The 144,179-nt window shown below is 40.1% G+C and overlaps 1 protein-coding gene across 1 annotated transcript; it reads right to left on the reverse strand.

The window, feature by feature from the left end:
* Positions 1-18,182: 18,182 nt before the first annotated feature.
* On the reverse strand, positions 18,183-66,995 carry slco4a1 (solute carrier organic anion transporter family, member 4A1). Its single transcript, XM_060836102.1, has 11 exons — positions 66,227-66,995; positions 55,104-55,194; positions 45,253-45,374; positions 39,600-39,711; positions 33,732-33,886; positions 30,010-30,205; positions 28,872-29,037; positions 26,213-26,385; positions 21,398-21,462; positions 20,534-20,682; positions 18,183-19,480 (listed from the first exon to the last, which is right to left on the reverse strand). The coding sequence occupies exons 1-11, from the start codon at positions 66,963-66,965 to the stop codon at positions 19,331-19,333; spliced, it is 2,118 nt and encodes a 705-aa protein (XP_060692085.1). The 5' UTR covers positions 66,966-66,995; the 3' UTR covers positions 18,183-19,330.
* Positions 66,996-144,179: the final 77,184 nt, after the last annotated feature.

Consider the following 144,179-nt stretch of genomic DNA (forward strand, 5'->3'; position numbering starts at 1 on the left):
TATAAACATGCTAATCCCTAAGCACTCCTTTATAAATTGAAAGGAAATAACAGCTTTTGAATAGTACCCAAAGCACATTTTGTACAGTGCCCCAAAACACCATCATACAGTACTCTCAACTGAGACATTGCCTCTAATATTCTGACAGACTCATGTCACTTATAAATTTAACTTATAGACTGGCATTGTTGACAGCTTTTTCTTGTTGTTATTATACACCTGGGCTTAAACATACTCAGTTTTATGTAACCGCTTCAGAGTTTTTCCCAAACATTTCTGGTCTGGGAATATCATTAACTCTTTGCTCTAAAATAGAGTTTCACTACATCTTCATCTTCTCAAGAGCATTGGCTTATACAAGCATCTTCATTGAAGGATTTCACAAAACTGCCCAAAACACAAGTAAAATTGAAAAAAAACTTCCTCTCTCTAAGCAATGTTGTTCCCCTTGAACCTAAAAAACATTCCTGACCTCCTAAATTGGAGATTGTATATTTTGTTTGATTATAAAACTCTGCCAATGTAAACAAAAATCCATTAATTCTAACCCGTGGCCTCAAAAGCTTTAAAAGAAATCACCATGACTACATTAATACATAAACATTAATTATTACCACTAACAACACAGAAAACCCATATGTTACTGACTCACAAAGCAAAACTCCAAACTTAGAATAAGTATTATTAAAAATATATATCAATCACACAGTGTGCATCACAATGCACAGGTCATGCTCAGATTGTATTACTATGGCCTTCAATATAATTTTCTCTAGAGTCCTGAACAATACCGCCTTCCTTGTCATGAAAATATACATGAAACTGCAGCTCAGAGAAAAAGCTCATAAATTAACATTAGAATATTATTTGTGTTCCCTGGAGTGCTAAAATGAGATTTTGCATCAACAATGTCAGCAGCTGGAACAGGCTCAAAGTCAGCTCATATTATGTTGAGAACTGTTTTGAAGAAGGGTCACTGTACCCGAAATATTAACTCTGCTTTCTCTCCACAGATGTGCCAGACTTGCTGAGTTTTTCAAGCAATTCCTGTTTCTGATTTCCAGCATCCATAGTTCTTTGGATGATTTTGTTTTGCTAATCTGAATACCTATTCTAAATTATCTTCAGATTAAAGGTAAATTGGAGATGTATTTTACAAATGTAAAGACTAAAGTCCAACAGGAAATTTAAAAATACAGATTAAATTTAATTAGTTTGATGACGGAGGCCAGGTAATGAGTTATACCTAAAGATGTGGGAGCTGGTGGATCCTGTTGTGGTTCATAGCGACCACTTCTATAGCAAGTGTTGGTGACTGAGAATCTCAGAATTTTGAATACTGTGGCACATCGGGAAGGGGGAGATTTACCTGCATGCAGTGTTTCAGACGGTACTCACTGTGTAGGTTAGCATTTCAAATTTGGCTAGTGATAAGGAGCAGGAGGGTGTGACTACAAGAGAGACCAGTAGAGAGATTCTGAATTAAGCATTGGATGAGCCTCAGCCTTGCTGAACAGGTATGAGGTATTTGATCTCTGTGGATGAGAAAAAGGTCTGTTGGGAGGGTGGACAAACTGACCACTGCACTATGGTGCAGGAGACCATTAAAGTGGAAAAAAACAATGTTAGTGGTAGAGGATTCTATAATTATAGGTACAGATAGAAGCCTTTGAGGCCGAGATTGAAAGTTCTGCACATTGTGTTGCCTGCCTGGTACCAAGGTAAGGGACATCTGAAGCTGACTTGAAAGAATATTGGAGTGGTGGGTGATGATTCAGTTGTTGTAGCCCACACTAGCATAAAGAAAATGAGTAAATAGTCTTGTTTGGGGAATTGGAGGATTTTTAAATACACAGGATCTCAAGAGTTCTAATCATTGGCTTGTTATACAAGCCACATGCAAATTGGCACAGAGATAAGAAAATTAAGGAAGGAAATGCAAAGGGGGAAGAAGGGTTCCATTTTATGGATCACTGACATCAGTATTGGGACAGGAGGAAAGTGTACTGTTGGGATGAGCTCCTCCTGAACCGACCTGGGACCAGGATCCTAGGGGAAAGGCTAAATAGAGTGGTCACAAGGACTCTAAATTAGTTAAAGAGATTTGGTGCAGGATGGGGAGGTATTGTCCTGAGGAAAGATTATTAAAGTTTCCAGAACAAGTAATAGGACCAAGAGTATACAAAGGACAGGGCCAGGAATCTAATTTCAGGCATAGCAGATGAGGAGACAACTATGGTGGTGATCAATGCGTGATTGAGGGTTTTGTACTTAAATGCACACAGTGTGTAAAACAAGATAGATGGACTTCTCAGATTGAAATTGGCAGTTATGAAGTTGTGAGAATCACAGATGTGGCTGCAAGGGGAATTAGGGTTGGGAACTAAATATGCAAGGATGTGGGTCCTATCAAAAGGGAACTATAGAACGGTGAGCCTTACGTCAGTGGTGGGTAAGCTGTTGGAGGGGATTCTGAGGGACAGAATTTACATACGTTTGGAAAAGCAAGAACAGATTGGGGTAGTCAACATGGCTTTGATCTTAGGAAATCATGTCTCACTAATTGGAGGTTTTTGAAGAGGTGACAAAGAAAATTAATAAAAGCAGAATGTCACGGGATCCATTACTTCTTCATGAAAAGACTCGATTCCTCTGTGGAATTTTACCTGATTATATTATATTGTATAAGATTAAGCTTAACAACAATGATGCTATTAACTCGTTAAGTGTCATGGGATCTGTCTACTTCTTCATGAAAAGACTCAATTCTTCTGTGGAATTTTACCTGATTATATTAGATTGTAGCAACAATGATACTATTAACTCTTTATTGTATTTTAGCCTAGCAACAATTAAGTATAACTATGACTATGTGGCAACTGCTCTCTACCAGCTACTTATCAGCTACATGATTAGATTAGATTACTTAGATTAGATTACTTACAGTGTGGAAACAGGCCCTTCGGCCCAACAAGTCCACACCGACCCGCCGAAGCGCAACCCACCCATACCCCTACATTATCCCTTACCCCTTACCACTATGGGCAATTTAGAATGGTCAATTCACCTGACCCGCACATCTTTGGACTGTGGGAGGAAACCGGAGCACCCGGAGGAAACCCACGCAGACACAGGGAGAACGTGCAAACTCCACACAGTCAGTCGCCTGAGTCGGGAATTGAACCCGGGTCTCCAGGCGCTGTGAGGCAGCAGTGCTAACCACTGTGCCACCGTGCCGCCCGTGCCGAGTTTGTAGCTACTTATTGTTTTCTCAGCTAATTAAGTGTTTAACGCGACCTTTAAACAATGCTGACCGAGGCACAGTTTGAGATTCCAGTTCTTTAAACAAATGATGTAATTGCTTAACTTAGACTGTAAGGGATATAAAAGCAGAGCTAAAACAGACAGAACTCACTCTTGTCTTGAAACACAGACAATGAGTCACCCAACCATCCTCTGAACCACCAGGCTTGCAGAAAAGACACATTTGTGCAAAATACGGACCGATCGGATGAAACATACGGACGGCTAAGAGCTTGCTGAAATACGCCTGCCTAAAAGATTCTCGGTTGAGGCACTGCATTCTAGCCTGAAGAAGATACAATCTGAACCAACTAGCTGATACACGCTAGTCTATGAAGATCCCATTTGGGACACTCAGGTATTAAGCTCTGCTTTTATCCTAGGTATCTTTTAAGAACATTCAAAAAGGCTGTAACGATTGTGATTAACTGAAAACATCTGATTGTGAGTATTCAACTTATTATATTGATAAATTTCTATTATATTTTACACCACACACTTCGTATTCGCCGAACCTTTATTTGATAAGATATGTTTACCTTTGTGTTGGTATGTTAAGTCTAGAACTTAGCTGAGAAGGCATTAGGATTGACTTAAAGTGAATCCCTCTCACTCCTAGGTGAAAGGATAAACTGAAGGGACCTAGAGACCTGCGATAAACCCAGCCGAGTTTGTAGCTATCAGGACCATACAGTCAATAGGGACCACTGGTAAACTTGACAGGTAACGGCCTCAGGTATATGCCCGAGGTACTGTAGTTTAATCCGGTAGTAACCCATACCTATTGAGGATATCCACCTGAATAACATAACAAGAACAGTGGGCGATGTTCTATATATACTTCAGTGAAGTGTTCAACAAAGTTCCGCATGATAGACCAATCAGTAAGGTCACATCACGTGAGATCCAGGAAGAGCTAGCCAATTGGGTACAAAACTGCTTTGAAGGTAGTTGACAGAGGGTGGTGGTAGAGGGTTGCTTTTCAGATTGGAGGCCTCTAACCAGTGTTGTGCCACAAGGGGGTCCACTGCTTTTTGTTATTTACATTTACTTAGGATATCTGGTTGGCATGGGCAAGTTTCTGTTCTGTATATGTCTATAATCCTAAATTAATGATTTTGATTGAATATCAGAAATATGGTTATTAAGTTTGCAGATGACACCAAAATAAGTGGTGTAGTGGACAGTGAAGAAGAATATCTCAGATTACAACAGATCTTTTATCAGATGGGCCAATGTGTTGAGGAGTCCCAGATGGAGTTTAATTTAGATAATTGTGAGGTGTTGCATTTTGGTAAGGCAAATCAGGGCAAGACTTCTTCAGTTAGTGGCAGAGCGGTGGGGGACACTGCTGCACAAAGAGACCTAGAGATGTAGGTTCATATTTCTTTGAAAGTGGAGTCGCAGATAGACAGGATGGTGAAGAAGGTATTTGGCATGTTTGCCTTCATTGATTAAAACTCATGATAAGAGTTGGAATGTCATTTTGTGGCTGTACAGGATATTGGTGAGGCCACTTTTAGAATACTGTATACAGTTCTGGTCGCCCTTCTATAGGAAGGATGTTATTCAACTTGGCAGGTGGTACTAGATATCATGTCACATTCAATACAAGTTAAAGCTTTGGAGAACTGGATGCAATGCCACATCGCTTTCTCTCCTCAAAGCTGAATCTCCAGTGTTGTTGTAAGGGAAAGCCGCAGTGTTGGAATTGCTTTTTCGATGAGATCTTAAACTGAGGCCCGATATGGCTGGTCAATGTCCTGGCTAATTATTACTCTTCAAATGACATCAGAAAAACCTGATTATCTGGCCACAAGTACATTGCTGTTCATCTTCCATTATAGTAGTTGCTATTCAAAAAATAATTAATTGGCTGTAAAGTGCTTTGATATGGTGGGTGGTGACAAGAAGTGACAGAGAAGTACAACTCTCATTCAGCAACAATTTTATCAAATGTGACTCACACCTCACATTATAACTTCTTCTCAATCACCCTTGCATAGTTCATAATACTCTAATGCTCAAACTTAATCTCACAGGCAAGCTATTTAATTGTAATAACCACATCATCCAAAATTAATTCTGCACACCATATCCCAACACAATATTCCTCCTTTATAAGGTGAGAAAGACATAACTGAGGTAACAGCAGCTACATAACTAGAATATGGATTGGATTCACGATCTTAAATTGGCTTAGCTATCTGCCACGTGTCCTCTGAAGTGAGCCTCTGAAATATCAGAGTTAGGGAAACTTCAAACAAACAACTACCCAGGAGAGGTCATAGAACCGAACAGCGCGGAAACAGACCTTTTGGTCCAACTTGTCATGCTGACCAGATATTCTAAATTAATCTAGTCCTACTTGCCAGCATTTGCCCCAAATCCCTCTAAACCCTTCCTATTCATCTGGATGCCTTTTAAATTAAAATTGCCCAAATGTCTCTCAGCAGAAGACTGTTTCCTGAAGGCATGCCTTTGTATTACCTTCCAGAGATATGCAAAAAATGGCTGAATAATGAGCTGCAACCATGATCTGTGTCACCTTTGTGTGTGGGCTAATGTGCCAGGAAGGGTACAGGCTTGAGAACAGCTATTTAGCGCCAATAACAACTGAGGAAGGGTCACTGGACCCGAAACGTTAACTCTGATTTCTCTTCATAGATGCTGGCATACCTGCTCAGCCTTTCCAGCAACTTCTGTTTTTGTTTTGGATTTATAGCACCTGCAGTTCTTTCAGTTTTTACTAGCTATTTAACACTGCTGGATTGAAAGTACGGGAAGTTGAAAAGACTCTCCAACTGTAAGTGTGACTGGCTAAAAGAACCAAGACCAAAAAATTTCAATTAAGCTACAAAGTCAAGAATCTCAAATGACTGACGTTGGTAGTTGCACAATGTTACTGAGAACTGTCACTGTAACAGCAGCAAACTTCTGCTGTTCAGTATTCGAGAAACATTCAGAGACTGATCTATTTTTAAACTTCTAATCTCTTTTGTTAACTCAAACCTGGTTAAATTAGTTCTTTCTAAAAAAACAAATTCATTTGGTCTGGGAGAAAAGTATCCATGATGAGGAGATTTATTCTTTAAACTGTCTTGCTGTGACCAACCAAGGGGACAGCTCTGTCGGTATCCTGTCTGGAACTGTGACAAATTGGGAAACCTTGCTAAGGGTCTGGTTGTAATGGGATGAATTTCAAAGTTGAATGGACAGTGAACATGCTAATGAGAAGGAGATGCATTCAAAACGTAATTAGTTATAATCATGTCAACTGAAAGCAAGTAACCCTCCTGGGTAAATCAAGAAGAAATCAGTTAAAATAAGTCAGAAAAGCTGCTACACCAATGCAATCATAATATTAGTTAAAAGCAAATTACTGTGGATGCTGGAATCTGAAACCAAAAGAGAAAATGCTGGAAAATCTCAGCAGGTCTGGCAGCATCTGTAAGGAGAGAAAAGAGCTGACATTTTGAGTCTAACTGACCCTTTGTCAAAGCTTTGACTAGATGGCCCACTGACAATGATAGGAACCTGTTGTCTCAAATTTCTGAAAACTGATGTCCACATGATTTGGAGATGCTGGTGCTGGGCAAAGTTAAAAATCACACAACACCAGGTTATAGGCCAACAGGTTTACTTGGAAGCACTAGCGTTTGGGGTGCTGCTCCTTCATTGGGTGGTTGTGGAGTATAAGTTTGTAAGACATAGAACTGATGGCAAATAAATTCTGTGTCTTTCGATGTTATACTCCACAACCACCAGCAGCGCTCCAAAAACTATTGCTTCCAAGTAAAACTGATGGACTATAATGTGGTATTGTGTGACTTTTAACAATGTCCTCACAGCATTTTAATTGGATTTTAATTTGTTAACCAGCATACCTGAGCTGAGTAAAGAACAAAATGAACAAGTAGGTTGTATCTGTATTCAAATGCTGCAAGCTATCTCTACGTTTAACCATAGCAGAACACTAACCCCCAGGGCTACAGAAATGTGTGCAGTGCCACTTATCAGAAAGGAAGGCACAAAAATGCAGAGCAACCTAATAAGAGTAGAAGTTAAGGTTATGAACTACACACACACACACACACACACACACACACACACAAACTAGTAAAATGTGATACTCAACTTTTTTATTTAAATATATTAAATACAGAGAACGTGAACATTATATTACATTGGCATTAGCAGTTTACAGTACCTGCATGTCTATCTATTCCACTATAAACCGTTCCATTTAAAGCTCAAAGTCCACTTCTCATTTTAGGCAAGCCAACTTCCAAATGTATAAAAGCACAATTATAAGTCAAATCACTTTAAATAGAAACACTTTACGAACAGGTGAGCACATAGTGTGAGTGCATAGCAAATGGGCAATTCTTTTGTTCCAATATATGACCAAACTTTACTGGTAGCATCATGAAAAATACTTACACAACTCTGTGATAGGTTATAAAATACTTCTCTGATAACAGTAGACTCGTGTGGATATTCAAACATCAGGATATTGGAACATAACTTTTACTTTACACCAATAATATTAATTGTGCTGTTGTATCAGCACAGCTTGCTGTGAAGTCAGCAACTGTGCTGCAGTTATCTTGGTACAGCATAGAAATTGATAACCAAGAATGAACTAGCAGTGTACATGTGGCACTTGGGTTTACATTGTGCTAAAAGAACAACTCAGGCATGGATATGCATTTCAACTGATTGTTCTTTATCCCTTACACAGTTGTGATGTGATTTTGAACAGCAACATAGTGAGAAGCTGTATACCTCTACTGTATCCAAGTCAGCAAAGGAAGAGAGGGAGAGAAATTAATATATTGAAGGTATTGTTATGCATTAGGATGTTATCTAAACTAAATATTATCTCCAGTTAAGGTGAAAAGCCACTTAACCCAACAGTCAATGTTTTAGTTCACCTATTTAATTTGGTTAAAATCAATCTCCAAAATTAAAAACAAGATCCAAGTTATTCTGAAGGTTTGAAATGTCTTAAGCAATGTTGTCCATTGTGGTAACTTCAGAAATGTTAAATGCTAACAATAATGTGAATGCTCATTGTTTCCATATCTACTTTTTAGCTTAAAATTCAGTTTTCCACATTCCCTGAATATGCTCTAATCATACATTTGAAAAAATTATAAGCAACCCTTCTAGAGCTTTTATTATAATATTTACATGGGTTACAAAAGCTTTATAAAAAATTTATATCTTCGTTGTCTACTGTTTATTAATAACTTGCAAACTGGCCTTTGCTTTGCAGACGTTTAAAAGAAGTCTCTCTTATATACATAAAAAAATTAGAAATATATACGTTTCTGGATAACTAACTCATAACAGATATCTATAAATACAATGCAATTTTTTATTTCTCCAATGCTCATTTTTACTAAGGGGTACTCCACAGCCTCAATGCTTCAATAACCATGGCAGAACCGTCACTATTTTTTGTCATGGCTCCTCTGCACTGACTGTAACTTTCGGAGTCTGCAGATGAACAACCGGAAATTGCAGTCCATAAATCTCCACATCACCAGAGAAGCATGTGGTTGAAGACCCCTCCAGACTGCAATCAAGTAGAAATCACTGAACTGATGGGAAGTCCCACTCGTAAACTAATAACCTTGCTGTAAAGATCCTTGAAAATGTTATACCATGTTGAAAGAGATGTAACTGGACTTCTAGCGGTGTACTAAGACCATTAAAATTACTAAACAGCCTCAATGGCTTTGAAAAGAATAATGTTATATCTGTGGAATAAATAATATTTTAGGAACATAGAATTTAGGAAAACAGGTCGGCCATTCGGCTCTTCAAAACTGTTGCCATTTAATACGGTCATTATTATGAACTGGCAGTGATCTCAATTCCACTTCCTTATTTGATCCCAGTAACTCTAGTCTTATTTGTTGATTTATTTATTTAACTCTGTCTTCAATAACCCAGCCTCCATTCCTTTCTCAGGAAAAGTGTTCCGACTAACAACCCTTTGTTTTTTCTCAAAGTCTCACTTCAGTTTTTAAAAAGAAGACCTCTTATTTGTAAATGGTGAGCCCCAACTCTAATCTCTCCCACAACAGCTAAGACATCTTCCCAGCGTTTACACTCTCAAGTTCCTTCAATGCCTTATATGTTTCAACAAGATTGCCACACGTTCTTCTAAACTTTATTGGATACGAATACACCTGTTCAATCTTTTGTCATAATCCCTTAATCTCAGGACTGAGTCAAGTGTTCTGTCACAGAACTGTTTCTAGTGCAATTATAATTTTTCTTTCAAATAAGGGCGGCAAAACTGTCCAAAGTTAAAATCACGCAACATCAGGTTATAGTCCAACAGGTTTAATTGGAAGCACTAGCTTTCGGAGTGCTGCTCCTTCGTCAGGTACAGCAAAACTGTACACAGCCCACCATATATGGTTTTACTGAAAGGCAAAACCGCTGCAGTAAAACTTTCTAACTTTTAAATTCCAATTCCCAACATTAAAAGTCAACATTCCATTTATCTTCCTCATCATTTTCTGAATCAACTATTCATACACTAGAACTCTCAGATGCATTTGTACCACCAAATTCAGCAATTTCGTTCTATTTAAATAATATAGTGCCAAAGAGGGGGAAAAACATATTTTCCTACATTATGCTCCATCTGCTTGATTAAAGTTAGGATTAAAATACATACACACTTTCATTTTTTGATGTAGTTTTAGCATATTTTAGTCTCAATGTTAATCTCAAAAAAGATTGCAATCATTAAGGAGGTTAAAAATCATACAACACCAGGTTATAGTCCAATAGGTTTAATTGGAAGCACACTAGCTTTTGGAGCATCGCTCCTTCATCAGGTGGTAGTGGAGGGCTCAATCCTAACACAGAACTTATAAACATGAAAGAAGTGAAACTATCATGGTAATCTAACAGACGAAAGGCTTAACAGACAATCAATTTTTCAATGTATAATTTCAGTTACATCACACTGTAAATTTTTGCTATAAATTCTGTGTGTTAGGATTGAGCCCTCCACTTCCACCTGTTGAAGGAGCGATGCTCCGAAAGCTAGTGTGCTTCCAATTAAACCTGTTGGACTATAACCTGGTGTTGTGTGATTTTTAACTTTGTACACCCCAGTCCAACACCGGCATCTCCAAATCATGATTAAAAAGTTACATTGAAAACTACACTTATTACTTGCTGGTTTGTACTTCAAAGTGATTATTTGGTTACTCTAGTTCATGATGTTAATGTTCCAAGATCTCTTTGACTCGGGGTCAGACGTAAACTCATAGCCGAAAAGGGAAATCCATACCAGAGAAATCAACAGATTTTGTAAGTAAATATCTTATGTTGAGCATTGTTACTTTGGCATGGTTAATGATGAAATTTGTAAACTCAAATTATGAAAATACAACTGAAAAAGTGCAATAGATACAAATGCCATCACTCTGCTACCATCATTTGGTTTTAATTGCCAATGAATTTAAATATAATTCAGTAAATTAATTTACAAGTGAACTAATGGTTCAGTGAATTACAACAGATTGTGCTTATTTTAGTGGGAATGTTAATTCAGCAGGACACACTCTTGACCCTCAACTTACTGGTATAATTACACATAGTATAATTTATGCAACTTGATAAATATATGTAGTGCTGCAAAATTAAATTAATATTCTGCTTGACATCTAAATTTATTTTTCCATTTACAAACACCTGCTTGCAAAAGCTATTTCAGCTCATCACACAAAATTATTTTAAAATTTAGGTATTTTAAAAAGAAACTGCAATTCATTTACATAGAAACATTTAGAAAGAAACAGTTTACGCTTCCTGAAAAAGTTAATTTTTAGTTGTCTTAAGTAATCTTTGTCATGTATCTAGAATAAACATTTTTAAAAGGTGTCATTGACCATCTACTTTGTAATTTTGGAAATAAATCTTAAGTCTATTTAAAATCTGTTTTTTTCACTTTTTAAAAATATGTTGTGCAACTATCATAGTTTAAAGCTAAACAACTATGCTGAGAAACTAAATGAATAGTGTGCAGTTTTATGATTCAATGGTCTTTACTTTCCCATTTATAGCATGTTATTGATCATTTCACAGAACTGTAGAATTATTATAATACAGGAGGAGGCTATTTAGCCATCTTATCTGCACCAGTTTTTTGAATGAACGATTTACTTAGTGTCCTTATTTATTCAACTGTTAGCACAGCTTCACAAAGCTGGCTTGCTGATAACATCAGGGAAAAACTAACAATAGTGAACAATATAACAAAAGGTTAAAAAGTTAGCCAAGAATAACACTGTTCTTTCTGTAGACCACTACTCTTCTGTCAAGCTAACTAAAGCTTTAGAATTGAATAGTTTTATTGTAGTCTGTTGAGTGCGGCTGTGGTGGTCAATAATTGATGTCAACGGTACAACGTCAATCGTTTATAATCAGAAAGCACTGGGCAAAGGCTAATTAAAGTAGGAGAGAAAAAATACTTTACCACAAGAAACACAGCTCAAGATTCTGATAAATACTTCAATTTTGAATTTAGATCAATAAATATTTTCTCCTTCAATTTATCTGAGCATATCGTTATGCTTTCTAAAATACTTCTGTCACATGAGACTCATGCATTATAACTTCCAATATTTATACAAAATATCTGTGCATTTAATGTTATGTGACTGTATGTAACTGAAGATATTTCAGATCTTGCATCATGATGAAACCAATCAGCAATAGTAAAGTGTTGCTGAAAATCTATTGACATTTTTTGTACACCTGCATTAATGTCTTGCAGCAATTAATAATCTAACACTATTATAGTGCGGGGAAATAAATTGAATATTTCTCTTCCATTTTATATTTTTAGACAAGTGCAGCGATAATCAATCTAGCAAAGTAGGGGGTCAGGAGCCAATTTGGATGTTTGATTGGGTCCTCTTTTTAGGTGAAGGGATTATGCCCGAAATGTCGATTCTCCTGCTTCTCGGTTGCTGTCTGACCTGCTGTGTTTTTCCAGCACCACAGTCTCGACTCCCCTTTTTAGGTGGCCCTAGCAGACACCTATGTGTGGAGATTTTAATTTCAACATTAACATTAAGGTCTCCATGTGCAATTACAATGCTGGGAATTTACATGGCAATGAGTGCTGCTGGATGAAACCGATTAGGTCCTGACTATCAAATTGCAAGTTGCTCCTGTAAACAGAAACCTATAGATCTCCAAAATAATGGCAATGAGGTCAGAGGATCAATCTAAAATGTTCTGTGTGCCTCTCTAATCAGGTATACTGTTACCACATGCCAACAGAGTTAGGCTCAAATTCAGTTATATCCAATTTTTATCCTTTTCTTTAATCCCAGATTTATTTATATTGTATCTTTTCCATTAGTTGAGTACTTAATGGAACACTGATCTCATTAAATTCAGGCCTCTTTGTAAATTCTTAATAGGTGTAGAATACATTTTAAAAAGGTATTATATGTCATACTCAATTGAGTGGAATAAAGCCAATTAATTTTCCAACACTATTTTTAAAATGGGTGAAGTGGTTACAGACACCCTGTGATGAAGACTGGTGATTTACTTGCAGAAATATACACTATTTCCTGACTATATAGATAAGAATGTAAATATACCTAGTAACAAAGTAAAATGGCAATCAGAAATTTTAAATTAGGCATAATAGATATTTTATATTTTGTGTTATTTTTACACTTCAGTTTGTTTGTATCTTTTGTAGGTACATCCAGTAAGTCACAATATTAGCAGATAAATTAACCATTATTTTGAGTCACTACATACCCAAGTTTAAAATTGAGGCTAAGGGATAATATACAGATATATTGAACCTATATTTGTTCATGTCAAAATAAATTTCTTAGTTATGTTTCAAATGCTAGAAACGTTAAAAGGTTTGCAGCTTATATTGATATTGTACTTCTCATGTCCATTCATCAAATAAGAAAACATGGACAAGTCTCCTTTACAGGGTGGCTGGTCTGCATAAAATATATTTTAAAAATCGTGCTTTTCTATCACACATTTAGCTGGGCGAGCTGACCACAGTGAGGTTAACTTCAGGTTGATTTGAAATGGGACAATTATGAGAGAGGAGAGAAAAACTAACCATTTCTCCATTGCTCTCAATGACATTGCCACTGCTAAATCCCCAACAATCAACATCCTGTAGGTTATTGGTGACTACATAAATATAGTCACTACAAGAGCAGGTCATACCTTGCAGCATGTAACTTACCCATGATCCCAAAGCCTGCCCACCATCTACAATGAGTTTAGATCAGAGTGGTGCTGGAAAAGCACAGCAAGTCAGGCAGCATCTGAGGATCTGGGGAGAAGGTAGCAAAGAGTACAATAGGTGAATGGGGGTGGTGATACACCAGAAGGGAGGATGGAGCGGATAGGTGGGAAGAGAGATTGGCAGGTAGGACAGGTGATTGGGACAGTGCTGAACTGGAAGGTTGGAACAGGGGTAAGATGGGGGGAAGTGAAGTCCACATTGATGCCCTGGAGGTTGAAGTGTTCCAAGGCGGAAGATGAGGCATTCTTCCTCCAGGTGTTGGGTGGTGATGGAGCGGTGGTGAAGGAGACCCAGGACCTGCATGTCCTCAGCAAAGTGGGCGGGGGAGTTGAAATGTTAGGCCACGGGGAGGTAGGGTTGATTGGTGTGGGCGTCCCGGAAATGTTCCCTGAAGTGCTCTGCGAAGAGGCATCCAGTCTCCCCAATGTAGAGGAGACCGCATCGGGAGCAACGGATACAGTAAATGATATTGGTGGATGTGCAGGTGAAACTTTGATGGATGTGGAAGGCTCCACAATGCACAAGTCAGGAATGTGGTGGAATAGTTCCCACTTGCCTGGATGAGGGCACGTAAGAAGCTTGACAATATCCAGGATAAAGCATCCAAGTTGATTAGCATCACAATGACAACTGCAAACATTTACTCCCTCCGACAATGCTCAGCAGCACTGTACACCATCTACTAGATATACTACAGACATTTATCAAGGTTCCTCAGAATGAACCTTTCAAACCCACAAACACTAACATCTAGAAGGACAAGAGCAGCAGAAACCATGGAAACATCACCACTTTCAAGTTTCTCTCCGTGCTGATTTGGAAGTATATTGCTGTTCCTTCAGCATTGCTGGATCAAAATCGTGACAGCACTATTTACACCAAAATAGACTGTAGCGGATCAAGCAGGCAGCTCATTACCACCTTCTCAAGTGCAATTAGGAAAGAAAATTTAAACCAGCAACACCCAAATTCCCTGAATGAATAATAAAAACCAAAGTTGCAGCTGACAGTGCTTAATTTATTCCTTCAGCCTTTGAATTGGACTAGAACTTGTACATCCAAGTTCTTGGATTTAATTTTTAAGTGTTTGTACATTAGGGAGCCCATGATTTAAAAAAAAATTGAGGAATTCTACTGCAGTTTGTGAAATATCCAGAGATCGAGGATCCCTAAGCATTTTAAACACAAATTGACATCAAACTTCATAATTTATGCATACCAATTTCAAGTTACTTTTGAAATATTCAACAATCTGAATTGAGCAAAGTGGGGAATTTATTAAATACTAGACAAACCTTTGAATCGAATTAAGAATACAGATTAATTAATTCATAATTTCAAATGGCAAGACATTGCTCCTCCACAGGACCTCAAGTTACTCACCAATAGGGTTAGAGAGTGGAAACCAGATTCGATAATTATACTAAAATAAACATAAAGAATTGTGGGTGCTGGAAATCTGAAACAAGAACTCAGTGTGCTGGGGAAACACAGCAGACATTGCAGCATCTGTACACAGAAAACAGAGTAAATATTTTGAGTCCAGTGACAGAACAGTTCTGAAAGAACACATCTGAAGATAGCCGAGAGAATTTGCTAAAATTGCTTTTTAAGATCTACCAGCTAAGTATCTGAATGGTTTGCATGAATCAATTCAGAGATAATTACACGACCAAGACATAGCTTCAGAGGTTTTGAATGCAATGTAGCATCTATAATAAGTCAAGAAAGTGGAACAGCATATTGATCTCAATTCAGATTTTGTTTTGAAAATTCAATGTATTATTGAATACTGAACATTGTGACATTAAAAGTGACATCACCATTAATTGTGCAATGATAAAGGAAATTTGAACCACTGCATTCATAGAATGGTGCCTTTTAAATGAAGAACAAGCCAAAAATTACATAAAACTATAGCAACATAAAGCTTATTTATTGTTATATACAGAAAATAATAAATTTAGGTAACTTTGATCACAGTTACAAACCGATTTGATTATGTTATCAATGGTAAATCACACCTTGAGACAAAATTACCCAAATTTCATTTCCTCTGTGTAAGTGCATTAACACTGAAGTTATGCCATTGGATACAGCTGTGCAAACATAAACATCACCTGTTATTATCGCAGGGATATCACTTTTATTTTAAATAGCTCTGCTTTTCAAATGAAGTTTTTTTAAAATCTTGGCATCACTTCAAGATGATAAATATATGATAAAGGTGATTTTTTTGCCACATATAATGACAAATAACAATAAATAGTGCATTGAGATTGGATACTTCATTTTACTTGCAAGCAAAACCACAATGCTAACTTTTTATTTCCTGTAATATGTCCCTGTCTAGTAGATCCTAGTGCAAATAATCAATATCATTCAGACAGCAATGACAGTTTTACAAAACTCTACTGTCTCATGTGAAACTGGGTATTCTTCACCCCGCTGCCAGGTATCATCCCAATATATCAATCTGTTAAATAGTTATACAGGTGGTGCAAAATATTTGCTACTCCCAACTCCCCTGACCCATCTTCTCACCACCTTCAGAAACGCTGGCCATCAAATACTCTGTGAAGATATATCGACAATTGTACCTTATAAAACTACACAGGCTCCCCACCTCATTTTTCTGCAAGTATTGTTTTAGAATTTGCTTTCAGATGTTTGATTTTTTTAATATAAATATAAAATGGCATTCTAGCAGCTTGCAGCACTGTCAAATATCTATAAATAAGTAATTCATCCAGCAGAGTTTCTAATTCTTGAGCATCTACATTTTATTTTAAATTCATGGTTCAGTGACCATCTTCTTCATTTCTGCCTCTACAGTGACATAGTGCAAAAAAAAGTAACCTGGGAAAACTAGAGGGGCCATTCTATCCTCTAAAAGGCTTCAAGCATGGTGAGTAGATTCACTGAAGTCCTCAGGATTAAGCTACACCATGAATGGAGTTAGATATAAGGAGCGAGTAAGTAGGGATTTTTAAAAAAGATGTTTCAATTTTGATTCCATAATCTAGGTTGAAAAATCTATTTATTTCCTGCTGAACATGAAGCATAATAAGCTATTAAATATATTAAATATACATATATATGTCACAACATGTTTGAGACTCAAGTTCAGCATCCAGTTGAGACTTTGGCCCAAATTTTAACCATGACAGAGACCCTCTCTGCCATGGCAAAATAACTTAAAATCATAAGTTCTATCCCCCTCCAAATTATGTAGGGTCTTGTGAATATATATGTTTTAATTAAATTTTCATCAATTCCCTTTATGGGATTAAAAGCTACATCCCAAGTGTATTAACTTGGTCTTCTAAATTACTAGGCTAGCAATATTACCACGATGCCAGGGACTCATGTATGTTCTATTGCAGCAACTGCCATTGAAACTACCTGTTGCCTCCACTGAAGTGGGGTTTTGGCTTCCCTTATTGTAGAACCTAAAGGCCACTATTTCTGTTCAAGGATGGATGTCTGCCCTCATGCTCCCTATGGCACCCTATTCTCATCTATCCAACCATCATGGCCTCTCTTGTAATCTTTGCCAACTGTCGACATATTCCCCATGGCTCCTTGATACCCAGATGCCAATATACTCATTTCCTGCAGCCACTCATGTTCCATATGCTCCCATACAGCCCCAAAGCCCTTTACAGCCCTTTACAGGCCATATGCTGACACAGTCCCACCACCCTTTACCATGTCCTTTCCACATCAACTTCACCATTTTTCAACATATGCATAACTCAGGAAGCATTCTTTAAGAAATAAAGTAATCAGTCTAAATTATAATATCCCTATCAAAATAAAACACACTCCCATTAATACCAAAAATTTACATTGAAATTGCTTCAAATAATCTTGTACAAAAACAAACATTTCATTTGAATGGTCAATGTCTTACGTAAACATACATTCACTCAAGTGCTTAATCCTTTATGGCAACAACTATTTCCATCCTGTCAGCATTTGGAGCTGTCCATCTATAGGCACCTCAATATGCAAATAAAAGTTTGAGAAATCCGTCATGCAACACAAATCCTATTATGGTTTCATGTAAACATGCACTCTGAACTAGTGAGCACCATTATTTTTAAACTCCACAATTTTGTTGGACAGTTTTTCAACAACTTGTTAGTCTGAATGAGTTTGTACACTTTTTACATAAATCATGCCTTTTCACAATTCCACAGCATGTCTCACTTCCATCAACGGGTTATTTTAATTTCCTAAAAGACTATTTTAGTGCAGTGATTTTCAACCGCAACAAGGTGAGAATTGTATTGGAAAACTTTGGGAAGCAGAGCCACTTCACTGGAGTGTATTAGCCCATATGAATTCTCTATTCCTGAGATGCTGCCTAACCTGCTGTGCTTTGACCAGCAACACATTTGCAGCATATGTTGCTTCTGATCTTCTCTGGAAGCTGGTATCCATTACTGAAAGCAGTATCTGTTGACACCATGCGCCCCCTATAGACAGCACATGATCAAACAGCACAGAGCTGCAGAAGGATAACGTTTTGATACTGCACATGTGATAAATAGAAGGTAAGTGTGCTGTAGAATTGTTTTTTGCATGGAAGTGTGCCTTGATACTGAAAAGGTTGAGAACTTTTGCCTTAGTTTTGCAAAAGCATAACCAAACATGGATGATGAGATCTAAAAGGTACCTTACTTCTCTGAAAGGGGAGAAACATAAAATATTCTCCAAGCCTTAAGTCTTCACCCTGCCAAATTTCATACACTCACCTTTACCCATGCCACCTAATGGCTTCTATTCATCCCCCATAGCTTTTCACACCTGAAATCAAACTTTGGACATTAAGTGGCTTGGGATGGCATGGAGGTGTGTGTGTGTGTGTGTGTGTGTGAAAAAAAACGAGAGAGCAAGAACGTGAGAAGGCTGGAGGGTTCATATAATTTCAATATTTGCTGCTGGAGCCCATGGGTAAACAGCAACCTCTAAGAAATTGGCAGACTCAGGAAGCTTTCCTGACCTGGCTTTCAAATCAAGCCTGATCTCTTGGACCAATAATCTGGAGTGTATATGTCATTTTTAAAGGTCAAGTTCCCAGAACCAAGAGCTCTCCTGCTTCTGTGCACCTAAATCAGAGACAAAATCACAGCCTTTATCTAAAAACATGTTATCTTCCCAGGAACAAGTATCTGGGAATAAATAGAATAATAAACTTTTTTTAAACATCTGACAAAGACAAAGCAAAATATCGTAACTATAGCTATAATATGATGGCTTGAGGAGCCCTTTTCTGAATTCAGAAGTTCATATGATGTGGAAATTTGTTCCAATTTTCACCTCCTTGGGGCTTGCTTAGAGGCCTAAACTAAAAGCAGTCCATTCCATTGGCTAAAGTAACGTTGAATTCCTGTATAGACATAGAATGCTCTGTGGCTGATCTATGCACTTTATTGATGCTTGGTAGTCGGTTTTGATTCCAGATTTAAACCTTCTGCAGGTGTGCAAGCCTGTGACGTAACAGGTTTTCACAGTCTCAACACCACTGACCCATGAAGGGAACCGTACGAACTGAATATTTCAAAGACTGTGTTATAATTTTGTTTTATAATTAGATGAGTGACAGGTGATGTGCGATGGTGCGAGGTGACAAGTATCCACTTTCATGGAAGATATGAATGTGGTTTGAGTGGAATGTACTTCCTACAAAGTAATTACTCTATTTACTGTTATTTGCGGCATATCTTTCGCTGGCAGGTCTGGCTCTCCATTGTCCACGTTTGAACTATTCAGTGCAGAATTTGGTGGCTTGTAAAGACATAAGGCTATCAGAAAGAACAGTGTTCCCAGTACCTGAAAAAAGAAAATAAAGTAATCGCCATTGGAGCTAGCATCAACTTTAGTTATACTTTGGTGAAACAATATTAATTCCATTTTATCAGAGAACTGTTTACTGACCTATTTTCTAAAATCTATGTATCTATACTGACTAGAGTTTGGACTCAGGTCATCCAGTTAGTTGCTCCAAAGCCTCCACTCTATGCAACTGGCATGTAAAATAATATTTATTATTGGAAAAGTGAGAATCCATATTAATGCTATTGTAAATATCCTATTGTGGGCTACGTAATCATAGAATAATGCAGAATACCATTTCACTCAACATGTTTGTGACAGCCCTCTGAGGAGATGTTTCATTAATCAGGCCTACTCTGTTTTTTCATGTTCATGATGTAAAACACAAAAAGCACATGACAATTGCTATATCACTAACTCCAAGTCTGACCTGCAGCTGAAAAGCTGGACAATATTAGATTTGATTCCCTACAGTGTGGAAACAGGCCCTTTGGCCCAACAAGTCCACACCAACCCTCCGAAGTGTAACCCACCCAGAGCCATTCCCTCACTCATGCACCTATCACTGAGGGTTATTTAGCATGGCCAATTCACCTAACCTGCACATCTTTGGACTGTGGGAGGAAACTGGAATACCCAAAGGAAACCCACACAGACACAGGGAGATTATGCAAACTCCACACAGACAGTGGCCTGAAGTTGGAACCGAACCCAGGTCTCTGGCGCTACAAGGCAGCAGTGCTAACCACTGAGCCAATATGCTGCCATAAAGTTGAGGAAGGACAAAGCATGAAGGGTCAGACACCCCAGCTGAGACTCGAACCCACAATCCCTGGCTGAGAAGGTCAGTGCCTTATCCATTAGGCCACTGGGGCTACTTACTCGATTTCATTGATTTTGACTGCACAGAATTTTTTTAAAAACTTATTAAACCATATGTTCACTCAATGTTTTTTTGCCAAATAGGTAATGGAGTTAGAGATTGGGTGTTAATATATTCAACTGCATTGAAAAACGTTTTTTCTAACTATATATGATCATATATGTTACCTTATAAGTTACTCCTGCAATCAGGAGGTACATGCTCATGGCTGAATTTTGGTATATATAACACGAGCCCCTATCACCACACTGATCCTGCCATAACAAGCAAGAAATGTCGATAACTGAGCCAAAGGCAATTGGGCCGGGAATTCCACCTGTTGAAATATATATGATGGAAAGTTGATCCAATTACAGACAAAGTTAATTGACAGTTGTCTTAGATTGTTAGAACTTGAAATCATATTATTGACTATGGCATTTTAACATCAACAAGAAAGGTTAGTTGATTTAACATTCCTATCTAGTTGTTGATTATTACTGTTGAAACTAACTTTTGCTAAATAGTGAAAAGTAGAAACATTTGAATAAGCATAAAAACACTTCAATAATGTAAACTGAGCAAAATTCAAGGTCAAACACATAGTCCACCCAGCTACTCTTATTTGTACTGCACTTGGTTCAAATATAGATTCTTAAAATTGAATAGAAACAAATGCCCCAAAGAAGCTACTAATTAATTAAAGGTTTTTTTTGTAACACAGTGCTACGCCATCAAATGCACAATTTAGTTTTGTATTTCTGAAAAACTAATCTTTAGTGCATTTTCTGAAATTCGGTTCTTGATCCAAAGAATAAAATATAAGAAATAAGTTAGTTAAGGTTCAGTTAAATTTGTAGATTAAAATTTATTCAGATGCTATTATTTTGGTTTATTCTACATGAAATTGTTTATAAATAACAATAATAAATTGAATTATTTTGAATTATTCAAGTAAGCTTATATTGTGAGGGTCTCAGTTAAACAATTAGAGAAATACATTTTGATTTAAGCTGTTGCTTTACCACTAATGGCTATTGAAGTATCCTTACCTAAAGTACGGACCAAGATCCATTGAATACCAAGGGCAAATGATCGTTGACTATCAGGGACACACCTAATTAATGAAAATAAAAACCTTTGTTACACATAATTATTGCAGAACATTGTCTTCAACCCCTTCAGTAATTCTGGTTAGGCCACTATCCAATTTGGGGAACATACTTGCAATCCAGCAACTCGTAGATAGATTTTCTTTACATTAGGAGGAAATAAATGGCTTGTTGTGAGCACCGATGCATGTGCTGGGAACTTCTCTTGTATTTACAAATCAATTACATTTTTATCTTTTGAAACATTCTTGAAAATGGAAAATTGGTGAGCATTAATTGTCTTTAAAGATGTGTCTCGTTAGCATTATTGGATTTTACCACTCTTAACAGAAATCTCTTTAGAAGTGACTGGCCAGTACAGAGATGCACTGTTCCTGTACCTGTGTTACGTTGAATCACTATTTCTTTATATTAGAAACATAGAAGCTTTTAATACAGAAACACCAGTTTCCTGTTGTGTTTGCACTGGCTTTGAAAGAGTAGTTGTGCTTCATCATTGAGCTACTTTTGGGGGTCATAATCCCATAAAAGCCTTGTCCTTAAATATCTGTCCTACGTCACCACCTTTTAGGCGGAACATTCCAGACACTGACAACTCAAGTGAAAAGATACATCTCCTCAGCTCTCCAGATCTTATGTCGCGACAGCCTCTGGTTCGATGTAATTGAGAGTAAAGATTGCGAAATCATCCTTATTTTGAAAAAATATCCTCTTTGATAATCTTAGTTCTCTCTTTTCCAAGAACAGCAGTAAGCTTTCCAACCTCTCTTTATAAATCCTCGTTTCCGGGTAGCATTCTAGTAAAAATCCTGCTGCATTGTTCTAAGGCTTTTTCCGAAAGGTACGGCCCACAATATTCTAATTTATGTCTATCCGGTGATTTATAGGACTGAATTTGACCAGAAATCAGCTAAATATCCATTTTGGTGAGCTTCATAGAAACTAGAAGCAGGTATGGGCCTTTTGGTCCTTCAAGCCTTCTCTGCCATTTAACATGATCATGGTTGATCCTCCATCTCAATGTCATATTTCTACCTCTGCTTCGTACTCCTCGATGCTTTCAAAAATCATTTTAAAAATGCTCTCTTCCTTGATTACATTCAGTGACACAGACTTCACAGCCTCCTGTGTTAGAAAATTCCACGGGTTCATTTCCCTCAATTTTCGTCATCTCAGTCCTACTGTTTACCCAGTATGCCCAGACTGCATCCCCAGGTTCTAGACTCCCCAGCCAGGCAAAACCTCCTCTCTGCATCTAGTCTGTCCAAACCTGTTAGAATTTTATAAATTTCAATCAGATCCCCATTCATCATTCGCAACATGAGTGAATCCAGGCCCAGCTCAACTCTCTCCATCATACAACTGTCCTGCCTTCTGAATATCAGTCTAGTGAACCTTCACTGCACTCTCACAGAAGTACTCATCACTGTCTGGATATCTGGCACTGATGCCATATTTCACTCTTACAAATTTACCATCTAGAAGGACACAAAGATAGGTGGAGAGACAGGTAGTGTTGAGGAAGCACAGAGACTGTTGAAGAACTTGAACAGGCTAGCAGAGTATGGGAAGAAGCAGATGGAATAGAATATAGAGAAGTCCGAGGCTATGTACTTGGTCGGAAGAATAGAGGTGCGGATTATTTTCTAAATGGGGAAAGGCTCCAGAAATCTTAAGCACACAGGGACTTGCAAGTACTAGTTCAGGATTCTCCTGAGGTTAACATGCAGGTTCAGTTGGCTGTTAGGAAGGCAAATGCAATGTTAGCATTCATTTCGAGAGCACGAGAATACAAGAGCAGGGGTGTACTATTGAGGTTGTAGAAGGCTCTGGTCAGACTGCATTTGGAATATTGGTCCCGAATCGAAGGAAGAATGTGCTGGCCTCGAAGGGGGTACAGGTGAGGTTCACAAGAATGATCCCAGGAATGAAGGGCTTGTCAAACGAGGAGCAGTTGAGGATTCTGGGTCTCTACTCAAGGGAGTTTCATTGAAACTTATAGAATACTGAGAGACCTGGATACAGTGAACATGGAGAAGATGTTTCTACAAATAGGAGAGACCAAGACCTGAAGACACAGCCTCGGAGTGAAGAGAAGACCCTTTAGAACTGAGATGAGAAGGAATTTCTTCAGCTATGAGTGGGGAATCTGTTGAATCCATTGCTGCAGAAGGCTCTGGAGGTCAGGTTATTGAATGTCTTTATAGATAGATAGATAGATTCTCAATTAGTAAGGGGATCAAGGATTATGTGGAAAAGGCAGCAGAATGGGGTTGAACCTTGATTGAATAGAGGAGCAAACCCAATGGGCCAAATAGCCTAATTCTGGTCCTGTATCTTATGTTCTTATGGACAAGGGCAGCAGATACATGGGCACACCACCACTTGCAAGTTCTCCTCTAAGTGTCTCACCATTTTGACTTGGAAATATATCCTTGTTCCTTCAGTGTCACAGGGTGGAGCTCCCTTCCTGATGGCATTGTGGGTGTACCTACACCAAATAGATTAGAGCAGTTCAAGAGCCAGCTTCCCAAGTGCAACTAGAGATGGTAATAAATGCTAGCCCAGCCATCACTGCCCACATTCTATGAATGAATTAAAAGATGGTATGCAGCAGGCCAAGTGTTGTCAGTCTGGAGGTGTCTTGCACAGCTCCTGTCACTTATCCCAGGTCCCTGTCTCAGGTGACAATCTCAGGATTGGGTGACAGAGCAGAGACTATGATACCAGACCCTGACATTGATCAGCGACTACCACCCAGTTCACTATGGCATCCACATTCTGAAGGAAGATCCAGCAACACTGTAAAACATCAACAATTTTCTCTGCTCCACCAGGGTAAGTGTAACCATCTTCTTTCCTCACAGCCATTCTATCTTTGTTACTGCAGCAACCTCCCACCAAGGCTTGTTTTCTACCACTTTCTCTATTGCTTGTAACAACTTTCCTCAGTCATTTTCACTCGTCCTAACAGCCCACACTACATATCCTATCAGGCCTTAGACCTGCCTAGCCACTCAGTCACCACCCATTCCCAACCTGCACCAGCACTAAAACTGGGCCAGATACTTTCATCTCACTCAATTCCCTCAAATTCTCTCATTCCAGGGGAAAATATCTCATGTTAGGACGTGACAGTCAGGACAGGCTGCTCTTGTGGTGAGGCATAAACCCCCATGTCCTGCTAACCAGTAAGGATCATTGCCCATCGCTATGTTGCGCTCCTATTACTTTGAATGTACTTGTGACATGCCTGAACTTCTACTGTTTGTTCACAATGGATTCTTATTTGTTTCATGAAGGTATGAGTGGATCTGCATGTTCTCAGCAGCCAAAAGGCAGGTCCTGCAACACTACTCCTCTTCCACCTCTGAGGAAGAAGCCACAGATCCCTCAGAGGATTGCCTCCTTTATCCTTCTGCACTGCCATCTTAGTAGGAACTATTGGTAGATTAAAGTCAGCAGCATGTGCTGGTGAACACAGCACTGCCCGTATTTCTGCAGCTGGCCAAGGAAGGAATGCCCGGGTCTTTGGCACTTACAGGACTGTTGGAGGCTTGGCTCGATGGTGTTAGAAATTCAGAACTTGATCGAAATATAGAAGCACAGGATCTGCAGATCCCCTCATTATTTCTGCCATTTTTCTCCCCCCCCTCCTTCAAAACACATCTTAAGCTTTAACTTTTGCTTGCCTGCCCTAATATTTCTTGCGAGGCTTATGTTCAATAACGTTTCTGCAAAGCTCCTCAAGATGTGCAACAACATTAGGGGCATTACATTATTCAGGTTGTTACTTTATTTGCATCTATGTTTGTTTGCTAACTCTAAACTTAAAATTATTTAGAAAGATAGCAACATAGAAGATTGGAGCAGGAGGAGGCCATTCAGCCCTACAAGACTGCCCACCATTCATTACGATCATGGCTGAGCGTCCAACTCCATAGCCTAATCCTGCTTTCTCCCTCTAACCTTTGATTCCATTCACCCCAAGTGCTAGCTGCTTCTTGAATACATTCAATGTTTGGGCATTAATACATTCCTATGGTAACGAATTTCACCGGCTCACCACTCTTTGGGTGAAGACATGTCTCCTTATCGCCGTTCTAAATGGTCCATTCTGAATCCTCACACTGTGACCCCTGGTCTGGACACCAACCATTGGGAACATCCTCCCTGTATCTACCCTGCTAGTCCTATCAGAATTTTATCAGTCTCTATGAGATCCCCCTTCATGCATCGGAACTCCAGCAAAACGTAAATGTAAAAATAACTTCTCACTTCATTATGCTTAAATTGAAAAGATCTTCTAAAGTAATTACAAAGGCAAGCAAGAATGATTCTCTTAATGGCTAGTAACCAACTACCATAAAGGCAGAATGTCAGAGACTCTAACTCTGTTCCAACTTATATTATAGTCTAACCCAAAAGATGCAATTATTGTAAAAGGCTGAAGTTTGCAGATGCTGGGAAATGCTAGAAGTGTTTACCAAGTCAGGCAGTTTGTCTCCACAAGTGCTGCCTGACCTGCCAAAAGAAATAGACAATTCTATAACAAATTAAATTTATAGCACATCTTTGCTGCTGTACACATTTATTATACTCTCTAATAAATTACTCATTTGGCAATGCTGCTAACCAAACCTGAAAACTTACAATAAAACTGAAATGAATTTGCAGATTTTATTTTAAAAAGAAAAAGAATTTGCATTAGGATAGAAAGAGTGAGTATAATGGGCTGCTAAATAACCTTATTACCTCAGAGTTGCGGTGAGTGCAGGAATACTACCCAGAAATGTGAAAAAAATCACAACGAAAAATAGCACCAGGAAGAGAGGCATGTGGGAACACGAGGAGTTACACTTTCCAGATTGCGCAGTACCTTGCCCAGATTGAAGGTTCTCCATAACACAGAGACAATTGTGGTAAAGCTAAAAATAAAACAATGCAAATAATAATTACATAAAGTCTCAGGTTGTGTGTACATTGCTCATGTTCAATTCATTGATTAGAAGAAAAGGAACTTGCACCACCACAAATACACTGTATACCTCTTCATTTTGCCTGAAACCTGGAGTTAGTGCGGGAATTCAGGTTAGTCCAACCAGTATATACATACACCGAGACTCAGAAGATCTCAGTCATTTAAAGACATCATCCCTCCCATTAACTCTCAGCACTCTAACAAATTGCATGCATCAATAAAGTGAAGAATTACAAGCCTATAAATGATCTCAAATTATATATTCAATGCCAATTTAAGATTTTTTTGGTAAATAATTATTATTATCCATAAAAGGTATTTTTCCATTGACATTATAATGTGCAGACTAGATGGTTATTAGATGACATTTACCACAGGTTCATAATGAGGAAATATCCTACCTTGCTTAATCTCATTTATCTTCCTTTGACAAAAACAAAGAAGCCTTTAAATTAAGGAGTCGTAGGATTCCTGCAGTGTGGAAGCAGGCCACTTGGCCTATGGAGTCCACACCGACTCTCCAAAGAGCACCCCATTCCAGACATTCTCCCCCTACTGGGTAACTCTGCATCTCCCATAGCCATCCATCTAATCTGCACATCCCTGGACACTCTGGGGAATTTAACATGGCCAATCCACCTAACCTGCATATCTTTGGACTGTGGGAGGAAACTCATGCAGACATAGGGAGAACTTGCAAACGCCAAATAGACAATCACCCCTGGCTAGAATTGAACCGAGGTTCTTGGTGCTGTGAGGTAGCAGTGATAACCACTGAGCCATCCCGTTGCTATTATATTTATAAGCAATCTGAATCCAAAACAGTGAAGAAGAAAGTCACTAAAAGAAAGAAAATCGTGGGTGCTGGCAAAAACTAGGGAGACAAGAGTGCTTTAAGGGTTAGTGCTTGGATTCATAAAACCTTGTGAGTAGTCCAGTGTCAGAGATTAATTTACGAGGAAAATTGATTTTCAAACATTCAATTGGTCTAGCTTCAGCAGCAATTCAGGCAGTAGGTTCCAGCCTTCCTGTGACGATGACTTTACCTCTGTAAAAATGTACTGAACTATAGCAAGTAAATATTTAATCTCTGACCATAATGAAAAGACAAATAGTTTGGTGGACATGGAGAATGCATGGAGGGTTCATGTGGTACAGTGGTACCATTCCTATCATTGAGCCAGTAGGTCTGGGTTGGAGTTTAATTTGTCAAAGGTTTGCTAGCATTTGTCTGAACAGACTGAACATGAAAGGAAGCAAAACAATATTAATTAATTAAAATGACATGTTGGGATTGTCAAATGGGCTCTTTTTTCTCTTGTAAGCATCTGGTCTTTTTACTTTGTGTTTTAATAAAACTAGGTATTGAAATGAGAAATTCCTGTTTTAAAAATAAGTGTTTGATAGGGCAGTGGTAGAATTTTAAGCAAGTAACCTGACACTTATGGTGGACATTGTGGAAACAACTACTTGAACAAGCAGCAATTAAAGTTTGACTGGAGATGATTTGAAGCTATAGAGGTATATTGATGCAGCTTTTGCTAATAACAATAAGTTGATTGGTCTATGGACTAGTCACCAGCTATCAATAGACCTTCTTGCTTGCCAACAACTGTTTGATTGGTTCTCACATAACTGAACAGGCTTGAAGCTGTGAATAAGTTGCAGAAAGAGCGAGAGAGACAGAAATATTTATTTCTACTCCAACTCAGGCATGGTCTCTGTTATTTGCAGTCAAAGCTCAACATAAACCTGAGGAAAATCAGTTCATTTTTCCTGCAAAGATTATAGTGGTTCTGACTTTTGACTGATAAGTCAGAGACCTTTTATAAGTAAACTGACCATCTTGTATCTCTCAGCAACCAATGGAAGCTCTCAAAGATAACTGAAGCAATGTGCTCGCCAACCAGAGTTATAAAGATAATCTCAACAACAGTATCTGTGACCAACAATTACTGAATTGTCTTTCCAGATTCCCCTCTCTGTCCATAACTGGTTTTACTGTCTGTATAAGGGAAAGCTTATAAGGGGATTACAATTTTAATTAGTACTGTTATCTGGCCCTGTTTACTGGTAATAAAGTCTAATTATCTTTAATATATAGTAATTCTTCTGCTGTGCAAAAACCTAGTCTGCAGATTCAATCAAGCAAATGGGGAAATTTTGCATACTTTTAAAAATCTTTAACTTTTGTGGTGACTCCAGGAATAGTGGGCTTGATTTCCATTACACTACCCCAGTGATCTGTAACATGCTCCATAACTGTTTGATATGATATATTTAAATATCCATCATGCATTTTTTGTTTAATTAGTTAAAAAGAAAAATTTGTTCATTCTGTTTAAAGGCTGTAAGTACATGCAATTAAAAAAGAATTCCAGTCCTTTACAGAGGCTGTCAACTAATACACAAAGTAGAAACTAGAAAAAATACCTTTCTGCCATTGTCCAACAATGTTGTATTCAATTCTGTACATCCAGCATGGCATGGGGAGTAGTACATTAAACCATTTTCTCCACAAACTGGGTGATATAATTCCATTGAACAGTTACACTCTGTATTGCAAGCTGCAGTCACATTAACTGGACCATTATAAAAACTGTGGAAAGCAATGTCTCAGCATCAATCAGCACATTCCCTGGTTAATTGCATCACTGAAGCCTTAAACAAGTATAAATCAAACAATTAATGTATTTATGCATCTTCCACATTTCATCTTAACAGTAGTGGGGTAATCTTTTCCATTATACTACCCTAGAAAGTCGCAACAATCTTCACATCTACTCAATAGAATATTGAACGGGGTTAACAGAATAAAGTATTCCTATTCATTCATATCTATTTATACATACCAATATTATGCAATCCGTAATAAGATGGAAGATTTCTGCAAATTATGCACTAAATATGTATCTCCTCCTTAAATTTACTCAATGTCCCAGCATCCACCACAGTCTGGGATAATGAATTCGACAGGTTCACGACGATTTGAGTGAAGTAATCTCTCCTCAGCTCTGTTTTAAACCTGCTACTCCTGATCCTAAACCTATGACCTCTCAATAAATGACAATGCCTCTTCTTGTTGAACCTCATAAATGGTTCATTCTCTGCCACTTGAACTAAACAGACCCCACACACTCTGTATAGAAAGAAGGATTTGCAACACCCAAACAACTAGTAGCCCCACAAGACATAAGATAGACAAGTTAAAATGAAGCAGATAATGAATAAGTATGCAGAGGAGATGAGAAATGAAACTCTGTCTGCACCAGAGAAGAAGTGGTAAGAAAATGTCTGAACAACTTTCAAATTGACAAATGGTTTTTGTACAAGTACTAAGATAGTTCAGTTAGGCATTTTGTTTGAAATATGAGAGCATATATAGTTCCACTATTTTCTCAGATTCCAAAGTAAATAAATTGTGAAATCTTGACTTAATTTTCAAAGGTGTATTATTTACTAATCTTGTTGACCATTAGAAAATAGATACTCCCTTGCTTTAATGATTGAATACCAAAACTATATTAAAGTTTTAAAATTACCAAGTTTATAATTAGATATGTGCTCATACCTGCCATTGAAAGTAGAAGTGATTCCAGCCACAGGCACGTTCGGGCAGTGAATGCAGACTATGAAAATAGCTAGCAAGCCAAAGAACGTACAAAACAGACAAAACTTGATGATCCCAGCACAACGGAGTTTTAATTTATTCACAATAAATCCGCCAAGGAAAGTACCACCTCCACCTGCTGGGACTACAAGGTAGCCTAAAATTGGGGAAAGCAACAAAAAGGTCATTACAAATCCATTTAATTTAGATTAAGCAAGTGATCACCTATGTATTCTCAGTTTTTGACCATTATGTGTCTTTGCAGAAAATGAGATGTGGTTGCTAACAATCATTCAAATAATTTAACATTCCTTATAGGCACAGATGAGCATATATACTTAATAGAAAACGAAAGAACAGTGGATGAGGGAAATCAGAAACTAAAATAGAAATTACTGCAAATGCTCAGCAGGTCTGGCAGCCCTGGGAATATATCCTCCTTAGTCAAACTTCACCAAGTACATGATGACAAGCAATTGGATTACTCATCAATATGTAATTAGACTTCACTCTTTGAAATATAAAGCATAAATATTCATTTAATTGAGGCATCAGCTGCAACCTAAGTCATGTTTTGGATTTTTTTTGGGGAGCTCAAAAAAGGTCTGATTAAAGTTCCCAGACAATGATCAAGGACAGTTTAAGCACAATTTAAAACCTGAGCTCAGTACAACATTAATTTCCAAATCTAGAATTGACATACTGTACCCTTCTACCTAATTCCACAGAGCACCCACAAGGAGCAACTGTGGAAATGGACCAACAAAAGGGAAAAAAAAATTGACGTGTTTTTCAGCTGGGGCCTGAAATAGAGCCAAGGCAGACTGGGGAAAATCTGCAATTCTCCCAGGGAAAAACAGGGAAGGTTGATACAGCTAAATTGCTGGGTCGCGAGGAGAGGACTCAGAAGAGATTTACCAAGATGTTGCCGAGTATGGAAGGTTTGCGATATAAGGAAAGGTTGGTAAGGCTTGGACTTTATTCACTGGAATGTAGGAGGTTGAGAGATTACAGATCTGACAGAGGCTTATAAAATCATGAGGAAAATAGATAGGGTTCATGGTAGGTATCTTTTCCCTGGGATAGGGCTTTCAAGATGACGAGGCACATTTTTAAGGGGAGAACAGAGAAAGATTTAAAGAAGTCAAGAGGAACAATTTGTTTATACAAAGGGTGGTTCGCGTGTGCAATGAATTTCCTGAGGAACTGGTGGATATGGGCAAGCACATGAATAGGAAAGATTTGGAGGGATGTGGCCCAGGAGCAAGCAGGTGGGACTAGTTTAGTTTGGGATTATGCTCAGTATTGACCGAGTTGGATTGAAAGATCTGTTTCTGTTTGACTCTATTACTCTATGAGACAGTTCCTGCTCAGAGACATAGATTTATTCATTAACATTCATGTCAAAACATCATGAAATAAGGCACTACACAAGATGAATAAGGAAATCAACCATTGTACCAGGTTTCATTGTCTTTTTAAGTATAAAAATGTCATTTCCATTATTTGATACAAAATACACATAATTTGTTATCAGTATAGAAATCATGTAATTAGTTGTAATTATAAACTGTGATCTATTGGTTAATGAACAATTCCACTGTTTTTGATAGCAAAAGAAAATCTGTCACACAATTATCATAGAATGGAATCCCTATTGTGTGGAAGCAGGCCGTTCAGTCCATCAAGTCCACTCCAACCTTCTATTGAACATCTCATTAAAACCAACCCTGGATACTATGGGCAATTTAGCACAGCCAATCCACCTACTCTTTGCTACCTTCCCCTCCCTCACCTATCAACTTCATCTTCATCCCCTCCCCCACTCACATATTGTACTCTATGCTACCTTCTCCCCACCACCATCCTCCTCTCATTTATTGCTCTACCCTTCAGGCACTCTGCCTCTTTCCTGATGAAGGGCTTTTGCCTGAAACGTCGACTTACCTGCTCCTCGGATGCTGCCTGAACTGCTGTGCTTTTCCAGCACCACTCTAATCCAGAATCTGGTTTCCAGCATCTGCAGTCATTGTTTTTACCTAATCCACCTAACCTGCACATCTTTGGATTGGGAGAGGAAACCCACCTAGATACAAGGAGAATGTACAAACTCCACTCAGAGAGACACCCGAAGGTGGATTTGAAGCTGCACCCCACCCACACCCATCAGTCACTACAATTTAGAAATGGCCTGGTTTGTTAATATTTATATTGAATCTCTGCTTTTGGGCTCTTATTCTCATATCTTTATGACGGTTTCATGATGAGTTTGATTATTTATATTTTACTGGATCTCTCTTCACTAATAAATGCCAATAACACTAAATAAAATGTAGGCCAGACACTGAAAGTATAATTACAGACTACATAATATAGGAAATGTACAAAGAGGAAAAAGATATCAGATCTCTTGCACACGATGGAGGAATGTAGAATGGGGTTAATTCAAACCAGTATATTGTGTTGGTGTATGGCCAAGTGTAAACATAATTTGTAGGTTAGATTGCTTGAAATTGGACGCATGTAGTTCAGACAAAGTAAAAGTGCAGAACAGCAGGCCTGGTTATATCCACAATACACAATGACATATCTGGTACCAAAGAATAACATCCCACATTAACTCGACCCATCAACTTGCAGTGATGCCTGGGTTAGGCTTGATGAGTTAGTGCGCAGACTAAAATTACAGGGCTATACTAAATGAAGAGAAAAACACTGGCAATAACAAGAGATTTACGAAACCATATGCCGAAGTGCATCTTTAGAACCAGATGTGACCTCATTCGAAATTATATTTTGCTATTAAAGTTCTCACTGGAATAGACCAAGACCACATTTAACAACTAAGAATATGAACAGCCATTATTCACTGTGTACCAGAAGCAACGAGATTGTACACAACCATTAATCTGTATCATGGTCCAATGCATCTTAACCATCATAAAATCAGAAGATTAACTTCAACAGAGAGTATCGAAGAGTCAGTTATACTGCAGCATCATCCATCCATTGGAATGACAAACTACCCTAATGAGGATACAACGACCTGCATGCTAAGTACCTTAAGCAGCAGATTATATAGCAATGCACTGCTGCAATGAATGGGTTGGAATAGAACTTCACAGCCAAGTGCTTTATCTCCTGTCCCCTCAATTTTTCATTGCAACCTACAAGGGTAAATCAGAAGCACGGTGAAATACCACAACTGCCAAAGCAAAGTACCTCATTAGCATGTACGACCTCCTGAAGGCAACTAGGAATTCTCAAGTTTTGCCTTGCCCTGTGACACATTCCGCAGAAAGAATAAGAGCAACAAGTCCATATGAACTGTCTTGCCTTTGAATTCTTGATTAAATCACACACAATCACAAACTGAACTTCTATTTCTTCACAATTATTGATGGATATTCTGGAATTTGCTCTCCAACAAAGTGAGAGTGTATCATCACAATGCCCATAGCAGGTCAAAGGAAGGTCCATCAACAGCTTCAAAGGGAGAATGTTAAAAATGTTGCACCTGAGAAAATATATCGGATGACAGCAGCAATATGACCATCTCACTGCCATTTTTCACTATTGTGTTAAGTGGCTCAGGTGAATAAAACATAATGTAAATACTCATTGACTCCATTATTAAAACTGTTGCAAAATAAATCTAAACAACTCATGTATTCTATTCTTACCAAATAGGGTTGCAGCTTGTGAGGCACTCAGACTAAACTGGGATTCAAGGAACTTGGGACCGAATGTAGACATGCCAGCTATTAGAGTGGCCTCTGTCGCTCCTGACAGACAGAGAAAGATGAAGGTTGGATTCCTCAGCAATAGCAATGCTGACCTGTGGACAGAAAGATACGGTCATGCTGTTAAGAGATGTATCAACAGTATAAGTGTCACTTTTTCTTCCTCATTCCTTCTTGTTTTCTGCAGTGCACCGAAACAAATGAAATAGAAAGCCATTAAAATTAAGATATCACGTGTAATGATGAAGGCAACATTAAACGGACACACAACAATTTAGGATTTGTCCTTGGCTTTCTTTAAGTTCTCAGTCATATATGTTCTGGGAGGGGTGGCTAGGAGTTGGAGTCCAAGTTGAATCTGACTTTCCTTGTGAGAAAATCACCCTCTTTCTCCTACCAGTGAAAAAGGGAATTTTCAGAAATAGTGGTGAGACTCTGAATCCAGGACATCGATGTCATTTATAAAGATCCCTGTAGCCTCCCCAACTCTGAAAATCTGGACCAATACTCCAGGTTGGGTCTGGCCCAGAATGTATGCTGTTGATGCATTAGTTTTTCATTTTTCAATTCCAATCACCTTGAAAATCATGGATGAGACACATTTTTCTTCAATTAAACTTTGGGGAAATTAATTCCATTATTGGGGGTTATTATTGCTATTAATTCAAAAACTCAGCTAATGTCCTGGGGACCCAGGTTCAAATTCCAACAGGGTAGGTGATGAAATTTGAATTCAATGGAAAACATCTGGAGTTAAGAATCTACTATGACCATGAAATCTTTGCCGATTGTTGGAAAAACCTATCTGGATTCAGGGAAGGAAATCTAACCCTCACCTGGGTATAGACTACATGTGACTCCAGATCCACAGTAATGTGGCTGACTTTCAAGTGCATTCTCAAATGGCCTCGCAAGCCACTCAGTTGAATCAGTCTCTATGAAATCTCAACAGAGAAATGAAACTGGACAGACCATCAACCCAGACACCGAAAAAGCCAACGACAGACACGGCCCTGTCAACACTGCAAAGTCCTCCTCACTAACATCTCTGAGCTTGTGCCAAAACTGAGAGAGCTGTCTCACTGAAGAGCCAAACAACAGGATGACCTAGTCATACTCATGCAATCATACCTTACAGACACAGTGTCCCATCACCATTCCTGGATATGTCCTGTCCCACAAGCAGGACAGGGGTAGCAGCACATTGCTATACAGTCAGGATGAAGTTGCCCTCCTCAACATTCTGGGGGTTACCATTGACCAGAATCTCAATTGGACTCACTATATAAATGCGGTGGCTACAAGAACTGATCAGAGGAATAGAATACTGTGGCAAGTAAATCACCTCCTGACTCTTAAAGCCTTACCACCATTTACAAAGCACAAGTCAGGAGTGTGATGGAATATTCCCCACTTGCCTGGATGGGTGCAGCTCCAACAACACTGAAAAAGCTTGACCCCATCCAGGTCAAAGCAACCTACTTGATTAGAGCTGAAAATGTGTTGCTGGAAAAGCGCAGCAGGTCAGGAAGCATCCAAGGAACAGGAAATTCGACGTTTCAGGCATAAGCCCTTCATCAGGAATGAGGAAAGTGTGTCCAGCCTGCTGGACACACTTTCCTCATTCCTGATGAAGGGCTTATGCCCGAAACGTCGAATTTCTTGTCCTTGGATGCTGCCTGACCTGCTGCGCTTTTCCAGCAACACATTTTCAGCTCTGATCTCCAGCATCTGCAGACCTCACTTTCTCCAACCTACTTGATTAGCACCACATCCACAAAATTCCACCACTGATGCTCAGTTGCAGCAGTTTTTGAATTAATAGCAATAATGCTCAGTAGCAGCAGTGCGCATTACCTACCAGATGCACCACAGAAATTCACCAAAGATCTCTAGACAGCACCTTCCAAAGCCACGACTACTTCCATCTAGAAAGACAAAGGAGCAGATACTTGCGAACACCATCACTTGCAAGCTCCACCCAAGCCATTCATCATCCTGACTTGGAAATAGATCGCCGTTCTTCCACTGTCGCTAAGTTAAAATCCTGAAACTCCCTCACTTATGGCATTGTGGATCTACTCATAGCATGTGGGCCGAAGTTGTTCAAGAAGGCAGCTTACCACCACCTACTCAACAGCTACTATGACTGGGCAATAAATGCTGATCAACCAATGACACCCAGATCCCACAAAGTTAGATGCCATTGATTCCATTCCTCTCTCTCATTTTGGCTCCAGGCAAAATGGAGCAATCATTCTGCAATCTCAACATGACACTTGACCCTGAACTGAGCACCTTGTTTCAATATCTTCACCGTCACAAAAACTGCTTCCATAGCATTTCACATCTTAGCCTTGGCTTCAACCAATCTGTTGACTTGATCCCTCACCTATTCTTCTGCTACTGTCAGAGTTGCGTATTCCAATTCTATCCTGGCTGTTCTCCACTTCTTTGACTTCCACCAATTTTAGCTCATCTGAAACACTGTTGTTTGACTCTTGCCAAGTATGTTTTGTCCATGACACTGTCTTGATGCTCAGTATTGATTTCCGATTCACTAATGTTTTAAAAACTTCATTAGCCTCGGGTGTAGGCAGTAATGCATGACACTCTGGTACATTGCTAGCTGTCACATTTAACTCTCCACCAGCCAGATTTCAAAAACAACACATGTAATAACTTAAGTTATAATAAATATCTGTGTGGGTGTGACCTCTAGAGTGTAACTGGAACAGTGGTGCATGTTCTAAGTACAGAGGAACTTTGATTATCTGAAGGACATGGGCGGGAAGTATTTCGTTCAGTTAATTGAATTCTGGATAATTGAATGCTGGATAAAATAGTTCAGCCAAGCATCAGGACCATGCGATCTTGCTGGATAATCCGATCTTCAGATAATGGAATGCCGGATAATAGACAATAGACAATAGGTGCAGGAGTAGGCCATTCTGCCCTTCAAGCCTGCTCCACCATTCAATATGATCATGGCTGATCATCCTTAACCAGTATCCTGTTCCTGCCTTATCTCCATAACCTTTGATTCCATTATCCTTGAGAGCTCTATCCAACTCTTTCTCAAATGAATCCAGAGATTGGGCCTCCACTGCCCTCTGGGGCAAAGCATTCCACACAGCCACCACTCTCTGGGTGAAGAAGTTTCTCCTCATTTCTGTTCTCTTTACTGTAGTCAGTCTATATTTGCTAGCAGCTGGAATGAAATATCAAATTGTCGAAGTAGAGAAACAGCAGAATTCCGAAAATTAAAAACTCACAGCAAAGTTAACTTGCATTTCTAAAGCACTTGCAATTTGGGAAAGTCACTCAAGATGGTTCAGAGAAATATAATCGGACAATTATCTTCAAAATTCTCATCCTGGTGATCTCTCCAATGACTCAATGCTCCCGATCACTAGGAACTCCTCCAACCTCCCAGGGATTCTCTGCTCATCTAATCCTAGCCTCCAATACATAGCTTCTCACCACAATTGGTGACCATTCCTTAAACTCTAACCTTACGAATTCTTACCCTTTTCCACTACGATCCACCTTAAAGCCTCTTTAGCAACGTTTTACAGTAGCCATTCTAACTTGTGTGTCTTAGGCTTTGTGTCAATTGTATCATTACATTCTTCCGAACGCACAGGTACTGCCAGAACTGCTGAGTTTCACCAGCAATTTCTGTTTTCATTTCAGATCTCCAGCATCTGCAGTTTTTTTTTATTTTAAAATATAAATGTGAATAACTTTAACTGTGAAATTTTAAGAACACTGACATTTTTCTACTTTCACAGTTTGACATTTCTTTCCAGCTGATGGCAAATAAAATCTTACTTTTAAAAACAAAAAGTATTTTTCCAAGTAAACATAGATGCTTCCTTTTGCCTCAAGGTATTATGTGTGTTACTTTTGAAATCTAGCTTGTGGAGTGTCAAACGTGATGCTAAGAAACTGCTGGAGTGTCATCCTTATATTATTTCCTATAAGGGAGCTTCATGAAGTTTTCAGAAACACGGTGAATTATGAGGGAAGGTTAAACTGTCTGCTCAGGTTTTCATGCCTCCTTGTATTGAATAGATATGACAGAGAGGACACAACTCCAGGATTCCTGAAAAAGCCCCATCTCTGGCGTTATGACTCACTCTGGGGTAAGTATGTGGGTAACGAGCCCACACAACCCATACCTGCTCCATTGTTGAGGTGGACATTTCCTCTACCCTCCCACACCTTTAGTTTTGATGGATGTACATGCTTTTATAGAAGATGTAGTTCATGACTTCTCAGAGAGGTTGTGATCCATGACAGCATCCTAGTACGAAGTCAGGAACCAAAAACTCAAGAAAGATGTAGCATTCCACCTTGAAGTGATTTTTCAATGCCCAAGGTTCGATTTTCTAAAAACAAACATGTAATGACCAGGTAATAAAGGAGCCAAACAAACACAAGCAGTGAAATTTGCCATAAAGAAAGCAACCATCTTTCAAATTAACCCATAGGCATTGAAAAACTAATTCAAAGGAAGATCAACCAACCAAAGCTAAGCAAACCACCCCCCCACCGACAGAAGTGTGTAAGCAAAACTTGCTGTAATCGTGGAGCTCAGATAAGCATTAATAACGAGGCCACCTGGCAAAACAGTTGTCCAGTCACCTGGACAGGAGATAGTTTGCCAAGATTGAATGTTTTGCTAAATGGGCTGAATTTTAAACAAAAGCAAAAGTTCCTGGAAAAGCTCAGCAGGACTGGCAGCAACCGTGAAGAGAATTGTTCTGAGCAAAGGTCACTGGACCCGCACCATTAACTCGGATTTCTCTTCACAGATGTTGCCAGACTTGTTGAGCTTTTCCAGCAACTTCAGCTTTTCTTTCTGATTTACATCTGCTGTTCTCTCAGGCTGAATTTTAACTCTGAGTGAATGGATTTTGTGTGAATTAAAGTCTAACTGATTTCCAGGAACCACAATGAAAACTCAGCTACCAGAAGGAATCTTGGTTAATTGTTAAGAATTATGGATTGGCTGTGCATAGCTCAATGATATGTACCACCAGTGACACCAGAATAATGGAAACAAAATGATCATACACTCTCCCCAGGTCCGTACCTAAGAAGTCGAACGTAGGAAATCTGGTCTCAATGCTTTCTGAAGAGTGAACAAGGTAATAAGAAGGACAATCTCAGAGTTGTCCTTCCACTGACTTAGCTTATCACTGAGTTGGCTTATTTTAAAATCAATACCAGAGTAACTGTCAATCTGTTTACTTTAGAGACTCCTGATGATTTGCACTTATAGACTGACCAATATAGACAGGAATCACTGAGCAAACGATTTGGAATTAGTTAAGTTAGCAGAATCTTTGCAAAAATAGGTTGCAGATTTTCTTTTCGATAAACAAGTATTCGTTTCGGAACAAGTATTTTTCTATCAGCATTTCCTATATTACATGGGGCCACCATAAAACTGGTTGATCACCTTGATTTCAAACATTATTTTTGAATTTGGCAGCTGTTTCTGTTTTTTACAGCTGGATGCACCTTCTTACTATATTTGTCTGTGACTGGAAGCAGTGGTATGGCTGACCAGGAAACACTCTGGCTGTTACTGCCCACTGTAGGATGGAGTTACAGGGTCACAATCAACCTGTCCATTCATGTTACAAACACATCTACCAAGTCCTGAAGTGGGACTTGAATCCAGAGTGTCTTCTGTCTTAGACACAGAGATATGACCACTGCACAACATGGTCTCCTTTATAGAGACTCCCTTGGACAGACATGATTAGATAATAATAATTACATTGTGCACATTACCTCGGCAAGTCCTTTAATGTCTTCCCAAAGTCTGGTTCCAGTGCTGATTGGTTGCTTCCATCCTTCAACTGATGAGCTTCAGAGACTCTCATTGTCACATAACGCTGCGACCCTAAATTACAGAAAAGTTGCTCAGCTGGGATTTTATCAAGACCACACACAGTTACAGTTTAGAATCACTTTTACTGTTTTGCTACATGGGTAAAAGTATTGGAACATCCACAATGAACTGTTAAGAATTCATTAGAGCTCCTAGTCTACTGTAGAGATGTTGAGTAGCTGATATAGACATGAGATCAAACATTTTCAAATTGCATGCATTGATGTTAGAACACAGATATGATGACACCCTGTGGTCGCAAAATGCATAGCATCAGGATTTTTATTCCCATTACCAGAAACAGTGAAGATGATCTGATAAGTATAACAGGTGAGTGAAGGAAAGCCAAGCCGTCACCTGAAAAAGTTCTGTTTATTTGATTTGAAGTGATGTGGATAGACAACTAGCCTAATTTAACTAGTCCCACCCAGCTTCAGGAAAACAACCGAGCTTGAGGAAGCTGCAAACCTCAACTGTTTAGTAATTGCTGTTTGAAATTTAAATTGGCAATTTTGAATCTTCCAATAAGAGATGAGTAGAAATCCTAGGGTGCCAAAGACAATTAAAACTAATCGCATTAACTTTGGTCAAACTGAAATAAAAAGGGACCCATCTGTTTTGCATAAATACATTTCTAAACCATGTGGAGGTAGGGTGATGCTGGTGAGGTTTGGGCATTAACACTTGTATCATTATTTTTACTATCTGTACTAGCACAAAGAAAGTTATGTGGGGTCATGAACATTTTACTTAGGTACAATACAGATTTAGGACAAATATCCCAATGAACTGATTTCCATGTTCAACATGGCTAAAAAAAAACCTAATGCTACCACAGTTCTTCCAGAAGAGCTCAGTTTGATGGATTTTGAACAGGAACTCAGCCTGTAATTGATACTGTTCAACTGACTAATACTATGATCAAAGTGCAGCAGATACAGTGATGTTGTGTTTGTGTGTCAATGCACTTCTACAGTGAGGTACACTGCTGCTAAGAAATAATTGTAACACATTCTCTGACCAACAAATAATGAGGCAAAAGTGAGGACTGCAGGTGCTGAAAACCAGAGTTTAGATCAGAGTGGTGCTGGAAGAGCACAGCAGGTCAGGCAGCATCTGAGGAGCAGGAAAATCAACGTTTTGGGCAAAAGCCTGATGATTCCTGATGAAGAGCTTTTGCCTGAAATGTCGATTACCTGCTCCTCGGATGCTGCCTGATCTGCTGTGCTTTTCCAGCATCACTCTGATCTAAACACAAGTAATGATACGAGCCTTGCTTAAATTTTGGAAGGGGACAGATTTCCCATGTAATTCATGTCATATTATACAAGATGATTTTGCAAAAATGATACATCTATATTCAAAGTTTGTGAGAAGATTTGTAGCTCGGGTGCTCGTTGTGGTTCTGTTTGCCGAGCTGGGAATTTGAATTGCAGATGTTTCGTCCCCTGTCTAGGTGACATCCTCAGTGTTTGGGTGCCTCAAGTGAAGCGCTTCTGTGATGTTTCCTCTGGCATTTATAGTGGTTTGTCTCTGCCTGCCGCTTCCGGTTGTCAGTTCCAGCTGTCCGTTGTAGTGGTCGGTATATTGGGTCCAGGTCGATGTGCTTATTGATTGAATCTGTGGATGAGTGCCATGCCTCTAGGAATTCCCTGACTGTTCTCTGTTTGGCTTGTCCTATAATAATAGTGTTGTCCCAGTCGAACTCATGTTGCTTGTCATCTGCGTGTGTGGCTACTAAGGATAGCTGGTTGTGTCGTTTCATGGCTAGCTGGTGTTCATAGATACGGATCGTTAGCTGTCTTCCTGTTTGTCCTTGTGCAGTCCTTTCATGGAATTTTGTAGGTAAAAACAATGACTGCAGATGCTGGAAACCAGATTCTGGATTAGTGGTGCTGGAAGAGCACAGCAGTTCAGGCAGTATCCAAGGTGCAGCAAAATCGACGTTTCGGGCAAAAGCCCTTTATCAGGAATAAAGGCAGTGGAGAGATAAGCTAGAGGAGGGTGGGGAGAAAGTAGCATAGAGTACAATGGGTGAGTGGGGGAGGGGATGAAGGTGATAGGAGAGAATGAGGTCTGCAGATGCTGGAGATCAGAGCTGAAAATGTGTTGCTGGAAAAGCGCAGCAGGTCAGGCAGCATCCAAGGAACAGGAGATTTGACGTTTCGGGCATAAGCCCTTCTTGAGGATGAAGGTGATAGGTCAGGGAGGAGAGGGTGGAATGGATAGGTGGAAAAGGAGATAGGCAGGTAGGACTGGTCCGGACAAGTCATGGGGACAGTACTGAGCTGGAAGCTTGGAATTAAGGTAAGGTCGGGGAAGGGGAAATGAGGAAACTGTTGAAGTCCACATTGATGCCCTGGGATTGAAGTGTTCCGAGGCGGAAGATGAGGCGGTCTTCCTCCAGGCATTTGGTGGTGAGGGAGCGGCAGTGAAGGAGGCCCAGGACCTCCATGTCCTCGGCAGAGTGGGAGGGGGTGTTGAAATGTTGGGCCACAGGGCGATGTGGTTGATTGGTGCGGGTGTCCCGGAGATGTTCCCTAAAGCGCTTTGCTAGGAGGCGCCCAGTCTCCCCAATGTAGAGGGGACCGCACCGGGAGCAACGGATACAATAAGTGATATTAGTGGATGTGTAAGTAAAACTTTGATGGATGTGGAAGGCTCCTTTAGGGTCTTGGATAGAGGTGAGGGAGGAGATGTGGGGACAGGTTTTACAGTTCCTGCGGTGGCAGGGGAAAGTGCCAGGATGGGAGGGTGGGTTGTAGGGGGGTGTGGACCTGACCAGGTAGTCACGGAGGGAACGGTCTTTGCGGAAGGCGGAAAGGGATGGGGAGGGAAATATATCCCTGGTGGTGGGGTCTTTTGGGAGGTGGCGGAAATATTGGCGGATGATTTGGTTTATGTGAAGGTTTGTAGGGTGGAAGGTGAGCACCAGGGGCATTCTGTCCTTGTTACAGTTGGCGGGGTGGGGTCTGAGGGCAGAGGTGCAGGATGCGGGCGAGATGTTTTGGAGGGCATCTTTAACCACGTTGCAAGGGAAATTGCAGTCTCTAAAGAAGGAGGCCATCTAGTGTGTTCAGTGGGGGAACTGGTCCTCCTGTGGTTTTGCTCATGCTGGGTATCGGGTCCTTCGTTCTGGTGAGCTGTTGTCTGAGTGGCTGTTGGTTTGTGTGCTGTTATGAGTCCTAGTGGTCGCAGTAGTCTGGCTGACAGTTCGGAAATGCTCTTGATGTATGGTAGTGTGGCTGGTCCTTTGGGTTGCGGCATGTCCTCATTTCGTTGTCTTTCCCTAAGGCATCTGTTGATGAAATTGTGCGGGTATTCGCTTTTGGCGAATACATTGTAGAGGTGTTCTTCTTTTTGCAGTTCTGGTGTACTGCAGTGTGTTGTGGCCCTTTTGAACAGTGTCTTGATGCAACTTCTTTTGTGTGTTGGGGTGGTTGCTTTCGTAGTTCAGGACTTGGTCTGTGTGTGTGGCTTTCCTGTATACCTTTGTGGTGAATTCTCCATTCGGTGTTCTCTGTACCATCACGTCTAGGAATGGGAGTTGGTTGTCCTTTTCTTCCCCTCGTGAATGGGATTCCTGTGAGTGTGGCATTGATGATCTGGTGTGTGTTCTCTATTTCTGTGTTTTTAATTATTACAAAGGTGCCATCCACATATCTGACTCAGAGTTTGGGTTGAATTTGCGGTCAGACTGTTTGTTCTAACCTTTGCATTACCACTTCTGCTATGAGTCCAGAGATGGGTGAGCCCATGGGTGTGCTGTTGATTTGTTCATATATTTGGTTGTTGAATGTGAAGTGTGTTGTGAGGCACAGGTCCAGTAGTTTGAGTATGCCGTCTTTGTTAGGTTCACCGTCCTGTTGTCTGTTCTGTATGTCCAGCAGGTTGGCTATTGTTTCTCTGGCTAGGGTTTTGTCGATAGAGGTGAACAGTGCCGTTACATCTGTCACTCATTCAATTTTATTCTGGCAAAACAGATCAGAGGAACGACACTGCTGAAAAACTGTATCTGCTGACCTTGTACAAACACAATGAACAGATGTTACACTGTTGAGACATTAATGCTTAACATTTATTTAAAACTCCCCCCTCCATGATTTTAGAAGATGACTTCACCCATTGATTTTAATGTGGTTCATAATTCCATTTTATTAGCAGAGAGAAATATTCAGATAAATATGCTTTTATGGGTTAATACTTCATACCATTATTTCAGGTCTCCTGCATAAGTTGATTTTTTAATTTAGTTAACAACTTTCAAAATTTTGTTTTTAATTCAAATAATTTCAGCTTCTGATCAAAGCTGAGCCAACACCACAATGATTACTGAAAATTCTGTGTGCCAGTAATACTGATCATGCAGAACCATTATGCGGATGTAGGGAACAGGAACTGGTCTGTATCCAAAGGTCTAACTTCAAATACTACAAAAGGAACAAGGTATAATTTCGCATGTTAATTCTTGCCCAGTTTTTCAACCATGTACACAATGCAGTTATTCTAATCTGTCTGGAAAATACAGTTATCTTGTCAAGATTCTCAATAAAGAGGTGTGAAGCTATAAACTGCATTCTCCCCTGACAGCCAGAATTTTAATTTACAGAGTACGTACAGGAATCATGATCCTGGTCAGCGCATCTTTTCAGAAAGAGGCTGGGAGATTTCACACTGCCAAAGCATTAAACCTCACTGTAGTAAGCTAATAAGAAGCCCAAAAGAGAAATACAAAAAATAAACAACTGCAGATGCTGGAAATCTAAAAGAATTTTTTAAAAATTGCTAGAAAGCTTCAGCAAAGATCAAGAATGTGAAATGTTGGGCAGAATCTTATAGGTGTAGGAGCACAACCTGTTCTTTCCCATGACTGATCACCTTTTCCAGAACCTGGCCCCACTTCTAAGTAGATGGACAGGCTTCATTCTCTTGATGTAACTGCACTTCCCTGGATATTAACAAACATTTCTTGACATCTCTCTCTTCTGACTGCTCACAAGAGGTGGGTCTGATGTGTGATAAACCAGCTGTTGGACCATAATGAGGACAATTTACTTTTGCAAAGAATTTCATGCTCCGTTGTCTAAGTTTCCCTGTTTTTCTTTGATTTTTTTTAAAATCTGTATTGTGAGAGGGTTCACTCCTCCTCCTCACTTTAATGAGTTTTGCCTTCAAGTCTGTGGTCGAGGGGCATCACCCCTCAGACATTCGAATGTTTGGTTGTGAGTTAGAAAACAGATTTTCTGAAATTGAACAAATGTTCTGGGTAATAATGCCCGAAGGTAATCTTTTCTGGGTGTGGTAGCCTGTCTCAGCCATTAAGCGTATTCCTACATGTTTGCTATTTTCAGGTCACATGACCTTGGCAGTCATTTTAAAATTTTCTACCTCATTTTTAACTGTGTTCTCTCAATATCAAAGTTCAGTGCTATTCTGTCAGCTGATCAATTTTCACAGATTAATAGCCTGAATTAATCTCACATTACATTTCTACAAAAGTAATGAGCTAATATTTTACGACATGAATTCTAGCTTTAGCTACAGACTCAGTACCTGGAAGCTGTCGAGGGTAACCAAGGATTGGGACAGATATGAGGAATGCAGCTGCTCCAGCTCCAAGGAATCCAATCCACCATGCTCCAACCCATAAGGGGTTTTCAGAGGTAAGGTTAACCCTGCAGTGAGAAAGTTTACCAATTAGTTTTGGGACAGAACATTTTCATGGTGGAAAAAGCATTTAGGAAGCACGGACAGTTACAGACATTGTTTGAAATGTATTCCAACTCAATCAAAGGATAAGTCACTGCATAAATTCAATCAAATTCAATATTTAAGAATTAACTGTTAGCGTGATCCTTTGAACAAATGTGAATGCACACTTACCAATGCAGCATCTTATACAGTGGCAGCTGGTGAAGAAATATGTAATCCAAGAAATGAGGAGTCAATTGTCAAATTATCGATCACCTCTTGGTTTAGCACTCCTCAAATTCTAGATATTGTAACTATAACCACTCATTGTCATAAAATAGTGTTAAGACTTTTGTGCAGTGATCAGAATCTTAGAAATGACAGTATGATTAATTTATCATACAAATGGCACGAGCTCTCTGTCCTGATGTCAATCACACATTTTTTCCATTTTCTTTTCAAACTAATTCAATTTTTTCTGAAACAATGTCATAAACTGTGTCAACAGTCTCTTGTTAGAGGGCAATCTCAGAGTCATAGAGGTTTACAACATGAGAACAGGTCATTTGCCTCTACTAGTCCATGCCACACAGTTTTCACAATTAATCTGGTTCCATTTGCTTGTGTTTGGTACAAATCCCTCCATACCTATCATCCATGTACCTGTCCAATACCTTAATGTTCTATACATTCATACCTTTTAAGATTTTTGATTATTCTTTTTCAAAGGAGAGTATTTTGCAATTGAGTTGAGATTGGATGTACTTTTAAACAAAGTGAAATTTGTCTCATATGGAACACAGCAGTGGTGTACCCAAAACAAATATAAGCTCGCCAATTAATATTAGCATGGATTTATGAACAGCAGTTCATGTCTGACTAACCTAGCTGAATTTTTTGAGGAGATCACTATCATGGTGGGTAGTGGACTACACTCGTGCCAATACAGACTTCAATCTCACTGCACACAAGTAATTATTGGCAAAAAAAATTGAATTGTTTGGAATTGGATGCCACTTTTGGGGAGATAATGGTGTAGCAGTAACAGATGCAGAACAACAAACAGTGCAGCATAGGAACAGGCTCCTGCATTTAACACATGGTGCCTTTCCAAACTAATTACCTTGGGTTACCTGAACGTTGTCCGTATCCCACTAATCCCTACCTATTCATACATTTGTCAAGGTGCTTCTAAACATTATTTGGAGATGCCGGTGTTGGACTGGGGTGTACAAAGTTAAATATCACACAACAGGTTTAATTTAAACATTGGCATTGTATCTGACTCCACCACCTCTTCTGGCAGGCCTGCCAAAGGTGGTTGTGGAGGCAGATATAATAGCAATATGTAAAATATATGCCTCTCACATCTGCTTTAAACTCACAATTCTCTTAAACGTATGTCCCCAAGTAATTGGCATTTCTACTCTGGGGGAAAAAAAGACCCAGATTATCCATTCTATTCATGCCTTTCATAATTTTATATGTTTCGATCAGGTTGCTCCTTATCCTTCAATGTTCAAGTGAACACAAAACAGGTTTGTCCAATTTCTCCCCACAGCTAATATTCTCCAAACATGCAACTTCCTGGTAAACTGGGTTACTGTCCCCTCTTCAAAGCCTCCACATCCTCTGGAAGTGTGCCAACCAGACCGCGCACAATATTCTAAAAGGGGCCTAACTAAAGTCCTACACAGCTATACAATGTTGAGGGACTCTCAATCCAGCGACTGGGGGTAATGCTCTGGAAATATGGGTTCAAGTCCAAAAATGGCAGCTGGTGCAATTTAAATTCACTTAATAAATCTGGAATGCATTGCTAGTGTCAGTGATAGTGTCCATGAGAACTATCATTGATTTGTGTAAAAACGCATCTCGCTCCCTGTCGTCCTTCCCTGGCCTGGCCCTTCAAGTGACTCTACATCCCTGATACAGCAACTGACTCTTCAACACCCTCTAAACTGGCCCAGCAAGCCACTCAGATTAACTTCAATTAGGGAAATGGAATAAATGCTAGTCTTGCCAATAGTGCGCACATCTTGTGAGAAAATAAGAAGTAATCTAAGGAGTGTACCTTAGCCAGAGGATTATCAGTGTTTAATCATTTCCATCCTAAATATTTCTCCTTAAAATACCGCCCCCTTGGCCACTGAAAAGAAAATATGATGTGTAAGAAGGGCCAAGAGTGAAGAGTCTAATGATATAAGATATAGAACAGGGATTATAGGAGCATTTTCTTACTGGCAGGATGTAACAACTGGTGATCCCCAGAGATGTCTGCTCGGACTTGAGCTTCTCAACATACTTCTGAATCTTGCCTGAAGAACCTGTTAATCTATGTTTGCAGATGATCCCAGTTTAGGAACATTGTGCAATTAGTAATAAGGAGCAACACGGGGACAGAGACAGACAAGGTTGGTGGGATAGATGGAATTCAATGTGGGGAATGGTTGGCGTCATCCAACTTGGATCCAAGAATGACTAACCAAAACATTCTCATGAGAAGTCTTACCACAAAAGGTCAAGATGTATGATTTATTCTTTAACCTCTCCCGTTCACACTCTGTTGTTTTGAGGATGCCAATGTGAATCAGCAAATGGAATTTTCTTCAGTTATTTTGTATGTTAATTTTTCTTATAGTCGGTCTTAGTAAGTGGACATCACTGGCAAGGCCAGCATATATTGTCTCATACAAATTCCCCTTGAGAATTTGGAAATGAGTGCTTTCTCAGGCTGTGGCAGTCCATGTGATGAAGGTGTTTCCCTAATGCTTTAAGGGACAGAGCTCTGGGATGTTGTCTCAGCAACAGTGAAGGCCTGGAAAAATATTGCTAATTCAGGAGTGTGATGGAACACTCTTTCCTGGATGGTGCCCAACTTCTTCACTTTTTTGGAGTGCACTCATCCAGGAGGGTATTTCATCACATTCTTGATGTCTGCCTTGTGGATGGTGGAGTCAGGAGGTGAGTCACAGAATGTCCAGCCTCTGGTCTGCTCTCATAGCCACAGTAAATGTATCTGTTTAACGGTGATTTCCAGCATATTGGAGGTAAGGGAATAGATGATGATAATGCCGTTGAATGTCAAGGAGACATGGTTATATGCTCTTATTCACACTTGGTGTGAATATTACTTGCCAATTATCAGTCTAAACCTTAGTGTTGTTGAGAGTTTGTTTCACATGAGCACGGGAGTTAAGGAGCTCGGAATAGAAATGAAGACCCTGCAATTATTGTTGAAGATTGCATCTCTGACTTTATGCTGGACAGAAGAAGACTAATGAAGAAACTAAAGATGGTTGGTCCCCAGGACTCCTCTTCAGGTTCAAACAACTATCTGCCTTTATGTTACATATAAATCCAGCCAGGGAACAATGTTTCCACAGATTTCCATTGGCTTTAATTTTACTCTTTGGCACCATGATGTGGAGGTGCCATGTTGGACTGGGGTGGACAAAGGTAGAAATCACATAACACCAGGCTACAGTCCAAATAAACCTGTTGGTCTATAATCTGGTATTGTATGATTTTTATCTTTGACACCAAACTTGGACAAGTGTTGACTTGATGTCAAAGGACAATAACTGTTACCTCATCTCTGGAATTCAGGTATTTTTCCTGCATTTGGAACAATGCCATAATGAGATTTGGAGTTCAGCAGTCCTGACAAAACCAACTTTGCATTAGTGAGTAGTCATTGGTGAGTAAATTCTGTTTAATAACATTGGCAACAGCATCTTCTGCTATTTTGCTGATGATTTGAGAATGAGCTTTATTGAAAAATTGCCCAAGCATGCCACAGAAAGCAGAATGTATTAACTTTGTGCAGTAGATGCCAGTGTTGCGGCTTTACTTGAACAGCATTAGCTGAAAGGTCCAGCTAGTTCAGAAGCATAAACCATCAGCAGTGCAGTAAGGATGCTGCTGTGATCCTTGTTTTATCAAATGGTCTAGCTGCTCAGCCGTTCTTGCTTACAAATGGACTTGGTGTGAGGACTTTCTAACGAACGGTGGTGTCCTTCTTCAAGATGGTTCCACAAGCATTTAGGCAAACCTACTAAATCAATCTTGAGGAACTAGATTTGGTGTCCAAATGGCTGAAAACCAGCTCACCAACTCTCAAATGGCTAACATTCTAGTAGAGGACAAAGAAAATACTCTCCCTGAAGTTTGATAACAATGATCCTTAATGACTGGGAGGAAATATGCCATTCCTTATAGAGCCACACATTGCTTTGAATCCCAATGGGTTAAGGGTGAGGCAGGGAAGGGAAGGAAAGGAAAGGAGATGAATCTTGTCAGCAGCTCCTGCTACCTCTTGGCTGCATCTGCCCAAAGATCAAGGGGTCAGGAGTCACTTGAAGACTCTCAGTAGAGAGTTCAGATTAAAATGTATCACAACCTTCCTTGTTAGGAAGGACCTTAGTGGTGAGCTTCCCATGTGAATCACCACAGCAATTGAGTTTGGGTGCACAAGGGAAGGTGTGAAAAAACAGAAGGGTAGAAAAGATAGTCTTTGGCATCATCAGAACTGGCACTGCTGCCTCAATTTTAGTAAATTTGAGGAGTGATAGCTGTGTTGCACATTTGCAGGAAGCTCACCCAACTCCCAGCTACTAGCTCTGCCTGCCCTCCCCTCAGTGTGATAAGAAGAGTTGGTGAGATCAGATCAGTATGGGGGCCAACCTAAACTGGTAGCAGTACTCAAGACGGTTATAGACTTTGGGCCTTTGATGGCATCTTTCACGATGTCCACCATTTGGAAGGAGATGGGCTGCAGGTGCATAGGAATACCACCTTGAAGCTCCTCTCAAAGCCCCACATGACCCTGAGTTGTTATTGGATTAGCACAGGGTGGCAGGGTAGCTCAGTGGTTACAGTAGCTCACAGGATCCCAGGTTCAATTCATCCTCAGGCAACTGTCTGTGTGCAGTTTGCACATTCTCCCCATGTCTCCATGGGTTCCCTCCAGATGCCTCTGGTTTCTGCCCATGGTCCAAAAATGTGCAGGTTAGGTGAATTGGCCATGCTAAATTGCCCCATAGTATCAGGGTTTGCAGTTTAGGAGGAAATGCAGAGTTACAGGGATAGGGTAATAGAATAGGCCTGGGCAGGAGGCTCTTGGGTGGGGGTGTCATTGGGGTCTTGATGAGCCAAATAGCCTGCTTCCACACTGTAGGGATTCTAGTAATCTAGAGGACTAAGCTAATTGTCTGGGGATATTGATTCAAATCCTACCAACTAGTGGAATTTATATTGAGTTATCCTATCAATAATAATGATAACCAAGGTAGCTAACATTGATTGTCATTAAAAACTAAAAATTGTGTGTTTTAACTAAGAAAATCTTCAATTATTACCTCATTTAGCTCACATGGTGACTCTGGATGCAATGTGGTTTACTCTGAACTGCCCACTGAATTATCCCAGCAGATCATTCAATACAACTGGAATTAATGTGGCCAACAATTGCTGGCCTTGCATCAGGGAAATAATTACATGAAGAATCAAAGGCAGTTTCTGAAGAGCTTCTGTTCCAGAAGAATGTGTCAGTGAGGAATCATTTCCCTCACATAATACTTCTATTAAAAATACTTTCTATTCATGACCAGTGGAGTCATAATCTGTTAAAGAGGAATAAATTGGATAGCTCCCAAAAAGGTATCTGGGGACTGGAATGGGAAGCATTGACTAATGTCTGTTGATTATAATGCTATCTGCACACTGCATGCTGCCGTTTCATTTCTAAAGGAACGTTATACCCAAAACTTTGACTCCTCCACCTCCTGATGCTGCTTGGCTTGCTGTGTTCTTCTCGCCTCCTGCTTGTCTTTTGATAACCTGTGTCCAGCTGGCACTGAGCACACCAATTACTGCAGAAATGTTTGTGATTGGCTAACAGCATTTATAGGTAGCTTACACCTCTTGGAGGGGAAGTCCATTGCCATTGGAAGAGATGCTAGACATCACAGTTGATGACAATTTGACCTGAAGCAGTGGGAGCTGATAACTGCACAAGTTAATGCCACAACAGGTTGGTTTCTGACTACAAAACTGTGCAAGTTGTAACCATGTGCCTCTTACATTCCTCCACTCCCTGCACCACAACCTTACTCTTGCACATTTTTTCCTTTCAGATACTTGAGCTGCAACTGCAATACAGAAACACCCCGAAAGATTAAAGCACTTCATTTCACTGTTGCTCAGATATTGACACTGCCAGGATATATTGGAAACAAATTCTGTATGGGCTGAGGCACCAGGTACAGACAAGGACAGGACATAATGTCCATTCACGCAGGTGAGGACTTTGATTGGTAGACTATAGAAAAAGGCTGATGGGTATCAACATGGAAATTGTTGGTGCATTGTGAAGCATGCTAGCCAACCTTTACCAATGCCAAGACACTTCAAGAACCAACTTTTCAACTTTATTTAACCACATTTCTGCAGAAGTAAAACATCATGAATGCTGCCAGCATAGTAGCTATTGACCTGCATGATATTCTGGCTGTGGTCAGACACAGACTGAAAGAAGAGGAAATGGAATCTGGTCTGGAAGTGGGAACTTGCTGGCATTGTGTGTGCATATTTTGTTTCCACGAGAGGGCAGTATTGTTCGTAACTTTGCCAGTCTTAACCACATGACCAGAGAATTTTTTTTGACATCTTCAAACAGATCTGTTGAAAGGGGGGAAATTGAGCTGGAAAGAAAGAAGGCTGCTCGCTTTCAAATATACTTAACATTCAAGGTGGAATGGTAACATCTGCACCAAGAAGTGGGTGGTAACCATTGAACTCTTTCCCAGGCTGCTTTCATTATTGTTGACTGAGAAGGAAAATAAATAATGAGAACCATATTGATTAGTCATTCTCTGACCTCACCATGGGAAACTCATTATAATGAAGCCCAACAGAAGGTCATCTGTCCATGTGACATGCATGGCCTGGGGAAAGGGAATGGAGAGCCATAAAAGGAAATAGAATTCTATCGACAAAATGTAAATATTTGATATGACAAGCTTACTACTGAATAAATTTTAAGGTTTCATCTCAAAAGAACCGATTGGGATTAAAAAAAACGGGATAAAATCCGTATTCACAAATATAACTTCAGATAAGGAAGGCTTTGTTTCAATTCATTTTTAAGGAATTGATTTTCAATTAATTCATCCACAATGAATGAAGATTATCATCTGGCCATTGCAGAATCTAATGTTTCTTTTGGGGAAATTGTATTGCAGTAGTAATAACACTGGACTTGTGATCTGAGGACTTAGGCTAATACTCTGAGCACATGGGTTTCATTCTTTTTATCCTAAGCAGTCCCTTGACACCAAGGATGGTTTTCTTCCATTATGGAGTTCTGGCTCTCGAGGTGAGTAACAATAACTAGTATGCTGGACCTACACACCAACAATAGTTAGATCAATGAGTGACTTGAAGAACTGGGATGTTTGGCTTCACATATGCTGTTTAAGTATGGCCTCTTTCTGGGTCAGTAAGGGATACCAAACCTTCTGGGCACCAGGAGGCTTGGAAGACATCCTTAAAGTGTTTTCTATACCCTCCTGATAACCTTTTTACAATGACAAAGCTCAGAGCAATGGGTTTGTTCAGATAAACTTGCCTCTAACTTTCTTCCCCAGTGCCTGAGGTCTGAGCGTGGCAGCCATACTTTGGGAACTGCACGCCAGTGTTGTGTTTGGAATGTCGGAGCAGTTGCTATGCAGGAGAGAATGCTGGTGGTGTGTCAGGTATGTGGTGGATGGGGCCCACCCAATGCAGTTGACTGATAGTAATAAATACCTCGGTGGGGATATCAGCCTGAGAGATGACACTATTATTGGAGTACATATGCTGTAATTCAATTTGTAGAATTCAACTGCTAATCCTTCTCTTGGTGTTTGAGATGTCTGCTCTGCATTGTCTATATCTCTTAATGCAACTAGAAGAACAGCTAACAATACTGCCCCATGTAGTGTGACCAGATCTGAGGGCACTGTCATCAATCATTGCTCCTTAAATGACCAAGATCCAGTGGAGGCCATGTCTAATTTCATCACTGGTGTTTGGCCTTACTAAAGAATGAGAAAGTGAGGTCTGCAGATGCTGGAGATCAGAGCTGAAAATGTGTTGCTGGAAAAGCACAGCAGGTCAGGCAGCATCCAAGGAACAGGAAATTTGACGTTTCGGGCATAAGCCCTTCATCAGGATTCCTTGCTTTTCCAGCAACACACTTTCAGCTCACTAAAGAAGGGTCCTACTGTGAGAAAAATCGATCAACATTGTCCAGTGGCTCTCCATGGATCCTGAGAATGGGAACACTTGTAAAGGACCTATTTACTCATGGGTCTTTAGACCAAGGCCTATTCTTTCACATACCTCGGTGAACACATCAATCCTGGTTTGGAAATCAAAACATGTAATCCATGATAATTATAATAGCAATGGACCCACTGCAGAGCTATCTATAAGCTAGAGGGAAACAAAGTTGTGTCATTGCACTTATGTTCTTTTTCATCTTTGTCTCCAAAACACTCCATCTCACACTAATCAACTTTCATAAATTGCAATTTCCTGTCTCCAACATCTACCAGATCTATTTTACAAATTGACTTCTTTATGTGCAGAACTATTTTTGACAACCATCCACTATTCACCACTATATTACTGCCCTGCCCCCAGAGCAATAAATCTGCTGTGGAATGGATATTGAAATGGGGCAAAAAACCCTTCTTTTATGGATCAAATATTCACAGGCTTAGTCAGGTGATTGATTGATTGGGTTGCCTTCCAAAACTCCTTGCACAGATCAAAACGGCTTAAACATTGACAATCTTGTACAAAGCCCGACGTTGGTGCAGGAAATGAAAAAATTAACACTAGTGGACTTCAAGGTGCGAGGTGGAAGTGAGTCACTGAAGCAGATGATGGGAGCTTTACTCAGCTTCTAATCATGCTGTTGGTCCCTGGAGGCTTTTTATACTGACACAAGTTAAAACAATAAAAAAGTATGTTTTTCTGCCATTTCAAGTAGACAAATTTGACTTCAGAGTGATTTTTTTTGGCAGGGAATTTAATCATATGCCGTAATGTTAATGTTAACCATAATGTTAATTATGGCAGTGAATATTTGCTCCCGTTTGGGAACTATGCCATGTATACAGTGTCTGGACCTAAACTCTGGCAATTTGGTTGGTGGAAGTGTCTGTCTCTGGATGTAAGGTGAGCAGTGGATTCAGGATTTTATACAAACATAAATGGACTATTGCAAGCACCTTTGGAACTGAACTGAACCACGATTGGGAGACAAAACCTTGAAGAGCAGAGAAGAGAAAAAGCGAATGAAAGATGTAAATAGGTTTAAAACAAAACGAGAAATAAAAGAAATCTTTCTGGTCAGGAAGCCCCACTCATGCTCCCTTCCCCCCCCTAAAATCACTCCCCATATATTATGATACAGGTTATTTTTCAATTGCTTGCAAATCAAAATGTTGTCTTGCACTGGCAAGCAAGGCTCCAGTATATTTGAATACAGTCAGAAAAGGCACACCTCTAGGGAGTGGTAAAGCAGCCTTCAGGAATTAAAACTAAATCAACACATTGCTCTTGGAAAGACAAAATCAAATTCTCAAAGAGGTTCTGATTATAAGCAGCATCTTACGTACAACAGTATTGGCAAAGAGCAAAAAGGAAAGGCTGTGACTCACTTAGTGTTGAGTTCGGTATAGATTTTCAGGAAATTGCCTCCAAGTAAGTAACCAGCAGCTGGTCCAATAATTGCTGCTGTGTAGAAAATACCTGGAAATAACAATAGAAATGTTCTTTTCAAAAATTGTGCTGTACTTAGTTTGTACAGATATACATTTTATTGCTCAAGCGAAAACCTCTCATGTATTTGCCAGGTCTGCTTCTGTTTCAAGTCTCTTTTTATTAACCACTTCAAGAAGAAGTGCTTTTCCGGAAAAAAAAGACAACATTAGACCAACGGAATGTAATCTTGTCTGCAACTTTCTGCACAAAGTTCAAAGGAAACTCAAATACTGCACTGGCTGCAAATGCTACTACTGATTGCATAGTTCTCCAAACTTTGTTCTGCAATTTTCAATGACATCACATTTTCACTATCATGGTCATCAGCTGTGAACAATACCAACCTCTATTCCCAGCATTATCCAAGATTTGAGTCTTCCGGACAACACATTCATTCCACACAACATTTGGGGTTACACAAAAACAAAAACCCACATTCCCATTAATTTATATGCATTTCAAAGCTGCTAAATGAACAATGTTGTGAACAGCGCATTACAAATCCCGAGGCCTACACATTGTGAATAGGATCACACTGCATGGGTTTTCAGGCAATAATTGACAAAGCCTGTTGCTTGTAGTTCACAAATTCCCATCATAAATAAAAGGTAAAAGGTGCATGAACAGGTCATTTGTGTCTCAAACTATTCACTGCCAGCACCTTTTGTCAAGCTTCCAACTTTAAAATGGATGATGTCCAGTTGCTGTCACACGTTCATAAAAAATAAGTAATAGGAGCAGCTGGAGGTCACATTGTCCCTAGACAAAAACGGGGTAAAAACAATGACTGCAGATGCTGGAAACCAGATTCTGGATTAGTGGTGCTGGAAGAGCACAGCAGTTTCAGGCAGCATCCGAGGAGCAATAAAATCGATGTTTCAGGCAAAAGCCCTTCCTGATGAAGGGCTTTTGCCCGAAACGTCGATTTTACTGCTCCTCGGATGCTGCCTGAACTGCTGTGCTCTTCCAGCACCACTAATCCAGAACATTTTCCCTAGAGCCTGCTCTGTCATCCAATTAGATTGATTCTGTATTGACAGCTGTCTAGGAAACAGAATTCCAACGATTCACTTCTCTCAGTGAAGAATTTGCTCCTCAAACCAATCTCTTATTCTGAAACTGTGTTTCTGAGTCCTAGATTCCCAAATGATGGAAATTCCTTTCAAGAATTTACTCTGTCAATCTCCTCAGAATCTACTGCTTTTCAATATTATTACCTCTCATTTTTCTAAACTCCAATTAATATAGTCTCAACCTGCTTAACCTTTCCTCATGAGACAATCCTGCCATCGCAGGAATCAACCTAATGAGCATTTCCCATATTGCCTCTCTTTAGAGGAGAGGCTTTCATCGATGGAAATGTATTACCCCCAGCATCATTAGCTCTTGTATTGTGCATAAACCTTCTAAGGACTATGCTTCTGAATGCTTTTTGATGTCCAAATACACCAAATCTCCTGGCTTTGTTTAATCCATTTTTTGGTTACATTATCAAAGAAGGCCAATAAGTTTGTCAAAAATGATTTCCCCTACATGAGCTCATGTTGACTCTCCTTGATTGTATTATAATTTTCTAAATGTCTCACTACTGCTTTATTTGTAGATGATATAAACTGGGAGGTCAGCCAAGAATAAAATCCAGAAGCAAAGATGCTGTGGCAAAAACAAAGAAAGAAGAAGGATTGTCAAACTCATGTTTGCCTCCAGGAAGGTTAGTAATCTCTTTGTATTTCTCAGGATTTGTGAGAAATGCAAGTGTAGCTTTGTTGAAAAGTAGTTTGACTTTACACCACGGTTGAAGCATGTGCAGAATCCAAATCTGGCATCATAACACAACCTGATTCCAGAACAATGCAGACTGAGGCTCTGTAGAGAGGTTTCAATCCACTTTGCTCTGGAGTTGACACTCAATTTCCAGATAAACAGAGTCACAAAGTGATTTTGGCTCTATGTGAATCGGTGGAGTTTAAATGCACCATGAGAAAGGTTTGATTCAGCAGCATATTATAAAGGGACTGAGGGCTAACATTTCAAACTATGTTATCTGTAATTTGAGGTTCTCATTGCTTCTCAGTTTCTTACTGCAAATCAGTTTCAGTGACCAGGTAGAGACTTCTCCATGCTTGTGCTTGTCTGTAGACATGCCAGTCAGACTACTGTGCTATGTAGATTATTCATTTACTCTCAATGGTAATTGAAGAGGAGAACAAGGAGAACACAATATTCTATCATTGCGTACTTTCCCAAGGTCTGAATGACAATTTATAGGAAACAAGGAGAACTCAGTGTGCCTTCAGAAATCAAACCTCTTTGTTGATTTGTTAAAGACACTGCTTGAAAAAACATGTAGGTAGTCTGTGATGCCAAACATACCATCAGCTACACACTGCCTGATATCTTGGATCTCATTATGACTTGTCTATTCTGCCCCAGTCCTCACTGAATAGGGTTGAAATAGACAAGTCTATGAGGATGGAAGGTGGGAGACTATTGGTTACACATTACAACAATGGTCGATGGCTCACATTCTGAATCCATAAATGACTTGGAGGTGCCAGTGTTGGACTCGGATGAACAAAGTTAAAAAGCACACAACACCAGAAAAGAGCAGTACTCTGTAAACTAGTGCTTCCAAGTACACCTGTTGAACTATAATTTGGTGTTATGTGCTTTTTAAACTCTGAATCTATCCAGTCTTGCTAAGAAAAGTATAAGGTCCACTGGCCTTTTAGGAGCTCAATTCAGAAAGATTGCTATAATTAAAGTGTACTTCAACGACTTAACTTGTGCTCACACTCTACAATAGAGACCTCAGTAAGTCTGTCAAACATAAAATGACTATCCATTGCAAAATAATGCTAAAGTTCCCAAAGAAAGGCATGAGGGTTTAATTTTAGAAACAGACTGCTGAAGTATGTTCTTTCTTGTAATTTTTAATGTCGCAGCAAAGATCATGCCTATCCATTTTTCTCCAGTTTCCACTCTTGGAACTCTTTCTGACTAACAATAAGTCAAAGGACAAGTGACTTTGAACATTCTCTTTCCACCAGGAAGGACAAATAGAATGACAGCCTCTAGTCTTGACCAAATGAAAGGACTTTAAGAAACCACAATCCAGTTTCCAGTAGGTATCAGCACGACATGAAATTGTCTATAATTTGGTGCTAGTTGCCACTCTCACAGCTTGTGATTTGCTGGCATCTGAAATATATTGTGGCTGCAGTAAGTGAAATGTTCTAACTTTCATTGACTATACTACTATATCTGATCAGGCAATACTTGATAATAGTACTGAGAGTTTGAATTGGGAAGATGTTCTGTTATCTAGAGTTAACAAACTGCCATTTTCCCATCTCTTTCTCTGTAATATGGCCTCTTCAAAATACTGAAAAACTTGTTAGAGTGCTCGATAAAGCTCTTTTATTTTGCTTTGAGATGCAAAGTGAATAAAGAATATAACTTGGCTTTCAGTGCAACTATTGTGCTGAACATATTTCATGAAATCTCAACTGCTTTTCTAAACGGCACGGTGCAGTTGAAGCTTTAGAAGTTTGCTGTTCAAACAAAAAAGCTGCCCAAGGGGCTGAGAGGCAGCATCTTTATCTGGCAGAGTTTATGGAATAACCTCAGGGGAGGTTTGATAGTGGTAACACTGAAACAATAGCGTTGACGGTTTCAGTGAGAGGCATAGCAATGATTTAGCCGCAGGCGTCCAATTTAAATCAAGCATAACTGCTCTCAATATGGTAGAGATTTCAATCAAATCACACAGCTCTAACTTAAAATGAGATGGTTCAAAACCAATTTGGATGGAAAATCCCCAATGTTTCCTCTCAGGGTCATCTCTTTGATTATTGGAGGAAATAAGGAAACAATTTTAATGCCTTCCAAGTTTGGGGTTCTACACTGTGTGTGGCAGATACATGTGCGAAAGACCTTGCTACATCCTGGTAGGTGGTTTTAAAAGGGAACAAACACTTTGGTGCTTCTAGCCTGTTTACTTTAGTGTCAGAGGCCACAGTAGAACTGAAGGAATAGTTGTGGCTTATCTGAATTCTGTGTTATGTGATCAGGTTAACTCATCTCCAGTGTAGGACTACAACTCATCCAAATACATCGAGGTCAATCAGTCTGGTTATTAAGTTAAAAATCATACAACACCAGGTTATAATCCAACAGGTTTAATTGGAAGCAGAAGCTTTCAGAGCACTGCTCCTTCATCAGGTGTTGTGTGATTTTCAACTTTGTACACCCCAGTCCAACATTGGCATCTCCAAATCAGTCTGTTATGGATTTCAATTTAATCTGGTCAAATTGAGCAAATGGCCAAGTGTACAGCAGATTAAGTGTAAAGTGGATAGATATGAGGTTATCCACTTTGGTAGCAAAAGCAGGAAAGCAGATTATTATATAATTGGGAAAGGCAGAGGTGCAATGAGAGTTGGGTTTCCTTGTATACCAGTCGCTCAAAGTAAGCATACAGGTGCACCAGACAGTGAATATGACACATGGTATGTTGGCCTTCATAATAAGAGGCTTCAAGTGCAGAAGCAGCGATGGCTTTGCTACAAATGGGCAGGGCCTTAGTAAGATCACACCAGTAGTACTGTGTGCAAATTTGATCTCCTTATCTGAGGAAGAGGGTTCTGGCCATGGTCAGAGTATGACAAAATGTACCAGACTGATTCCTGGGATGGCAAGACTGAAGAGAAACTAGATTGTTTAGGACAATGTTCATTGGAATTTGGAAGGGAAGGGAGTTCTCATAGAAACCGATCACATTTTAACCAGACTAGACAGGTTAATGACAGGAAGAATGCTCCTGATGACTGGGGAGTCCAGAAAAAGTAATCAGAGTTTGATGATATGGGGAAGCCATTTTAGAGTGAGATGAGGAAAGGTTTGTTCAGTCAGAGAATGGTAAACCTGTAAAATTTCCTGCCACAGTAAGCGGTTGAGGCCAAAATATTACGGCTAAAAGGATCCAAGTGTATGGGGAGAAAGGAGGAACAGGGTACTGAGTTGAATGATCAACCATGATCATACTGAATAGCCGAACAGGCTCAAAGGGCCGAAAGGCTGGCTCCTACTCTTACATTCTATGTCTCCACGTTAATTAGATTTTTTTCATTCAACCAAGGTCCTTGGCACAGTGACGTAGCAGTGCTCACCACTGAATTACTGAACCACTGCGCCACCCCGGAGCACACTTGCAGGTACTGGATACTATATAGACTAATGCACATGGCCCTGTTCTTTACAGGGAAAGAGGGAGACTGTTTAGGCCATGTAATGTGCCTATTTCATTTCAACAAAACAGATGACAACTCAAATAATTGAATAGGGGCCAGTATCCCATCTCCCTTTATTTAACTAGTGCACAGAGTATGGCCAGAAAGGTCAGAGTCAGTCACCTGAACTGAGGAGATTCTAAAACCCCTATTTATGTATTTTTTTTTTCTTTTTTTGTTTTTCACTGACCCACACCCACACCCATACCCGCACCATAAGCACCACTACAGTTAGGCATTAGTGTGGGGTGTGTAAAAAAAAAAGCCCTGTTTACATCGGTTAGCCAAGACTTCCTGATTTGCACAGGTCAAGAATCTTATAGTCAACAGAATCCACCTAGTTCCAATCACTGCAACAATGATTCACTGGTTCATTTCTCAGGCTATGCCTTGATCTATCAGAGTTAACCTGCCTGGTTTAAATTCTTAAACAAAGCCTAAACATCCTTCACTCTTGGCTGTGCAATGACAATGCCTCTATCAATCACAGCCCACTTGCCAACCAATCAGCTTTCTATTCACATACAGTATAAATGCTGGTTTTCCTCTTACATTGATACTCTTGTACAAATGTCTCAATGAGTGCAAGGCAAAGCGCTTCTACAAAATGCGTCTTCCCCACCCCCAAAAGCAGTCTGATAGATGTCATCTAATGAAGTCATTTTACCTGTCATTCATATCAATTTACTTAAAAATCAGGATATGGTGTAGGGATAAACTTTGCACACATTTCTGGATTTGATGCATTTCATTAGCTGGGGGTGTTTTTTGCACAGGAGGATATATAAAATAGGTCAAGTGGCCAGCTCACTGCCTTTCTGATGACCTATTCCCCATAAAATCAGGGTGAGAAGAATGTCCAACAGCATGCCTATCCTTAGACTTACTGAGATCCTAAACCTAAATACACAGCAATTAAGGGTAGCAACCTGTCCTCCCACCCATTAAAGGCTGGCAACAATGGCAGGCAGGTTAAAGTATAAAGGCCATTTTGCTCTCAACTACAAAAACAAGGGTGGTGTGGGGTATACTTCATTTGGAAGGACTTCTCTGTGCGCAGCTCACAAGATGTTTCTCCCCTATGCACTGCCCTGCTTGGCCTCCAATACCTATCCCCTTCGCTCAGAATCTTATCCCCAGGATGTCTGAACCATTTCCATCCCAAAATTTTGCAACTTACCAGAATCCAGGTGCTATCACTGATCTTCACAGACCCGATTCTGTTCCAGCAGCAGTCCCCACTGTGAGTGGTACTATTGAGCTGCTGAACTACTTGCCATTTGTGCTATCACCAGGAGATAGGCCTCTTTAAGTCCACTTGATTTGGAATCATTTTTCTTTTTGGGACAATTGGTGGGGGGCAGGAGGGCGCTGCAGCACGCCACTTTGTCGAATCCTGCCCATTATTTTATGTCACACATAATACTTTTTCTCAAAAATTGCTTCCTTAGTCAAAAGAGGGTGTGCATTGTCTAAATACCAAGATATGAGGTGCTACAGTGGTATTATTTCATTATCCTATTTGAAGAAGGATTTACTGATACTGAAGGCAGTTCAAAGAATGTTCACAAATGAAGGGTTGTCTTGAGGGGAAAGATGAAGCAGGGTGGGCCTCCATGCATTGGAGACTAGAAGATTGAGAGCCTGCTATTAAAAGATCTGAGATTTTGAAGAGGCTTGATTGGGTAGATATTGAAGCTATTTCGCCTTAGGGAGTAAACTTAAAATAGTGGGTTGTTTCACAAGTTAGGAACTCCCACTGAAGAGAAAGATAAGGAATTTCTACTCCTGAGAATTCCTCTCCTCTCTAGTGAACTTTTGAAATTCTCCAGCCCAGACAGCAGTAAAGAGGATGTGATTGAATATATTCAAGGCTGTGCTAGACAGATTTGTGATCTATAAGGGAGTTGAAGGAAATGATGGGATAGGGGTTTGGTTACAAATGCTCCTTACCAGTCTTCCATTCAGACCTGAATATTATGCATGTCTTCCTGCATGAAGGGAAAGATCATTTCATTTTGTTATCTGAGGAGCTGCAAATGAAACTGAATCTACTAAACAAATGTTTCCACTGTTCTTATTCTATATGCATCTTTCTTATTGGTATTATAAATAATGGTCTCCAACAATCCTGGTATTTTGATTTCCTATTAATCCTCAGCGTGAATGGATGACTGCTGTAATAATTGCTCTGCTTCTAAGTTAAGGAGCCTGAAACATATGTTTCCTGCAATTGTGTTTTTGTTCAGGCATTCTTCAATTCACAATCAGGTTTTTAGGTTGCAAATAACTTATCATTTTCTGCTGTTTCTTGGGTTGCAACTCTTTAAGTGTCATTTTGCTGATTTTATCACCACTTGATGTTCATACATACTCCGACATAGATTTGCAAAGAATTTGAAAGCAACTTGATTTTAGTAGATTGGACGGGGAAATAGAAGCATTTTCAGGTCTAATGCCTGCAGAGGAAATTTCATGCACTTGTGTGATTCCAGACATGTAAAATATATCTACCTCTTACAAAAATAGCACAGCTAACAGATATTCATTGTTCATCATATTTTAAGTGTCATACTGCATACCATGTACACAAAAACCATGACAAATCATTTGGATGAAAGGACTGAGATTCTGTGAACTGATAATTTCAAAGAGAGCCTGTCAGGATCTTGAACTTCAGCAGCAATTTCTTCACCCAATTAATGTTGATTATAATAAAGGGAGGAGAAAGTGAGGTCTGCAGATGCTGGAGATCAGAGCTGAAAATGTGTTGCTGGAAAAGCGCAGTAGGTCGGGCAGCATCCAAGGAACAGGAAATTCGACGTTTCGGTCATAAGCCCTACTTCAGGAAAGGGCTGAAGAAAGGCTTATGCCCGAAACGTCGAATTTCCTGTTCCTTGGATGCTGCCTGAACTGCTGCGCTTTTCCAGCAACACATTTTCAGCTCTATATTAAAGGGATACAACATAATATCACTTGCACTACATATCAGTCTTTATCCAACTGACTGAAAGTGCTCTTTACACCACTCAGTCCAAAGGGCAATTAAGGATGGGCAAAAATGGTGACTTTGTCAGCGACACTAATGCCAAATAAGAATAAAGGAAACATCTTTTTTGGGGTCATCAATGCATGATCAATTAGCACTCTTCTAATCAAAAATAAAATACTGCAGATGCTGAAAACCTAAAATAAAAACAGAGTGCCCTGGAAAAAACTCAGTAAGTTTGGCACAATCTGTGGAGAGAGAAACCATGTGTGATATGACCCTGATATGATAAAACTGGAATGTTTGTTGCAAAACAAGGCACCAATTACACATTAGGGTGAGGTTCTGAGCATGCTAGGAAAAGCCAAGTAAGTAGAGTTGTAGCCTGCAAAGTGACATGTACTTTAGTCAGAAATTACCTACACAGATCTCAGATTATTCATACTGGAAAGAACATTGGGACGACTGAAAACAAACTGTTCCTGTAATTACTGACACATTGGCCAAATAATTAGTAAAGTCAAATTGATGTTGGAATGATGTAAAACTTCACTTAGTTAGCAGCAAAATGTCGCCTTAGAGAAGTTCAATTTAAGACCAATTTACTGTCAATAGAAAAAAATCAGGATGATGATATCTTTGGACAAGGAAACAAATGTGCACATAAATGATGGATGCTTCCAACAGCATTAATTTGTTAAGAGTCATGTTGCAAAAACAATTTCTGACAGGATTCCAGGGCATGGCGACATTAAAAAACCATTTGATTCAATTAAGTTGTTGGGAATTTTATTCATTATGATTAAGTCCTAAAATTCTAGTTACTACAATGTATTTTTTTAAAATAATATTTAAGTGACTTACAAGTATGATAAAGAAAATTTCTGCCCATTTACCTAGCTCGTGGTAGCAGTGCCCAAGAGAATCACTTACTTTTTAGTTAGCCACAGTAGATTTTCAGTCCCCATTCTGTCAATCTCACTCTGTTGTCACATCAATAAATGACAATTTACTGTTACATGACAAAATTATAGAAGTTTCCAACCCTGTATTTCCCATAAAAGTGAGCATTCTTTATAGACTGATGACTCATGTGGCACTCTTTCAGCTGGGATCTCTGGCCCTTAGACAGAACATAAACATTTACGGGGGAGGAGGTAGGGCTACAGGAAAGCAGGTTTTGTCTGGGGAATGCGCAATTAAGCAAACCTGTGCAATGATTTGTACAAATTAATGATTTTTGTATGCTGGCAACAAAATAAAGTTATTTCATTTTTAAAAACCTTGCAGCCCCATAAGATCAAATTTCCTGTGCAATTTTAAAGGCGTAATAACTGTCATGATGATGGATCAGAACCCCAAAGTGCTATGAACATTTTAATCATTCAATCCCTAGATATATTCTTTAAAAAAGAGGAGGGCCATAGACATTAAAAAATAGACAGTTGATGGAAATTCACTGCTATCTGTGTGGGACCCATGGAATGCTACAGGAAGGCATTAGAAAGACATGACTGCAAAAGATAACTAAGAAGCTGGCTACTTAAGCTCCTTTCAGCAGAAAGCCATGAATTGTGTTCGGATTTCTTTTTGCATTCAATAACTAATGAACTCATTCATTTGTTAATTCAAGAAAGCCTAGTTAACGTGGCTCCTTCTAAAACACAAATTCATTGTGTCTGTGAGATAGGCATCCTCAAAGGGTGGATTCTTTGTAAATTAACCTCAGAATTATATAGCACAGAAACAGGTCTTTCAGCCCAACTCATCCATGGTGGTCAAGTTTCCTAAACGTAACTCGTCCCATTTTTCTGCATTTGGCACATCTCACTCTAAACCTTTCCTATCCAAATGTTTTTTAAATATTATAATTGCACCCACTTTTACCACTTCCTCTGGCAGCTCATTTCAGATTAGCACTACTCTCCGTGTGAACAAGTAAACCCTCAGGCCCCTTTTAAATCTTTCCTGTTCACAGGAAAATTATGCTCCCTAGTTTTGGACTCTCCAGCTCTGAGAAAAAGACATTGGCCATTCCTCTTATCTGTGCGCCTCATGATTTTATAAACCCCCTTGTTGTAACCAAATGAAGTTCGGATGAAAAAAAGAAGGGGAAGCAGATCATCACACCTCACCCAGGAGCTTAACAATTTGGTGTATCCATTTGGAACAGTAACAAGTTGGGGAACCTCACCCAGGGTCCGATCATAACATGTTTCCAAACTGTGGGTTGGAGTGGAGTGGAGTGTGGGATTCTCTTTCAGAAATGTTCCCAAACATGTGCAAAATGATCAAAACAGTGGACCATTTTCACAAAGTAGCTATTGAAGATTGGGCTGGGTTTTCAGTTTGGGTCCTTTATATCTAACGAGTCACTCATAAAGTTGGAAGTAGAATTTCCAGCTAACAGTTTTCACACATCAGTTGACAGAACTAGCAAGAATTTCATCAGGTTACAGGTTAAGTGTCAGCATAATGAGGCAGAATTATTATTTGCACCAAATATTTTGCCACAGAGTAGGAAAAATCCTAAAGAAATGCTCTGCATATTTATTTGTTTCCCAAAGAGGCGTTAGTAGCTTTTTGAAGAAATAAAGTCACACGACCTCAACATGAAATCTTACAAGCATGACTCTTTCCTAGTCTAATTGCTTTCATGATGGTCATACCAATGGCTCCCAATAGCATCAGGAAGCACAGCATAACAAAACCTCCTATCATCATTTTGGCTTAAACTCACCAATGTAAACAGGAGCATAATTTGACTTGACATTTTCATCTAAGTAGGTCACGCCCAAGGTGTAGAGTGGAGTTGCTCCAATGCCATGGAGGAACTGTCCAAGCATAAAGAGAAATCGGTAGTTGGAATAACTGGATGAACCTTTGTCACACAACGTAGACTGATTCGACTGGCACAATCCAGTATTCTCAGATATGGTAACTACATAATGACCAGACAGAAAGTGTGGCATGGCAAACACTATTGACCCCAAAGCCATGATTAGAACCCCCCAGCCAAGCCAACGTGGCTTGTGACCGCTGCCGCCAAAGTAACTGACAAAAATCAAGCAGACACATGCTGCAATGTCATAGGAACTGGCAATCATTCCGCTGTGATAGCTGCGTAGATCAAATCTCCGTTCAATTGAGGTAATCACTGTGTTAATAAATCCATTCACGATCATTCCTTGGAGAAAAGAAGCACTGCAGAGGAAGAAGAGCACTCCTTTCGGTGTATTGAACATTTGCAAACATTTGGGTTTCAGGAAGCCCCAGCCACACATATCTTCAGTTTTGCTTGGAATTAATGTGAACTGGCGAGAGCTGTCATCTAACCTTGTCCCATTGCACTGTATTTTATTGTTGGCTTCTGAAGACGTCTGAGTGTCTATGTTATTAATACTTGAGCAGGGTTCATTTAAATTCAGCAGCTCCTGTCTGGAGCTGAATGAAGCATCTCCAGTTAAATGGTTTGACATTTCCAGAGAAGCTGCAAATGTTACCACTGTTCAAAGAGTTCCCAGAATGTGTGATTCTTGTAGGTGAGAAATATGAGAATGATCACTTTCAGAATTCCACTTGATTGTTCATTGTGTTGAATGATGATATATCCTTAGTGTCTTCTGATGTCAATCTTATTTTCTTCATTATGTAAAAGAAACATAGTAATTACCATCAGTTGTGTGTGTTATTAATAGGAATATATCAAGCCTCTATATTGTTCACTTTGAAAAAATAATTCACCATTGTCTGATTAGCACTACTTCACCCATTGACGTATGTGATTCAAATTCAATTTATGGGATCAGTGTTGAAGAAGATAATCCTTCATTTCAGGAATTGCTAATGCTTTTCCTATACCAACAAACAATGACTTAAACATGTTGTTTTTCTATGTATAAATATCTTCTGCATTATATCATAATTTTGTGTCTAATATATTTATTTATAATGTATATACATTTATTGTGTTTTACACTTGACAGAAAAGAAACTAAAACGTTTTGCGATTATACAACTGAAGTGTCAGTAAAAATGGCCATGAAAACATTGGATTAATTTAATTAATTAAAAACTGGTTCACAAATGTCCTTCTTACATAATCTGACATTTATTTTTATTCATTTACAAGTGTTGTTGGCTGGGCCAGCATTTATTGCTCATCTCTAATTTCCTGGAGAGCAGTTAACAGTTATACATATTGTTTAGGTCTGGATTCACATGCAGGCTAAACCAGGTGCGGATGGCAGATTTCCTTTCCTGAAGGTTACGAGTGAACCATCATTAACTGAATTGGCCTTTAAAGTGATATTGGAAACCACTTGCTCAAGACAGTCCTGTAGTGACTTGAATGAGAATCAGTTCCCTGTTCGGGGCTGTTAATCTGATCTAATCAGGGACCCCTGGCTGACAGATATAACCAGGAATGTCAGGTTTTCTGTTCATGTGAGAGATAGGTTCTGTGATAACTGGATGAGTGGCAGGTACTGTGCATGTGTTAATAAAGGGTGACTCGGTGACGGGATACTGGCCTTTGTGGAGTTATTTCAGGCCTAAAACCAGTATTGCAAGGAAACTGAGAAAGGACAGTAGAGGCTAGCCAGCCTGAACATGACTATTAAACAGTAACTGTGCAGCATATCTATGCATTCATTTCTGCTTTATTCTAAAACTGAAATGATTGGCCAAGATCCATTATAAGGGTGTTAACAACAGCTTGGAACTTAGTGTGTCGATGAAGGGTACATTCCCTCAGTCATGAAAGTACACTTTCACCTTCACCAACTAAATGGGTCATCTTGGGCCTTTATAGAAACTGGTTAAGTACTTCCTGGGTAGTGAAGAAAAAACCCTATCCCATTGAATTGGAATCAATTTTATATGCATATTTATTATTTTGAACCACTCAATTTCATAATCCAATCTATGAAGTAATTGGAATAAATATTTAACTGACACACAAGAAAGTAAATCAACACAAAGGTTACTGATAGTAAAGATGAATGTACTTTGTATCGGTTATCTATAAGAAGCCAACAGCATCTAAGTCACTAATAGATAAGGAAATAGGGAAAGCTAGGATTGGTTGAAACAAAGACAAAAAAGGCTTATGGAAAATTGATGGTCGCAATCAAATTAATGGTTTGAGTTTGAATGAAACATTTCATAACTTGCTCATGAACTGAGTGTGCTATAAAAGGGATATTGTATTACGGTTAATTGTTTGTTGATAAAAAAAATCACATCCTACCATAACAAAAATATTAACAATTTTTACCAGACTGCTTCTCTTTTTCACTAAGTCTCTTCTTATCTAAACCTAGAATAGATGTAAGTGAAAAATTGTACAGCAGAGAACGACAAACCGCTGATTCAGGAGTCCTTTCCTCTCTAAATCTCAGCTGAATTAACCAGGAATATTGAATTGGAAAATGAAGTTTTGTTATCCATTTGTTTGTTAATTACTTAGCAGAAACTTTGTGTTAGGAACAAGGATTGACTCCAAACTTTGTAGGATTCAAATTACAAATACACATCAATAAAAATGCATGTCAAATGAAAATGCATGTCAAATTGACATCCATATTTGGAAACAGTGCAATCATCCCATAGAGGAGAAGCCAATTTGAAATCTGCCCAAAGAAAGTGGAGTGAGACCAAAGAGGAATTAATCAAATACTCACATGACAAAAAAAAATCTGTCAGAGCACTGAAGTAACAGAGTAGAAGAGAAGATAACATACTGGTGTTTTAGGTCAGAACAAGCTTGAGTTTCAATCACCTTGTGGGTAAACATGCACACACGAAAGTTTAGACACAAAATTTGAAAAAATGAAAGGGTATGTTGTACATTAAAGTAGAAATGCAAATGTCAACTCCTCAGAAACCTTAAACCATTTTTTTCTCTCAAAACCACATTGAGAAGAAGCAATAACAGATAGCAAATGTGCTTTAAAGCTTCCTTCAACATCAGATTTATGTCATAAACTTATTTAAAATCTTTATAGATTTATTATCTTAGCATTAATGTAAAGGATGATATATGTATACATATATTTATACATTGTCATAAAATAATATGTAACAAAGTAGTTCAAATATAATGACTGAACTTACCAAAGTTAATTAAATGCCTTTGGACTTCAGTTGAGAATGTACTGCATCTAAGTGAAGCAGCAAATAACAATAATCAAATCCAAAAGTACTGATGGAATGCAAGTTGATAAACCTTTCTTCAAAATATAAATGCCACTTCTGTAGTGTACGCTAGAAAATAATTATAAATTTTATAAGAGAAAGTTGTCTCAGAGTAAATCAAACCAACGGCGAGAATGTTAATCTTCCACTCAACTTTCAAACAGTACTCAATAAAATATGATACCGGCAGTTATAAAAGTGCTGTAGTTCCATTGGCAGATCTCAATAGGAGGAACTTCATTCTGAACCTTGTCATTGTTATATTTGACATGGGAGTGCTTGATACTAAATTTGGAAGGGTGCCAAAATTGGAATTGCGCTCATTCCTCATCACCATGCAATTTCTCACCTTGACAACCACAAAATAAAAACAATACCTTATGTTGTCAGCTTTCTGAACGATCAGGTACACAGAGCAATATGAATAATATAGACACTATAAATGACAGAGTCTGGGTTAGGAATTTCTGTCCATTTATAGACAATGAACAGATAATTAATTCTTGTATAATAATGACTAATAAGCATACCTTGGGCAGGATTTTACTGGTTGTGTCAAGATCCTATGTCGGGAAGTAATGCACATCAGAAGGATGGTGGAAAACCTCCTTGCTTTTTCACCATTAACAGCCAATTAACAGACTGTCAGTGAGAATAGACACTGGGATTCAGGTACGTGACTGGCTTGATCAGCTGAGGTGTTTGAGTCCTGGCAGCTTCCTGAGAGTTGTGCGCGCACGCACACAGACAGACACACAGACAGACAGACAGACAGACACACACACACACACACACACACACACACACACACCTGTTACAGAGCTTCAGTATCCACACTATATAGTCCATGATCCCCTTCACCTAGAGAAACTCAGTTACAGCTCTGTAGGTGGCAGCCCAACAGTAAATGGCATTCACAATCTCCCCTAGGCAGCGATGGCTACTGTCTGAGGGAAATTACATGGATTTTCAGAGAAACCCTGAATGGCCCAGAGAATTTGAGTGTCACTATCTCAAGAGGGTTGGAATATAAAAGCACCGTTGTACTACTGAGACTTTATAAAGCTCTGGTTAGGCCCTATTTGGAGTACTGTGTCCAGTTTTGGTCCCCACACCTCAGGAAGGACATACTGGCACTGGAGCGTGTCCAGCGGAGATTCACACGGATGATCCCTGGAATGGTAGGTCTAACATACGAGGAACGGCTGAGGATCCTGGGATTGTATTCATTGGAGTTTAGAAGATTAAGGGCAGATTTAATAAAAACTTACAAGATAATGCATGGCTTGGAAAGGGTGGATGCTAGGAAATTGTTTCTGTTAGGCGAGGAGACTAGGACCCGTGGACACAGCCTTAGAATTAGAGGGGGTCAATTCAGAACAGAAATGCAGAGACATTTCTTCAGCCAGAGAGCGGTGGGCCTGTGGAATTCATTGCCGCAGAGTGCAGTGGCGGCCGGGACGCTAAATGTCTCCAAGGCAGAGATTGAAAAATTCTTGATGTCACAAGGAAGTAAGGGCTATGGGGAGAATGCTGGTAAGTGGAGTTGAAATGCCCATCAGCCATGATTGAATGGTGGAATAGACTCGATGGGTCGAATGGCCTTACTTCCACTCCTCTGTCTTATGGTCTAATACTGTCCTTAAGGCATAAAGTGGCAGTCACTTCCCAGTGGTGACAACTCCAGCTCTGTTATTCCACAATGCTTTGCTGGTATGTCCATAGAAGGACGAGAATGAGCATTAGCATTAGCGTTGATGGTCAGACATCTTGCCTGTAGCTCTGCCTCTCTCAGTACACCCAGAGTTGGAGGGTGCCTTCTACAACCAAGCTGCCCTAGTTGTGCCCTGCACTCTCCTCATTCACCACCAATGGCCTCCTCTGGCTACTCAAACATCACTGATCTCTGCAAAGCTGCAATCTACAAATGTATTACCATCTCTGGGTCATTCACCTTCTTCCTGGAAGATAACTCAAAGTTCAGCATTCGAAAACATTGCCTGGTGGGGTTTCCACTGCCTTGAAGTTTTGCCTTCCAGTGTTCTTATAGGACCTGGCATACTAATGACATCAACTCTCTTTGGTCACCTAGAGACAACTTTTCAGAATTAGGCAAAAGTGAGGACTGCAGATACTGGAATCCAGAATGGTGCTGGAAAAACACAGTAGGTCAGGCAGCATCTGAGGAGCAAAAAAATTAACGTTTCGGGCAAAAGCCCTTCATCAGGAATCCGATGAAGGGCTTTTGCTCGAAACGTCGATTTTCTTGCTCCTTGAACGTTTCTGAATTGATGAAGTAGTTGAAAATACCCTGATGAGCTTCTACAGATAGGACCAGGAACTGAGATAATTGACCACCAACAACCATAAGTATTTTGCTTTGTGTAGGTCTGACTCTATTCAGCAGATAGTTTTTTTCCATGGTTTATCAGTTTTGATAGGGTTCCTTCATGTCATATTGGGTTAAAGCTGTATTTCTATGAAGTGCAGTCACTCTTGTCTCACCTCTGGAGATCAGCACCTGTTTGTCCATGTTTGGAGACAGGGTATAATGAGATCAGGAGCTAGTGATCCTGGCAGAATCCAAATCGGGCATCAGTAAGCAGGTCATTCTTTTGCAAGTGCCATTCAACAACACTGTCAATGAACTTTCCCATCATTTTGCTCACAGTTGAGAGTAGACTGATATGATGGTAATTGGACAGGTTGAAAATGTCATACTATTTATGGACAGGGAATACCTGGACAGTTTTCCACATAGTGGGTAAATGCAGTGTTGTAGTTAGTTGATATTGGCAACTATTACTGCAAATCATTTCATCTACATGAGTAGCAAAACATTTTGCTCTGAATAATAAATGGGCAGATTTTTCTTTTATAATCAAAGGTGCTCCATAAATGCAAGTTGTTGTTATTCAAATTGGTTACATTTCATTGCATAGTTCCACAATAGGCGGTGATCTGTTCTGTCAGATTACTGCCAAGACAATGAACATGGAATCTGTAATGTCAGTAATTTTTTCTACATTAAATTGCTCCCTTAAAAACAAAATGCTTCCAAAACATATTGAATGTCTTTTCTGTCAAAAAGGGGATTTTGCAAAGAGCTTGTGTTGTCCACCAATTATGATTCAACGATTCTGAAAATGAAAGCATTTGGTGTAAGGTGACTGAACTCTGAGCAAAGGAAGCAATTCAATGACTGACATCTAATACATCATTGAGCGTGGGGGGTACAACTGTTTGTGTGTGGTATAGGTGTGTGTGTGGTACATGTGCGCGGGTGTGATTCAATGAGGTGTGTGGTGCAGTGGTGTGTCTGTGCATGTGCAAATAAATCTTCAAGAATAGAGCTGGATAATTATTGGAAAGTGCTGGGGTAGCATTTAGAGACAATCATCAACCAGAATGTCTGGTTCCCTTCTATTAAAAAAACATAAACCTTCACTGTCAGTCAGCGTGGCTATTCTTGTCAAATGGACTGTTTGACATGCATTTGATTATGTACTGTACTTTCCCCACTCCAAAAGAATATTCACAAACAACAATAACAACACCTCCTGAAGTTAACAAAAATAGTCTTGAATGGTGCAGTGTAACAACAAAATAGTTCAAATAAGACCATTATTAAGGACTCAAAAAAGTACCAACAAGGAACGTCAGAGAAACATATCTTCCCAGTGCTCAGATCAGGTGAACAAAACCAAAGTACCATTCAATCTAGCAGACAACTGATTAAGTGTAATAAGTGTAGATTTTTCTCAGTAAAAATCAGCATATAAGGTATGAACATGAAAGGGAAATGAACTTTGCAGCCTCCCAAAAAGTGACAACAAGAGGGTGCCTACAAATGATAATGCTCAGAATGTTTTGAAAGAGATCAAAGCAGTCAAGTAGCACAGAATGAACTCAACAATTTGAACAGACTGAATACATGGGGAGACAATAGAATCACTAGACTGTTAATCTAGAAACCTCGGTAATGTTAGGGGGATTTGGGTTTGAATCGTGCCATGGCAGATGATGTAATTTAAACTCAGTAAAATCTGGAATTAAGAGTCTAATGATGACCATGAGTCCATTGTTGATTGTTGAAAAAACCCATTTGGTTCACTAATGTCCTTTAGGGAGATTTGAGCTTCCAACTGTAGGTTGATTAATGACTTAATTTATCGAGGAGATTTTGAGATTTTCCCATACTTTGAACACTTGTAGATGTCACGGAGTCAAAAACTAACAAGTTATAATCTATGATGTGGAGGCGCGGGTGTTGGACTGGGGTGGACAAAGTTAAAAATCTCACGACACTAGGTTATAATCCAAGAGGTTTACTTGGAAACACTCACTTTTGGAGTGCTGCTCCTACTTCAGGTAGCTGTGGAGCAGGATCATAGGGCACAGAATAGGTAGCAAAAGATTACAGTATCACACAACTGAAATGATATATTGAACAAACCTGTTCTAAAAGATGAAAGACTTAACAGTAATCTAGGTTTTTCAATATATCACTTCAGTTGCAGACACTGTAATCTTTTGCAATAAATTCTGTGTCTTATGGTCTTGCTACCTGACAAAGGAGCAGCACTCTGAATGCTAGTGCTTCCAAATAAATCTCTTGGACAATAACTTGATGCTATTTTTAAAGTTATAATTGAGGCATTCATGTAGTAGGAAGTGTTCATAGAATCCCTACAGTGTGGAAACAGGACCTTCGGTCCAACAAGTCCACCCTGATCCTCCGAAGAGTATCCAATCTAGATTCATTCCTCTACCCTATTACTCTACATTTACCCCTGACTAATGCACCTAACCTACACATCCCTGAACACTATGGGCAATTTAGCATGGGCAATTCACCTAACCTGCACATCTTTGGAGAGCACACAGAGGAAACCCACACAGGCATGTGAAGAATGTGCAAACTCCACACATATGGTCACCCAATGCTGCAAGTCAGCAGTGTTAACCACTGCATGAGCCACCATGCCGCCCATTACAGTGACATTCAGTTAGATGAGCGTTAGGCATTCAGTATGTCAATTATAAAGACTTGGAGGAAGGGAAATTCCATCATTTGCTTTTGATGGTCAGCCATACCACTGTATTAATGGTCAAAAGTGTGACATGTATTCAAAATTCCAAGATTTCTGTCTGCAGAGGATATGCTATATTTTGAAACATTTTAGGGCTGCATGAACTATAAGTCTGTACCAACTGAGACTTTTGCCCTGCATTTTTCTTAGAACGAGAGATACAGAAGGATCATGATGTGGTTAAGATGGTAGATTTCAAACCTTCCAGGAGACCAATTCTGATGATCAGAAATGAGCAAAAACCAGAAATGCAATGAATGTGTCATGCTCTACCAGCCAGAGCTGTGATTGGCATTTTTTATAAAGAGCTACAAATTACGAATAGGCACAGTGAGTCAGAAGTGGATGCATAACATGAAGTCAGTTGAGTCATTCAGTTTGAAACCTGGGAAATATTTATAGCTTCAAACAAAGGTTCAACTATTTTTCTTTTAAGTCAGACCTTCATTGCTATGTTTGAATGACCGAGGGGTAGAAATTAATTCTGAACTTGTCTGTTAACAAAACATTCTACCATCCATGAAATAGTCTAATCTTTAGAAGAGAACATAATTTGATAAGGTGAATCTGTGTCACTTCAGCATAGTACAGATGCAGAATATTTGTTTTACTATCTAACCTGAGAGCAGGAATATTGAGACTACCCCTGAAAGACTGGGCTATGGTCTATGAGAATTGCAAAAACAGTCCAGTGAAGTCTTTCTCAGCAATGGGAGCAACAAATTGCGTTTTTCAACAAAACTCCAAGTGTCAAGAAATGATTCTTGCTCAGGAAAAATGAGCTACCAATTAACAGGGATTATTGCTTCTAATTACCTTCATTAACACCAAAATCACTCCACATGAAGATGCAGATTCCAACTCTATCACAGGTCAGTAAGGAACGCAGTGCTGAGATTTCCCAGCTTGAAGGTCTGAGCAGGTTCCGGGTGACTCCAGTTCAATACTTGCTCCGTACTTTCATCTTAGACACCTGGCACCAACATCTTAGACTACTTGAGCAGCAGTCACATACACTCCACATCTACGGACCTTGGCATTCAACACATGCTAGTCCATTAGATCCACTGGCACATCTCTGATCCATTTGCAATTTGGTTCTGCACTTCAATGCTGCACTTGGAGATGCTGGCATCTCTCATTGCATTGGTGTGTTGTTACAATTACGCATGGATTGGACCAGGCTACATCCCACAGCTGCTGGTTTGATGCTCATTCACCTTGTGCCTATTGGATGCTCACAACATCACTGCCTTGCCCTACCTTGCTATTTCTTGCTTTTCATGCCATTATGGTGTCACTAATCTGGGCTGGGGGTGGACACATAGCACATCATTGTGCTACATCAGTGTTACAGCTGCATCGCATGCCAGCAACTGAGATGGCAGAAGCACTGCATTGTTGTATCTCAAAGTCGAAGGAGTGACTAAGTTGAGGAGTGCTTAGTCACATCAAAAGAGACACCCTTCAGTAAGTTAAGGAATGCCTCCAATAACAGATCGGAAGCTTGGACACTCAGGCAGCAGCTTGAGACAGAGAGGTCAGGACCCTCTGGTCATCGAAGATGATGAGCCAAATGTCGGGCACCCCACCTCGCTCTTTGTACCATATTATGTGCTGTTGTTAACTCCTGCACTTGAAGAAAGGAAGTGACTGAGTGAGATGTAAGTGGGTTACCCAGCTATCCACACTGGTGCAGTTGGGGGAAGAGGAGTCTTCAGTATCTGAGTAGGAGGTACAGAAGTCATGTAGGCTGGGGTTGGGATTGGGTGGGCGACAGCGAGTGAGGGAAAATGTTGAATGTGATAATGATAGTGGTAGAGAATGAGCCTTAGTGGGAGCAGAGATAGAGTGTGAGGTACCAGAGGGAAGCTAGCAGCCCTTAGTCTCACACAGTACCTCCAGATGGGTGGGACCACAAAGATCTGAGAGGCAACCAGATGGTGGCATGGTCTCCACAACTAATCCTGCGGTTGGGAAATCACCTCTCAGCAACACCCAACCCACCAGGGCCTCCAGGTCCATGTTTGCAAAGCTGGGAGTAATTTCCCCTTCTCCACTGTCTCTGGGGCAAATGTTGGCATCTGTGTAGGGTGGCTTCGGATTGTCAGAACTCATCCGGGTGCTCAACAACCTTTAAAGATGGTGCTGGGGTCAGGATTGATGGTTTATTCTGGGATAAGCTAGCATTAGTGAGTATTTCTACCTAAGGGTACTAGTAGAATCAAGCTAACAGTGTGAGAGGACGACACTGCAGGTAGGCAATGAGTCAAGTTTATAACAATAGCAGCAGAAAATCCATTAGATGTCACTCTGAGAAAACCTCCATGAAACTTAATGTACAATTAATGTACAGTTCCAACTCGTCCATGCCGATCAGATATCCCAACCCAATCTAATCCCACCTGCCAGCACCCGGCACATATTCCTTCAAACCTTTCCTATTCATGTACCCATCCAAATGCCTTTTAAATGTTGAAATTGTACCAGCCTCCATCACTTCCTCTGGCAGCTCATTCCATACATATACCAACCTCTGCATGAAAACGTTGCCCCTTAGGTTTCTTTTATATCTTTCCCGTCTCACCCTAAACCTATACCCTCTAGTTCTGGACTCCCTGACCCCAGGGAAAAAACTTTGTCTATTTATCCTATCCATGCCCCTCACAGTTTTGTAAACCTCTATAAGGTCACACTTCAGCCTCCGACTCTCCAGGGAAAAAATCCCCAGCCGGTTCAGCCTCTCCCTCTAGCTCAAAACCTCCAACCCTGGTAACATCCTTGTAGATCTTTCCTGAACCCTTTCAAGTTTCACAACATTCTTCTGATCGGAAGGAGACCAAAATTGCACGCAATATTCCAACCGCGGCCTTACCAATGTACTGTACAGCTGCAATATGACCTCCCAACTCCTGTATTCAATTCTCTGACCAATAAAGGAAAGCATACCAAATGCCTTCTTCACTATCCTATCTACCTGCGACTCTACTTTCAAGGAGCTATGAACCTGCACTCTAAGGTCTCTTTGTTCAGCAACACTCCCTAGGACCTTACCATTAAGTGTATAAGTCCTGCTAAGATTTGCTTTCCCAAAATGCAGCATCTCACATTTATCTAAATTAAACTCCATCTTTCACTTCTCAGCCCATTGGCCCATCTGGTTCAGATCTGAGGTAGCCCTCTTTCCTGTCCACCACACCTCCAATTTTGGTGTCACCTGCAAACTTACTAATTGTACCTCTTATACTCGCATCCAAATCATTTATGTAAATGACAAAAAGTACAGGACCCAACACCGAACCTTGTGGCACTCCATTGGTCAGAGGCCTCCAGTCTGAAAAACAACCCTCCACCACCACCCTCTGTCTTGTATCTTTCAGCCAGTTCTGTATCCAAATGGCAAGTTCTCCCTGTATTCCATGAGGTCTAGCCTTGCTAACCAGTCTCCCATGGGGAACCTTGTCGAACGCCTTACTGAAGTCCATATGGATCACATCTACTGCTCTACCCTCATCAATCTTCTTTTTTACTTCTTCAAAAATACTCAGTCAAATTTGTGAGACATGATGATTTTCCATGCACACTCCCACGCACAAAATCATGTTGACTATCCCTAATCAGTCCCTGCCTTTCCAAATAGATGTACATCCTGTCCCTCAGGACTCCCTCTAACAACTTGCCCACCACTGATGTCAGGCTCACTGGTCTATAGTTCCCTGGCTTGTCCTTACCATCCTTCTTAAACAGTGGCACCACGTTAGCCAACCTCCAGTCTTCCGGCACCTCACCTGTGACTATCGATGATACAATATCTCAGCAAGAGGCCCAGCAATCACTTCTCTAGCTTCTCACAGAGTTTGAGGGTACATCTGATCAGGTTCTGGGGATTTATTCACCTTTATGCATTTCAAGACATCCAGCACTTCCTCCTCTGTCATATGGACATTTTACAAGATGTCATCATCTATTTCTCTACATTCTAAACCTTCCATGTCCTTTTCCACAGTAAATACTGATGGAAAATACTCATTTTTACCTACTGCTCCATTTTCTGCAGTTCCACACAAAGGCCACCTTGCTAATCTTTGAGGGGCCCTATTCTCTCCCTAGTTACCCTTTTGTCCTTCATGAATTTGTAAAAACCCTTTGGATTCTCCTTAATTCTATTTACCAAAGCTATCTCATGTCCCCTCCTTGCCCTCCTGATTTCCCTCTTAAGTATACTCCTAATGCATTTATACTCTTCTAAGGATTCACTTGATCTACCCTCAATTTCTTTAGTCATCCAGCATTCCCTATACCTATCAGCCTTTCCTTTCACCCTAAAAGGAATATTTTTTTTTCTGGATTCTCGTTATCTCATTTCTGAAGGCTTCCCATTTTCTAGCCCTCCCTTTACCTGCGAACATCTGTCCCCAACCAGCTTTTGAAAGTTCTTGCCTAATACTGTCAAAATTTTCTAATTTAGAACTTCAACTTTTAGATCTGGTCTATCCTTTTCCATCACTATTTTAAATCTAATAGAATTATGGTCGCTGATCCCAAAGTGCTCCCCACTGACACCTCAGTCACCTGCCCATCCTTATTTCCCAAGAGTTCTAGTAGGTACATTCACATACTGAATCAGAAAATTTTCTTGTACACGCTTAACAAATTCCTCTCCATCTAAACCCTTAACACTATGGCAGTCCCAGTCTATATTTGGAAAGTTAAAATCCCCTACCATAACCACCCTATTATTCTTACAGATAACTGAGATCTCCTTCCAATATAATACAATCCCAATAAGGTGATCATCCCTTTCTTATTTCTCAGTTCCACCCAAATAACTTCCCTGGATGTAATTCCGGGAATATCCTCCCTCAGTTCAGCTGTAATGCTATCCTTTATCAAAAATGCCCCACTCCTCCTCTCTTGCTTCCCTTTCTATCTTTCCTGTAGGAATTGTATCCTGGAACATTAAGCTGCCAGTCCTGTCCATTTCTGAGCCATGTTTCTGTTATTTCTATAATATCCTATATACAATATACTAAAAGAAAATATAATACAGCCAGATGACTGGTACATGTTGTACGGGTTGTGAGTTCATGGAATGCCCTGCCAGTAACAATGGTGGGCTCTCCCTCTTTATGGTCATTTAAGTGGGCATTGGATAAGCATATGGAGGTTATTGGGCTAGTGTAGGTTAGGTAGGCTTTGGTCGGCGCAACATCGAGGGCCGAAGGGCCTGTACTGCGCTGTATTTTTCTATGTTCTATGTGACTAGAAGAGGGAACTCCTCTGAATTAAAGTTTATGTGGATAAGGAGATAGATGGAAATTAAGTGCCATCTCGTATCATAAATTTATAGGTACATTTGATTTTGATTTTTTTAAGCATGAATATTTGCCTTGAGTAATTAATACATCATTTTGGACTGCTTTTCTTCAAATGACAGGTAGATTTGAGCAGTATGGAAGTTCCCTGCTATTTTTTTCTATTTAAGGTTAATAGATTTTTCTACACAATGTAGATTTTGTTCAAGGTCTAGCTCATACAAGAAACACTCCCGCATTTTCAGCATTAGATATCAAGACAAGGCAAGCTTTATCCCCACATTCACAATGTGTCAATGTCAGTAACCTTATTTACCTGCCACATGATATGGCACATCAGGAATTACACTTTCCACAACAATAGAGAAGTCTATTGATGAAATTGAATGGAATAATTGGTTCTATGCAGTCTAGGTACATTGGCTTAGGCCAGTTATCCATCACTAACAATAGTTCATTGTCTGGGTACTCAGCAAGGATAGTCCTTATTATATCTTTGATCTGACATGAAATGGAGTTCCAAAACCTCTGAGGAATAGCAATCACTGTAGCAATGCAACACCACTCAGACTTCTTTTAATTCTCCAACGGAGTTCTTCATTCCTCAGAATTCTGAACTGGGCCTCCTTACAAATGGCAGAGTGTATTCAATGCCCATTCTCTCTACATGAGATTGTGGGCAGAGTTCAAGCCCCGTCCCCTTCAAGCCAGTATAGCACTGGTTGCTGTGTTCCAGCAAACACAATACTTAAATGCACATAAAGCCACTTTCGGGAGCTGCAGAGAGAAGGGGAGTGAGTACAAATCTTCTCAAAACTCGCTGAGGGGAGTGAGTAAGCAGTTCAGATGAAAGATCACGGATGTGAAACATTAACTCAGATCCGCTCTCCCCCACCCCATAGATGCAACCAGACCTGCTGAGTATTTCCAAAATTTTCTGTTATTTTAATCTTGTTGTTTGTGGGATCTGGTTGCAATCATTTCTCAGTACATTGGCCACACCGTCAGGACTGGCACAGCAGCTCAATGCAAACTTTGTTTTTATTCCAAATTGCATCTGCCAGAAAATATGTCTGGTGGTCAAATGCAAATAAAAACCTGAAATAGAAAGCTAGCCCAATGGCAACTGTATAACTATGGCAACTGCATAACTAAGGCAACTGTCAGAAAAAGAAACACCTGGTTCACTAATGTCTTCCAGGAAAGGGAATCTGCCATCCTTACTGGGTCTGGCTTTAATGCGATTCCAGTCCCACACCAATGTGATTGACTCTTAACTGCTCTCTGGGCAATTAGAGACATGGAAAATGCTGTGGTGTAGGCAGTGATGTCCACGCCCAAGAAAGAATTTTAAAGTATATTAGTTGGACAATGCACATTCTTAGAGCAAGGAAGAATGCAACAAAATGCAGCACCATTCATGATTAATGGATTCTGAGGGCTTTGTGTCCCTCTAAGGTCATGAAAGGCACTATATAAATGCAAGCATTTCCTTTCCTGTACAGTTTACTGTGCAGCTGAATTCTACTTTGGAAAATTAACAACTTCTTAGGGCGGTTTAGACAAGAGAACACATTAAGGTGGCATATAGTTCATAATTGACAGATCAGTGTAATCATAAAAACAATCTTATTTTCTGTGGATGTAATAAATTACGTAGTTAATCCAAAGCATATCTGTCTTCATCATTCTCAAACATTTCTCCAGTTGAATGAGTTTTCATCTTACAAGGTGAGTAAAAATAAAAACTTTCCTTCACTGCCCTTGTCATTTTCCTGGAGGTAAAAATGCAAGGCTGAGCATACATCAGGCCTAAGTTGAACTGATTCCAGTCTCAGGCAACTCTCTGTGTAGAATTCACACATTCTCTTTGAATCTGCATGGGGTTTCCTCCAGGTGCTCCAGTTTCCTCCCACAGCGCAAAGATGTGCAGGTTTGCTGAATTGGCCATGCTAAATTGCCCATAGTGTCAAGAGACAAATGGGTTAGCCATGGGAAATACAGGGCTATAGGGGTGGGCTTGGTTGGAATGCTCTTCAGTGCGTTGGTGTGAACTGGATGGGCCAAATAGCCTGATTCACACTGTAGGGTTTCTATGATGTTGTTGCCCCTTGTCAGAGAGTCTAAGACTAGTGAGTAGAATCTAAGACTCACCAAGTTAAGATGGAAACAAGGACGAGTTTATTCTCTCAGATGGCAGTGAATCTGTGTAATCCTTTTATGCAGAGGTTAAATTATTATCTATATTCAAGGCTGAGATCAATAGGTTTTCAATCAGTAAGAGAATAAACCATTTTGGGGAAAAGGCAGGCAAGTGGAGTTGAGGATTATGAGATTAACCATAATCTCACTGAATGCAGATAAAGAAGATCCAATGGACTGGAAAGCCTGATTCAGTTCCTACGTCCTATGGTTTTATGAACTATTTTCATTTTGGGATTAGTGTTGTTTGGTAGCCTCCACAACCTATCATTATCATAGTGGGTGACCTGTAAATTCATAGTTAGATTGGCAGTTTCTACTGGATATAAAGGATTTAGCTGTTTTGATATGAAGATATGAATGCAATTTTTGTTTGTGACAGAATAAGCACTTAAAAGAATTTCAATATCTTGAATAGACAGCTATTTATGACAGTGTTTTGCTTAAAAGTTGGAGGCTTATCTAAATCACAATTGATTGGGCATCAGAGACACAGAAAGCACTTTGTTCAGTGACTGAAATGGTCAAATGATCCCCTGCAAACCTTTAGGCAAAAGAAAATGACCTTGAAGGAAGAGTTACTATTATTGTAAGGCAAAATGGTTTCCTCCCAACATCCTCCATGACAGGACCACCCTTTTCTACCCCTCATGGTTGCCTCCAGTGATCCAGTGTCTCTGTGCCATCTCAGGTCCACGTGGCAGTGTGAGATTTTAGTGCAACGTTTATCCTGTATGACAGGTAGAGGTGGCTGACTTGAGAGTCTGAAATTTTTCTCCATTTCAGCTTGCACTAACTCAAATTAGACAAAGCTCAACCCAGAAATCCATTTCTATCCCAAAAAAATCTGAAACCAGGTCAGATTCCCTTAGAGGCATATCTCTGGCACAACAACCTGACCCATCTTCAGTTTAACATCTTCAATGCAAAACAAAAAAAAGAGCCCTCAATATGATTTTATCTGTTCCAATGTAAAAACTGTTTGAATGACAGACATTATGCATATTTTCAGTCTGAAAAAACAAATCTGTTTGGAAATAATTTCTGTTGATTTTTGACCGAATTCATGAAGACAGAGTATTACTTAAGTAGAGAACAACTACAGAATTCCAAAGTGCAGAGAGATCTAGGTATTCTAGAGAATGAGTCACAAAACATTAGTATGCAGGTATGGACTGTTACCAAGAAGGCTGTCAATACAATCAATATTGCAAATATTGTATGACAAATTGCACATAATGGATATAATCCTTTAGTTGTACAGGCAAAGGTGAAAGCACTCGGAGTACTGTGCTCAGGTTTGAGCTTATTTACAGAAGAATGTAATTGTATAAGAGGTGGCTCTGAGGTGGTTTACTTGATCAATACCTAGAATGAATGGAGTGTTTCATGAGGATAGTTTGGACAGGCTGGATTTGTTTCTACTAGAGTTTAGAAGAGTGAGAGGTGACTAGACTGAAATGTATAAGATCCTAAATGGTATTGACAAGATGTACATGAAAATTATTGAATTGAATTTATTGTCATGTGTACTGAGGCAGTGAAAAGCTTTGTCTTGTGAGCAATACAGGCTGTTTACAGAGTTAAGCAGCATGGATAAGTAAATTATGCTTCCTTTTGTGAGTCCAGAACTAGGGGGCACTGTTTTAAAATTAGACATCATTCTTTTAAGACAGATGAGGAGGAATTGTTCTTCTCTCAGAATGTTGTGTGACATTGGAACTCTCTTCCTCAGAAGGCAGTGGAGGCAGGGTCATCAAATACTCTCAAGGAGGAGGAAGATTTTCTTGGGCATGGGAATTATATGGTTTTCGGAGTAGATGGGCATGGAATATGAAACATAAATGGATCAGTTGTGATCTTAGTGAATGAGGGAGCAGTTTTGAGAGAGCTGAATGTGGTCCATTGCTGCTTCTATTTTGCATATTCATAATTGTAATATTTGTAATGTGGAAAGATATGACATCATTGGGAATCTACCCAAGTTTCACCCAAATCTTGTACATGCCAACTTTATTAACAAAGTGTTTTCTGCCTGGCCAGTAAACAATGACGAACAATTAAAGCCAGAATTTGAAAGGTATGGAATTCCATTTACGTAATATGCCCAAAGGGAGATGATAATTACACCTGCAGGTAAATTAGTCACTGAAGCTTGCAGAGGATTAAAATGCCAATGTGGCTAACTTTATTGGCGGTTTCGATGTCAGGATCCAAATCGATCTGCACAGTAGCACACGTGGGCAGCAGGAGGTGCAAACAATTCTTGCTGTCAGTGTCCAATCAATTGCTGACAGACACAAGAGCCATTCAGCCCTGCTCACGGCAATGTGGTGTACTGTTTCCTTCAATAGCTACTGCTACCACACTTGAATGGCTTCTATGGCATGGTGGTAGTGTGCATATCTCTAAGCTAGGAGGACTGGGTTCAAGTCCCACTCCAGAGGTGTACTATAAGAGGTCTGAACAGGTTGATTTTAAAAAACAGTTAATAACTGCTGTTGGGTGGGAAGAAGTCCTGGCAGCTGAAATGCAGGCACCATAGGGAAGTCTGCACAAATCAAAGGTGATTTGATTCCAAACAGATCAAAGTTCTCATGTGTTGAGGTAACTGGTAGGTAAACAAATGAAGCTGCACTCAAAGGATATCTTCAGGTTAAATATTGCCTGTCTGGAGATGCCCCTTCTGCTAGCAAGGTCATGGAGCCTGAGAGATGCTTTTTCCCAGATGATGAGAGGTGGAGAAGTTCAATAAACATTGCTCAGGAGGCATGGTTGGAGGTCACAGAAAAGCTGAGCAGCTCCTCAGTGGTTATCTGAATGCGGGAGGCAGTGCTGCAAGCTGGTGAATGGAATTCACAATACCAAGCTCACAGCCTTGGAGGTCACAGAAGTGGCCAATGACATGTGCACACGCTTCCCCCCACCCGCGCAGAATTTGCAAAAGCACCCCAAAATGGGATGAGACAATAGGCATCTCAGTAATACCCTGCAAACAACCAATACACACTCTACTCAGTCCAACTGCCATATCCTCTCCATGAAAATTGGCCAGTGGCATGTCCACATCAGCTTCGGACTCTGTCACCACCACCCTGCCGCACCCTACAACATGTTATCAATAACGCCCTCATCTTGGTCTCAAGGCTATCACTTAGTGTCCCAGGCAGAGCGTCCCAAGGAGAGGTTGCTCAAGCAATGCAAGTTGAACAAGCTGGGCTCCAAGCTTGACCACTTTTGACCACTTTTGATAGAAACGAATATCCAGATAGTACCGACTTAACACCACCCTTGTATTTCTTAGCAACATTATAAATATTTAGAAGGAAGATCAGGTTGATCAAAATGATTGGATCATCACAATCTTTCCACAGCACCATCCCAAAACAAGTTCTGTGGTGTCAGCACAAAAACACACCAGTCACAAACTTCATTTAAAAAAAAATCAATCTTGTCACACCCAAAAGACATGACTGTACATATAATACACACATGATGCTTATTCTCAAGTTTGTTTTTGCAGTTGTTAGACTGAGGGAACACCTTTATACAGTTTATTCTAAGACCATGTACATTTTTTGATGACATGAGCCGAATCTCTAGCTAAAGTATTGCAACACCTCCTGAAAGAATACAAATGCCACTTGTATTTTTTTAAAACACCATATTTTAATTATGCTTTTGGTTTAAATGTGGTTAGCACTTGAAAGGCTAATTAAAACTTTGGAGGTATATAGACATGAGTGGCAAGGTGGGTTCAGTGGTTAGCACTGCAGCCTTACAGGGCTATAGACTGTATGTGTGCAGTTTGCATGTTCTTGTTTGTGTGGGTTTCTGTCGGGTTCTCTGATTTCCTCCCACAGTCTAAAATTTGCAGGTTAGGTGCATTGGCCATGCTAAATTACCCATAGTGTTAGCCGTGTGATATAGAGGGTTGTTGTGGTCTTGATGGGTTGAATGGCCTGTTTCTAGACTGTAGGGATACAATGGAAATGGGCTTTTGCTTAACCAGAAGTAATATTTTATTTGTTTCTTTGTGTTGTTCCAAGCAGCTGGTTCTGTCAGCAGCAGCAGTAATAGCATAAAAGATGTATCCCCATTACATCCTGGGTGAAAATCTTGTTGTTAAGATGAATCACTGATTATGACTAATGTATAGTACACAAAAAATACAGTCAATTAGCTTTAAGTATTCAATTAAGACTTCCAATTTTTTTTTTAGACATAAAACTTTTTGCCTTTACTTCCCTGAGCTATTGAAGTGATCTGCTATATACGATACAACATATCACGAGCATTTTAAAAACGTGTCAATTCATAAAGGTTTTTACATTTGTCCAAATGATGCTTTCATTCAAAGTGTTCTGTAAATCAACAATCAAGATTTGTGAATGCAACAATGTGAAAATGATTTTCCTATGTAAAAAGTCCAAGTCAGCAAGGTCAGATCTCACAGAGTCATAGAGGTGTACAGCATGGAAACAGACCATTTGGTTCATCCTGTCCATGCTGACCAGATATCCCAACCCAAATCTAGTCCCACCTGCCAGCACTCAGCCCGTACCCCTCCAAACCCTTCCTATTCATATACCCATTCAGATGCCTTTAAAATGTTGAAATTGTACTACCCTCCACCACTACCTCTGGCAGCTCATTCCCTACATGTACCATCCTCTATGTGAAAAAGTTGCTCTGTAGATCTCTTTTATATCTTTCTCCTCTCACCCTAAACCTATGCCCTCTAGTTTTGGACTCCCCCCACCCCAAGGAAGCAACTTTGACTATTTATCCTATCCACGCCCCTCATGATTTTATAAATCTCTACAAGGTCACCCCTCAGTCTCCGACGCTCCACAGAAAAAAGCCCCAGCCTATTCAACCTCTTTCTAAAGCTCAAATCGTTCAAACCTGGCAACATCCTTATAAATCTCTTCTACACTTTTTCAAATTTCACAACATCCTTCCGATAGGAAGGAGACCAGAATTGCATGCAATATTCCAACAGTGGCCTAACCAATATCCTGGACAGCCACAACATGACCTCCCAACTCCTGTACAATACTCTGACCAATAAACGAAAGCATACCAAGCATCTTCTTCACTATCTTATCTACCTGCGACTCTACTTTCAAGGAACTATGAACCTGCACTCCAAGGTCTCTTTGTTCAGCAACACTCCCTAAGACCTTACCATTGAGTATATATGTCCTGCTAAGATTTGCTTTCCCAAAATGCAGCACCTCACATTTATCTAAATTAAACTCCATCTGCCACTTCTCAGCCCATTGGCCCATCTGATCAAGATCTGTAATCTGAGGAAACCCTTTTCACTGTCCACTTTGTCTCCAATTTTGGTGTCATCTGCAAACTTACTAGCTGTACCTCTTATGATCACATTCAAAGCATTTATATAAATGACAAAAAGTAGTGGAGCCAGCACAGATCCTTGTGTCACTCCACTGGTCACAGGCCTCCAGTCTGAAAAACAACCCTCCACCATCACCCTCTGTCTTCTACCTTTGAGCCAGTTCTGTATTCAAATGGCTAGTTCTCCTTGTTTTCCATGAGATCTAAGCATGCTAACCAGTCTCCCATGGGGAACCTTGTCGAACGCCTTACTGAAGTCCATATAGATTATGTCCACTGCTCTGCCCTCATCAATCTTCTTTGTTATGTCTTCAAAAAAAACTTAATTTAATTCTTTTTGTGAAGTTTGAAAGCCTATCAAAAAAGATTCAGCTGCGTTAAAGAAATACAAGTTACTTTAAGAGACAGCATTTAGTAAATGCTTCAGAGACAAAATCATAAATTGTTGGAAAAACTCAGCAGGTTGAGCAGCATCTGTGCAGAGAGAACAGAGTCAACATTTTGAGTCCAGTGGCCCTTCTTCAGAACTCACTGTAGCTAAGAAAAAGTTGGCATATATGGTAGAGGAGGGGTGAGGAGATCAGTTAAGAATAAATGATAGGTGGAGATGGTGCCCAGAGATAGATAGAGAGAGAGAGAGAGAGAGAGAGATCAAAAAACAGCTGGGCAGACAAAGGACTGGTTAAAGGTCACCCTATAAGGATGAATGTCTGCTAATGGGGACCACTAATAGCTACAATGGGTTTTATGTGGTAACAGCTCATGTGACGACAGGGCCTGCTGTGTGGGAGTTGGGGTAAGGAGATGGGAGGTGTTCAGACCCTAAAATCATGGAACTCAATATCAAGTCCAGAAGATCGCAGATGAGATGCTGTTTTTACCAGCTTTGGATGTGTTTAACGTAAACTTTTAAAACCTGGTGCACAAAGCTGAAAAACACTTGACAAGACACCGGGTAACAGGTCACTTGCTGGCTAATGAAAAACTATCAACATTTTGCAATAAACACAAATATATGAGCACAATTGTTGTCTTTTCCTCCCTGTGCAGAGAGTTAAACAATAATGAAATAGTTTTGATGAGGATAATAGAAAATATCATTGGATTGGGAAATAATAAATAGTATAACCCCAAAATTTCCAATCAAACTCCAATAGTCCTTACGGAAAACGTGTACCTTATGGGCTCACATAAGCCCCCAGAGACTCTACACATTCAGAGAGGACCAAATTTCACTACAGTTTTATACCAAAGCAAGAAGGCTGTCCCCCACAACCCCTCACCAATTGTCACCCTTAATGAAGAATTCATGTCCAGTTGAAAGTGTCATCCCATAACTGTTAATTTACAACCAGCAGCAGGCAGGGCCTGAAAAAGCAAACCTGGCCATGTTTGCTTATGGATTTCTGGGATGATTTTTCTCTCACTGACAGGTGATCAATCCCTGATTGAAGGAAGAGGGAAGCAAAATGGCAAAGGGGAAGGTAACCCTGCTGAGAGCCAAATGCCTGATGGTGCCTCTCGGCATCTCTTCCCCCTACACACTGACATTCCTCCAAGCCTCAAACCTGAGTTCTATCCTAACCTCAGTCACCTGCATCCTAGATCTCCCAGTAATCCTGGTAGTTACTTTATTGGTTGGAATGATGAGCTGCTAGCCTGTTGATTGTCTAGTGGCTCTCAGGAGGCAACTTTTCCACTCCTGGGGTCTGAGATCACAGATAAGGCTACTCTTGTCTCTTTATGTGCCTGACTGATGCTTACCATGGTGGGCCTTCTTTAAAGGAGGTGACATGAGTGTCTCACTGGTGGAAGATGTTACCACTTAAGTTTGTTATTACTTAGATGCTGGATACCTTGGAATGAAAAGTAAGAAGGAAAAGAGGTGTTGGGAACCATTTAGATGACTGGATTAGAATGTATGTCAAGAACAGCTAACACAGAGGGGTGTACTCAAATAGTGTAGTAAGCTCTGTGTGGAGAAATAAGAAATGTCTTCAAAACAATATAAAAACCGGAAGTGGCTGGAGAAAATGAGCAAGTCTGACAGTATCTGTGGAGATAGACAGAAACAGAGATAAGCATAGATTTATTAAGGGATGATTGTTTTAAGCTAACTTGCTGGAGGACAGTGCCAAGTTTGTGAAGTAGGTGGATAGGTGGCAGACGGTTAAATGTGGATAACTGAGGTACTACACTTTAATACGAAGGACATGGAGAAACAGTGTAAGATAAAGAGTACCTGAAATAACTGCACAGAGGTAGGTAGCAAGCACAGGTGTGCAGGAACAGAGAGACCTGGGGGTATATGTGCGTAAGTCATGAAAGGTGGCAGGGCAGGTAGAAAGTACTATTTATGAAGCACACAGTATTCTGAGTTTAGTATGGGTATAGTCCCATAGTCCCAGAGAACCATAGTGTCTCTCTCTCTCATTAGAGAAAGGGATGACTGATAGTGGCTTAACCTAAGGGGAGACTACAGTTCACATTGTGGCTAAGACCAATACAGTGGGCACTGCTTCCAGAAGTTGAGCACAATGCCAGAGTGTGGGAGGAAGCTACAGACATAAGAACAAAGAAGACCTTCACATGGAGCATAATTGATTGTGACAGTAACCAACAAACTAAAGGTCAACATTCCTTTGATGTGCTCCCAGCTCAGTATATTTGACTTAATTCCTTCATGATTACTGTGGCATGTGAACATGTGACTCTTGTTATTAGTTGCAGTCTTGTTGTTTGGCACAATCCTCAATACTTGGCAAATCCTCCCTTTCTGCATGGTGGTGAGCCACACCCTGCAGGCACTCTTTCTACAGGAAGATATCAAATCACTCAAATACATATAGAAGAAAATAAAAACACTGCAATTTAAGACAGATTGAACAAAAGATTCATGAACAGGAGCCAATAAAACTCTTGGGTCACAGAGAGGGGGAGGAGCAACAGCAGCAGACTGCAAACCACGAATGAGAAGGTTTATTAAAGGAGCACCACTAATATAAAAAGCAGATCAAATTCAATCACTGTGGCTATGGCTCATCCATTCCAGACCCATCCATCAAATTGGTGTTTTATGAATCAAACAGTTAGCTGGTCAGTGATGGCTTCCTCAGCATCTTTCAGGGGTAATTCCCATTTTCTGGAGCTGGTTCTATGGGACTGCACATAATGAAACCTAGAATACGGTGTGCTTGAGAGGCTGGTAGATGGCAGTTCCAGTAGCATTACCTGGTGAAGTGGCCATTGCCATTTGTTCATTGCTTGTTGAACAATGGAAGAAATGTAGGTAAGCAGGATTGCTGGGGCCAGTAAGGGAGTGTGTGGCATGTGTTTAAGGGGAGGGCAGCAGGTATTTACACTTGAACAACCCTACTGTCCAAGTAGGTGGGGTCCCTTCCCTATCAGACTATATGACATGGCCCCCAACAGAAAGTCCTTGTTTAAAGTTGTTCTCCTGAAAAACACTAAGAGAAATGACTTTAACTGAAACCTGGGTTTCCTCATGAATCAATGATAAACGTGGAATTAGGCTCTGTTCAGCCATCCTGGTCAGAGAAAGACACTGTAATATTATACTTTACATTGTTAAATTCTTACATTGGTAAATGGAGTAATTTTTAAAAACAGAATAAAACCAAAACAGAAATGTAACTGTTTACTTACATGACCTCCTGTTCACCAGTATTCCTACTTCCCATGCCCTGATACACCTGGTTATTGAAAAAAACTTCCCTTTCTGGACCTTTCAGTTTGTAGTCTCTGCAGCCTATAGCCAAATCATAGACACTGCTGATAGTTTCTTTGGGAGAGGCTTCAGCACCCCCTACCACCCTCCCCCTTATTGGTTGTAGCCAGCTCTAGGATCTGCTTGGACACAGTGGAACAGCTTCTTTTGGCTGGTGTCAGGGCCTAGACCACCACCTGCTCCTGGTTGGAATGACTGAGATGGGCAGGGGAGAAGAAGTTACAACTCAAACAGGCAGCCCAGAGTCTGATGTATGAGGGTTCCCTGGTGCAGACCTCAAGGACCAGTATCTAACACTCCACTCTCACACGGTCAGTGACTGGAGAGGCCTGAAGCTAGAAACACAAGACTGGGAGAAGCCACTAGACAGAAGGTGAAGCATCAGAAAGAAGCCAAACATTGGAAAGTAAGCCATGGGAGTGATCTCAAATCAGCAAGTTAGAGAGTTACAAAGACCAAGTCAAAATGTCATCAAGTTTTAATGAATCTTGCAATGCCTTCAATGAGATTCATGACTGATGTTAAAGTGAAGTAAAGGTAAAACAGGCAACTTTAAACAAGGACTAGTTGTATTCTATCAGTGGCGGTGGGATAATGCTGCTACATGGATACTCAAGAACGTCAACTGGCCTCAGGCAACAAGATGGCTACCTACTAATCATGCTCCATACTTATTCAGGACAGAAAGTTGGGAAAGTGATCAGTAAAGAGGCCATTGTGAGATTTATAAAGATAAGGATTTTAAATTGTAGCTTATGGAATTTTGATAGAATATGTAGGGAGAAACTTTTCATACTGCAGGATAAATAACAAGAGGACATGGAATTAAGATAAATGCCAAAAGCATGAGTCTATTTTAATAGCTGCACCAATTTAATCTGTGAACTAGAAACAGGTATTGGCTATTCGGCCTCTTGAGCCTTCATATGAAACAGCGCATTGCTGGAAGGGACTGTCGATCCGATTCAGATAACTTTAACAAATTACTTCACACTTGAAAGAGAAATAATTTCAGGAAAAGAGTGCACAAGTGAGACTACTTGGATAGGCCTTTCAAAGAGTTGGCCTGGGCACCAAAGGCCTAGGCATTATAGGCCTAAAGACCACCTAAAGTTCTGCACTGTTTTATGCTTTGGTTACCAGCCAATGGAAAGTATTGATGATAGGATAAGTGGAACACACAATGGGGTATTGAGCAAGAGGCAGTGTGCAATAAAATGTGAGTGCTCCTTTGGAATATTAAGGATAGAAGGACATTGGGAAAGTCAGATAATTGACTGAATTAAAAATCACAAGAGGATTTCAATAGCAGTTGGCCTACGACAAAAGGAAAGGCAGACAATATAATGAAACATAAGGGTAGGTTGTCTTTATGAAGGTTTCAAAGTCCGATACTAAATATGAAATCAAACATGACCCCAAGCTTACAGTCTGGGTTAAGTCTGAGGCATTGATCAGGAAATAGTGGTGCAGAAGAGGGCATAATGTGTAGTTGGAGTTTATTACGAGGATCAAGATTATGACTAATCTTCCCAAATGTTTAGGTGAAAGAAGTTAAATATGAACCAAAGTAAATATCTAATATGCAATTGGACAACAGATATAGTGGGCAGAGGCATGTTGTTAGTGAGAAAGAACTAGGAAGCACATACATTAAAAAAAAGCTGAATCGACATTTTCTGAAGTTATTGCCAAGAACACACATGTAAACACGGAAGAAGAATAGATATAGAATGAACCCTGAGTGCCCCTGAGCTGATAGCATAGATCTGTAGTTTGCAAAGATTGTGAGAGATCTTTGGCTAAAATCAGACTGGCAACAGTGGAACCAAGCCAAGACAGTGACAAGGAGTCAAATTGATCAGAAGGAAAAAGAGAGAATCATAGAATGGTTACAGCATTGACAATGGCTTTTCAACCAATTGAGCCTGTGCTTGTTACCTACAGTAATATTTCACGAGTCTACTAATTTAATAAGCTTCTATTCTTTGCAACAATAAATTAAATAATTGAATGCCAACCTGGGACATGTTGTCATTAAACCCAACAGTCATCCTATTTTGCTAATGAACATATTTTGCTATTTTTGTTTGAGATCTACTTTTGTAGACCTGGAAGAGGCTAGTTTTAGCATCATTCTTTCACTTGTAGACGAATCATAAATTTAAACTTTAAGATCTGTTGATAGCTGCAGGATACTTAATAGAAATAGATTAATTTCATATATAAGTTTCAGTGGTATGTACATGATGGTGAAAAAGACTGATTCATTGCCTTCACCACTGTCCACTGTGGCTTAGTTGGAACCGCTCTGAATGCCAAGATTAAGTCCCATTCCAGGGCTTGAGTATTTAATGAAAATCAACAGTGACAATTCTGTGTTGTACTAAGGGAGGGATGCACAGTAAGAGGTGGCATCTTTCAGATGAGTTGCTGAAAAGTGAAGCCAGACTTGCTTGTTCATGTGAATGTAAAAGAGCCCGTGGCATTATTTCAAAGAAAATTAGTGCAGTTCTGAGCAATATTTATCCCTCAGATAACATTGCAAAAACAGATTGTGGTCAGTTTTATCTTGTTAACTAGAAACATGGATGAAATATGAGTGTTAGTTATGGAGCTGATAAAACCAAAAGTAGAAGCATCGATAGCTAACTAGTTCTCTAAGTGCTATCGATAAAACAAGCCAAATGTCTGTCAGTACCATGCATACCCACAAACAGTTAATGGATGTGTCAAGGTTTTTATTTACTTTCAACTGCCAATGTTTTTGAGTAATTAGTGGGAACAAAGGTCACACCCACTTTTCTTTCCCAATTCTAAGAAGTTCGGCTTTTAAGCAAAGCACCACCCATCGTTGTTTTGGTAAATTCAGATGTTAAAGTCCAAGTTACTCAAATTTCCCAAAGTTCATTCGTGACCAAAGTAAACCACATACAGTTCTTTTATAGACACGCAGCAAAATCCCAACAAGCACAATCTCAGAGGTTCACCCACAGATTCATGGAGCTTTGAGATAGCAAAGGGGGCTCCTACAAACACACTCTGTCACAAGAATATAACAGAGTAAAATTGCAAGTATGCGAACTAAAATCCTTATTCAATTTGTTCACACCTGACCCTATAATAGTTCATTGAAAAATATTAGCTCCAGCAGATTTCTAATGACCTTGATCTTTAGTGTGTTGTCTTTGGACAAGTGCAACGTTCATGTCCTGAATTCCAAATCACCACATGCATCAAATTTTCAGATTTAGTCATCTGTCAGTGTGAATGGTTGACTAATTCACCAGCACTAGAGTTTTGTGTTATCTAAATTTGATTTGTCATGATTTTGCTCCACAATAAAAACAAAATGAAATTAAATATTGCATCATCGTAGCATTTTCTTTATTATTCAAATGTCATTCCTTTTGGCCCTGCATGATGAACTCTTTTGTTGCATATTCCCTCTCTCCTTCCACTCTATCAAGTCTCTGAGTTACTCAGACCTTCCAGTTAGGTGCAATTTCAATATACCAAATTTCTCTCTTGTTAGCATTTCTGTCTGAGGCCTTTTAAAATATTCCAGTGAAGTGTTATGCAAACTGGAGGGATAGCACCTTACTTTCCATGTAAACACATTGCAGCCTTCAGGATTCAACAGTGAGTTCAGAAACTTCAGACCATGAACACTGCCCCATTTTGTTAAGCCCCTCCCCCCATGTCTTGTTTGATTGATTTGGTCTCAGCCGAGTTGACTTATCTTCTGCTATTAATGCCTACTTTTGGCACTTACTCTCAATATATATCCCTCCTCTACTCACATTAGCACTATCTATTCTGCTTGCTCCTCTTCCCTTTTGTGAACAGCGTAAAAAAATATTTTTCAGCCCCCTTCAATACCAAAAAAAGAGTCAAATTGGACTGGAAATGTAAATGCAGTTTCTCTCTCCACAGAAGCTGCCAGATTTGCTGAGTTTCTCCAGCACTTTGCTTGTTTTTTTTAAATTTTCAGATCTTTGGCATCCACAGTCATTTGCTTCCACTATCATAATTCTTGCCTTTGTTCATTTGTCCACGTTTCCCCATTTAATCTGCTTGAAACCTATTAGATTTTTACCACTTCACAGTTCGGATGAAGAATCATTGATCTGAAAGTTTGGGCTGAATTTTACCTGAAATTGGCTATGTGTCAATTTAGGTGAGTTTCTAGCAGAGTTTCCCTCCACAAATCTGAGCAAACTTTGTGCTCAATGCTCGACCTATTCTCCCACTCGCCGCAGATGGAGGTCTGGCTGTTGTGGGATTTGTGCTAAAGGCACCTTCTTATATGCCAAGCTGTGCACCCAGTCAAGTGCTGGCAGTCTGCAGCTGCCTTGGATGGTTCATGTAAAATTGCTCTGGGCGTGTTGGGCAGAGGCAAATTAGAACTTGCTTTGCTAACAGGAACCTGGAGATCCTTGTGAATGGAGGTTGCATTTAGTTTCTTGCCCATGCAGTGTGCCTGGAAATGCTGGTAACTGAGGAGAACCAGTACTGCAGGCAGCGGAGAGCTGGAGTTGCCATGTTACTGCTTCAACCTCCATGTTGGGAATTGTCACCAATGAGTTGGATGGGAAAATGGAAAGACTGCACCTCAGTCAGGAGGGGTGATGTCAAAACGTGCATTCGGCCTTTTGTCACTTGCTTGGAAGAATCTTGTATCGCAGTTCAACACTTTGTTGGAAAGATAAATATTTTGCTCTTGACATCAGGCAGCTCCTCACTGGCCACCTCACATCATTCTCCCATTTTTCCCAAAACCCTTCAGAAGCTGTGAGTATTCTACCTGTAAACTCCATTCCTCATGCCTCTGATGGCGCCTGAGAAGTTGAGTATTTACAGAATTTAAGATTTCTTTTAGATTTCCAGCATTCACACTATTTTGTTCTTGCCTAACTTTGAGGCACATCAGAAGCCCAGAAATAATTGCAACACATGTACATGTGCCAATCTAAAGCAGCCACCTTGTCATCATTTTACTAGGGCAGTAGCATGATGGGGGACAAAGTAATTCCAGTATTTCAAGAGCAAATCTATTTTGATACACAGATATTCCGGAATACTGAATGTAGAACTTTAAATATTTTTCAGGCAGAGGTAGATAGATTCTTGATTACTGGTGGGATGAAAAATTATTGGGATATCAGGAATGTAGAATTGAGGTGAAAATCAAAATGGCAGAGCAGGCGCGAAGGATTCACGTTTGTACATAGAATATGGACTCTGGCTGGCTCACAGCTGGAGTCTTGAATAATGGCAAATCACTTGACGTACTGCTGGGGGCAGTATAGAGCCAGACAACAATGCTTTTTCCCAGTAACAGAAGAAAGAAATCGATTGGTGATGCCAAAAGCGATGAGCCTAGAAATGGCTCAGGTTGTCAGCAACAGGAATAGTATGCCTAGTTCCCGTGCTCTACGGCAGAGGTACATTTGTGACCTAACCAGGTTAGGAAAGGAAGTATAGTATTTATTTTCATTCAAGGGATATGGACATCAGTAGCTAAGTGATGGCTAAGTACTGAGAAGGTAGTGGTAAACTGCCTGTTTGAATGGGAACAATCCATGTTATTTTGGCCCTTTTATCGGAAATTGTAAGAGTTAAGTACAACTGAGTCTTGCTTGGCCATTTCAAAGGCCACAAAGCCAACTACATTCTTGTACATCTGAAGTCACAGGTAAGGCAGATCAGGTGAAAATGACACATTTTCCTTCCCTAAAAGGGTATTAGCAAACCAGATGGATTTTCCTATTGAATATACAACTTCCTCCCCTCTTTATCTGCCTATCACGTTTACCCTAGAAAATTATCTCCTCCAACCACTCACCTTAAAAATTATACCATTTACTTTCTATAGAACACCCATCCATCCACCTACCACAAACATCAATTTTACATAATTTGATGCCTCCCCTTCATTGTCAACTGCAGCAAATGCACTTCATCTATCAGGTAAATACAAATATGCCTGTCCTGTGATTCTGAAATATCTTGTTCCCCTTCCTTCAGAAGGTGATGGGAGCTAAGAGCAAGGATATGGAAATGATCCTCCATGGATTTCAGTTGACAACTGCACATTGGTCTGCATTGGAGATCAGAGATGTCTCAGATAGATGGGAAGCTTCCAGCTACTTGGTAATAAAATTTGACATTGGTTAGGACTATGTTCTCTGGACTTTGAAAGAACGAGGGTGATCTACAGGAATTTGTAAAATTCCAGCTGCACAAATAGGATTAACACAGGAAGAATGTTCCTAATGACCAACAAGTCCAGAACTAGGTGTCACAATCTAAGATGTCACAATAGGCCACCAGATCAAAAGGCTGCTCTCTCAGTAGAGCGAGAGAGAGATGACTCGTGGCACTTTAATCTGAGGGTCACCACACCTCAAGCGAGGCGAGATGTCGAGAAGGAGAGTCAGAAATTGAATCCACATTGTTGGTATCACTCTGCATTTCAAACCAGCCATTTAGCCAATGAGAAAACCAAATCCCCACAGCCTTATGGTCATTGTCTAAGGATATAGGATGGGTAATTTAGGACTGAGATGAGGAGAAATTTATTCATCCAGAGAGTGATGAGCCTGTGGAGTTTTCTGCCATAAGCAGTTGAGGCTAAAACATTGAATGTTTTCAAGAAGGAGTTAGGTATAATTATTAGAACTAAAGGATCAATGGTTTGGGGAGAAAGTGGGAGCAGGGTAGTGAGTTTGATGATCAGCCATGATGATATGAATGGTGGGGCAGGGCCAAATGACCTATTCCCACTCCTACATTCTATGTTTCTATTTCCCAAATGTCATACAATAAGCAATAATTTTGACATGATTTCAAATATCAAGTGAAACATGATCATGTAGATAAGCAGCAACATTCTTACCTAGTCAATATTCTTTCCTCACCAGAGCTTTTCATGTAAGTATTTGCTGGATGATGCAAAAAGGATTGTACTCTCTGTAGATGCACCATTATTGGACTCAAGTATTATGGACCAGACCAAACACCCTTCAAACATAACAGAGATAGCCTAGACCCCAACTTTTATCTTATTTAAAGGCAAGCGTAAGGTGCTGTGTTCGAGATAGAATTTAATTGGTTACACTATTCGGCTTGAAGCAAAACACACTTTATTCTTATCCTACAGTTACAATTGTCCTTTCTTTTGTTTGTATTTCATTAACTTAAATCTATTGAAAAAATCAATTGAATAGTAGATTATTTAACTACTAAGCAGTGACTGTTCCAGAATAGTAGCATTCTATAAACATACCCTTGTCAAATGCAAATTCAGTAAAACAGACTGTCTCACATGCGATTCTGACAACAGGAAGAAAACCCAAGCTTTTAGCTGTAACAGAGAGAAAGATGTATTGGCTTCCACAACCAGCTTCAAAAGCCCAGCAACTGCTGAAGCTTAACTAAAACCCTGGTTCTATGGTAGTCTGTCTCCACCCATTCATGCTGATTCTATTGTCCCAACTTAAAAAAAACCCAAGTCCTCAAAAGATGTTTATTAGCTTGATGGAGACAGTTCTACACCTATGGCTCTTCAAAAAAGACCAGGATAAAATATGCCTCTTAAAGCGATTGTATTGTCACACAAGTTTATAGTGCATTTGCTTAGATATGCAGAGTTTGGTGGGTCCAGTTAAACTGCTGTTAGGACGTCCTGTAATGACTCTCACTTTACAATTGAGTAAAATCAGATAGCAATAGAAGGGAACAGCTGTGGAGAATCCATGTCAGAGGCTGCAGTCTCTCCAAGCTCTAATTCGGGATTAGGGGAGGCATTGACCTAGAGGGAATGTCACTGGACTGTTGATCCAGGTAATGCTGTGGGGACCGGGGACGGCAGATGATGGAATTTGAATTTTAAACAAACCTGGGGTTAGCACTCTAATGATGACTATGAATTGATTGTCAGAAAGATCCTTTTGGTTCACTAATGTCCTTTAGGGAAGGAAACTGCCATCCTTATCTGGTCTGGACTATATGTGACTCCATAGCAATGTGGTTGACTCTGAACTCCTTTCTTAGATGGGCAATAAATCCTGACCTAGCCAGCAATGCCCTCATCCTGTGAACAAATTTTAAAAAGTGTTTGAAAGCTAGAAAAAACACATGCCATGTGGAAGGAGGACAAGGATATATTAAAGAGAATGATGTACCAATGTGCTCTCTGTCCGTGACTACAGATAGGAAGGAGGTTCTTCAGTTTCTGTCACATTGTCCATTAGTCAGTACCTGCTGTTCTGCTTGCTTTCATAATGATTAAATCTATCCCTACTAGTTGGAACAGTCTTTGTGAAAGTCCATTTGGGGTACAAAATACAGAGGCTGTTCACAAAGTTCATCAAATTAATCAGAGCAGTGACTTATGTAACCTTCCTCTACTTTGGCTGAACCATACAGAAGTGCGAGCAACAAGAGGAGTAAAGCTTAGTCATTGCACAAGGCTCTGCAGGTAACACTGTGTGATGATTTAGCAGAATCATAAAATTTGTCACTTTCCCGTGTTGTCCATTCATGGTTGCAAGTTGCTTTTTTAGTTTCTTGATGATGTGATGGACAGAATTCACTGTGAGACAGGAGGGGTGGGTGTGATATAGAATGAATGGTTGGTTAGCATCCAGACTGCTTCATGTTAGTGAGATGAGGGTGTGAGGATGGGGTTCAGGGACATTGCTGAGTGTGGCCTTTTAGATGGAATAGGTGTTGGCAACTAACTGAACATTACAGATGTGAGAACCAATGTGAGTAACAGGCGCTGTAACAGCATTCCTCCCCTTTCTCTTTGGAACCATTCACAAATGATGTCTATTGCTCTTCCTTCAGCTCCAATACTTTCTGTTCATCAATGCTTTCAAGAGCACAGCAATTCACAATGAATTTGTAGATCCCTAATGCTAAAGTACTCCTCCAGAATTATCTTGGTACCTTGAGCAGGCTGATAACTGAGTTAGTGTCATTGCTTGGTTGGATTCAGCTTGATTATCACCATCAAGCTTGAAGGGGTTAATCCGCATCTAGTAATCACTACTTAAATCTGTTTCCAGGTTCATCATGTTGAGGAATCATGGAGTGAAAGCAACATGACATTTGGTGCCCAATTGCAAAAACCTTTCCAAGTGGTTACACATCATTTGTACACTGAAACCTCTTTCTTCTGATAATCACTTTGATCCTTGCTCAACATCCAAACTAAGGTTGGAAAAGTGTCACCCATCCTGATTGGAATCTCAAAATGTCCAAAATGCAGCTGCCTTACAGCGCCTGAGACCTGGGTTCAATTCCCGACTCAGGCGACTGACTGTGTGGAGTTTGCACGTTCTCCCCGTGTCTGTGTGGGTTTCCTCCGGGTGCTCCCGTTTCCTCCCACAGTCCAACGATGTGCGGGTCAGGTGAATTGGCCATGCTAAATTGCCCGTAGTGTTAGGTAAGGGGTAAATGTAGGGGTATGGGTGGGTTGCGCTTCGGCGGGTCGGTGTGGACTTGTTGGGCCGAAGGGCCTGTTTCCACACTGTAAGTAATCTAATCTAATCTAACAAGCAGTCAGCATAGTTCCTCAGGGAAAGGTAAAAAAGCAACTCTGAGCAGTGAGTGTTTTCCCTGATCTTAATAAACCTCACAAGTTTGTGATTGTGCCTTGGTTACAAGTTTCAGGAAGTACAAGAAACGAGTCCAAAAATAATTACATATGAATAATGCCAGTATATTCCTAAAATGGACCATTTTAAATTGGTAACTCCTCTCCCCAAACAGGACCGCCTCAACCTCTCCACTCCTCTCACCCACTCCAACCTCTCACCCTTGGAACATGCAGCCATCCACTCCCTCCGTTCCAACCCCAACCTCACCATCAAACCGGCAGACAAGGAAGGCATGGTAGTAGTTTGGCACACTGACCTTTACACAACTGAGGTTAAATGCCAGATCGCGGACACCTCCTCCTACTGCCCCCTTGACCATGATCCCACCTCCCACTACCAAACCATCATCTCCCAGACCATCCATAACCTCATCACCTCAGGGGATCTCCCATCTACTGCCTCCAACCTCATAGTCCCACAACCCCGCACCGCCCGTTTCTACCTCCTGCCCAAAATCCACAAACCTGAATGCCCCGGCTGACCCATTGTCTCAGCCTGCTCCTGCCCCACCGAACTCATCTCTGCATACCTCGACATGGTCCTGTCCCCCTTAGTCCAAGAACTCCCCATCTACGTTCAGGACACCACCCAGACCCTCCACCTCCTCCATGATTTTCGCTTCCCCGGTCCCCAATGCCTTTTCTTCACCATGGACATCCAGTCCCTGTACACCTCCATCCCCCATTACGAAGGACTCAAAGCCCTCCACTTCTTCCTTTCCCACCGTACCAATCAGTACCCTTCCACTGACACCCTCCTTCGACTGACTGAACTGGTCCTCACCCTGAACAACTTCTCTTTCCAATCCTCCCACTTCCTCCAAACCAAAGGAGTAGCCATGGGCACCCGCATTGGCCCCAGCTATGCCTGCCTCTTCGTATAATATGTGGAACAGTCCATCTTCCGCAGCTACATTGGCACGATCCCCCACCTTTTCCTCCGCTACATCGATGACTGTATCGGCGCCGCCTCGTGCTCCCACGAGGAGGTTGAACTGTTCATCCACTTTACCAACACCTTCCACCCCGACCTCAAATTTACCTGGACCGTCTCAGACTCCTCCCTCCCCTTCCTAGACCTTTCCATTTCTATCTCGGGCAACCGAATCAACACAGACATTTACTATAAACTGACCGACTCCCACAGCTACCTAGACTACACCTCCCCCCACCCTGCCCCCTGTAAAAACGCCATCGCATTTTGTCAATTCCTTCATCTCCGCCAGATCTGCTCCCAGGAGGACCAGTTCCAACACCATGCAACCCTGATGGTCTCCTTCTTCAAAGACCGCAATTTTCCCCCAGACGTGATCGACGATGCCCTCCACCGCATCACCTCCACTTCCCGTTCCTCCACCCTTGAGTCCCGCCCCTCAAATCGCCACCAGGACAGAGCCCCACTGGTCCTCACCTACCACACCACCAACCTCCATATACATCGTATCATCCGTCATCATTTCCGCCACCTCCAAACAGACCCCACCACCAGACATATATTTCCCTCCCCTCCCCTATCAGCATTCCAAAAAGATCACATCCTCTGTGACTCCCTCGTCAGGCCCACACCCCCCACCAACCCAACATCCACTCCCAGTACCTTCCCCTGCAACCGAAAGAAATGCAAAACCTGCGCCCACACCACCCCCCTCACTTCCCTCCAAGACCCCAAGGGATCCTTCCATATCCACCACAAATTCACCCGCAACTCCACACACATCATTTACTGCAAACAGGCCACCTATTTGCGGAACGTTTCAGAGAACACCTCTGGGACACCCGGACCAACCAACCCAACCACCCCATGGCTCAACACTTCAACTTCCCCTCCCACTCCACCAAGGACATGCAGATCCTTGGACTCCTCCATCGCCAGACCATAGCAACACGACGGCTGGAGTAAGAGCGCCTCATCTTCCGCCTAGGAACCCTCCAACCACAAGGGATGAACTCAGATTTCTCCAGTTTTGTCATTTCCCCTCCCCCCACCTTGTCTCAGTCAAATCCCTCGAACTCAGCACCACCTTCCTAACCTGCAATCTTCTTCCTGACCTCTCTGCCCCACCCCCTCTCCGGCCTATCACCCTCACCTTGACCTTCTTCCACCTATTGCATTTACTGTAACCCTCCCCCAAGTCCCTCCTCACTACCTTTTATCTTAGCCTGCTGGACACACTTTCCTCATGCCTGAAGAAGGGCTCATGCCCGAAACATCGAATCTCCTGCTCCTTGGATGCTGCCTGACCTGCTGCGCTTTTCCAGCAACACATTTTCAGGACTACGTATAGCCTGTCTAAACAACCAGAGTTAAAATCAGCAGGTTAGTGCTGACTTCTGGAGACTGCTGCCCTTTTTTTTAAACCAAGCCCTGCTTCTCAATAACACCGGAATGCATCCAGCCTCCCATATTAAAACTATGTCCCTTGTGTGTCTTTCATAACAGGTAGCCTGTGAAATTTTGCCAATTCATATCTCAAAACCATGTGATAAAAATACCTAGAATGTAATTATTCCTTCCATTACAACAGTGACACAGTTCAAAAGAAGTTCAAAGGTTGTAAGAGTCTTGAGACATTCAACGGTCACACACACACATACATATAGGTATGTATATGTGATCCTTCTTATTAACTTTGTAATTTGAAATTATGAAGGTCCCGAATATATAAAGATCAAAACAGGGATATTTGCAATGTTATAAAAAGGACCCTGAGATCACAAATTAAAATTCAAAAGACTACAAAATTTAGCAAAGGAGGGTGATCTAGTTGCTTTGAAAATATTTTAGAGATGTAATGTCTCACTTTAAAATAAACACCAAAAATTGATAATTTAGTCATTTATTCTCACAGCTCCTATTTTTTGGAGCATTAGAAAACTAAGCTGAGAGTACAGTAGGTAGGATGGTAAAGTCAATATTAAGCTGGTCGTGTGAATCCTACTCTCTTACTAGTAGGGGGGAAAAGGCTTGAAGTGTCAAATATACACAAAACAGGCACTGGATAGTTTACATGTGGAATAAGGGACCCAACGCCTGTTCTATGTCCTTTGTGGATTAGTGATTTGCCCTAAAGGAAGCCAAAGTAGGTTATAAACAGCCAGCCAGGATTTGACTGACAAGTGCAAGATTAAATTGTGCAGTAGAAATTCAGCTCCCTTCCATCTCCAATACACTGTACATTTAATGTCACCAAGGAACTAAACCTACGCTGTTCGCTGCCTTCATCTTGTCACTCCCCTCTTACCATGAGTAAGTAACATTATCTTTCAATTTAACAAAACCAAAATTTTTATCGTTGTATTGTCCTCAGAAGATCTACAATGGAGTCACTTTCTAACCCTAACACAATTCGATAAAATCAAACACTGCGCGATAATCTCAGTGACAGAGTTTTAAATAAAATTCTTAGTGTTGTCTTAAAATCGATATTAATTTAGCAAGGTTAAGTCAGACTGTTTAGTTAAAACTAAAGCAATCACATAATTGAACACAGATTAAGCAAAACAAAAGCAGTCACAACATCACAAACATAATACAGTCAGTACTGGAAGTAAGTATTTGTGTAAAAAGTAACCATTAGCAGTGCTCCTTACATAGTTTAAGAGAATGGCTGCTGTGCACTTACCATAAGCTTAAGAAACACAGAACTTATGGTTCCACCTTGCAGCCTTTTAAATGGTCAAGCATGTGAGGTTTGAGTCACTCCAGCATTTTGGTATTGGCCTTCTGCAGACTCTGCCAAGTATTGGCTAATGAGAACTAGCTTTTTTGGAATCCAAGAACACTTCTTTAGAAAAGCAGTGTTGAATTTGGCCCGTAAATTATATTTCCTTTCTATGTTGTTAACAAAATTGCAGTCAGTGTTGCCAAACCCTTCAGTATTTTATTCCTCCTCCAGAAAGAATTGTTTACTATTGAAAATTTGCAGATTGAACAGTTAAGTGACAAGTGAATTCGAAACAAAAATGGGTGAAGCACTTAGGCAGAAAAACAGATTTAACCTTAAATAATTGAGTAGGATAAGCAAAATGATCATGTAAAGCAGCATTCTAGGACTCAGAATCAACTAAGACACTGGCAAAACACTGGAATTTATTACCATGGCTATAGAATTGAAAAGTAGCAATAATATGTTAAATTTATGTAGAACTTTGGTCATGATTTACTAAGAGTGTTGTGTGCAGTTCTGGTCTCCACACTATTAAAATGACAAGGAAGCTCTGGAAAAAGTATGACAAATAATATTTACAATGATGATATTCAAACAAAAATTACAGCTATTTGGAAAGGTTGAACAGATTGGACTTTGTTTAAAAGCGAAGATTGAGAGGGGACCTGACATTATGAATCGGTTGGATGTGGTAGATATGGAAAGAAAGTTTTCCATCTGTAAGAAAATCTACAACTATGAGACGTAAATACAAAAGAGTAACTAATGATTCCAACAGGTAAATAAGCAGGGAATGGTTAGAATGTTGGGCTCACCACCACAAGAAGTGGTCGAGAGCAGCAGCTAAGACGCTTTCAAAAGGAAACCAGACACTGACATGAGGAAACCAAATGCAAATATAAGGTGAAAGGTTGGAGTGGGTGGATTCTAATGTGGAGTGTAAGTATTAGACCAAAGTAATTGGACGTAATCAGTTTCTGTTATATTTTATGCAATACACCCTGACTCCTGACCCCATTTTTCACATCCCTAATTTTCACCAGTCCCTTCCAAAGGCTAAGGCTGGTTTGGGTCAAAACTGTGTACCCTAGACTCCTACGGGATATGTATGTCAATGCATCTTTTAAAACATTTGTTTATGGCACTTCAGCGATGTCATGAATGATGGTCTGGATGAGGGACTATTTTGAAAGGTACATTTAAAATGTCTTAGCTGTGCTCCATAATGAGGTAACATCTGCCATCTACCACAGTCCCCCATGGCTCCTCATATCCTTCACACCAAGTAATGGACCTCAATATTCACATATATGGCCCCACACATTCTCTATGCCAAGTTATTGTCCATTGAGTCGAGGAATGTGGTTGCCACTGCTCAGATCAGCATTTATTGTCCATCCTCGATTGCCCTTGAGTTGTTGGAAATAAGTAGCCTTCTTGAATCACTGCTGGGTTCATAAACATCACACTTGATTACACCTTTATGTCAAAGGCTATCAAAGGCTATCACTCTCACTTCCCCTCTGGAGTTCATATCTTTTGTCAATGTCAGGACAGAGGCTTTGAGGGGGTCAAGCGCTGAGTGGGCTAGGGAGCATCTATATTGAATATTAGTGAGCAGGTTATCCCAATAGCACCGTGAATGACACCTTCCAGTATTTTGCTGATTCCTGAGGTAATAATTGGCCAGGTTGGACTTGTCTTGCCTTGTGTGCACAGAACATACCTGGGCTATATTCCATATCACCAGATAGATGGTAGTATTGTTGCTATAATGAAACAGCTCAGATGGGGGCATGGCCAGTTCTGGAGGACAAATCTTGAGCACTATTCCACAATGTTGTTAGTATCCGGTGCCTTCAGCTTTTTCTTGATACCACGTGAAATGGTTATCAATTAGCTGAAGGCTGGAATCTGTGATGCTGAGGACCCGAAAAGGAGGCTGAGATGGATTATCCTTTTGGCATCCTTCTGGCTTTTAAATTATTCAGTTTTGTCTTTTGCATTGATGAGTTGGGCTTCCTCAACAGTAATGAAGAGGATATCTGTGGAATATCTCCCTCCACTGATTTGTTTGGCTATTTACCATCATCATGTCTGGATGAGGCAGGACTACAGAACTCAGATGTGATCACTTGCTTGTGCAATTAAGAGCCTTTTAAATGTTCTTTGTGTGGTTTGGTATGAAAGTAATCCTGTGTTCTGGCTTGACCAGTTTGCCATCTCATGTTTAGGTTTTCTTGCAGCATTTCAACTGATGTCATGAGATATCATGGGGTTTGAACTCAATGTTGATGAGTCCTTGGACAATTCTCTCCTAAATATATACAATTGCCACTACTTTAGGTGGGGTTATCCTGTTTGTGGGACAGGATATACCCAGGAATGGGGATGGTGGAGACTTGGTTGAAAAGTGTGGTGCTGGAAAAGCACAGGCAGTCAGGCAGCATCTGAGGAGCTGGAGAGTCCATGTTTTGAGCATAGCTCTTCATCAGGAACGAGGGGATGGCCCAAGGTGTCTTTGACATAAATGGGGAGTGGAGAGTTGGCGCTGGGGGGAATGTGATAGGTGGATGAAGGGAGGGGTGAAGATGATAGGTCGGAGTGGAAGGTGGAGCAGATGGGTGGGAAGGAAGATGTACAGGTTGGACAGTTCAAGAGGGCACTGCCGAGTTGGATGGTTGGATCTGGGATAAGGTGGGGGAAGGAGAAATGAGGAAACTGGTGAAATCGACATTGTGCCCCTCCATCAGCACCCTCATGGCATCCCATATCCTCTCTGTCAAACTGTGCCCCTCCATCAGCACCCTCATGGCACCCCATATCCTCTCTGTCAAACTGTGCCCCTCCATCAGCACCCTCATAGCACCCTATATCCTCTCTGTCAAACTGTGCCCCTCCATCAGTACCTTCATGGCACCTCATATTCTCCAAGTCAAGCTATGCCCCTTCCATGCCAATTCACCAACTAAATACTGTATAGGACAAATGAACTTTAGTGTTAATCGTATTTGTTTAAAAATTACTTTGAAAAATTAATTTCATCACAAAAATTGCTCTGATTACAATCCAACAAAAATATCAATCATCCAGAATTCTAAATTACCAGTAGCCGAACGTGCAAGCAGTTGAAATCGCTTAACCTTGTGTAAGTAAACAATATGAAATTGACAGCTATCAATTACGCAATGATTTCCCTTGTGCCCAGCTGTTTCAGTAGTCTAAAAGATGTTTAGGTTCTCAGCTGAGAATGGACGAAATTCCAAAGCATTCATCTGTCCCTGGCTCATTTTTTGCAATGGCAATCATTTAAGAATAATCACTCCATTAGAATTGCTTCCAGAGACACACAACTTTAAGCAGTTTTCAATAAAATCCAAACTAACCTGTTTCTTTATGTACTTCAAGCAGACCCCGAAGTATATGTTATGCAGGTGCAGTTGCAACATTTAAAAATCATCTGGATAAGTACATGGAGGGGAAAGGTTTGGAGAGATATGCAGGCAGGTGGGACTAGTTTAGTATGGGAACAAAGTCGGCGTGGACTAGTTGGACCTAAAGATCTGTTTCCATGCTGTATGATTCTATTACCACACAATACATAGTTACTGATCCATATCCAATTAATTCCACATTCTGAGTAATCAAAACAAAACTGTTTAGCATTCCTCTTCTGTCCTTGGTTTGTAAAGAGTTTCCACAAAAATATATTTAATTGAATAATTCTACCATCAGACCACAAAGTTTTATATCAGAGATTATTACAAGACAAACATACAATGCAACATAATGCATGTGTCTCTAGTCAGGAAATTGTTACTCCTCAGTCAAGCAGGAACGCATTGTTTCAGATATGAATGTGCAAGTTGCAAAAATGACTTAAAATGACAACAATGTAGAAGCAGCAGAAGGGACAAAGCCAGACAGGAGTAACACCGAAATACATTTTGCTATGTTTTCCCATAGGATTTAAATCCAAATCTAAAATTCACTCAATAAAAACACAAACTTACAATATTTTGAATAATCTTTAACCTTCGCAAAGCTACTTCTCTGTTGGTTCATTGGCTTGTTTGATGATTCCATTCCTTAATTTGAAATGTTTAATCGATGTATTTTTGCACCAGCTTTAGCCTTTCCCATTTGAGCTTTGCCCAAACACCCATTAATCAGTGGCAATCCTTTAGCATTTATACGTCATGACATGTCCAACATCAATACTTTCATGCATCAAGGATTTTCATGCATCGTTCCAGCCTTTCTGCATATTTATCCTAGCTGTCCTTTCCGTTCAACCTTATTCTGTGTTTTTATGGCCCAGTAGAAAATCTCAGATCCCGTAAATTGGCTTTTCTATTTTCTTTCAGCAAGAGGTTGCAAGTTTTATCTGAATATTATACTTGATCAGAGATACCTTTCCCAAGTTCTCATAAATTATAAGATCCCCCAGGAATTTCTAAGTTCTATTAATTTTGTTGTGTACCAATCCAACACTACACTGAGATTGTGTTCATGATTTTTGTCCATGTACAATTCCACAGGATGTAATTATTAAGTCACATGTACTCTGCATGCTATACTCTCATTGTATAATAACATCCTCCTACTCACCATGAGCAATGCAACTGGATATCTGCTGACATTACCAACTTTAAGCATCTTCCATACACAAGCCAATTATCCTTGTAGCATTGCTTTACAGGTGGCACATGTCTAATAAAACTAAATGCTTAGTCTAATATTCTATTTTGCAATCTTAAAAACAGAACAAAGCTTTTGCAAAGTAAGTAAATAAAGACATAAAAGTTTGAGAGAACTTGGAAATTGAAAAAGGGCATTTAATAAGACAGTGGAAAGAAAATGTAATTACTCTATTATCTGTTATATTTTTCAAATTCAATTCCTATAAATGATGCATTTATGAGAACTGTGACCTGATCAACAACAGATGAATGTTGTAATGAAACTCATAATCAAAAACATCCTACTTGGGCCATCTATCAGCCAACAAGTCTCCTCTTGGACAACTTCCAACTAAAATAGGCTTTTGAAAAGAATACACAATCTAGCACCAGCAAGAGAGCAGCTTGCTTGGAATGTAAAATAACTGGGAAGTGACATAGAAAATAACTTTTTTAAAAATAGTTTTACTTTCTCCTATATATATATATATATATAGAGAGAGAGAGAGAGAGAGAGAGAGAGAGAGAGAATAGGCAGCTAAATATTGATACACTATATAGCATACTCACAGGGAGCAAAATAAAACAAACAAAAGGCAATCAAGTCAAGATGGTCTTAGTATTTTTCCAGTTGCACAGCACCATTGCAGCTACTTGCTTGCGTCTTGGCAATGCATGATGTCAAGAAGACTAAAAGGACCATAGGACAAATAGGAACAAGACCTTAAACTTGCCCAAATCAATGAACGATGACTAAAAGTGTACAACAAAAACTCAGCCACTTACACCAAGAAACCCTGTAGAAAAGCTAATTGATATTAAAATATTTCATAGTCAAATGACTATAATGGCATGTTTGTACAACTTTAATCTTTTCCAGCAGCACTGATGGCTATGCAGGGAATAACCTTGTCGAATAAGTTAAGAAAGTGGGACTTTGAAAATTCTACTGTTCGCAAAATTAAAGTAGCAGAAAAGTCTTAGCTATGACAATATTCTCCCTAAGCACTCCCAAAAATGAATGGAATCCCACAAAATGAATGATTGGTCAAGCTTTAACATGGTGCAGCAATAAACCTGAGCCATTTTATAATTTAATATGAATTGGAGTGAAGCAAAGATCATCTACAGCCTTATTTGCTACACTTGGCTGGGTTTTACTGTGATTGTACTGCTGGTCCCCTGAGAAGATGTCAGCTAGGAGCCAACATACCTGGAAAAAGCTACCTCACAGCTTTGCATGCTGGAAATAGGTTAAACAACCTCACAGCAGAATACCAATTCTCAGCAGAAGGCAGTCGCACCATCAACAGCTACTGGCAGACTTCAGCAGATCCAGCAATCATACAGTCATGGAGATGTACAGCATGGAAAGAGATCGTTTGGTCCAACTCTTCCATGCTGACCAGATATCCCAACCTAATCTCGTCCCACTTGCCAACACCCAACCCAAATCCCTCCAAACCCCTTCTATTCATATACCCATCCAGATGCCTTTTAAATATTGCAATTGTACCAGCCTCCACCACTTCCTCTGGCAGCCCATTCCATACATGTACCACTCTCTGCGTGAAAAAGTTGCCCCTTAGGTCTCTTTTATACCTTTCTCCTCTCACCCTAGTTCCGGACTCCCCTACCCCAGGGAAAAGACTTTGTCTATTTATCCTAACCATGCCCCTCATGATTTTATACACCTTTAAAAGGTCATCCCTCTGCCTCCGACGCTCCAGGGAAAACAGCCCCAGCCTGTTCAGCCTCTCGCTATAGTTCAAATCCTCCAACCCTGGCAACATCAAAGCTCATCAGTGATTTTCAAAGAGCTGGATTTTCAGCAGGTCGCTTAAGCTAAATATAGTCACTGGTAATCTTATTACTAGGAGATCAACTTTCTGTATCCTGGACTTGAAAACTGTTTAGCAGGCACCACTTTCTAATGATACTGATCGTGTTGCTGTTTCTGCTACTGCTGTCAGTTCTGCAGTTGATATTCAAACAACATCAGCTGCTCAATCAATGACCTTCCCTCCAACATGTGGTCAGAGGTGGGGATATTCTGCCTGGATGAGGGCAGCTCCAACAACACTCTATAATCTTAAAACAATTTAGGACAAAGCAGCCTGTTTGCTGTGTACCCATACATCAGAAAAGGAATAGAAAGGACAACAGTGTATGAGGTCAGAAAGACATTAGAAATTGTCATGGAACCATTTGCCCAATTTGAAATGGATAATTGTAGCTTTGGAGGTTTTCATCCAATAATACAAGGCAAGCAGCTAAATGTATCGACAATCCTAAAAGCGAGTGAAGAGAAAAAGGGAGGATTCACCTTATAAATTAGGAAATGATATTTACAGTCATTGAGAATTAAACTTTTAAAATTAATTATTGCTCCGTTTCTAAACATAGAATATTAATGGCTTTGTTTCCATTTAGGAACATTTTAACAGATGAATGAATAATGCGGTGGAGTTTTGAAACCATTTAGAATTGATCTAATGGCAACTTAGGTTATCCTTAAATGGGCTGGGAGAAACAGGAATATTCTGATTGGTATTCCATCTTCAAATAATCAAGTTGGGTGAGAAGTGAGCCTGTTTCATTGACATGCAAAGGGTCAAGCCCAAATTAGTTGAAAATACATGGTGGATTAAATGGCAGGATGACAGCAGAATTATTTTAAATACAAGTGGACTAGGAATAAATCAAATACATTCCAAGTGTCAGTAAAGAGGATGAACTTCAAAAGGTAAGTGCAATAGTTGGATCAGAAATGGAACATAAAAAGAAAAAAAGAATTGTGCTGCTGGTGAAGGACACTCTTTATCAAAGCATCTTGTGTTACACTCATCAGGACAATTCATGACAATGCCAATTCAGCAGTAAACCCAACATTTATACTTTATGAGAGGAACGTGGTGATATAAATGTTTGTTTTCTCCTTGAATCAATATTCTCGTGAGAGCAAGATGAAAAACTTTGACAAATTGTATTCTTTTTTAAGCAGCATTCAAGATCTGTACTACCAAATGACTATTTGTAATAAAATATATCAGAGGTTATATCAAAAGTAGGACGAGTACCTTCTGGCTGAAACAGAAGTAGATTCTATCGTTTCTATAGATTAATACATATTTATTCCAACATATTCATAAAATCATGAGGGGCATCGATAGGGTAAATAGACTACCTCCCCCCTCCCCCCCCTCCCCGGATGGGGGAGTCCAGAACTAGATGGATAGGTTTAAGGGGTGAAAGGTTTAAAGGGGACCTAAGGGGCAACGTTTTCACACAAAGGTTGGTGCGTGAATGGAATGAACTCTCAGAGGGAGCAGTGGAAGCTGGTACAATTACAACATTTAAAAGGCATCTGGATGGTGACATGTACAGTAAGGATTTTGAGGGTTATGGGCTGAGTGCTGGCAATGGAAGTAGATTAATTTAGGATATCTGGTTGGCATGGGCGAGTTGGACTGAAGAGTCTGTTTCCATGCTGTATATTTCTATGACTCTATGACATATAAACCACCTCAGAATTTAAAATAAAAATAGCTCCACATGTAGTCTTTGATTTGTTTTTGTTTGAACAAACCATATTATTTTATAAAGTCAAACACTCTCATAAACAATCTCTGGGATGTATCTGAACTGATCTGAACATTAAGGCCTTGATATTAATTCCTCAGTAGAGGTTGGAAGGAGTCAGTGGAGTTGTTAAACCCCTAGAAAAGAGCCAAAATGCCCAAACCAAAGACTGTACGCTTACTCTCATTTACAGCAATGCGAAGTGTGCCATTTTGTAAAGGATAGAGATTTCCCCAATCAACTCATTCAGGGATATTAGAATACCCTTCTGGAACAGGTAGAATTTGAATCCAGGTCTCCTGGCTCAGAGGTGGGAACACTACTGTTGCATCACAAGAGCCCTTCTTGGATTAATATAAAAGCAGATGCCCACAGTGCTTGGATATCTGATTTAAATTCAACTGCAGCTATTTGTGATTTCCTGAGCTCAGAAAACCGGACAGAGAAATGGAAGCAGGAATTGCTGCCAAGATTGCTCTTCTTGACCCCTCAAACAATCCTCTGTCTTCCCTTCTGCCAATTATGGTCTATCCCTGGCATCTGACAATTTCTCTCCCTGTGCCCATGATCATAGCCAACTCCCCAAAAATCAGGATTCCATTTTAGCTAATTGCTGTGGTCACTATATTCCGAGATTGACTGCTTTCAGATTATTGAAATCTTCTGGTGTTCTTTCCTTTTTTAAAAAAATGAATCAGAGTTGCTGGGATTCCTCCTCCACAGCAAGTCAATGTGCAAAATGTTCAGTAGTGACATTTCAATGTGTAAAATAAGACATAAAACGTAAATGCTCCTTCCAAGCAAAAATACATTCTTGTTAGGCAATAAATTATTGCCAGATGTATGGGAATAAAAAGGGACTATCCAAATAAAGATATTGCATACTTTTGGATGTGACTTCATTAGTTTGCGTCAAGCACAAGGTCAGCTGTCTGACTTGGATTACAGTTTGAAAAATAATGGACAGTAATTACTAAATGAAATACAAACAGAAGCTGCTGAAGAAACTCAGCAGGTCTGGCAGGATCTGAGGAGCGAGAAACAGAGTGAATCTTGTGAATCCAATGGCTCTCCTTTGAAATTCCAAGTTCCTTTTAAGCGTAATTCTTGCAAGAGAGCAAAAGGAGAGAACTTGTCTAAAGTACTGAGGAATTTTTAACATGTAAGCTCAAAATGTGATTTTTGGAAGAGAGCACAGCCAAAAAAAACTGTGGATGTAAATTAAACAACTATCTGGGAAGAGAGAGAGAGAGAGATAGAGAGATAGAGACTCAAAATTTCACACTTATGATGCAAAGAGAACATCAAACAATATTCTTCTAATGAGGGGGCTGGGAACAGTTAAGACAGAACAGACTGGAGTATGATTGCTTGTGCAAGATAGTGGGAGATTGGTGACACCCTGCTCAAAAATAAGTAGCCCTTGAGATTAATGTCTCAAACGCTGTAACTTTCCCTTTGAAGAATGGACAAGGACAGGAATCAAAAAGCTATTTCCAGTTCTAGTGGGACCGAACATTCTTGTGTGTACCAGAGTGTGAAATGCTCTGATGGTCACAGTCAAAAAACTATCCCCTAGTTACCCCCATGTGGGAGATAAAGACCATCTCTGATTCGAAATGCTACAGATCAGTTAAAAAGAAAACAGGATCACGAAAGGTCTCTCTCTCACACACTCTAAATGCTGGAACTCAATTACTGCTGAAAGGATTCTCAAACAAACTGCAAATCTCAGGATCATGAAACCAACTGTCAACTACCAATGTCAATGTTCCCTGCAATCTTCACTTCAATGGCCTCAATATGCAACTATCCATTCTTCATGAACAGTCGAGAGACTGATTGATTCTTAAAACGGTTTATTAACTTTTATCTTTTGAACTCACCTCTGTGTATGTGCATTGTTTTACTGATTATTCTTGTGTTAAGTAATCAATAAACTCATTGCTTGGTGACTGAAGAAAGCCTGGTTAAATTAATTTCTGTCAAATCCTATGTTCATCTGGTCTGGGAGAAAGGTATCTAGAAGAAAATTGATGCCTTTTAAATTAATCTTGTTGCAATCAACTGAGAATGCAGGTGAATGAAGTTCACCCCATCATATACAGGAGCTTAATGGTTTGGGGTATCTTAGCTGGAACCAAAACAAATTGTTGAGGCTCATCCAGCATCTGGTTGTAACAAATTTGTCTTTTGATTGCTACAATGCCACATAGTACAATCTCTGACATGCCAGCTGCCTGGGACTATCCATTGAAGAATATGGTGCAACTCATATTTTGCGACTTTCAATCTGTTACATGGCGCAGGTTATTTAGAAGAACACAAACTAATGTTAAGTCAAAATCTATATGTTCCCAAGTTGAATAATGAGAGAGAGTCAAGATAGTATGGCTAACTACAGTTAACAGTAAACACCTGAAAAAGACTTCATTGCCTGAACAGCCTATTTTTTCTGTTCTCTACTCGATCTAGCAACGTGAAGTTCCCTTTGGCTCTCAATTAGTTTAGTTCTGACAATTTACCATTACAACATGCTTTACATCAGTGTTGCAGAAATTCTTGAAGTGGTTAGCTTTTGGTGCAATGGCAATACATTCTCATTGCAGAATTAACATTGGTCATGGTTCACACCAACTGTCCAGAATTCGTCCAATAAATTCTTTACCACTGTTGATTGTCACGATTCTCTGAAGGTCCAGTCTGGGAGACAGTCCTTCAGGCCATCGCAAATACATCAGTCAGTCAGTCACATTGCCACTGCGTGACTCTTTGTGAACAGCACTCATGTCCCCTACTCAGAGTACACTCTGTGCCATTGTGACATGTTATGTCAAAGCAAGGAAAGAAGTATTTTGTGACACAGACTTCCTGTGTCAACGACAATGTCAAGTTGTCGAAAACCTTATGGTTTTGTCAGCGAAACTGAAAGACAATAGCATGGGTGAGGCTCACCCATCCCTGTAGCCCCAGACACCAAGTAGCTCACACATTGCTTCTTTCCAGGAAGGCCCATTTTGAACTGGATTAATCCCAGCAATGGTGCGCTGAGATACTTACGTGGTTAATTGTTCATCTAAAGGCTTCTGTGTCTGTAGGAAATGAGGTCAACCTGGGACTTTCCAAACTCAGAAATTAATTCTGGTGAAGGCAGGAAGGCATAAGAGATTGGAAACGTCTCCGCCCTGACTAATTACGTACCCTTCTAGCCTTCCACCTCATCTCCTCATGGCCGAGAAGACTCCACCCAAACCCTCCAATGCTGATCAGGGCGGGAGAGAGACAGTAAATTTCCAAATTTAAAGTCTAGCTTCAGCTCAGGCACTTATTGAGTCTGAACCATAACATTTAAGTTTTTCCTCCGTTAAGTACCTCTTGATGCCTTTGTAACAATGTATAAAATTTTAACACAAGCTGCTCCATTTTAAATCACAGGGCAACAGTTCTCGAGCAACATTCTACCATCTTCACTTTGAATTGATTAGAAATGCAAGTACAGAGATGTCAGTTAGTCTGTGTGTCTCTAACCATTTTACCATGTTACCATGTACCTTCACTCAGTGAACTTAGTGGTTTCTGTTAAATAATATTTCAATGATTAAATGTAGTTTCATGTTAAGTGACTACGCTTTTGGCTTAGTCTATTTTCTATAAAACTCCGATTGCATGTTCAGCTTTTACATACCATAGTGAAACATAAATCTACCCACAACAGCAATTGCTAAAAATAGATTACGTCTCAAAACTTTTGAACTCTAGCCGAGAACTACGTATTGAGCAAAGATTCAGCCAACACTGCCAGATGCTGCATAATTGCAGCATAAGACAAGTTAACAGGTGCACTGACCCTGCAAACTACTTGTTAAAAGAAGCAAGGAACTGTTAAATTCAACTGTTCATTGGCCAGGGTCATATTAAATTCAATTTACTTACCATTCCTGTGCTTGCTGATCTGTAATAGCTCTCAGGTTAACAAATGATTTTGAAGTTCTCCTCATTTTTAAATGCCTTTACGCACTTGCTTCACCATGACCCCACACTGCTCCTTCCATCTTTGTAATCTCCTCCAGTCCTTCAATTTTCCAAAGTATCTCTCTTTATCTAATTCTGGCATTTTGAACATCCTGATTTTAATCACTCCACTATTGGTAACTGTACCTTCAGAAGACTGGATCAATGCTCTGCAACTCCCTCTTACAATTCTTCATCTTTACACATCTCTTTCTTTCTTTTGGCAATCCTTAAAAGATCCTACCAAGAACAGCTACATCAGAATCCTACTCGAGCCTTCAACACTATTATCCCCTCGAGACTGATTACTAAACTTAGTCATCTCGGACTAAGCCCTACTCTGGAACTGGATCCTCAGTTTCCTGACCCACAGGCCACAATCAGTGAAGACTGGGGACAATATTTCATCCTCACTAACACTAAAAACTGGAGCCCCAGGGGTGCGTACTCAGCCCCCTACTGTATTCACTATATGTCCATGATGGTGTTGCCAAACACCAGACTAATGCCATTTACAAGTTTGCTGATGACACCACCATAGTCGGTTGAATCTCAGATGGTGGCGAAACAGACTACAGACAGGAGGTGGAAGACCTGGAAAAATGGTGCACTGAGAACAACCTAGTTCTCAATGCCGGCAAAACCAAGGAACTCATTACTGACTTTCGGCGGGATGTTACTCATGCCCCCCCTACACATTAACAGCACAGAGGTGGAAAGAATGGAGAGTGTCAAGCTCCTGGGAGTGGTCATCAACAACAAACTTTCTTGGACTCTTCATGTGGTTGCACTGGTTGCAAAGGCCTAACAACGTCTCTTCTTCCTCAGGCAGCTGAGGAAATTTGGCATGGCGGTGAATACACTTGCCAACTTTCATAGGTGCACCATCAAGAGCATTCTGACTAGATGTATCACTACCTGGTATAGCAACTGTACCATTCAAGATGGGAGACAGTTACAGAGAGTGGTGAACTCAGCCCGGACAATGACAAAGGCCAACCTCCCATCTATGCAACCCATCTACCAGGCCCACTGTCACGTAAAGCCCGCCAGCATTCTCAAAGATCTATCCCACCCTGGCAATGTTTTCTACAACCTCTCCCATTGGGGAGGAGGTACAGAAGCCTGGTCACATGCACCAGCCAGTTTTGAAACAGTTTCTACCCTATTTTTATTAGAACACTGAATGGACTCACAAACTCTCAATATTCGCTTGTACCTGTGTTTTTGTTTTTGCCACTATTTACCTATTATTTACTTATCTATGCCACTTAACTCTGTGATCTGCCTGTATTGCTCACAAGACAAAGCTTTTCACTGTGTCTCAGTACACGTGACAAAAAATTCAATTCAATTCATGTTCTGATACATGTAACGTAGTGTCAAATTTAAACTTTATAAAACGCTTGTGAAGCATTTTGAACATTTTATCATGTTCAGTATGCTATATTAATACAAACTTATGATTCTTTTTGTGCCTTTTTGCCTTACTGTAAATTTACACAAAAAAATGTAAATAGGAGAAATGATGGAAAAGGTGAGGAAGTGCAGATCATGGAAGACTAAGAGGAAAACCTTGGGAATACAGTAACTTCCTTTTCAGTCATTCACGTGAAGTGAATGTAACTTGAAAAGCCAACAATTTTTCTCCTCCCTAACTGCCCTTGAGGAGCCAGTGGTGAGCTACCTTCTTAAACCACTCTAATTCCCTGCAGTTTTGGTCTCCCAACTGGGAAAAAAGGATACACTTTCCAACAGAGGGAGAGCAGAAGAACTTCATTTAGCTGATAACTGGGGACAACAGGATTGTCCTGGGAGGAGAGATGGTTTGGCTGAGCCTGTGTGTACAGTCGAAAACTGTGGCGCTAGAAAAGTATAGCAGGTTAGGCAGCATCTGAGAGCAGGAGAATCGAGAATGTGGGGGTGGGGGGGGTGAAAGTGGCTGAGAGATAAATAGGAGGGGGGGGTTGGTTAGGGCTGGGGGTAGCTGGGAAGGAGATGGGTAGGAGGTGATGGTGATAGGTTGGAGTGGATGGTGGTGCTGGTAGGTGGAAAGGGAGATTTCCTCCACTGTCAAATCCTAGCCACATGACTCATGGAGGAAGAATGCCTCAGCTTCTAACTTGGGACCCTCCAACCACATGGCATCAATATCAATTTCACCAGTTTCCGTATCTCCACTCCTCTCGCCTCATCCCAGAACCAACCCTCCAACTCGGCATCGCCCTCTTGAATTGTCCTACCTGTCCATCTTCCTCCCCACCTATCCTCTTCACCCTCCGCTCTGACCTACCACCAGCATACCCCCTTGCACCTATCTATTGCATTCCCAGCTACATTCCGCCTCCCAGCCCCAACCACCGCTCCTTCCATTCCTATTTATCTCTTAGCCCCAAGCATCGATTCTCCTGCTCCTCAGATGCTGCCTGACCTGCTGTGCTTTTCCAGCGCCACACTTTTCAACTATGATCTCCAGTATCTGCAGTCCTCACTTTCTCCTGAGCCTGTATTCACTAGAATTTAGAAGAACTAATTGAAATGTATGAATTTCCAGAGGGCTGGACAGAGTAGATGTGGGGAGAATTTTGTTTTCTGGTTGGAAAGTCTAGAAACAGGGGGCACAGTCTCAGGATATACAGAAAGCCATTTCGCATTAAGATAAGCAATGATTTCTCCACTCACAGAGTTGTGAACCAGTGGAATTCTCTACCAAAGAAGGCTGTGAAGGCCAAGTCGCTGAATATATGTAAGAAAGTGATAGATACACCTTTAGATCTTAAAACATCAAGGAGGGTGGGGAACAAGTAGGAATATGGCATTGCCAGAAGGGGACTATCATCCCTGGCTGGGAAGTTTTCTCATGCTGCTGGAAGGGCTTAAATTAACTTGGCAGAGGGGTTGGATCCTGACACAAGGTTCTTCAGGAGGAGATGAATGGCCAAAATTAGAAGAGACAGCAGTGAGTCAGGAAGACATGGAAATTATAGGCCATGGAAGACCCAAGGGCGTTTGGCAATGTTGGGTGGTATTTATTTTAATGCTAGGATGAACAAGGCAGATGAGTTGAAGACACAAATTAAAACATGGGGTCATTGCTGTCACTGAGATATGATTGAGTGAGAGGCAGGACTAACAGCTCAATATTCCAGGGCATATGGTCCTCAGGCAAGACAGAGGAAGTTGTAAAAAAGAGGGTGTTGCAATATTGATCAAGGAATCAATTATAGCAAAAGGAGAGATGACATCTTAGAAGGCTGTTTAAATTAAGCTATATTGGTAGAGCTTAAAAAGCAAAAAGGAATAATCACATTGCTGGGAGTGTCCTATTCAACCTCCACCAGTCCAAGAGAAATAGAAGAGCACACACCTTAGCAAATTTCAGGGAAATGTTAAAGGAATCAGTTGGTCACAATTTTTCAACTTCCCTAACATTAAGTGGGGTAGTCACAGAGTGAGAGGTTTAGAGGAAGCAGAAATCTTAAAATGCAACCAGGAGAGCGTTTTAAGCCAGTACACAAAAGGCTCTGCAAGACAGGGAGAGGTCCTAGACTTAATTTTAGGTCATGAAGCTGGGCTTGTGATTGAAGTATCAGTTGGTGAGCATTTGTAAACAATGATCGTAACTCCATTACATTCAAGATTGTTACAGAAAAGAACAAGGATGGGCCTGAAATTGAATTTAAAATTGGGGAAGGTTTATGATTTGCTGAACTGGACTGGGAACAGATACATTTAGGTAAGTCTGTGACAGAGCTGTAAGACTCACTCAAGAAAGAATTAGGGAGAGTTCAGGGCCAACATGTTCCAACAAAAATAAATGATGGTACAATAAACCCAGCAAAGTCTGGATATCGACAGATACACAGGATTTGATAATGACAAAAAGGGAGGCTTATGCTCGAAATATCAGAAGCCCTAGAGGAGTGCAGATTGTGCAAGGAGCAACTCACAAAGAAGAGTAAAAAGGAGGCATTGATAATGGAGGATAAATAACGGATAATACCAAGTTATTTCACCATTAAAGGTAAAAGAATAACTAGGGTAAGAAAAGGGCCCATTAAGGACCACAGTGATAATTTGTGTCAGAATTTATGAGAGGGACAATGTAGGTACAGAAGTCAAGGGGATGAATTGTAATCCAGTTACAGAAATTAGTGTAGACACAGGGGCACTTCTGAGTGGCTTAAAAGTAAATAAATCTCCTGGGCAGATGAAATGTATTTCAGGTTGTTGCGTCAGGAAAGGGGCGAAATAACAGGGACACAGGCAATAATTTTCACTTCCTCCCTGGCCACAGGTGAGGTGCGAGAGACTGAAGGAGAGCCAATGTGGTACTGTTACTCATGAGAATGAGAGGAAAGTCCAAGAAGTACATGCCAGTCAGTCTAATCTCAATGGTGAGGAAGCAATTCAGAGGGTCAGAAATAATCTAAACTTGGAGAGACAGGGATTAACCAATAACAGTTAGCATGATCTTGCTAAGGGTGGTTACATCTGACCAATTTGACTGCATGCTTTGAAGAGGTTACCAGGTGTGTGAGTCATACAGCATGGTAACAGACCCTTCAGTCCAACCAGTCTGTGCTGATCTCAAACTAAATTAGCCCCACCTGCCTGCACATGGCCCATATCCCTACAAACCTTTCCTAGTCAGATAATTTCTAAACACTGTAACTGTACCTGCACCCACCACTTTCTCTGGCAGTTTATTCTAAACACTAACCACTCTCAATGTGAAAAAGTTACTCATTGTGTCCTTTTAAATCTTTCTCTTTTCACCTTAAAAATATGCCCTCAAGTTCATCTCATCTATGCCCCTCATGATTTTATATACCTCAATATGGTCATCTATCCACTTCCTCCGCTCCGATGAAAAAAATGTCATGGTTTTAGCAGTCTGTTTTTATACCTCCAACCTCCCATTTCTGGCAACATCCTAGTAAATCTTTTCTGAACCATCTCCAATTTAATAATATCTTTCTTACAACAGGGCAACCAGAACTGCGCACAGTACCAGAAGAGGCCTCACCAATGTCCTGTTCAACCACAACATGACGTCCCAACTCCTATACTCACAGGTGTAAACAATGAAAGCAAGCATGTTAAATGCCTTCTTAACCACCTTGTCTATCTGTGACCCAAATTTCAAAGAATTATGTACCTGAACCTCTAGGTCTCTCTGTTCTACAATACTACCTAGGGCCCAACCATTTATTGTAAAACTCTTGTCTTTGCTTGTCTTATCAATGTACAATACCTCCCATTTATCCAAATTAAACTGAATCTGCTATTCCTCAGCCCATTGACCCAATTGATCAGAATTTCATTGTAATCTTAGATAAACTTCTACCTTGTCCACCATATCACCAATTTGCAAACTTACTAACCATGTCTGCTATATTCTCAGCCAAATCATTGATGTAAATGACAAACAAATGTAGGTGAGGATAATTTATTTGTCGCATTCTATTTGGACTTTTGCATGGCTTTCTATAACATCACGCATCAGAGACTGATGGGATCCAAGGGAATTTGCCTAATTGGATTCAGTATTGGCTGAGTGGCAGGAAGAGGACAATAATTGAAGGGTGTTTTTGTGACTCGAAGCCAATATCTAATGGGATCCCACAAGATCAATATTGGGGTCCTTGCAGTTTAAGGTTTAAACAATTCAGATTTGAATGTGGGAGGGTTGATCAGCTAGCTTATAGATAATATGAAAATTTGTAGGTTAGTAAATACTGAGGAGGATGGCCTTAGATTACAGGAGCATATACAGAGGAACCTCAATTATCCAGCATTCGAATATCCAAAGTTCAGATTATTTGGCAAGATTACAAAGTCCCAAAACTTGACTAAACTGTGTTATCCTGCATTCGATTATCCAAACATGCAATTACCCAAACAAAATATTCCCCACCAGTGTCATTTGGATAATTGAGGTTCCTCTACAAATGAGCTGGTCAAATGAGTTGATCAGTGGTAAAGGAAATTCAATCCAGATAAGTGTGAGATGATGTACTTGGGCATGAAAAACAAGGCAAGGTAACACATACCAAACCTTGGGAACCACCGAGGGTCGGTAGGACTTTGCTGAAATGGTAATTGCTGAAAATGTGTTGCTGGAAAAGCGCAGCAGGTCAGGCAGCATCCAAGGAACAGGAAATGCGACGTTTCGGGCATAAGCCCTTTGGGCAAGTAGATAATGGGATTAACACTTGCCTTAATTAGCCAAAGCGCAGAGTTTAAGAGGGGGGGGGGGAGATGTTATACTGGAACTGTATAAATGTTGGTTAGGCCACAGCCAGAGTACTGTGTGCAGTTCTGGAATCCACTTTCTGGGAGGGATGTAATGGCACTGGAGAGGGTGCAGAGGAGATTTACCAGAATGTTGCCTGAGTTAGTGAGTTTTAGTTATGAAGAGAGATTGGATAGACTGCTATTGTTTTCCTTGGAGTAGAGGAGACTGAGATGGCTACGATTGAGATGTATAAAATTATGAGGGGCCTAGGTACTTTACACCTTTCCCTTTGGCTGATAATTTAATGGCACACATGTAAGGCAAGGGGCAGGAAATTTAGATGGGATGTGAGGAACTTTCTATTTTACACATAGATGATGGAAAGCTGGAACTCACTGCCTTCCTTCCCCCCGGCAGAGAGAAGGGGGTGTAGCCAGGGATGGAGTTCTGGTGTGCATTGAAGGCATCGGACCCAGGAAGAACTACAATGTTGAACTTTTAATTTATTTATTTATTTCTCTGTTTTGTACCTAAGGTTTCATACCTTGGTACCCTTGTGCACCGGGAATGGTGACTTTGTACACTTTTTACTGCACTCCTGTATCAAGGAACGTGTGACAATAAACTTAATTCTAATTCTAATTCCTAGATTGTAGCCAAATAAGAGTCCACTTCCAAGAAGAATACACCAGAGGGGCACCTTTAGCAAATACTGACCTAATTCCCCATTTGATGCCAGCATCATGCCCAGAAGCATGCACTAAACTCCAGCCATTGGAGAATTTCTGCACCAAAGTATAAGCCATGCATACATGTAGAACTTTACCTAGAGTCCTGGTTTATAATTAACATTCAACTTCACTGCAATGTTCCTTCAGAAAATATAATTAATGCATCAAAAATGTATTTGATTCCCTATCCTTTTATCTCTTTTCTATTTTCCTTAATAGCATTTGATTGGGTATGCAGAGCTCCAAATACGCACAGGTGAATGGCAATCTCAAGGGCCATCACTCAGTTAAATGTACAGACAATCATGCTGTTAGCCTGTTGGTGGTATCATTTTTTTAAAATTCTGGCCTGATTAGCCCTTCTGCCAAGTTCAAGGCACCATATCAATACTGAAGGTGGCTGCATGGTGACAAGGGCTAGTGTTCTATATGTGGTGGCTCCAGATTTCATTCTCTTACCCAATCAGAGTCAGCACACTTACTATGAAAGCCATATTGCCACTAGATATTGCAAAGGGACAGAGATCAGCAGCCTCAATCAACAGTTATTCTGCCTAAGCAACTTGAGCATTGAAGGGGACCCATCAGTAGGGGCCAAATATTTCACCAAGTTGCTGGTGTCCAATGAATATGCTGCAACTTGGTTCTCATGAGGGTACAGCCATTCCAATTATGCCTTCAGAAAACACCTCAAAAGCAAGAAGGAAGCTAGCTATCCATGAGCAGTCTGTGGTTCCCTTAAATCCCGTATCCCATTGTTGCAATATTTCCCACCCTTTTGTTTCAAATCATCACAGAGTCTTTCTGGCCAAAATTCCAAAACAGAAATACCACAAATAGCATTCCATAAAAAAACTAACAATGCAAAATGGAACTTTGCATCATTGTGCATTCCCTTCTGAACTATAATTGCAAGGTACTTTGCTGTCTGAGTGCTCTCGTAATGTGTTACCTTGTTAGTTGCAGAAGCCCAAGTGAAAACCCGCCATCTTTCACTGGCAAGCACTGAAAATGGACTGATAGGTCATTTTTGTTTTAACAGCTCTAGGCTTTGAATGCCCAACTTCAGACTGCACAAGGGTGGCATGGGCAGCAGCAGTCTGGACTGGTTAACAAACTGACGGACATCAAAAGGCGCATTGACAAACTGACAGGGAACCTAGCTGTCCTCCTGAGAAATGATAGCACATTCATGCACTAGACTCTGAACCCCAAAGCGTGCCTCAATGATCCTAGTGATCTACTGTCACAGATTTCCAGACTGCTGCAAGAGCTCACAAGCCTTTTTTGGGCAGCTCTGATGCCGAGTCATCTAGTCTTGAAATGTTAGCTTGCTCTCTATCCACGCATGTTGCCTGACCAGCTGTAATCTCTAGCATCTTTTGTTTTCAGCCCTTCTTGGGCACTGCCAGGTGGAGACATAATGACCACGGTCTGAACCCACATTATGTGTTGAGTTTGCATCACAGTTGCCATAGATGCCATGACCTCAGTCTGACTTTTCATAGTGAAATATTGGACAGCTTCTTTCTATACTGTAGTAGGTGCCAAGACGTTGTCCACCCACTGCGTCATGGCCAAATCCACAAGTTCTGTCATGAATTGCTTCCATGCTTTGCATAAAATCCTGTGCCAAGTTGGAGCTGGGCTCATCAATGATTTTTTACACTGACAACATGCTCTGTGATGGTCTCCAGTGTTTTTCAACCTTTCTTCCTTAACACTTTGCAGCTGTTTTTCATATCTGGAAGAATAAGTGCAGAAAGGAAGGACTGGGGAGAGAGGAACAGGCATGGGATGCAGCTTGTGCTTCATTGCAGATTGCAAGACTAGAATGAACTTGGATTTGCAAACCGCCATCAAGCTGGAGCATACCATCAACCTCGATGTTTTCACCAACACCATCCTATCTAAAGGTCTTAGGATGTGCAGTCAGGTATGTCCCTGCCAATTCTCTACAGTTGCCTCCTGACCTGATCTTGTGCTGCACAAGGATGGAAGAGTGTTATTGAGTGTATGGGTGATGCACTTTTAATAACTAAACATAAATGAGACTGCGAGAAGTGCATTAAAGGCTTGTGGATAGGTGAGATAGAGCATGTTCAGCACAAGTCTCGCTTGCTGAAGCCCGCCAACAGGTGACTAATAGGGCTGTGAAATATTGTGCAATTCAGCAGCTGAAGATGCATTCACTGACTTATCCACCTGTGTGAATTCACTGAACATGTGACACTGCAGCCAAGTATGCACTGACTTCCACAGTTCCATTTTCAAAGCATTTCAGGACGGCCTCCATGCGCACATTGAGAATTGACCTCTCTCCTCCATTACAATGCCTGGCCTCAGGTCTTCAGTGTTGCATCGGAGAATCTGGGAGCTAATGCTCCATTGCTTCTCTTCATCCTTCTCTGATAATAACTTCTGCATAAAAGGGCTCCAGCAGTTACTGCAACCAAATTGCATCGCCCCTTTATACTGCAGGCTATCTTAATGAAAGGTAGCTAGTTAAGTTAGCCACATTTAGCCAGTCAGCAGTGTGTGCAGTTCTGGCCTGCATATCACATTCATGAATGAGCAGGTGGAGTTATCATTTTTCTCATTCACAAAATCAATTGATTCTTAAGCAAGGAGCAATTTTTGCAATTGAATGTTTGCTCAGTATTAGCCTCTTTTATAAATGTTGACCCATTTAATTCCAATTACTTTCCAATGGGGAATTCCATTATAGATTAATCACAACTCATAACTCAAAACTCTCAGCCAAATATATCCAGGACTGATTAATGCAGACAGAAAACTAAACCCTTTGTAATGTTTGCTTTTTCCTATTAAAAAAACGAAGTTTCTGAATTTTGAGCTGCTTTGCTCTCATCTTTCAAATTCAATGAGAAAATCTCTAAGTTATCATCTTTATTTTATATTAGCCAAATGAGTTGCAATTCTTTGGAATCATTATCCACTGCATATTTTTATCTTAGTTTGTCTATACGCCCATGTTTTCATCAGCTCTGCATCAAACTGCTTCTACAATAATTTCTGATTTCCTTGCATGATGAAGCTTTGCATTTTCAAAATCTTCACTGTATCTCATATGAAGAATTTAATTTTCACTCAACTCTTTTTAAACTTCATACATTCCAAAGTGATTCAAATAATCATGTAAGATCAACCTAAATTTACTGTTCAGATAGTTAATAGCAGCTGACAATGACAACTACTTGTCATAATAGGCTGTTCTCCATTATTGGTAATAAAGTTAGAGTAGAAAATTGAAACTGACCCTGAATGTCTAACAAATATACCTTAGAGGGGCGTGATAATAAAACAAAATAAGATTATGAAAAAATGTCTTTCTCATGCTTTGACCTTCCTTGCATGATGATAACGATATTTTATCAACATGATCAGTGTCATATACTTGCATGTCACTCCCATGCTCCAAAAATTCAATGTACATGAAGTATTTTAGGATGTTTCAAACATGATGATTTGAAGAGATATGACAAAGTAAAATATAGAGACTATTGACATGGTAGCATCCTTTTAAGCTGTTTTTGCCTGCTTCAATAATTCATTCATGGTTACAAAATATGGACTGGGGTATAATCTGCATTGTGTTGAATTACATCATTGGTAAAGATTTTGAATTTTAAGGATAGATTTTCAAAAGTCCTTTCCATGACTATTAACCAGAAAATTGAGAGTAACAGAACTATAAGTTTAAAAGAAGCAATTGGATATACCCTTGTGATATCAAGGTATACAAGGCAATGGGCCAAGTGCAGGAAAATGTGATCGGAATAGTTAGCTGATTGTTTTTGATCAGCACTGACTCAATGGACCATAGGGCCCTTGTTTGCACTGAACACTTCTATGACTCTACAAAGATTAGTGAAAAAATTTGAATAAATATTCTACATTTTGACAAAAAGCAATTTCCACAAAAAAAACTAATGCAATATTTCTACTGTCGCTACAAAAGTTTTGAGTGAAACCTTCTTCCTCCCCATAATTCCTTCCACACCTATTCGTAGCGATGACTTTTGCCTCAGTATTTCCTATGATCTTGACCTCAAATCAGGTTATCGCCAATCATTTCCACACATTATTCATCAAATACAATTTCCTTTCCTCTCTAGTGATCTTGATATCAATTGTTACTGAAAAGAAATTCTTTATGAAGTTACTTGCAACACACTTCCACATGCTTACACACTATTTTGCATGTGATCATCACAATTTTTTACACATTGAACTCACCTACAAATGTGATACAAAGCCCTCAATCATCCTGGTCATTTCCCCAGTACAAGCCCCATCTTCATTTCTTCAAATCCAAGGAGCATAATCCAGAAAGCTTTTGGTTTAGTTATCTGTCAGCAAGTTTGACTGGATGACATTAAGAACCATCAGATTTGAAACTTCCTCTCTATGACTGCCCTCATTTTGTCTACTCTCACCTAACCAAGCCTGACACCAGAAACCTCCACTGTCTTCCACTAACTGTCACTTCAGACTGGTTACAACTTTGTCCTCCTAATCAACCTGACGCTAAATTACTGACCCAATGGGCTGAATGTTACCTGGCACCACGGAAATGGCCTGAGAGACAGGGAGCCAGAATAATGATAAACGGGTGCATAGGGACAGCTCTCCATCTCAGTCTAATGTCAAGGAGATGAATAATTAAAGGATGAATCAAGGGTGACTTTCCTGGTTAGTTTGACATTTGCCAACAGTAAAGAGGCCCTCACCATGTAGTAATTCTCAAGCCACATGGGGGCAGCCTCCCTGCAGTTTCTTGAGTGTCACTAGAGACACTCCCTTGGCTGCAACACTGCGTGGGCAAGGCTTCTCCTCCAACTGTAGAGGTCTGCCCACTTGTTGTGTTGACAATAAAGTCACATCTAATCCTCTGAGTTCACTCATTACTCTGAGAGCCACTACACTTTCTGTTGCCTTTGTATTTTTTCAAGTTGCTGCAGCAACACCCACCTCTCTCAGGGATGCTGACAATGCCCAGAGTCACTGCATTTTTTCATCACCCACATCTCACTGAATTCTCTTTCCTGAAGCCTCTGCCCTTCCAGCTCTCTTTCTTCATTTAAGATTTTACTTCAAACTCACCTCTTTGACCAACGTAAAACAACTCCTCTTTTGGCTTGATGTCCATTAAGCATATCCCTCAAAGGCATTATAAGAATGCACTTTGTTGTTGTTGTAAACCTAAGAGTTCTTTCAAGCCAAGCAAAAAATTGAATTGTAGGCAAACATGATTACTAACTTGGTGAAAAATCTGCATAATTAATTAAGAATGTCTGTTCAGAGGTGAATGCAGCAAGAAAACAATGTTTTGTAAAATATTTATAAAATACGCTGGATACTAGCTTAATGGGTTAGGAAAAATTACTATTTCCTAAGTAATGCTATATTATATCTAAGCATCAGAAATAATTTGAAAGCTAGTTGTTAACCTATTATTCGTAATTTCATTGTCGAGATCAGGTAATGTTGCTGAACTGACATGCATACACACCATGTGCTGAAACACTTGGAGTAAAACTGGAATAAAGTTTCATACTTACTATGCTTTGCCAGTAGTTCCAGATAACGCAAGACGCTCATTGGGACCAGCTGATTGAAATTTGTCAAATTTGGAAAACAGCATCATTGCATCTAAAAGAGAAACATCACATGAGGCTTCATGTTTAAATGAACTCTTAATTTTAAAAAAATGTTGCAACATTTCTGAAGGTTACGCTCCAACCGTTTCAAAACTTAGCTAACAAGTACACTGGTAGATACTTCAATGACTCATCTACTGTATTGCACTTGATTTCAAACTCACCTCGTTGACCAACATAAAACAACTCCTCTTTTGGCTTGATGTCCATTAAGCATATCCCTCAAAGGCATTATAAAAATGTACTTTGTTGTTGTTGCAAACCTAAGAGTTCTTTCAAGCCAAGCAAAAAATTGAATTGTAGGCAAACATGATTACTAACTTGGTGAAAAATCTGCATAATTAATTAAGAATGCCTGTTCAGAAGTGAATGCAGCAAGAAAACAATGTTTTGTAAAATATTTATAAAATACACTGGATACTATCTTAATGGGTTAGAAAAATTACAATTGAATTTGCACTTGATTCATTTCTGATAAGAACAACTGCTCTCAGTTATTGCAAGATTACTCAACAGTAACATTTTGAGGTACTAATCCCGAAGTACTATTGTATATGTGTTCTAAATTAAACTAAATAGTTAGACTGTTTCTGCTACCACTAAGTGCTGAACAATTATTAATCATCAAGCCAATATAAACTGTACTCCAAACAGAGCTGGGGAAAAATGTAAAAAATGGAAATTTCTGTTAAGCAGAAGAACAGCAGCTTACTAGCCAAAGATTGAAGAAGATTTATGTAAATATCAGTTAAACTTTTAACTTGTCATCTAGACTGACATGGTCGGTCAATCACCCATTATTAAAACAGAATGATTCAGTCCTGTTTTTGTAACCAAGCAAAGGGCTGTCAGAGAGGTGTGGGGTGGTTACTTTTAAAATCAATTTAATGTTCTGGTAACAATAAAAGTCAAATGCCTATTTCTTAAAATTAATACATTTCTCGGAGACTTAGGCTTCTGTTTTACATCACAATTTTTTACTCGACTACAGGACAGATATTTACAAAGAAAATTACTCTAATTAATCATTATAAGAAGCCCTTTTTCTGTTCACACTCGATAGCTCAGTTAACAATTGCACAGTGTGTTTTAAAAGGTTAAGGTATAAGCTTCAAAACCCTAGGTTTATTATGCTATCAGTGCTGATTAACAGATCTCAGAGGGTGTTATAATTAGTTATAACTTTCCTCAGCTAGTATTTGCAATTACTATCATTCAGATGAAAAATTTATGTACGGACCACGACCATGCTGTGCCATAAAACATCCTACTTTGAAAGTTATGCTAATACTTTGTACAAATCTGCCCTTGCCAGCCTACGCTTTTAAAAGCATAAAAGTACCTGGGTGGAAAATTGCTTGCTGATGAATGCAATAGAAGGAAAAGCACATTTTAACTACCTATGTTCAGATGAAACGTAAATGAGACATTGGGCACCAGCATGAGTGCAGTCACAAAACAGCACCACAAGATGATTTATTTTAAGCACTGTACCTTCATACGTAGAGTTTTCTGAGTGTCTTATCGACATGTAGCAAATTGTGCAACATTATCAAGTTACTAAAATCAAACTGAAACATTGTTGAATTCGCAAGTGGCTCTCCCTCCATACAAACAATTTACGTTTTCTTTTCTCCTTTAAATGAAATTGTAAATAGTAATGCTGACTGTGAGAAATTACTGGAATGCCTGTATATTTGAATCTGGACACTCCAGATAAAAGCAGGTCCGTATTTCAAACTTCTACCATCCCTCCAACTACTGCAACTGATTGGAGATAATATAAAATAATAGCTTTACTGCCAAGGTTTATATCTGTAATGAGATGTTACAGGTTAGACACTGAAATGTTGTTTCTCTAAATTATAACTGTGTGCGTGTGTTTGTTTGTTTGTTTCAGTAAGAGTGTGATTATTTAGCTCTGAAAGTCAGTGAAATTCCTTTACTCAAAATATTGTGCAATTTTTTAACTTCAGAAGTGGATACTCCATTGTTGAGTGCACCCAAGGCTGGGATAAACCAGGCTTTGGTCTGTTGGGCTTTCGAGGGATAAGGGGAGCAGGTAACAAAGTACTGAGGCAGAATATCAGGCAACATCAGCTTGAATGGTTGAGCATGCATGTGGGATGGTCCACTCGACTGCTTTTTCTTGTATTCTTCTGCAAAATGCAACTAATCCAATAATTAATACTCAAAATGAAACTGATTCTCTACAGAATGATTCTCTTCTAAGTTTGCTAATATACTGACAGCAACCTCCAACATATCAGCAGTAGTTTGACCAAAATGTACTATGTTTGAATAAAACCTTTGATTCAATTATGTGAGGTTACAAGGTAATGAAATATAAGGCTTCTGATACAGATGACTCTATGACTCTAAGACATCATCTACCCACTCTTGTGTGAGCTCTCTATGACAGCTTTCCACTTCTATCATACTTCATTGTTTTTCACTTACAAAACTGCAAATGTTCTTTTGCAAATGTTTTGAACAAAAGCCATTTGATTCAAAAATTCAATGAGTCACAGGCAGAAACCACTGTACCTAAATTTGTCAATCGACTGATGTTTAGTCTACTGACATTAGATCCGTACAGTATAATACTTTTAATTTAAAAGTTTAAGTAAAGGTTTTATAACAATTATCCCTACATTCATGTGACAAAGCAAAATGAAGAATTTGAGAACTGTTATGCACAGAACAATATTTTTGCCCGTAAGAGTGTAGCTGAAAATGGAAGCTGATTGGAGTTTGAACAAGCAACAAAAGTAAGCTGTCATGGTTCAAAACTCTCACACTAAATTCGGATAGTACAATTTTAAAAAATGCTGAAAATCCTTATCAGATTCTATACCCTTTAGTGCAAGGGAAGAAAGATGCAGGAAGACAACATGAGGACAAGAGAGATAAAATAACACTTTTCACAATACCACAGCCAATGGGACCAATAATGGACATTGTACAGAAAAAAATAAATTGGGTCGAGATGAGGTGAAGAATGAACTTGCTCTTCAGTTATTCATATTCTCCTCGACCCACATTTCTACCTGCAAGGTGCAATTGAAGTGAGCTTCTCCCCACAGACGCTGTCCTGTTCTGCTGAATATGTCCAGCACTTTTTTTGCTTTTACCATAAAAGATATCCTCCTTGAGTTTGTTAAATCCGTGTTAAAGCTGCTCATCTGGAACATTACTCATGCATAGTCTGGGATGTGGTTGTGAATGTTTACCAGCTCCTGTAGCAGCAGTTGCTGTATTGTTACAATGCACCAATTTTTTTCAATCACCTTCCCACCAGCAAACTAGATGAAGGGTTTATTCTATTGGGTGACTCACTTCCTGAATGCACGATCAACAAAGTTCAACTCATAAATGTGATGAGGCATTCTCAAACCATATATGACCCAGAGGTAGCAATGGGAAATTCTGTACTGTCTAGGACAAAACAATTTTGCTTAATATATTGACTACTTCCATGACAAACATATACATAACTTGGTGAATTTGCCAGATGCACTTGAGCAACTCATTAAGGTTACATTACCTGCACTTCACTCCCTGGAGGAGGTAACAGAGAGTGTTGATGACGGTAATGCCCTTGATGTAATATACATGGACTTTCAAAAGGCACAACAGAACTGTGATCAAAGTTATGCCTCCTGGAAAATAACAGACAGTAGCCATATGGATAAGAAATTTACTAAGTATTAGGAAACAGAGAATGTGGGGAACAGTTGTTTTTCAGGCAGAAGGAAGAGATGTGGTGGTGCTCTCCAGGAGTTGGCATTCACACAGAAATAATACAAACTAAGTGGTACAATACCAAAGGTGGGTGAGTAATGGGAGCTGAGAAACCTGGGTGTATATGTGCATAAATTACAGAAGTTGGCAGTGCATGTTGCAAGAATGTTAATAAACCATACATTATCCTCGGTTTCATTAACAGGGGATAGAGTATAAAAGCACAATTTTATGTTCAGGCTCTATAAAACACTGAACTGGTCTTTTAACTGCAGTGTTGCATCTAGTTCCCAGCACCACGCTCTTAGAAGGATGTGAAGGCATCAGAGAGATTGCAAGACAAAACAATTTTGCCTGATTTTGCCAAATTGACAAAGACAAGAATGGTTTCAGGGATGAGGTACTTCTGTTATGTTGATAGACTGAAGAAGTTAGGACTATTCTTCTTGAAGAAGGTAATGAAGATAAGGAGACTTGATAATGACAGTCAAGATCCGGAGAGAGAAAATATAGGGTATTCCTTCTCATTTGTGGAAGTGTCAAGAACCAGATGTCACAGATTGAAGATAAAATGTCAAAAAAAAAGCAATATGAAGAAAAATTGTTTTATACAACAAGAAGTTAAAGTATGACAGAAACAGGGTCAATAAAAACTTTCAAAAGGGAATTTGATTATTATCTGCAAAGGAAGTATTTATACAACAACAGAGAAAAGGCAGAGGAGTGTATTAACTGAATTGCTCCCTCAGGGGGCCACACAATAGGCTGAATGGCCTCATGCTCTGCAGTCACCATTCTCTGATTCTGATAAATTATTTTGTTTCTAATTATTTGATTTCAAAACATTCTTACAATCCAAATAAATATGTTCTTTCATACCCGCAATCACCTGAATTATTTTTAACCCAAGCTGCAATACATTAGTTCACATTGAGACAAACTAAAAATTATCCTCTAAAACAAAATTCCACAGGGAATTGCAGGAATAGATTGGTGATACTGGAGTGGCAGAGACACATACCATATGTCTTCTCTTTTCCATAAACTACAATACTTAAAGAGTTAATTGACATAAAACAAATTAGGAGCAGAGTTGGAAAAAATGCCATAACAGCAACCCATCAAAGGCATTGCGTGCACATTGCAGTTAAATCTGGGCACTAATATTAATTGCTTCATGAAGAAGCCTGGTTATTAATTTTATTTGGAACAATGCCTCATGAATTTTCATGGAATGACTGTCGTCCGGGAAATGGCAACTAAGTAAAGGTTCATTCATTTATTAATTAATCATGCGCAATTTCCTGAACTGTTCTGGGCCAGGAAACGTAAAAACTCTGCAATTACCTGCAAAACAGAAATGGTGACCTAGTTCTGACTCCAGGAAATACAACACAATGGAATGAAGTTGCTAACTCTCATTTGAAGAATAAAGCTGAAAGTTCCTGCGAGAGGGGAATTCAATGTTATAGAATCAGCGGTTACATCAGTAAATGGAAGGGGTATAACCTGACCTTGCTTTACATAGAAGTTAACACCGGTCATTTCTAATAATGCTGTAATACTGATTATACCTGGGCACCAAAACCCTCTCGTCAGAAATCATTGCTTAGATCGTTATCCAATATCACAGCATCCTCAAACTCAGTTGGATACAAAATGCCACTAGTTCAATGCTAATGAGTGTTTTTGTTATTCAGCAACATTCCCCGGGGATGTCATGGTCAATGTTGTTGAGTTATGTAAGAAACACAACACAGCTCTTCCATAGGGTGGTTTCCAAAACCCCGAGCCAAATTCAGCAGGTTCTGGAGATCCCCGGGCAAAAACTGAGCCATATATTCTTTAGTGGGATCATGATTGGACAAAAGCAATTTTCAAAAGGTTATCTATTTACAGAGCACAGGCTGCATGGTGGCTCAGTGGTTAGCACTGCTGCCTCACAGTGCCAGAGACCCAGGTTCAATTCCCGCCTTGGGCAACTGTCTGTGTGGAGTTTGCACATTCTCCACGTGTCTGTGTGGGTTTCCTCTGGGTGCTCCGGTTTCCTCCCACAGTCCAAAGATGTGCAGGTTAGGTAAATTGGCCATGCTAAATTGCCCGTAGTGTTAGGTGGATTAGTCAGGGGTGTGGGTTTCTCTTCGGAGGGTTGGTGTGGACTTGTTGGGCCGAAGGGTCTGTTTCCACACTGTAGGTAATCTAGTCTAATTAGAGCTACTTACTGTCACAATGTTCTGGGTTTGAGTCCCACTTTGGGACTTGAGCACAAAGGGGTGGCACGGTGGCTCAGTGGTTAGCACTGCTGCCTCACAGCACCAGGGTCCTAGGTTCGATTCCCGCCTGTCTGTATGGAGTTTGCACATTCTTCCTGTGTCTGCGTGGATTTCCTCTGAGTGCTCGGGTTTCCTCCCCCAATCCAAAGATGTGTAGGCCAGGTGAATTGGCCATGCTAAATTGCCCATCTAAATATAGGGTAGGGGAATGGGTTTGGGTGGGTTTCTCTTCGGAGGGGCGGTGTGGACTTGTTGGGCCGAAGGGCCTGTTTCCACACTGTAGGGAATCTAATCAAAACTGACACTCGAGTGAAGGAGCACTGCATTGTTGGAGAGGCTGGCTTCTGGGTGACACATACCAGGTCATATATATGTCTGTTTGGTTGGATGTAGAAGATCCCAGGGCACTATTTTCACAAAGAGCAGGGAGGTTTCACCTTCTGCCATGGCCATTATTTATCCCATAATGTACACCCCACAACAATTACTTGGTCATTATCACTTTATGGTATGTAGGAATTTGCAGGCCACAACTTTCAGCCAGCTTTCCTGTATGTTTATAGTCACTTCATCAGCTCTAAATTGCTTTGAAATATCCAGTGGTCTTGACATATATATAATTTTGTTTTTGTTTTCATGTAGGCAGTTAACCAGATGGATTAGTTTTAAAGAGCAAAGCTACATTTCTGTAGCCGGGTCAGCATATTCCTATATATCAAACAAAGACTGAAATTTGTCCCTTCGCCTACAGTAATAGTCTGTTTCACATTTTCTCCCAGATGGCAGTCTAAAAAGCACAATTTTGATTTCTGATGCTAACACGTACGCCTACGTTTGAAAGTTCACCACCCAATAGCAAAAGTAAAAACTTTGAGTTAATGTAAAACCAAACAAATCTCAAGAAATTCAGACAGGCTGCATTCAAAATCACAAAGGCCCAGATTTTCCGGTCTTCAGAAAAATCAGAGGTCAGGCTTGCCCCAAAAGATGTTCATCAGGATCCCGTGGAAGTCCTGGTGTACTGACTATGGTCATTTCTGAGGCAGCTTAGGCTTAAGAGGCAGTTACCCTGTATCCTTTGAGGAAGTCTCCAGATCTGAGCTAGAATCATAGACTTAATAGGATGGATCCAGCTCACTTACCTGGACAGTTACTCAGGAAATATTTGAAGGGTTAAAAACAATTCTAACCCTTGGGTAAATGTACTATCGACACCCTGAAGCCCCTGACCTCCACCCGACCTACCTGACCTTCTTTCATAATTTCTCAATGAAGCTTTGGATGGGTATATGAATAGGAAGGATTTAGAGGGATTTGGGCCAAGTGCTGGCAAATGGGACTAGATTAATTTAGGATATTTGATTAGATTAGATTTTACAGTGTGGAAACAGGCCCTTCGGCCCAACAAGTCCACACCGACCCGCCGAAGCGCAACCCACCCATACCCCTACATTTACCCCTTACCTAACACTACGGGCAATTTAGCTTGGCCGATTCACCTGACCCGCACATCTTTGTGACTGTGGGAGGAAACCGGAGCACCCGGAGGAAACCCACGCAGACACGGGGAGAACGTGCAAACTCCACACAGTCAGTCGCCTGAGTCGGGAATTGAACCCGGGTCTACAGGCGCTGTGAGGCAGCAGTGCTAACCACTGTGCCACCGTGCCGCCCATATCTGGTCAGCATGGATGAGTTGGACCATGCTGTACATCTCTATGACTCTATAACTGTTACACTTGTGTATTTTCTGGAATACTGCAGCAAATGTCATAAAAAGAGGCATGGCTTTCACAGCTCCCATGAGGAGTGCTGCACCTTTTTCATTGTAAAAGATCCCAAGTGGAATGGGCCAGGACACACAGCAGCACCTTTATATCTGATCTCCGTAAGAAATAGGGAAAATCAAACAGATGAGAAGTTTGGGACGAAAAAAGGTTAAAATATAGCTAATTAATACAGTGAACAGATTTGCTGAAGGTGAATGATTCAATGAAAAGAATGTCAGAAAATTGACATTTTCAATGGTGTAGGACCTGAAATCTAATAGAATTCATGTGTAGCAGATTGCTCATCATGAACAAGCACCCAACCAAACTACTTCCTGCCCATTAATAGCATCATGACATTCTGACATACAGACAGAATGTGACTTACTAAATATCTCAAATTGAGCTGAACTCCTGCAAAATGAGGATGAAAAATCAAGCACAATTTACGCAGTCATGACTGATGGTACATTATGGTGGAACCACGGATCTTCAGATGGTCAAAAATGCATTTATAGTGTTATATGTACATCTTCCTCATACAGTCATAGAGATGTACAGCATGGAAACAGACCCTTCGGTCCAACACGTCCATGCTGACCAGATTTCCCAACCCAACCTAGACTCACCTGCCAGCACCCGGCCCATATCCCTCCAAACCCTTCTTATGCATATACCCTCTTAAATGTTGTAATTGTATCAGCCTCCACACTTCATCTGGCAGCTCATTCCATACATGTACCACCCTCTGTGTGAAAAGGTTGCCCCTTAAGTCTCTTTTGTTTCTTTCCCCTTTCACCCTAAACCTATGCCGTCTACTTCTGGACTCCCTGACGCAAGGGAAAAGACTTTATCTATTTACCCTATCCATGCCCCTCATAATTTTGTAAACCTCTATATGATCACCCCTCAGCCTCCGACGCTCCAGAGAAAACAGCCCCAGCCTGTTCAGCCTCTCCCTATAGCTCAAATCCTCCAACCCTGGCAACATCCTTGTAAATCTTTTTGGAACCCTTTCAGGTTTCACAACATCTTTCCAATAGGAAGGAGACCAGAATTGCACACAATATTCCAACAGTGGCCTAACCAATGTCCTATACATGAGGAAGTAATAAAGAGGATTAATGAGAGCAGAGTGGTAGATGTGATCTATATGGACTTCAGTAAGGTATTTGACAAGGTTCCCCATGGCAGACTGATTTGCAAGGTTAGATTTCATGGAATACAGGGAGAATAAGCCAATTGGATACAGAACTGGCTCAAAGATAGAAGACAGAGGGTGGTGGTGGAGGTCTGTTTTTCAGACTGGAGGCCGGTGACCAGTGGAGTGCCACAAGGATCAGTGCTGGATCCTCTACTTATTGTCATTTACATAAATGATTTGGATGTGAGCATAACAGGTACAGTTAGTAAGTTTGCAGATGACACCAAAATTGGAGGTGTAGTGGACAGTGAAGAGAGTTACCTCAGATTACAACAGGATCTGGACCAGATGGACCTATGGGCTGAGAAGTGGCAGATGGAGTTTAATTCAGATAAATGCGAGATGCTGCATTTTGGGAAAGCAAATCTTAGCAGGACTTATACACTTAATGGTAAGGTCCTCAGGAGTGTTGCTGAACAAAGAGTCCTTGGAGTGCAGGTTCATAGCTCCTTGAAAGTGGAGTCACAGGTAGAATAGATAGAATAGAAGAAGGTATTTGGTATGCTTTCCTTTATTGGTCAGAGTATTGAGTACGGGAGTTGGGAGCTCATATTGCGGTCCTAATCATTAATGTGGTATAATTAACAGAATATTTTCCAAGAAGTGTTAGAAAGTCCACAATGTGAGTGTAGTGATTTTTTTTATTTGACAAAATTGCAGGTGAAGTCTTCGAATCCACTTTGAAAGGCTGATAGAGGCAGGAACCCTTATTGCACTTAAAGTAAAGCATCTTGATAGGTTCCTGACCAAGATCTGGAGAGTGAGGCCTGGTTGTATGGCTGTTTAGCCTGCAGCACAGAAATGATGAGTTGATTGGCTGTCTTTTGTGGTGTACCCTTTGGTGTTTTTATGGAAGGGCACTGTAAGGGAGGTAGAATTTGGTTTTTATTCATTTTTTGTTTCTTCAGCACTGTTGAGAGTGGAATAAGAAAATCACCCCTTTGGCTTTTGAAAAATTTCTCAAGGAAAGAAATATCAGTACACTTTCAAAAAGGCCTGCACAATGACTTCCTCCTGGGCAGTAACCATCCTAAGATCCCACATCTCCTCCAGTTATGTATCCTATTTAGTCTACTAAAACACCACATAGCTTTAAATACCTTTATTAAATCTTCACTTAACCTTCTCTGCCCTTACACAAAATACTTACAACTTCTCTTGTCTTTTTCACTCAGAAATGATGTGCAAGTGTTTGAGATAGTGCAGAAAATCTCTACAGGAATGGTTCCAGCAATAAAAGACTTCAGTTATTCAGATCGATTGGAGAAGCTGGGATTATTTTCCTCAGGGAAGAGAAGGTGAGCAGGGAATTCGGTTGAGGTATTGCCCCCATCATCCTGACCCCGTGAGGTGTACCAACACAGCTGAAAGGGAGAACCTATTCTTGCTTGTGAAAGCCGTCCCTACTCCAGAACCAGAGGGAACAGATGTAACGTGATCAGAGAAAGATGCAAAAGCGAAATAAATAATCATGTGTTCATGCAGCAAGAGGTTAAGATTAGATTACTTACAGTGGAAACAGGCCCTTCGGCCCAACAAGTCCACACCAACATGCCAAAGCACACCCATCCAGACACATTCCCCTGTATTTACCCCTTCACCTAACACTATGGGCAATTTAGCTAATCTGCACATTTTTGGATTGTGGGAGGAAACTGGAGTACCCAGGGGAAACCCATACAGACACGGGGAGAATGTGTAAACTCCACGCAGTCAGTTGCCTGAAGCAGGAATTGAACCCAAGTCTCTGGCGCTGTGAGGCAGCAGTGCTAACCACTGTGCCACCATGCCACTCATAATTCTGGAATGCACTGTGGAGAGTGCCTGATGAGGCTGCTTCAATCGAGGCATTCAAAAAGTAATTGGACTGCAAAAAGGAAAGTTGCATAGGCTTATGGAGAGAAGTGGGGGGCAAATGGTGTTAAGTGAAATGCTTATTTAGAGTGTTGCAGCAGATGTGATGGGCTGAATGGCTTCCTTCTATGTTATATAAATCTGTGTTGTCAGTTAAAAGCTTCATATGACGCCAGTTTCAGATTAAACGTAATGCAAAATAGTAATGAATGCAATACTGCAGAACAGTTACATTGCAATTTTGGGTATAAATCATTTTCTGCCTTGTGATTTAGTTATGTTTTCCTGAAATTAATTTGAGAAGCTACTAGTCAAAATGCATTATCTGCTAATATGTTTTAAACTAAGCAATAGACTGTAAACTGCTGGGAGATGGTAGGTTTTAATACACAGATCTTGGTAGAGTGCAATCATTAACCTGCTCATTTGTGAAACGAAGTACTAATCAGTGGTTCAAAGCCCCTAATCATGTATTTTAAAGACAAACAATTTTCTAGGTCCTTGCGTCACTAACCAAAATACTCATAAATACGACTGTGCTTAAGACCAGTGAATCGAAAACACAACATGTCAGACTCCCACAAGGTTTTTATTTTACTAATGGAATTGCATCAAATGTTGCACAAAGGTAAAGCATTTTATAGTTCAGACGCCTACTGGAATGGAAGTGCGCATGTGGATTCAATTTCTCAAATGGATGAGAGTATTGAGTTGACTTGATGTAGGTACCTTGGGGGCAGGGGATGTACAGATTTGAAGGACAAGAACCAAACAGCCACATGTTTCTCTAACAACCAGGGAAAAGTCCCAGAAGACCGAGGGAGGCTAACTAATTCACTCGACCACCACCACCACTATAGCCACCAGGAATCAGCTACCAGGATTGCTGGACCTGGCTCAATTCCACACCCACCTCTTGGAATGAAAATTGGGTCTCCCTGTCAAGTCAGGAAATATTCCAACATCAGTTACCAATCTTAAGAGTCCTCAATGACAATGCCTAGTGAACGCTGCAGTTCCAGCCTCAATCAGATTGGAGAGAACTTTCATGTTGAAAAGGGTTTCACACCATTCAGTATACCAGCACAGTACTCTAGATTTAAATGAATTTCAAGAGAGCTTGCTGAATACATAAGTGGTAAATGTTCTCTTAGTTCTAGGGCATGACAAAACAAACTCTGGACATAATTTGGAGAAAGTGAGGACTGCAGATGCTGGAGAACAGAGGTGAAAAATGTGATGCTGGAAAAACACAACAGGCCAGGCAGCATCCGAGGAGCAGGAGTATCGACGTTTCGGGCATTGCCCAGACATGCCTTTACTTACACTCTAAGTACACGCAAAATTAATTTCCAGTTCCCTCATCAAAACAACTGGTAAAGATATTGTACACATTAAGTCCTACAACCAGAACGTCTTATGTTTCATACCCACTCTATACTGAATTATCTGATCTCTGGAAAACTAGCAGTGCAGGTGCTAGAATCGGTCTTCGCATTGTTGGACCATCAGGTGTAATGAAAACAAGTCCATTATGAACTTTGAATTGCTGTTTCATCAAATGTTAAAAATGCGCTGGTGTTACTGGAAGAGATCAGCCCAACCTTAACTTTGACAACCCTCTCCATTGTCAAGAATGCTGCCCAAACGGAATACATTCAGTAGAAAACAGACAGTGTTACAGAAACTCAGCAGGTTTGGCATCATCTGTGGAGAGAGAATCAAAGTTAATATTTCATGTTCCATACCTCCTCTTTTTTTTTTCGAAAGAAAAGCCACATCTACTTTCTCTCCACAGATGTTGCCAGACCTGCTGTGTTTCTACAGCCCTTTCTGTTTCTATTTCAGGTCTTCAATGTCCGCAGTATTTTACTTTTGTACTCACTATCCTGTCTGGTGCACGTGAAATGTCCTCTATTAATTGGCCCAGAAGCTGTCTCTGCCTCATTAGGAATCAACATGACAGCAGACAAAGAGACAAGAGAAAATACTGGGACTTTCCTCACCATTTCTCCACATACAAGGTTACAGGAAAGCCAGGGGAAGTGGCAGGCAAGCAATTACTGTAAGGGTAAGAAATAGATTAGTTGCTCTTAAACTGAAGAAAAACACCTTGCCGAAAAAGTTCCATCCAAGAATGTTAAAAGAGTTCCAGAGTGACATCAGTGAAGTTTTCTCCGATACATATAAGCATGCACCAAATTCATAAACAGATTCTAGATGTCTTAGGAAATAACTAACATAGCTCTGTTGAAATGAAACAAGAGAGATTACAAATCAGTAACTTAATTATCAATTTCAGGGGCAATTAAAGGATTGCACTCAGAACATGAATTTGTAAAAAAATTTGTAATTGACCTGTCACTGCAATGTGGGTTTTTGCCCTGGGCAGGGCATTTGTTCCTCAGTCAGCAATTACTTATGTTAGCTTTGATTACACAAAAACTAAATCTGGGCAACAGTACTGGGTTAATAGATGTTTATTGCACTTCCTGATATAGGCATATATTACAGTTACAGGCACTTCAGTGTCCGAGCTAATGTTAAACTGTTCGATTACAAACAGTAGTGTGCTTCCATCAGTGTGTCATTCTCCAAATGGCCCTGGCTAAGATGGAATGGAGATCTTTGTACTGTCAGGTTACATGCCATGATGCAGTGATGATATTACAAGCATGTCTCTGAAGGGTTTACTGCATTCTAGCTGTAAGACGCAACATTATGTAACATATGGGTGTTTTTCTGCATGTTTCTAAAGATATTCTAAACATACCATGCATGAACACAACAGTTTTATTTAGTATCTATTTTATTTTAATTATCTTTTTATACATGTTGAAATACTGAACTTAGTCTAATCTAAAAGCATGCTACAATGTAATAGCTCAAGGAGTTCTTGAACAAAGCAACACCATAACTTCTGCTTCATACGTCTTGTATACCACATTACCATGAACCGGTTTTGTCTTGGATTCAGTTGGAGTATTTACTGGTTTCACCCAGGTGCCTGGGTCACAAAACATGTTTAGTGGCAGATGTTCTCAGCAAAAGCACAAATAATCATGACACCTGGTTTAAACATCAATGCAACAAATGAAAGTCAAGAGACTGACAAAATGACCTGTAATTCAAATTATAGTACAATATAACTGCAGTTCATAATACCACTTAGTAAATAACATAGCCACAATAAGAAATGGGCAGGTGATTTTTGATGCTTTGCTTAAAATAGTTCCCTCTGCCCTCAATGTTATGTTTTGAGGTAAAAAGACTCTCACTTCCTCATCTTTAAAAACGCATGTAGGTGTCTTTTGCAGAAAAGTAAAACTTTCACATTATTGCACTCCAGCTGGCTTATATATGTTTGATTTACTCTTACAGTCAAGGTTATTTGGGAAAGATCTACTGCCAGAATTTCACTAAAGCAGTCAGCAGCATGCGTGGACAAAGGAGGTTTTGTCTGAGAAATCTCGGTTGAAGGGGAAGGGTAGTGGGCAGAGATCAAGATGGGAATTTCTTGGTCTTTACTGAACTGAAGTTAAATGGCTTATTGCAAATCACAATCAATGTCAAGGAATGTCAAGAATGTCTTTCCAATTCCTATCACCATACTCCCACCTCACAGAGTTAGTATATGTTTTTCATGGAACAACAAAC

The sequence above is a fragment of the Hemiscyllium ocellatum genome, chromosome 15, assembly GCF_020745735.1.
Source record: "Hemiscyllium ocellatum isolate sHemOce1 chromosome 15, sHemOce1.pat.X.cur, whole genome shotgun sequence".
NCBI lineage: Eukaryota > Metazoa > Chordata > Chondrichthyes > Orectolobiformes > Hemiscylliidae > Hemiscyllium > Hemiscyllium ocellatum.

What these genes read in the sequence shown, in the direction of transcription:
- slco4a1 (XM_060836102.1), bottom strand. Translation starts at nt 66,965, where the DNA reads ATGTCAAACCATTTAACTGGAGATGCTTCATTCAGCTCCAGACAGGAG. An exon ending in ACAAGCTGCAACCCTATTTG is followed by an intron (nt 30,206 to 33,731) that starts GTAAGAATAGAA and finishes CCCCAATTTTAG; the next exon opens with GCTACCTTGTAGTCCCAGCA. An exon ending in GATCTTGGTCCGTACTTTAG is followed by an intron (nt 20,683 to 21,397) that starts GTAAGGATACTT and finishes ATATTTCAACAG; the next exon opens with GTGGAATTCCCGGCCCAATT.